The 144,179-nt window shown below is 45.3% G+C and overlaps 1 protein-coding gene across 2 annotated transcripts; it reads right to left on the minus strand.

The window, feature by feature from the left end:
• Nucleotides 1-41,541: 41,541 nt before the first annotated feature.
• On the minus strand, nt 41,542-86,821 carry PLPP2 (phospholipid phosphatase 2). 2 transcript variants are annotated; one of them, XM_069739509.1, is made up of 6 exons: nt 86,436-86,821; nt 56,584-56,735; nt 47,490-47,764; nt 47,284-47,341; nt 43,885-44,061; nt 41,542-42,733 (listed from the first exon to the last, which is right to left on the minus strand). In XM_069739509.1, exons 1-6 carry the CDS (start codon nt 86,563-86,565, stop codon nt 42,602-42,604), a joined length of 924 nt encoding a protein of 307 aa, XP_069595610.1. In that variant the 5' UTR covers nt 86,566-86,821; the 3' UTR covers nt 41,542-42,601. The 2 variants fall into 2 exon arrangements, with proteins under 2 accessions (XP_069595610.1, XP_069595619.1); XM_069739518.1 differs by lacking the exon at nt 43,885-44,061 and having other exon boundaries at nt 86,436-86,588.
• Nucleotides 86,822-144,179: the final 57,358 nt, after the last annotated feature.

Consider the following 144,179-nt stretch of genomic DNA (forward strand, 5'->3'; position numbering starts at 1 on the left):
GTCCTTCCGATAGAATAAATCCATCCCCTTCCACACAGAATAAATGCACCCTGCCCCACACATGCTAAATAAATTCCAGCCCCCCCACGTACACACTGAATAAATCCCCCCCACACACTGAATAAATCCCCCCACACACTGAATAAATCCCCCCCACACACACTGAATAAATCCCCCCCACACACTGAATAAATCCCCCCCACACACTGAATAAATCCCCCCACACACTTAATAAATCCCCCCACATACTCCCCATAAACCCACCCCACGCTGAATCTTCGGTGTCTTCAGCTCCACAGCACAGGAGCACTTACCACCAAGTCTCTTCTTTCTACTGCGCGCCGGATAGTGACGTCAGCAGCGTGATCACATGACTTGATCACGCTGCTGGCGTCGCTCTGACCCAGCGGTCAGAGCCTCAATTGTACTCGCAGCTGGTAGATGTCTGCGAGTACAATTGATCTCCGGGAGCCGGCGCGCTGCAGCTTCTCTGTGCCGGCTGTCAGCTTGACAGTCGGCACAGAGAACAGCTGACTCCCGTTCCCCGCGGCACACCCGACCATGTGTCGCGGCACACTGGTTTAAAAACACTGTCCTATTGGACCCTTCTCCTCTCTTTGCTTGTTTCTATGTCTCCTCCGCATCTTTTGATGTTTTGCATGGTTTATATTTAAGTACCCTATGCATTTTGCATGTTAGAAAATCTCAATAAATTTGGGCTTTTATATTCTTGCTTGGTAGTTTATGGCTTACTCCATTTCTCTTGGTGTCTCAATGCTTATGGGTGTACGCCACAACTCCAACTTTCCCTTTCTATATATGGATAGAACACTATATTAGCATTTTTGGACATGTTCTGGTGACAAAATTTGTGCTATGTGAATATTGTTTTAATCTACAGATTTGTGGTTAGTTCTCTAAGATATTTGGACCAACCTTCCTGCCAAGTTCTTTTAGAAGACCAAAGGGTTATCACATCAAATATTGATTGGATTTCTCTTTGGTTCATTCACTTTGCATTTTATTAACTGATAGAAATAAATTATTAATACTATGATTGAAAGTATGCTTTGTAGCACATTTTCCACACCTGTGCAAACCATTTACATAATACTGTACATGATAAATTATGCTGAATGCTTCCATATCCATTACATTAAAGATTTATTGTAATATTACAGGTTAAAGCGTTTGTCGTCTCGTCAAAGACATTTATGGCATATGCATTGGGGAAGCCCATACTTGTTCGAAAGGTGCAGTCCCCAGAACAGGGGTCCAGATACTCTTTGGCTGTATTCAGAACACCTATAGCAATAAATGGATAAAGTTTCCACTCGCTGCTGGTCAGACACTGGCTGTAACTGGGGATTGATGTGCAGGTCCCAGATGAAAGACTTGCTTCTAATAGACTTTTCTTGAGACAACCCCTTTTAAGACGTCTCCATAGACTACATTTACAAAAAAATAAAAATGTTGATAAAAATTTAAGTTACTTACCAGTAATAGGATTTTTCAGAGCCCGTGACAGCACCACCTGAGAGAGGATCCACACATCCAGGACATGAAACCCATTGAAACAAAAGGGCAGCACCTCTCCTCTGCAAGTTAGTTTACAGAGCATGGGAGGACCTCCAAACAATCAAATTATCACCACATTTTAAAAGGTAATCACTCCATCTGAAAAAGTGTACCCACATCCAGTGATATGGGGGGGGGGGGGAAGATAATATAAGGGTGCTATCATGGGCTGTAGATAATTCCATTACCGGTATGCGACTTAGATTTTTTTTCCCTATCACCCATGACAGCACCACCTAAGAGATTTATATTAGAATAAAAATCCACCCGAGGGAGGGGCCACCACTAATAGGACCCTTGTATCAAAAGTTAGATCAGTTGCGGAGTACAAGTCCAGCTTGTAGGGTCTATAGAAGATTAAAGGAGAGGACCAAATTGCTGCCTTACAGAACTGGTCAATGGGTACCCCCGACTTCTCTGCCCAAGAAGTCACAATCACTAGGGTGGAATGAGCTTTAATGCCTTCTGGTGTTGACACACTACTGGCCGAATATGCTATATGGATGGCCTCCCTAATCCAATTTGCCAAGCTGCTCTTTAAGACTAAAGGTACCTTCACACATAACGATATCGTTAACGATATCGTTGCTTTTTGTGACGTAGCAACGATATCGTTAAGGAAATCGTTCTGTGTGACAGCGACCAACGATCAGGCCCCTGCTGGGAGATCGTTGGTCGCTGAACAAAGTCCAGAACTTTATATCGTCGCTGGATCTCCCGTGGACATCGCTGGATCGGCGTGTGACACAGATCCAGCGATGTCTTCACTGGTAACCAGGGTAAACATCGGGTAACTAAGCGCAGGGCCGCGCTTAGTAACCCGATGTTTACCCTGGTTACCAGCGTAAAAGTAAAAAAAAACAAACAGTACATACTTACCTACCGCTGTCTGTCCCCGGCGCTGTGCTCTGCACTCCTCCTGTACTGGCTGTGAGCGTCGGTCAGCCGGAAAGCAGAGCGGTGATGTCACCGCTCTGCTTTCCGGCCGCTGTGCTCACAGCCAGTACAGGAGGAGTGCAGAGAAGCAGAGCGCCGGGGACAGACAGCGGTAGGTAAGTATGTACTGTTTGTTTTTTTTTACTTTTACGCTGGTAACCAGGGTAAACATCGGGTTACTAAGCGCGGCCCTGCGCTTAGTTACCCGATGTTTACCCTGGTTACCGGGGACCTCGGGATCGTTGGTCGCTGGACAGCTGTCTGTGTGACAGCTCTCCAGCGACCAAACAGCGACGCTGCAGCGATCCGGATCGGTGTCGGTATCGCTGCAGCGTCGCTTAATGTGAAGGGGCCTTAAGCACCCTTCTAGCCCCCTGAAAGGACACGAACAATGATTGGGTTTTTAGCCACCCTTTGTTTCTATATATTTAATTGGGGTTCTTCTAACATATAGTGTATGGAAATTTTCTTTGGGATTTTTTTGTGTAGTATAAACAGATGGATGAACAATCTCCAGCGACCTTTGGAATCTTTTAGCCACCTTTGGTAGATAAGTCCGGTCAGGTCTCAAGACCACTCTATCTTCCAGCATCTGAGTGTATGGGGGATTTACAGACAAGGCCTGAATATCACTGACCTTATGAGCTGATGTCAATTCTACCAGTATTACGACCTTAACCCCTTAGTGACAGAGCCAATTTGGTACTTAATGACCGAGCCAATTTTTACAATTCTGACCACTGTCACGTTATGAGGTTATAACCCGAATGCTTTAACGGATCCCGCTGATTCTGAGATTGTTTTTCTGTGACATATTGTACTGCATGTTAGTGGTAACATTTCTTCGATATTACTTGCGATTATTTATGAAAAAAACTGAAATATGGCGAACATTTTTAAAATTTTGCAATTTTCAAACTTTGTATTTTTATGTCCTTAAATCAGAGAGATATGTCACGAAAAATAGTTAATAAATAACATTTCCCACATGTCTACTTTACATCAGCACAATTTTGGAAACAACATTTTTTTTGTTAGGGAGTTAAGGGTTAAAAGTTGACCAGCAATTTCTCATTTTTACAACACCATTTTTTTTTTAGGGACCACATCACATTTGAAGTCATTTTGAGGGGTCTATATGATAGAAAATAACCAAGTGTGACACCATTCTAAAAACTGCACCCCTCAAGGTTCTCAAAACCACAGTCAAGAAGTTTATTAACCCTTTACGTGCTTCACAGGAACTGAAACAATGTGGAAGGAAAAAATGAACATTTAACTTTTTTTTGCAAACATTTTAATTCAGAACAATTTTTTTTTTATTTTCACATGTGTAAAAACAGAAATTTAACCATAAATTTTGTTATGCAATTTCTCCTGAACACGCCAATACCCCATATGTGGGGGTAAACCACTTTTTGGGTGCACCGCAGAGCTTGGAAGTGAAGGAGCGCCGTTTGACTTTTTCAATGCAGAATTGGCTGGAATTGAGATCGGACACGATGTTGCGTTTGGAGAGCCCCTGATGTGCCTAAACAGTGGAAACTCCCCACAATTGACACCATTTTGGAAACTAGACCCCTTAAGGAACTTATCTAGATGTGTGGTGAGCACTTTGAACCCCCAAGTGCTTCACAGAAGTTTATAATGTAGAGCCGTGAAAATAAAAAAATCACATTTTTTCTACAAAAATGATCTTTTTGCCCCCAAATTTTTATTTTCACAAGGGTAACAGGAGAAATTAGACCACAAAAGTTGTTGTGCAATTTCTCCTGAGTACGTCGATACCCCATATGTGGGGGTAAACCACTGTTTGGGCGCACCGCAGAGCTTGGAAGAGAAGGAGTGCCGTTTTACTTTTTCAATGTAGAATTGGCTGGAATTGAGATCGGACGCCATGTCGCGTTTGGAGAGCCCCTGATGTGCCTAAATAGTGGAAACCCCCCACAAGTGACCCCATTTTGTAAACTAGACCCCTTAAGGAACTTATTTAGATATGTGGTGAGAACTTTGAATGCCCAAGTGCTTCACAGAAGTCGTGCAGAGTCGTGAAAATAATTTTTTTTTTCCACAAAAAAGATATTGTAGCCCCCAAGTTTTTATTTTCACAAGGGTAAACAGGAGAAATTTGACCACTAAAGTTGTTGTCCAATTTATCCCGAGTACGCTGATGCCCCATATGTGGGGGTAAACCACTGTTTGGGCGCACGGCAGAGCTCAGAAGGGAGGGAGCACCATTTGACTTTTTGAGTGCAAAATTGGCTGTCCTGTTTGGAGACCCCCTGATGTACCTAAACAGTGGAAATCCCCCAATTCTAACTCTAACCCCAACCCCAACACACCCCTAACCCTAATCCCAACCCGATCCATAATCCTTATCACAACCCTAATGATAATCACAACCCTTACCCCAAAAACGTAATGTCAACCCTAACCATAACCCTACTCAAAACCCTAAATCCAACACACCCCTAATCCTAATCTCAACCCTAACCTCAAACCTAACCCTAATCCCAATACACCCCTAATCACAACCCTAACCTTAACCCTAATCCCAAACCTAACCCTAATCCCAAGCGTAACCCTAATGCCAACCCTAATCCAAACCCTAACCCTAATCCCAACTCTAACCCTAACTTTAGCCCCAACCCTAGCCCTAACTTTATCCCCAACCCTAAGGCTACTTTCACACTTACGTCGTTTGGCATCCGTCGCAATCCGTCGTTTTGGACAAAAAACGGATCCTGCAAATGTGCCCGCAGGATGCGTTTTTTGCCCATAGACTTGTATTGCCGACAGATCGCGATGTGCACTGGATCAGTTGTGTTTTGGCGGACCGTCGGCACAAAAAATCGTCCAATGTAACGTTTTTTGTACGTCGCGTATGCCATTTCCGACCGCGCATGCGTGGCCATAACTCCGCCCCTTCCTCCCCAGGACATAGATTGGGCAGCGGATGCGTTGAAAAACTGCATTTAACTAAATTTAGCCCTAACCTAGCCCTAATTTTAGCCCCAACTGCTTTCTCCTGCCGGCCGGCAGATGGCGACAGATGGCGGGCGCACTGCGCCCACCATTTTGTTTCCCAAAGAAGACACCGGCGGGCAGGAGAGGACCCAGGAGGACCCAGGGACACCGGTAAGTATAATAGGGTCCCCGAATCCCCCTATTTCTCTGTCCTCTGATGTGCGATCACATCAGAGGACAGAGAATTACACACCACTTTTTTTTTTTTGCGATCGCCGGTAAACAGTTAATTACCGGCGATCATAAAACAGGGGTCGGTATAACCGACCCCGATCATGTTCTTTGGGGTCTCGGCTACCCCCCGCAGCCGAGACCCCAAAGATCCTCCCGGTGCCGGCCGGCGGGCGCACTGCGCATGCCGGAAAAAGATGGCGGCGCCCATCGGGAGCCACGAGGAGCACCGGGGGAGACAGGTGAGTATTGGGGAGCTATCTGGGACCCCATTTCTCTGTCCTCTTATGTGCGATCACATCGGAGGACAGAGAAATTAAAAGGGAAATCGCGGTTTTTTTTTTGCGATCGCCGGTAAACGGTTAATTACCGCCGATTGCAAAAGCGGGGTCAGTAAAAAAAAAACCCGAATCATGTACTCTGGGGTCTCGGCTACCCCCGGCAGCCAAGACCCCGGAGAAAATCGGACTTAGGGGGGCGCTATTAACTTTTAATTAACGGCGCTGTGGTTTAAGTACACTTAACTGCCACCGTTAAAAGGCGTATCGGCGGTCGTTAAGGGGTTAAGAGTGAAATGCTTGATGGAAGCTTCCTGTAAGGGTTCAAAATAAGCTTTTAGTCAGAGTTTCTAGAACTATATTCAAATCTCAAAGAGGAATCTTTGGACTAGAGATTGGTCTAGATCGATGACAAGATTTAATAAAATCGCACAATCCAACTATTGGCTGTCAGATTCCAATTGTACATTGACCCCAATGCCAAAACCTGAACCTTAAGAGTGCTGCTGGACAACTCCAGCTATAACCCTTTCTGGAGAAATTCTAGTGTAGGTTTTATTGGGGCTTCACCTAGTTTATCTCCTGAACTGGATAGAAACTTCTTCCATGTTCTACCATATGTATCTTAGTGGTTACAGGCTTTCTGCTTTTCAAAAGGATAGACACCAAGCCCTGTGAAAGCACCTGTCCTGTCTATTTTTTTCAAAATCTAGGCCCTTAAATGGAGAAAGGAAACCAGAGGGTGATAAACTGGGCCCTGAGAGAGCAGTTCAGGAACCAAGGATCTCAAACTGACATGCGCCTCATGCAATAAAACCATGGCCTCTTACGCTAGAAAGAAGCTATTAATATTATCTTTGCACCATCTTCTCTGATTTTCCTCAGGACTGATGGTATCATCACTATGGGAGTTGAGGCACAGACTAGGCCAGGACCCCAGGGCATTTGGAAAGTGTGCAGAGCATAAGGCTCCTCTCTTGGGTCTAGAAAACAAAACATCCACTTTCCTGTTCCCCCATTTACGGAACAGGTCTATTTCTGGGACCCCCCAAACAGCTCTACAATCTGAACTGCAGGGTTCAGGGACCATTCCCCCTGCCTTATCTTGTTTCAACTCCGGAAATCTGCCTTGTTGTTTTCCTTGCCCTTATGTAAAGTGCCATCAGGGAAGATCGGTGTTATTCCATTATACAGAAAATGTCCACTGTTGTCTTCATTAAGGAGCTAGATTTCGTTAACCGTGATTGTTTACATATGCCAGTGTCACTCAGTTGTCTGACAATACCCTAACAGGACGGCCCTGAAGAATAGGGAGAAACGTGCTTGCATCTGTTATAACATCGCTTATTGGAGTTACCCAGGGAACAACGGTTGACAGATTGTCCACCTCTAACCACCACAGCAGGGAATCTGTTGTTGCTGAGGAAAGATTTATTCTTCCTTGAAAAATGACCTACTAATTGCTCTCGCCCTCAACACTTCCCACTGTAGTCCCTGGGAAAGGAGTTGGGCTCACAATACTGCGTGGATGCATGTGGTCAGGAATCCCACTAAAGACATAACCCCTCCTGAGAGACACCATTGGCCTGTTCACTTCCGAGTAAAGGCCCCGTCACACATAGCGACGCTTAAGCGATCCCGACAACGATATGACGCGTTGCTGCGTCGCTATGTGGTCGCTGGTGAGATGTCAAACAGTGAGATCTCCCCAACGACGCAGCAGCGATGCGGCGACCTGTAGCGACCTGTACAACGATGCTATTTCATGACGATTCAATGGGATGTCCTGTCAACGAGGTCGTTGGTAAGGTGTCAAACACAGCGATGTGTGCTACCCAGCGGGACCTCAATGATCAAAAAACGGTCCAGGCCATTCCGACACGACCAGCGATCTCACAGCAGGGGCCTGGTCGCTGCTACGTGTCACACATAGCAAGATCGCTACTGAGGTCGCTGTTGCGTCACAAAACTTGTGACTCAGCAGCGATCTCGCTGTGTGTGACGGGGGCTTTAGCCAAAGACATTATCTTGTGTTTTCTTGTCTTCTGGAAGAAAACACATCTGGGTTGTCGAATCCAGTATGAGACCTAGAAAGGTATGTACTTTTAACGGTTCAAACCTCGATTTCTCCAGATTTAACAACCATCCCAACTCCGCTAAGATACTCCTAACTCTTAGAAGCTGGGTGTTGCAGTGCTCTACTGACATCTCTATAATCAAAAAAGCATCCAGATACGGAATGATGTTCCCAAATATGAGCCATTATCTCCACCACATTTTTCGTAAACACCCCTCGGTGCCTTCCAGAGGCCAAAGTGTAGGGCTCTGAATTGAAAATGTCTCATGCCCCCTCCCACGGGTAGAGTCACTATTAGACATGTCTGATGGACTACGTGAATTGGAACATGGTAGTATATATCCTTCAGATCCAATACCACCATGTAGCAATCTAGGAATGGGAGTTTTGTGGCATTACTTTGGGGGATCTCTACAAGGACTTCCTTCTGGACTAGACAAAATTTCCTTTTCCAATGAAAGGTCCTTTGCGAGAACTCCTGAGAGATGTTATTAGGGAACCCCTGAGGGGTCGAGTGAAATTCCAGTTTCAAGCAGTCTTATTACATTTAATATTCTGCTGCTGAATGAACTACTTTTCCAGGCTGGAAGAAAGGAGAGCCTTTTTTCCATCACGATGATGGCATCATTGGGAGGTCTTTTTTCCCTCTGTGGGACCCCCAAACATGAATCCAGGATTCCTGCTCTAACTTTTCCCTATTGTCCTGACTTTTGAGAGGCTTTCTTTTGATGTATTTTTTTCCTCCAAAAAGACCTACTCCTGAAAGTGGTCACCGGCAGACTGCGTAACACTTTCTTTTTGTCCCAGCGCCTTCTCTAGGATGTTACCAAATATTTGTCCAAAAAGGAATTCTCCTTCGCAGGGAATGGAGCATAGACTGGATTTTGACTGCACATCGCCTGGCCAGCATTTTAACCATAATGGCCTTGTAGTTAGAGAGCAGCGGAACCTGCCACCAACCTCATTGAATCAGCCAAGGGGTCTGCTAGAAAGGCTGCTGCCCCCTGTACCAAGTAGATTAGACAGGCACTTTCCCTAGGGACATTGTCTAAGTTGCTCCTCCCATCTGCGGCAACCAGATCATAGATCTTGCAGCACAAGTCCCTGCTATGGTGGGTCTCAGAGTGTTTGCTGATGTCTCATAGGTAGCCATCTGCCTTACTATCTAACTGATCCCTAAGAATACCCCGATCTTCGAAGGAGCAGAGTAGATTTTTTTTTCAAATATTTAGCTACAAGAATTTCAAGCTATTATCCCAGATTGAGAAAGCCTCCTCAAATGGATATTTTCTCTTCAGAAATGAGGTCAATGAACACTTCCTGTGAGGTCTCTTCCACTGTTCCCTAATAAGTTCTTTTAATGATGTCCTTATTGCTTTAAAGTGAATCTGTCACCCCAAAATTCGCCTATAAGCTAAGGCCACCGGCATCAGGGGCTTATCTACAGCATTCTGTAATGCTGTAGATAAGCCCCCGATGTAACCTGAAAAAGAAAAACAAGTTAGATTATACTCATCCAGGGGAGGTACCAGTGCGGTCCGGTCCGATGGGCATCGCGGTCCGGCGCCTCCCATCTTCATATGATGACGTCCTCTTCTTTGCTTCCTGACGCTGCTCCTGCGCAGGCATACTTTATCTGCCCTGTTGAGGGCAGAGCAAAGTACTGCAGTGCACAGGGCCTCTCTGACCTTTCCCGGTGCCTGTGCACTGCAGTACTTTGCCCTCAACAGGGCAAGTACGCCTGCGCAGGAGCCGTGGCAGGAAGCAAAGAAGAGGGCGACTCAATTATTAGGGGAACAGATAGGGCAATCTGTCACAAAGACAGGGATCGTCGAACGGTGTGCTGCCTACCTGGCGCTCGAGTCCGACACATCGCTGATCGGGTGGACAGATTATTGGGAGGGGCTGGTGAGGACCCAGCGGTCATGGTGCACATTGGCACTAATGACAAAGTTAGAGGTAGGTGGAAGGTCCTTAAAGATGATTTCAGGGAATTAGGCTGCAAGCTGAAAGCAAGGACCTCCAACGTGGTATTTTCCGAAATACTGCCGGTACCACGTGCCACGCCAGAGAGGCAACGGGAGATTAGGGAGGTTAATAAGTGGTAATAAATTCAGCCGTGGTATAGTCCTCCCAAAAAAATGTCAACTCCTATAGGACTAAAACATAACTTTTACTAAACCGATTAAAATAGGTACAAAAAGTGCAAGGTGCAGACTAACAGACAAACAAACACATGTACGCTGCGCTACAGATATAACTCATGGAGTCTCAATACAACATCAAACGCAGCATACCCCAATATCCTCTACCATACTCCAGAAAGCCCTCAGGCACGGGTTAGAGGACACAATAGGTATAGAACACGGGTATATGACACCCCTCACTACGTCCGCACTTTATAGGGTGAAAAGAACCGGATACACTGATAACCCATATACAGAGTGCTATGGACGGAGGTTGCGAACAGTAAACACTCTATAACACAACTTACTTGGCATTTAAGCCCACCACTAGCGTGTTACCCTAATTAGAGTGCCTGTCCAATGATAGTAAGACTGGTAATAGAAAATACAGAACGGTCTCACCCGCCCGGAACCGTATATTAACTCCTTGTTCGGTACTTTATCTGGCGGTGGACACTATCCCCTCCTCTCCCGACGCGTTTCGGTAAATCCTCATCAGGGGGTGATTACAGGGTTCCTTGCATGTACATTATCCAGCCGACGCCAACATCCGTGTGCGTGCTTTAGACTTGCGCGTCAGTCTTTTAAATAAGCGCGCCTTGCTAGTCAACATCCGGTACACTCGACACGTCTTGCCGCTCACGTGACCGGAAGTGACAACATAAAGAGTATTCGCTGTCCGGGGATACGGATCGCCGAAGACCGTGCCCACTCCAGAGCGCAGAATGTACACTGCGCCTGCGCTTCATGGTAGGCACCATTCACCGCTTAATATGGCCTCATTCAGGCTCATACTGAGGTTCGGTGCGCTTCGTTTTGTATACATCATCAGGGGGCGTGTATCATACTTACTCACATCCGTGAATGATCAATTACACCCAATCCTGGCAGTACCACTATTGTAATGTGCAGGTTTACACTGATTTCGGTAAGACACTCATATATACTTGGCTGATATAAGACAACCAATGACAGAAGATACGTTGAGTACAGATACTATTTGTTAAAATGAAACAAATGAAAAAATGAAAAAAGGGGGGAGAGCACAGTGGGGCAAATAATTATAAAGGCCCATAAAAATATGACCTAATAAATTGATTATATTAATTGTGAATGACGACATAAACTCAGGAGAAAGGAAGGTTTCTGAAAATACAGGTAAAGACGGAAAATAGAGGCCCCAGATAGAAACAGCCTGCCATCGCCCTAGGGTACCCTGTTCTCACTCTTTCCTACCTACCGCGGAGGTTGGCACCCTAGGTCCTGCGCAGTGGCGCCCCCACTCGTCGGCGGCTGTCCCTACCTATATTCCCTAATAAACCCTATATCATAAGAAGGAAGTAAAGGAGAGCTGTTCATTCAACCCGTGGGGGTGAACTGTATGCAGCCAGAAAATCCATTTACATTCTCTCTGAAGTATGAGCTGGTCCCAGTTACCTCCTCTGCTTGGGGGTTTGATCCTATCTATACCTATAAATTTAATTTTACTAATATTTCCTTGATGATGTGTGTTCATATGATTGGCTATAGAAGTGTCTTTCTTGTTTTTAATGTCGCGTATGTGTTCACACACTCTCCTACAGAGTTTTCTCCTCGTCTTTCCTACATATTCAAGCCCACACTCGCAAGTGGCCTTATACACCACTCCCTCAGATTGGCAATTGATGAATTGTCTAATCTCGTATATTCTGCCTGTATTGTTACTCACAAATGTGCTGTTAGTTTGTATGGAGGTACAGGCCTTGCATCTGCCGCACCTATAACACCCTGCTGGTTGCGTTCCCAGCCATGTGTTATTTTTGTTTGTAGGACCTTGGTAGTGACTATGGACGAGCCTGTCTTTTATCGATCTCCCTCTTCGAAATGTAAGTTGGGGGGCAATGTGAATGGACTCCTTGATGTCCGGGTCCATGCACAGAATCTGCCAGTGCTTCTGTAGGATTTTTCGGATCGCCTCAGCTCCGTTTGAGAACCGTGTTATGAAACGTGTGGTCCCTTCCTCTGATTTAAGGGTTTTTTGGACCAGAAGGTCTCTACGTTCTTTTGTCAGTGATGATTTATACGCTTCATTTAGTACATGGTCAGGATAACCTCTTTCGAGGAAACGTCTTCTAAGATCGTCCGCTTGCTCCTTAAAGTTACTTATGTCGGAGCAATTTCGACGGAGTCTAAGATACTGTCCTTTCGGAATACCCCGTTTAAGGGGTCTAGGGTGATTACTCTCCCATCTTAGAAGCGCATTTGTCGCTGTGGGTTTTCGATAATTCTCTGTCCCAACAGTACCATCATCACTCTTTTGGACCAGGACATCAAGGTCTGGAGGGGAGATGAAGTTGGATTCCATAAATTTGTGGAGGGTTTAAATGTGAATGACCTGGGTCTGCACTTTACATGTGAGACAAATACGAGTAAATTGGCTTTCCTTGATGTCCTGGTCCAAAAGAGTGATGATGGTACTGTTGGGACAGAGAATTATCGAAAACCCACAGCGACAAATGCGCTTCTAAGATGGGAGAGTAATCACCCTAGACCCCTTAAACGGGGTATTCCGAAAGGACAGTATCTTAGACTCCGTCGAAATTGCTCCGACATAAGTAACTTTAAGGAGCAAGCGGACGATCTTAGAAGACGTTTCCTCGAAAGAGGTTATCCTGACCATGTACTAAATGAAGCGTATAAATCATCACTGACAAAAGAACGTAGAGACCTTCTGGTCCAAAAAACCCTTAAATCAGAGGAAGGGACCACACGTTTCATAACACGGTTCTCAAACGGAGCTGAGGCGATCCGAAAAATCCTACAGAAGCACTGGCAGATTCTGTGCATGGACCCGGACATCAAGGAGTCCATTCACATTGCCCCCCAACTTACATTTCGAAGAGGGAGATCGATAAAAGACAGGCTCGTCCATAGTCACTACCAAGGTCCTACAAACAAAAATAACACATGGCTGGGAACGCAACCAGCAGGGTGTTATAGGTGCGGCAGATGCAAGGCCTGTACCTCCATACAAACTAACAGCACATTTGTGAGTAACAATACAGGCAGAATATACGAGATTAGACAATTCATCAATTGCCAATCTGAGGGAGTGGTGTATAAGGCCACTTGCGAGTGTGGGCTTGAATATGTAGGAAAGACGAGGAGAAAACTCTGTAGGAGAGTGTGTGAACACATACGCGACATTAAAAACAAGAAAGACACTTCTATAGCCAATCATATGAACACACATCATCAAGGAAATATTAGTAAAATTAAATTTATAGGTATAGATAGGATCAAACCCCCAAGCAGAGGAGGTAACTGGGACCAGCTCATACTTCAGAGAGAATGTAAATGGATTTTCTGGCTGCATACAGTTCACCCCCACGGGTTGAATGAACAGCTCTCCTTTACTTCCTTCTTATGATATAGGGTTTATTAGGGAATATAGGTAGGGACAGCCGCCGACGAGTGGGGGCGCCACTGCGCAGGACCTAGGGTGCCAACCTCCGCGGTAGGTAGGAAAGAGTGAGAACAGGGTACCCTAGGGCGATGGCAGGCTGTTTCTATCTGGGGCCTCTATTTTCCGTCTTTACCTGTATTTTCAGAAACCTTCCTTTCTCCTGAGTTTATGTCGTCATTCACAATTAATATAATCAATTTATTAGGTCATATTTTTATGGGCCTTTATAATTATTTGCCCCACTGTGCTCTCCCCCCTTTTTTCATTTTTTCATTTGTTTCATTTTAACAAATAGTATCTGTACTCAACGTATCTTCTGTCATTGGTTGTCTTATATCAGCCAAGTATATATGAGTGTCTTACCGAAATCAGTGTAAACCTGCACATTACAATAGTGGTACTGCCAGGATTGGGTGTAATTGATCATTCACGGATGTGAGTAAGTATGATACACGCCCCCTGATGATGTATACAAAACGAAGCGCACCGAACCTCAGTATGAGCCTGAATGAGGCCATATTAAGCGGTGAATGGTGCCTACCATGAAGCGCAGGCGCAGTGTACATTCTGCGCTCTGGAGTGGGCACGGTCTTCGGCGATCCGTATCCCCGGACAGCGAATACTCTTTATGTTGTCACTTCCGGTCACGTGAGCGGCAAGACGTGTCGAGTGTACCGGATGTTGACTAGCAAGGCGCGCTTATTTAAAAGACTGACGCGCAAGTCTAAAGCACGCACACGGATGTTGGCGTCGGCTGGATAATGTACATGCAAGGAACCCCGTAATCACCCCCTGATGAGGATTTACCGAAACGCGTCGGGAGAGGAGGGGATAGTGTCCACCGCCAGATAAAGTACCGAACAAGGAGTTAATATACGGTTCCGGGCGGGTGAGACCGTTCTGTATTTTCTATTACCAGTCTTACTATCATTGGACAGGCACTCTAATTAGGGTAACACGCTAGTGGTGGGCTTAAATGCCAAGTAAGTTGTGTTATAGAGTGTTTACTGTTCGCAACCTCCGTCCATAGCACTCTGTATATGGGTTATCAGTGTATCCGGTTCTTTTCACCCTATAAAGTGCGGACGTAGTGAGGGGTGTCATATACCCGTGTTCTATACCTATTGTGTCCTCTAACCCGTGCCTGAGGGCTTTCTGGAGTATGGTAGAGGATATTGGGGTATGCTGCGTTTGATGTTGTATTGAGACTCCATGAGTTATATCTGTAGCGCAGCGTACATGTGTTTGTTTGTCTGTTAGTCTGCACCTTGCACTTTTTGTACCTATTTTAATCGGTTTAGTAAAAGTTATGTTTTAGTCCTATAGGAGTTGAGGTTAATAAGTGGCTCAAGAATTGGTGTAGGAAAGAGGGGTTTGGGTTCCTGCAGAACTGGGCCGACTTCTCAGTTGGCTACAGGCTCTACGCTAGGGACGGGCTGCACCTCAATGGGGAGGGTGCAGCTGTGCTGGGGGAGAGAATGGCTAGAAGGTTGGAGGAGTGTTTAAACTAGGAATTGGGGGGGAGGGTATTCATTTTATAGGAGGGGAAGATAGTGCAGACAGAGTCCTGGGCACAAATAAGGAAGTTGGGGGTGGCGGTGGCATGGGGGGTGGGGTCAGAACAGTTAATAATTTAAGAAATAGAAGTACAGAGAGGAACATAAAGTGCATGTATACTAATGCCAGAAGCCTCGCCAACAAAATGGACGAATTAGAACTAATGTTGTTGGAGCATAATTATGACATGGTGGGGATATCTGAAACGTGGCTGGATGAGAGCCATGACTGGGCTGTTAACTTGCAGGGCTATAGCCTGTTCAGAAATGACCGTACAGATAAGCGAGGGGGAGGGGTGTGTCTATATGTAAAATCATCCTTAAAACCCATCCTGCGCGATAATATAGGTGAATTTAATGAAAATGTAGAATCCCTGTGGGTGGAGATAAGGGGAGGGGGAAAAAATAATAAATTACTGATAGGGGTTTGTTATAAATCTCCAAAAATAATGGAAGCAATGGAGAATATCCTAGTAAAGCAAATAGATGAAGCTGCGACTCAAGGAGAAGTCATTATTATGGGGGACTTCAACTACCCTGAAATAGATTGGGGAACAGAAACCTGCAGTTCCAGCAAAGGTAATCGGTTTTTGACAATTATGAGAGACAATTACCTTTCACAACTGGTTCAGGACCCAACAAGAAGGGGGGCACTGCTAGACCTAATATTAACCAACAGGCCAGACCGCATATCAAATATAAGGGTTGGGGGTTACTTGGGAAATAGCGATCACAAAATAATAAGTTTTCATGTATCCTTTAAAAAGATGTGTAGTAGAGGGGTTACAAGGACACTAAACTTCAGGAGGGCAAATTTCAAACGGATGAGAGAGGATCTTGGTGCAATTAACTGGGACGATATCCTGAGACACAAAAATACACAGAGAAAATGGGAGACGTTTATTAGCATCCTGGATAGGACCTGTGCACAGTATATACCGTATGGGAATAAACATATTAGAAATAGGAGGAAACCAATATGGCTAAATAGAGCTGTAAGGGGCGCAATAAGGGACAAAAAGAAAGCATTTAGAGAATTAAAGGAAGTAGGTAGCGAGGAGGCATTAAATAAATACAGAAAATTAAATAAATTCTGTAAAAAGCAAATCAAGGCAGCAAAGATTGAGACAGAGAGACTCATTGCCAGAGAGAGTAAAAATAATCCTAAAATATTCTTTAACTACATAAATAGTAAGAAACTAAAAAATGATAGTGTTGGCCCCCTTAAAAATAGTCTGGGTGAGATGGTGGATGAGGATGAGGAAAAAGCCAATATGCTAAATGACTTTTTTTCATCAGTATTTACACAAGAAAATCCCATGGCAGACAAAATGTCTAGTGATAAAAATTCCCAATTAAATGTCACCTGCTTAACCCAGCAGGAAGTGCGGCGGCGTCTAAAAATCACTAAAATTGACAAATCTCCGGGCCCGGATGGGATACACCCTCGAGTACTGCAGGAATTAAGTACAGTCATTGATAGACCATTATTTTTAATCTTTAAAGACTCCATAATAACAGGGTTTGTGCCACAGGACTGGCGTATAGCAAATGTGGTGCCAATATTCAAAAAGGGAACAAAAACTGAACTCGGAAACTATAGGCCAGTAAGCTTAACCTCTACTGTGGGTAAAATCCTGGAGGGCATTCTAAGGGACGCTATACTGGAGTATCTGAAGAGGAATAACCTCATGACCCAGTATCAGCACGGGTTTACTAGGGACCGTTCATGTCAGACTAATTTGATCAGTTTCTATGAAGAGGTAAGTTCCGGATTGGACCAAGGGAACCCAGTGGATGTAGTGTATATGGACTTTTCAAAAGCTTTTGATACGGTGCCACACAAAAGGTTGATACATAAAATGAGAATAATGGGGATAGGGGAAAATATGTGCAAGTGGGTTGAGAGCTGGCTCAGGGATAGGAAACAAAGGGTGGTTATTAATGGAGCACACTCGGACTGGGTAGCGGTTAGCAGTGGGGTACCACAGGGGTCAGTATTGGGCCCTCTTCTTTTTAACATATTTATTAATGACCTTGTAGGGGGCATTCAGAGTAGAATTTCAATATTTGCAGATGACACTAAACTCTGCAGGGTAATCAATACAGAGGAGGACAATTTTATACTACAGGATGATTTATGTAAACTAGAAGCTTGGGCTGATAAATGGCAAATGAGCTTTAATGGGGATAAATGTAAGGTCATGCACTTGGGTAGAAGTAATAAGATGTATAATTATGTGCTTAATTCTAAAACTCTGGGCAAAACCGTCAATGAAAAAGACCTGGGTGTATGGGTGGATGACAAACTTAAATTCAGTGGCCAGTGTCAGGCAGCTGCTACAAAGGCAAATAAAATAATGGGATGCATTAAAAGAGGCATAGATGCTCATGAGGAGAATATAATTTTACCTCTATACAAGTCACTAGTTCGACCACACTTAGAATACTGTGCACAGTTCTGGTCTCCGGTGTATAAGAAAGACATAGCTGAACTGGAGCGGGTGCAGAGAAGAGCGACCAAGGTTATTAGAGGACTGGGGGGTCTGCAATACCAAGATAGGTTATTACACTTGGGGCTATTTAGTTTGGAAAAACGAAGACTAAGGGGTGATCTCATTTTAATGTATAAATATATGAGGGGACAGTACAAAGACCTTTCTGATGATCTTTTTAATCATAGACCTGAAACAGGGACAAGGGGGCATCCTCTGCGGTTGGAGGAAAAAAGGTTTAAGCATAATAACAGACATGGATTCTTTACTGTAAGAGCAGTGAGACTATGGAACTCTCTGCCATGTGATGTTGTAATGAGTGATTCGTTACTTAAATTTAAGAGGGGACTGGATACCTTTCTGGAAAAGTATAATGTTACAGGGTATATACACTAGATTCCTTGATAGGGCGTTGATCCAGGGAACTAGTCTGATTGCCGTATGTGGAGTCGGGAAGGAATTTTTTTCCCCAATGTGGAGCTTACTCTTTGCACATGGGGTTTTTTTGCCTTCCTCTGGATCAACATGTTAGGGCATGTTAGGTTAGGCTATGGGTTGAACTAGATGGACATATAGTCTTCCTTCAACCTTAATAACTATGTAACTATATGTAACTATGTATGAAAATGTAAATTGCATACTAAGGTGAGTGATGGGAAGTAAATTGTAGGAAGAAAAAAAAAAATAATATCCAGGGTTGTAAACAAGATTAATGTGAGGAAAACTTTGTCTTTACTTCTTCAATTAAAGGGAATCTGTCACCCCATTTTAGGCCTATAAGCTGTGGCCACCGCCAATGTAACCTGAAAGATAAGAAAAACAAGTTAGATTATACTCACTCAGGGGCGGTCCGGGTCCGGCGCCTCCCATCTTCAAATGTTGTCGTCCTCCTCTTTGCTTCCTGTAGCGGCTCGGCAACAGCGCACTGCAGTACTTTACGCTGCCCACAACAGCGCAGAAGCCGCGTCAGAAAGCAAAGACATCATCATATGAAGATGGGAGGCGCTGGACCCGGACCGCGATGCCCATCGGACCGGACAACACCGGGACTGCCCCTGGGTGAGAATCTAACTTGTTTTTCTTCTCTTTCAGATTACATCGGGGGCTTATCAGAATGCTGTAGATAAGCACCCGATGACTGTGGCCTTAGCTTATAGGCAAATTTTGGGGTGACAGATTCCCTTTAATCTGTTTGTGTCTCCCACAGGAAAGCACTGTCTACCACAGACACCATCCTCAGATGAAGAGACCGAAGGTGGAGGATCTTGAATCGGAATCATACACTACTCTGAAGGATTAATCTGAATCCAACGATAATTGTCTAGGTCTTTTTCTCTTTCTTTGCACCTGCATGCATCAGCATTTTGAGGAAATCTTTAACCTCTGCTTTAATGATTGATTTTAGATTTCATGCAAAATCAGGGATGTCCTGACAGATTGTCTTCTGAATGCAAGATGTACACATACCATCCGATTGGCAGAAAATTCCACTTTGAAACTACTTTCCTAGGCCTCTCCTATTTGGAACAATAAACAAGGGGGCCCCCCATTAGCAAAGTGAACTTTCTCAAAGGTCACTCAAGGATACTGGATATGGATGCTAGATTAGTTCACAGGGTTGCCATTCCTGGAGTCTTTGGACCTCTGGCTGGTCTTACTGCCGCTCTTAAGGTACTGTCACACTAGACGATATCGCTAGCGATCCGTGACGTTGCAGCGTCCTCGCTAGAGATATCGTCCAGTGTGACAGGCAGCAGCGATCAGGCCCCTGCTGTGCTGTCGCTGGTCGGGGAAGAAAGTCCAGAACTTTATTTCGTCGCTGGACTCCCCGTAGACATCGCTGAATCGGCGTGTGTGACACCGATTCAGCGATGTCTTCGCTGGTAACCAGGGTAAACATCGGGTAACTAAGCGCAGGGCCGCGCTTAGTAACCCGATGTTTACCCTGGTTACCATCCTAAAAGTAAAAAAACAAACACTACATACTTACCTACAGCCGTCTGTCCTCCAGCGTTGTGCTCTGCTCTCCTCCTGCTCTGGCTGTGAGCGTCGGTCAGCCGGAAAGCAGAGCGGTGACGTCACCGCTCTGCTTTCTGGCTGCCCGGCGCTCACAGCCAGACCAGAGAAGCAGAGCGCCGAGGACAGACGGCTGTAGGTAAGTATGTAGCGTTTGTTTATTTACTTTTTAGGATGGTAACCAGGGTAAACATCGGGTTACTAAGCGCGGCCCTGCGCTTAGTTACCCGATGTTTACCCTGGTTACCGGGGACCTCGGGATCGTTGGTCGCTGGAGAGCTGTCTGTGTGACAGCTCTCCAGCGACCAAACAGCGACGCTGCAGCGATCCGGATCGTTGTCGGTATCGCTGCAGCGTCGCTATGTGTGACGGTACCTTTACTCATGCGACTGCCACCACTGCTGCATCTGCTGCTGTGGGTTCTGCTTGCTGTTCCTCAATCATAGAGAACAGAGCATCACAACCTCCACCTCGGCTCGCAACTCTTTTAAACCTGGTGCCTACAGCATATTCCTGCCTCCGGAAGTGAAATCACTTCCTTATGGCATCAAATGAGTCAGGCCTGTAACTTGCCCGACGTGCTGGTCGACAGGGCGTGCCATTTCTTTGTGGGCTGTGTGCATACGCCAGGCAGTTAGCAGGTTATTCGCCACCATTGTCATGAGGGCGTGTGCAGGCACCAGCTTCTTGCTTTCACCCAGAACGCAGCATGACAGGCCATACCATCTCATGGACAGTTGTGCATGCGCACAGACCCAAGCAGCATGCTAGCAGCAGATCATGCTAGCAGCAGATCATGCCAGATTCCTTGCTGCCCACGCTCACCTACTGCACCGATTATTTAGGGCCCTGGGGTGGCTCTTCCAGACCGGACAATGGTGCCACAGCCAAGTAAGATGCTTTTCCAGCTACCACCTTTTTGAGGTCTCCCATCAAGGACAGGAAACCGAACTGATGTGTAGGAGAGGTGTCACCCTTTTATTTCAGTGGGTTTCCTGTCCTGGATGAGCAATTTTTCTAGAACCCATGACAGCACACCTGAGAGAGGGATCCACCCAGCCAGGACAGGAAACTTACTTAAATAAAAGGGCGGTACCTGTTCCGCACTTCAGTTTTGATTGTGTCCCTGCTTATTCGGCAAGCTGTAGTGCTTACTGAATAAGCTGCAGAGGGAACTCGGATAGCGCGCCAGCTGATCAGCTGTTGGGCCTGTGTGCGGGGCTCTCCATGCATGTGTTGTGACTGACACAGCCATGACACATGCAGCTGCAGAGCTGAATAACTTATCAGCCGGCGCACAGTAACCTTGTTTTTTCCATTCACCCAATGACAGCACACCTGAGAGACTTCTGGAGAATTGAAACACCTTAGGGAGGGACTTCCATAGAAGTAATCTCCCAACTTCTATGGAATTTAAGAGCTACTTTGGGAAGATAGGATTGTACTAAGGACTGACCCGGCTTATCCTCATACACCTGTGTATAGGGGGGACATATGTACAGGGCCTAAATATTGCCAACCCTGCGGGCCAGAGCCACTAGTAAAACAGTCTTAAGTGTGAGGAATTTGTCAGATAAATTCTATAAGGGCTCGAACAGGTCATTAGTTAGTGCCTCAAACGAGGTTCAGATCTCATGGTGGAATTTTTGGGACTATAACCGGTCTGGAAAAACCACAGGATTTGATAAACCAAGACACCCATCTATTAGCCACAAGGCTACAATTATATAAGGCACCCAAGGCAGAGATATGTACGTTGAGGGAGTTAGCTGCTAGTTTCAACCCTGCTAGCAGAAACTCTAGAATGGACCCCACTGGGGCCTCATCAACAAGGGGCTGCCCTGAAAATTCCCCAAATTTCTTCAATGTCCTGCCACAGATCCTAGATGTAATCAGTTTCATACTCTAACATGGTGGAGACTAACCTTGGTGAGAAACCCCGCCGACTCAGTAATGCCCTCTCAAATTTCATGCTGCCAGATGGAAGCCCTTCACTTGAGTGGCATACTGGCCCCTGGGAGAGAAGGTCTGGGATCTCCAGCAGGATTCATGGATCGGACACAGACATCAACCTTAGAAGGTAAATCCATGGTCTTTTCAGCCAGAATGGAGATTAGAATCACCCTTGCCTTATCCTACCTGATTTTCCTCTCAACTGTTGGGATCATCGCTATTGGAGGGAATTCCTGTATCTCCAGGGAATCTGAAGAGCATCCACTGCAAATGGTTTCTCCCTTGGGTTTAATTAGCATAATTTTTTCCTTTTTCTGTTGTTTAAGCAGTAGTGATGAGAGAGTGTACTCGTTGCTCGGGTTTTCCTGAGCACAATCCGAGTATTTGTTATTGCTCGGAGATATAGTTTTCATCCTCTCAGTTGCATGATTTACGGCTTCCAGGTACGCTGAATACATGTGGGAATTCCCTATCAAACAGGCATTTCTCACATCTATTCAGCATATCTGGAAGCCATAAATCATGCAACTGAGGTGATGAAAACTATATCTCCGAGTAATAAATACTTGGAGGTCATCCGAGCGTGCTCAGGAAAATCCGAGCAACGAGTACACTCGCTCATCACTAGTAAGCAGGCAAACAGATCTATCTCTGGCAATCCCCATGCCCGCACTATCTGATGTAATATCTGGCAATTTAAAGACCATTATCCCTGTCTCAAATTCTTGCGACTTAGGAAGTCTACCTTTATATTGTCTATTCCCCTTAGGTGAAGTGCCATAAGGGATAGTAGGTGTTGCTCTATTAGCTGTAGTAGAATGTCTGCTGCCATCATTAGGGTATGGGACCATGTCCCCCTTGGTGGTTGATATAAGCCACGGTTGCTCCACTGTCCAACATGACTTGGACATGGCGACCCAAGAGGAAGGGGATAAAGTGTCTCAGGGCCCATTCCACAGCTCTTTCAACTTCAATCCCTGGTCCCTCTCTAGAGGAGACAAGATCCCCTGATCTGAGTGAGACCTTTAGGGTGCCCTCCATCCGGTATTGCTTGCATCTGTCGTGATAACATCCTCTACTGGTTTTATCCACTAGACACCTGACAAGTTTGCCCCGACCGTCCACCAAGACAGTGAATCCCTTATTGCGGACGAAAAATGTATCTTTCCTTCCAAATAGCCTTTTAACGACCTCGGCGAAGACAGGACTTCCCACTGTAGCTGCCTTAGGTGAAACTGGGCCCATCTTACTGCTGGAATACAAGTGTAGAAATCCTAGCAAGGACAATGCCTTCCTTAGGGTCATGCTTGGCTGATCTATCGCTGACATAGCCAGGGCCATTATTTTGGCTATTTTGTCCTCTGGTAGAAAACAGATTTGGTGCTCGGAGTCGAAAAGGAGGCCCAGGGAGGACTGTATCCTTTCTGGTTTTAATCTCCATTTGAGGGTATTTATCATCCAGCTCAGGTCTTCTAGGACCACCGCTACCTCCCTTAACTGCTCTGCACAGTGATCTTCCGACTATAAGAAAGTCGTCCAGGTAAGGGAAAATAACAGTGTTTTGAGAGCGAAGGTAGGCCATCACCTCAGTGAATACTCTTGGAGCTATTGACATTCCGAACTGAAGCTTGTATATTGGCAATGACTGACCTGTCCCTGGACATGCAGAGCCACCCTCAGGAACTTTTGGTGGTACCGATGGATTGGAATGTGATAATATGCATACTTCAAATCGATGACCGACATGAAACAATTTTGAGAATAACAGCTTTATGACTGTATACACTGATTCCATCTTGAAGAAACAATTCACAATCCACCGGTTGAGCTTCCACAGATTGATAATAGTTCTTAAGTAACCATCCGGATTTTTTTTATCAAAAAGAGGGGGGAATAATATCCCCTTCCTATCTCTTCCTCCGGGACTTTGCACAGAACACACTTTTGTAAGAGTCCCATGATCTCTGCTTCCAGGGCCAGATGTTCTGGTGATTTCCTGAGGGGTGTTATAACGAAGGTCTGGCAAGAAGAATGGATAAACTCTAGCTTCATACTTAACTTGATAATATTTAAGACCCAGCGACTGGGACTGGCGAAGATGTTCACCCAGGGAGGGAGAAAGAAAAGTCTTCCCCCTTTCGCTGACCTGACGTCATTGGGAGGGGTTTTCGAAAGATGTGAAGGGCCCGTCGAACATAGACCCAGACTCCTTTCTATCCTTATACTTCCACCTCTTCCTTTCTCCCTGAGGACGTCCCGTATTGAACTTCCTCCTCTGAAAGGAAGGCTTCCTAGCTTCAGCAGAGAACCTATGAGAACCAAGATAAAAGAGCAGCCCAAGATTAATGTTATATTTAATTGCCGAAAGGCGCACTAGAAAGATACAGGTGATACAGGTATATATAAACAAGAACAATATACAGTTAAGTCCATATGTATTTGGACAGAGACAACATTTTTCTAATTTTGGTTATAGATATTACCACAATGAAGCTGAAACTCCTAAACCTTTCATCCAATTTTAATGTGGATACCCTCAAATGAAAGCTGAAAGTCTGAACTTCAACTGCATCTGAATTGTTTTGTTTAAAATTCATTGTGGTAATGTCTATAACCAAAATTAGAAAAATGTTGTCTGTCCAAATATATATATGGACTTAACTGTACAAGTATACAGTCAGGAGTGAAGTACAAGGGTAGGATACAGATAGATTACAATTACCGTGTTATGTAGCATGTGACCACAGGGAGGCGCTGATGGATCACAGGTCCAAATCTTTGTTACGTGATTCTCTGGCCACGTCGGGCCAAAATGAGGAGCTGCCTATTATCACCTACCTGCTCCCTCCCACACGCTGCGCCAGCCCCTTGGCTATGCAGCCTCTCCTCCTATATCTGAGAGCATGGTTTTCCGGCCAGAACGGTGCATGCCCATAACTTTCTGCCCGAAGCTCTAAACGGGACGGCGGCGGCACCACTGGGTTCTGCTGGATTTTATCTGTGCAGGGAGACGAAATATGGCTACCGTATTTAATTCCCGGTAGCTATGCTTTATAACACAATAACGCAGCGTTCTAGAGTTGTGGGGAAAGGAATGCATATTCCGATTATGTGCTCAGCTAGGTTCAGAGATATTGCATTCTTTTATTATAAGTAATTTTCTAGATTCAACATCTCAGAGCTTTGTACTGGCATCTGCAGTGCCAATATGTCTGCGTGTCAGCATCAGTCCAACAAAGGAAGACAGCTGTCAGGTAATTGCACAAGAGTCCACACCCCTGTGGTAATTGCTGGACTTGGTGCTGGAGGGTACAGGGTCTATGCCTTTTGCCTCTCCCCCCAAGAGAAAGTTTCAAAGGCCTATTTGCTTGAGCAAATAAAAAAAAAAAGCCATTGGTTTGCCCTGTCCAAGGAAGTGCCTTCGCTGGATAAAGAGGTCCCCTTATTTGAGGTGCATTTGACTTCACTTTTGGCCTGGGGGAAAGCCAAAGATAGGGGCTGACTTTGCAGCAAGTATTTTTGGGCCAATCTGTATCTGATAGGGAACTCCATCAGATATCAAAATGATATCAATTAGATATCATTTTCCCATATCTCACAGGTGCAATTCCTTCTTTCTTCCAAGCCCCCAAACACCTCCCCTAACAATTTAGGTGCTTTCTCCTCCTTTAGGCCCACTGCTGACTTGAAAGTCCTGACCAACCTATCCATATCCTCAGCAGGAAAGCAAGGTCGACCACTTATATCACTGTCCGAGGAAGAGGAGGATGGGGTTTCACTATAGTCTTCTCCGAGAGACCGTGGAGAGGCGCCTGTTTCTGTAACTACCTCCTGAGCTTTTTTTTATTCCTCTTTAACAGGGTCTTTGGGGAACCTTCCACCTCAGCCCTGATCACCGACCTAATGCTTGAGGCTAAGCAGGGGTTTCATCCAGTATAGTCTTTTGGGTACAGTCCAAGCAGAGATTCTTCTGCCAATGGACTGCCAGCGGGGTCCTACAGTGGGGCAAAAAAGTATTTAGTCAGTCAGCAATAGTGCAAGTTCCACCACTTAAAAAGATGAGAGGCGCCTGTAATTTACATCATAGGTAGACCTCAACTATGGGAGACAAACTGAGAAAAAAAAATCCAGAAAATCACATTGTCTGTTTTTTTTAACATTTTATTTGCATATTATGGTGGAAAATAAGTATTTGGTCATAAACAAACTATCAAGATTTCTGGCTCTCACAGACCTGTAACTTCTTCTTTAAGAGTCTCCTCTTTCCTCCACTCATTACCTGTAGTAATGGCACCTGTTTAAACTTGTTATCAGTATAAAAAGACACCTGTGCACACCCTCAAACAGTCTGACTCCAAACTCCACTATGGTGAAGACCAAAGAGCTGTCAAAGGACACCAGAAACAAAATTGTAGCCCTGCACCAGGCTGGGAAGACTGAATCTGCAAAGCACACCGCCAGGGCAACGAAGGAGTGGCTTCGTAAGAAGCATTTCAAGGTCCTGGAGTGGCCTAGCCAGTCTCCAGATCTCAACCCTATAGAAAACCTTTGGAGGGAGTTGAAAGTCCGTGTTGCCAAGCGAAAAGCCAAAAACATCACTGCTCTAGAGGAGATCTGCATGGAGGAATGGGCCAACATACCAACAACAGTGTGTGGCAACCTTGTGAAGACTTACAGAAAACGTTTGACCTCTGTCATTGCCAACAAAGGATATATTACAAAGTATTGAGATGAAATTTTGTTTCTGACCAAATACTTATTTTCCACCATAATATGCAAATAAAATGTTAAAAAAACAGACAATGTGATTTTCTGGATTTTTTTTTCTCAGTTTGTCTCCCATAGTTGAGGTCTACCTATGATGAAAATTACAGACGCCTCTCATCTTTTTAAGTGGTGGAACTTGCACTATTGCTGACTGACTAAATACTTTTTTGCCCCACTGTACATAGGGCACATTCTCTATTTTCTTCTTGGTGCTAGCCATCCTAGGTCCCTAGTGATTTAAAGAAAATGGCCCTTATTAACAAAATGTGACATTCATGTACATCACTCATCAGCCGCTGTCATATCAAGGCTACCGGATTCGGAGGCTGATCCAGGGTACATACAACATCCCTTCTGAATATCGAGGAGTCCTGAGACCTTCCACTCCTTAGATCGAGACAGCTGCCATTCCTGCCACTTGAGCAGCTGCTCCCTTTAGTGCGCCTGTGTTGGCGACTGGTAGTGATGGATGTTGCAATGACTGCTGCAGCTGCAGTCCTCTTAGGTCCTCCATGATGAAGAGAGCTTTTGGACATAAGCACCTCTGGTCATCCCTTCATTTTTTATGGGATCCACAGCACTTCTCGGTTCTGCCTCCTCCAGTCCCGAAAATGCCCCTCCCCCTCCACAGCCCCCATCAGGACACGCTGAATTCCCATGAGTCTCGGCCGGCATTCTTGCCGAGGGCGCCGCCATCTTGCTCCCAGCGCACTCCCTCAGACGTCACTTGGGCACACCCATTTCCAACGTGCCTTGCCCATGACGTCAGCGGAGCGCGCCCCCCGAAGCCTGACACCATGGAGACTGAGGCCAGAAGATGGAGGAGGAAGGCCCTCTGGACGGCACTTCCAACACCTGAAGGCCGACATACAGGCATTCGCCTGCTCTTCCAGTACCTTGACAGAAGTGGGAATAAAAAAATATTCAACCCGCCCAGGTCTTAGCACAAGGGTTCCCGTCAGGACAGGAAACCCAACTGAAGCGGGGGAGAGGTACCGCCCTTTCATTTCAGTAGGTTTCCTGTCCAAGCTGGGTGGATCCCTCTTTCAGGTGTGTTGTCATGGGTGAAGGGAAAACCGGTTTTTACTTACCGGTAATAGGATTTTACAGTCGATGACAGCACCCACTACGAGAGAGGGGATCCGCCCACCATCTGGACAGGAACCTACAGGTTAAAAAGGGGCGGTCCCCCTTCGCTTCTCCAGTTTGTGTTCCAGAGTACAAGGGATACCGCCAATGAATCAGTACATGATAATATCTTAAACAATACTAAATACCATCACCTCTATACAGTGATTCCAAAGCACACCTTCCAGTAGAGTGCAAGAATTAGTGATTAGATACGGGGGGGGGGGGGGGGATTGGGGGAATGTACGGGTGCTGTCGTGGACTCTGTAAAATCCTATTACCGGTAAGTAAAAACCGGTTTTCCTATCGCCACAACAGCACCCACTACGAGAGACTTTCAAAAAATATTATTTGGGAGGGACCACAGAACTAAGTATTGTACACCCAAAGTGTAGGCTGGAATTGGCAGATAGATCAAGGCGATAGTGCCTGGAAGGTGATGACCACGTTGCCGCCTTACATATATCAATGGGAACATACGCCTTCTCCGTCCAGGATGATGCTATAGCCCGAGTGGAGTGTGCTCTGATGCCCTCTGGTGGTGTCCCTCCTTTGGCAGAATAGGCAAGACATATCACATCCCTGATCCATTTAGCGATAGAACTTCTTGTGACACTCGAACCTTTTTTCCGATTCTGGAAAGAAACAAACAAAGCCCTACTCTGCTTCCAGCTTTGTGTTCTATCCAAATACTCTAACACCGTTCTTTTAACATCTAGAGTATGCCATCTTTTATTCTCCTCTGAAACTGGATTATCATAAAAGGTCGACAAAAATATCTCCTGACTCCTATGAAACCTAGATGCTACCTTTGGTAAGTATGCAGTATCTGGTTCCAAGACAATTTTGTCCTGAAGGATCATTAGATAGGGAGGATCAACTGATAACGCTTGGATATCGCTAACCCTCCTAGCAGACGTTCATGCTAACAGTAGAGCTGTCTTTAGGGTTAGAATTTTAATTGAAGTAGATTCTAATGGCTGGAAAGGGGTTGTGTTAGCGCATCAAGCACTAAATTTAGGTCCCAAGGTGGCAATCTAGCAATATGAATTGGGTTACTACGCTCAATTGCTTTAATAAACCTAGAAATGAATCTATTCCCTGCCACATTACTATTATACAGGGCTCCTAAAGCTGACACTTGGACCCCAAGAGTATTAACTGCCAAACCCAACTCCCGGCCTTTCTGCAGGAATTCCAGAATGGCCGGAATTGGAACATGGTCCGTGAGAGGTTGCTGATGAAATGTAAGAAATTTGTTCCAGACCATGGAATAAATTCTTGTAGTGACCTCTTTCCTGCTTTTTAGCAAAGTAGATATTAAAGCTTCTGAAAACCCCCTTTACCCTAATAACTCCCTCTCAAGTTCCACGCCGTCAAATGAAGACTCTCCGTATTGGGATGATGAAATGGACCTTGAGAAAGGAGCCCCGGAACCACTGGTAATACCCAAGGATCGGTCACTGACATCGCTCTGAACAGAGAAAACCAGGGCCTCTTGGGCCAGAAGGGGGCAATTAGAATTACTCTCGCCCCCTCTTCCCTGATATTCCTGAGAACTAGAGGAATTAAGCACATCGGGGGAAACGCATAAGCTAGAGGGAAGCTCCAATAGACTTGTAGGGAATCTACTATGCATGGTCGGTCTATTGCCCGGAGTGATGCAAACTCCCTGACCTGCCTGTTTTCCCTCATAGCAAACAGATCTATAACTGGTAACCCCCAGAGCCTGACTATCTGTTTGAATATCTGTCGGTCCAGAGACCATTCCCCCTGTCGAAGGGAATGCCGACTGAGAGTCTACATTATGCTCTCCCTTTATGTGAACCTGAGAGGGAAAGGAAGTGAGCCTCGACTAAAGTGAGTATCTGAGCCGCGGTGAACATTAGAGATTGCAACCTTGTCCCCCCTTGATGGTTGAGGTAGGCCACCACTGTCATTGTTGGTCTGCACCCATACATGTGAACCCTTCAGGGATGGTAGGAAGTGAAGGAGAGCATATCTGACCACCGAGAGTTCTTTTAAATTTGAACAGTTTTGGGAATCTAGACCTGACCATTGCCCCTGGGCCGGAATCTCCCCCATGTGAGCCCCCCAACCAAATGGGCTGGCATTTGTCGTGACCACTCTGTCTGGTTTGATACTCCATTGAACCCCTTTTGACAGATGGAGCATGTCCAGCCACCATCTTAGATCGTAAAGAGTGGCTGGTGATAGCCTGAGTCTCCCATCTAGATAACCTTGAAGCTTTCCTTCTGCTTCTAGGATCTCGGACTGTAGTACTCGGGTATGAGCTTGGGCCCATTGTACAGCCGGTATACATTATGTCAATGACCCTAGCATGGACACTGCATCTCTTAAAGTAAAGGCCCCGTCACACATAGCGACGCTGCAGCGATACCGACAACGATCCGGATCGCTGCAGCGTCGCTGTTTGGTCGCTGGAGAGCTGTCACACAGACCGCTCTCCAGCGACCAACGATCCCGAGGTCCCCGGTAACCAGGGTAAACATCGGGTTACTAAGCGAAGGGCCGCGCTTAGTAACCTGATGTTTACCCTGGTTACCATCCTAAAAGTAAAAAAACAAACACTACATACTTACCTACCGCTGTCTGTCCTCGGCGCTCTGCTTCTCTGCTCTGGCTGTGAGCACAGCGGCCGGAAAGCAGAGCGGTGACGTCACCGCTGTGCTCTGCTTTCCGGCTGCCCGGTGCTCACAGCCAGAGCAGAGAAGCCCAGCGCCGGGGACAGACAGCAGTAGGTAAGTATGTAGCGTTTGTTTTTTTTTACTTTAACGATGGTAACCAGGGTAAACATCGGGTTACTAAGCGCGGCCCTGCACTTAGTAACCCGATGTTTACCCTGGTTACCAGCGAAGACATCGCTGAATCGGCGTCACACATGCCGATTCAGCGATGTCAGCGGGACCTCAACGATCAAAAATGGCCCAGGCCATTCCGACACGACCAGCGATCTCACAGCAGGGGCCTGATCGCTGGTACGTGTCACACATAGCGAGATCGCTACTGAGATCGCTGTTGCGTCACAAAACTTGTGACTCAGCAGCGATCTCGCTATGTGTGACGGGGCCTTTAGATCCGGATTCTTCCTCACTGCTCTGACTTTGTGCATCATCCTTTCCTTCATGTCTTCTGGTAGAAAACAGGACTGTTTATCTGAGTCTAGAAGAATACCCAGGAAAACTTGACGCATAGAAGGCTCTAGTTTTGACTTTTTTATGTTGGTTATCCAACAGAGTTCCTGCAGAGACGATATTATAGCATTTACACGGGCCTTACATTGGCAGATTGAATTCCCAATTATTAAGAAATCATCTAAGTAGGGTACCACAAGGGTATCTTTCTCTCTGACATGGGCCATTACCTCCACAATAATCTTAGTAAATATTCTTGGAGCCATGGACAGGCCAAAAGGCATTTCCACAAACTGAAAATGCCTAACCTGATCTTCTAACCGCACAGCCATCCTGAGGAACTGCTGGTGATCTCTAAACTGGTAGATGGTAGTACGCATCTTTTAGATCCAGTACCGACATGTAACACCTGGGAAACAAAAGTTTAGTTGTCGACTTAATGGACTCCATTTTAAAAGCGTGATATTGGAGAAATTTATTCAACTTCCGTAAATTAATGATAGTCCTAAAGGACCCATCAGGCTTAGTAATCAAAAATAGGGGAGAATAAAACCCCTTCTTCTCCTGATCCCTTGGAACTTCTACAATAACTCGCTTTTTAATTAATTGCTGAATCTCTTTTTCTAAGGCCTGTTGCTGAATCGGAGAATCAAGAGTAGTCAAAATAAACTAATTTGGAGGTATCTTCTGGAGTTCCAACCCTGATGCAACTACCCCTAATATCCAGCTGCTAGATGTTATCTTAGTCCATTGGTTAAGGAAGTATCTTAATCTACCCCCTACTGGGAGACCAGTGCTATCTATAGTTGCATCTACGTCTTGATGAAGAAGAGCTTCCGAAGTAAGCACCTTTTTTCTTCTGCTCCGCTGGTTCCCAATCTCGGCTATATCCCGGGTGGTCAGATTGAAATCTTTGGAAGGGCATTCGTCTTCTGAAGGCGTTTCCAAAAGTAGGATTAAAAACCTTAGGAATTCCTTTCTTCCTATCCTCTGCCTTCGCAAGGATATCATCCAGCACGGGGCCAAAAAGGTACTCACCCCTGCATGGAATCGTACACAACTTGGCTTTAGCCTGAGCATCCCCTTTCCAGGTTTTAAGCCAAAGTGCACGACGAGCAGCATTCGAAAGACCAGCCGATCTTGCTGCTAACGTCAAGGAGTCCACCGTCGCATCCGCTAGGTAGGCTACTCCCTCACGGAAATGAGATAGGGAGTCTAACAGCTTATCTCTCTGGGAACTTTTGTTTTAAGCTGGTCCTCCAGCTGACTTACCTAGACCATAATAGATCTGGCTGTATAGGTACTGGCAATCGCAGGCTTAAAGGCTCCTCAAGATGACTCCCATACTTTCTTTAGGAACATGTCTGCCTTCCTGTCAGATGGGTCTTTAAGAAGGCCCACATCTTCCAGAGGTAGAGAAGCGGATTTAGAGGTAGAAGCCACCGCTGCATCTACTTTAGGGACTTTTACCCACTGGGCCAAAAGTTCATCATCAAAGGGGTATCTTCTTTTTGCAGATGATGGTAAAACCCCCTTATCCTGCTTATCCTATTCCCTCCTAACTAGACCCTTAACTGAATCAACTACTGGGAAGGCTCTGCGACTTTTCTGACATAGTCCAGCAAACAATCTCCTGGTTGGATCTAGGTTCTCTATTGCCTGTGACACCCATGGTTGACCGAACTGCTTTAACTAACGCCTCCATATTATCCATAGCAAAGCACGGTCTCCCTTCCTCATCCGATGAGGATGGCGATGAAGCATCAGAACATTCACCCTCCTGCAGAGAGGGGCTAGAATCAGACAATATATCCATACTGGTTTTTTCATGCCGTTTAGTTTTAAGGGAACATCCCTAATAACCTCCCTTAGATTTGATGCACGGAGGGGAGATTCCTCTTCTAACGTACGGCAAATACAAGCCTGACAACTTTTTACCATAGCTGTCTGGCAATGGTTCTGTCCATAATGCACACTGCTTGTGTTTTGTTTTTGAGGTTTTCTTAACCTATAACAAAGCATAGGAAACGGAATTGTTAGCTACTACGTGTGGATTCATACACTCACCCACAGCTTGATGAAAGAGTACCGGTTCCGGAGGAGGTGAAGTGCCCTGCGATGCTGGGGTGCTCGAAGTCTGCTTCCTACGAACCACCTCACTGCTGCGTGAACAGCTGTCACCACTCTTCCTTCGCTGATCAGGCACCTTCAAGTGCTCGGCGTCCCCTACAGAGAACATCTCGGCGCACACTTCCCCCTGCTGCGGCCATCTTTTATATAAATGTCGCGCTTCTCCTCCCGGCCTCCCCCGGAAGTAGTAAAACTACTTCCGGGTCACAAGCATTCCCGGATGTGCGCAGAAGCGCCACGCTTATGCAACCCAGGGCGGCACTTCCACGATACCTGGGATTGCATCCACGTTCCGATCAGATGAGGGGGGCTCTGCGCGCAGTACACCCCCGACGCTGCTTCCAGAGTCCCCGATTCTGCTGTCCTCACGGGAGCCGCACAGAGGTCTGGTGGACCTGGGTAAAAAGTATTCCTGCAGGCTCCCGCCGTCCGGACAGGAACCCAAACTGGAGAAGCGAGGGGGACCGCCCATTTTTAACCTGTAGGTTCCTGTCCAGATGGTGGGCGGATCCCCTCTCTCGTAGTGGGTGCTGTCGTGGCGATAGGAAAAAGCCGGATTACGTACCGGTAATGCTCTTTTAATGAGTCCACGACAGCACCCCACATGAGAGAGAGGGATCCGCCCATAGGAACAGGAAATCTACAGAATAAAAGGAGGTGGTCCCCTCTCCTCCTCAGTTTAGTTTACAGAGTATAAAAAGGGAACCGCAAAAGTGTTAGTATTCATTCTTATTCAGTAACATAAAATTCTTAACTCTATACAACCATTACTTTTGAACTTAAAGGAAAGAACTATGCAGACTTTAGGGAGGGTAATACATGGGTGCTGTCGTGGACTCATTAAAAGAGCATTACCGGTACGTAATCCGGCTTTTTACCCTTCGCCACGACAGCACCCCACATGAGAGATTTTCAGAGAGTCATTATTTGGGTGGGATTACTGTACTAAGGACAGCTCTACCAAAAGTCAGATCAGAGGAAGCAGAAAGGTCAAGTCTGTAATGGTTGTAGAAGGTGTGGACCAGGTTGCGGCCTTACATATTAGGTGGATCGGTACATCCGCTTGCTCTGCCCAAGAGGAAGCCATGGCTCGCGTGGAATGCGCCTTTATCCCCACTGGCGGGATTTCGATGTGTAGGCCAGACAGATAGCTTCTTTGATCCATCGAGAAATGGTAGCTTTTGTGACCCCATGTCCTTTCTTGCGGCCCTGAAAGGAGACAAGCAGAGCCCTACTCTGCCTCCATGTCTGAGACCTCTCTATATACGTCAGGATGGCTCTTCTGACATCTAAGGTGTGCAACTTATGTTGTTCTGGGGTTACAGGTGTATCAAAAAAGGAAGGCAGAAATATCTCCTGAGATCTGTGATAGATGGATGCTACCTTAGGGAGGTATGAGGGGTCAGGTTTTAAGACAATTCTATCCTGAAATACCATTAAGAAAGGCGGGTCTACTGATAGGGCCTGGATGTCACTAACCCTTTTAGCTGAGGTTAGGGCTACCAATAGGGCGACTTTGTATGTTAGGATCTTTAGAGGTATGGCATCTAGTGGCTCAAATGGGGAGCCAGTTAAGGCTTCTAAGACTAAATTCAAATCCCACGGAGGTAGACGGGGAATATGGACCGGATTACAACGTTCACAAGATTTAATAAATCTGGAGACCCACTTGTTAGCTGCTATGTTGTCTCCATACAAGGCTCCTAAAGCTGAGATTTGAACCTTTAGGGTGTTTACCGATAGACCCAATTCTCTACCCTTTTGTAGGAACTCTAGAATCGGAACTATCGTGATTTATTTAGTGAATGGTCTTGTATGAAAATTTAAGAAATTTTTCCATACCCTACTGTATAATAGGGTGGTAGATCTTTTCCTACTTAACAACAGGGTGTTAACTAGTTGTTCTGAGAACCCCCTTGACTTTAATAACTGCCTCTCAAATTCCACGCCGTCAAGTGAAGTCCTTTCACTTGCGGGTGGAAAAATGGGCCCTGAGACAGCAGTTCCTTGTGTAAAGGAAGGATCCATGGATCGCATAGAGACATGCTCTGGAGACACGAGAACCATGGTCTTTTTGGCCAGAAGGGCGCAATCAGGATTACTCTGGCTTGATCCCTCCTCATCTTCCTGATCACTAGAGGTATCAGAGACATCGGAGGAAAGGCGTACGCTAGTTTGAAGCTCCAAGGATGGTGAAGAGAGTCCAACATGTCTGGGTGATCCATGAGGTTCAGGGAAGCAAACCTTTTTACCGGTTGCCTCTTGTGGCGAACAGATCTATTTGGGGTACGCCCCATGCTTTTGTTATCATCCTGAATATGTCCCTGTTTAAGGTCCATTCTCCTTGGCGTAGCCTGTTTTGACTGAGGTAGTCTGCCTTGGTGTTTTCTGCCCCCTTGATGTGCAGGGCTGTTAAGGATGGAAGATGAAACTCTGCCAACTGGAGGATGTTTGCTGCTACGTTCATCAGGGTTCCTGATCGCGTACCTCCCTGACGGTTTATGTACGCCACTGTGGTGGAATTGTCCGACAGAACTCTCACATGCATTCCCTGAACCTGTGGAAGAAAATGACTTAGGGCATATTCTCCCGCTTTTAATTCTTTCCAATTTGAAGAACACATTAGCTCTGCCTGATTCCAGGTGTTTTGGACCAGACTATCCTCCATATGTGCACCCCAACCCACAGGGCTGGCGTCAGTGATAATTGTTTTAGAGGGATTAATCATCCATGGTACACCCCTTGAAAGGTGATCCATGTCTAACCACCAGCTTAGGGATTCAATCACGTCTCTGGAAAGCATTAAGCTACTTACTGGTAGCGGCATTTCTCGGAGGCCCATGACAGCACGACGAGAGAGGGGATCCGCCCATTAGGAACAGGAAACCTACAGATACAAAAGGGCGGTACCTCTCCCTTGCCTCAGTTGTATTTCAGAGTCTTGAGAGGACTACCGCGGTTAGTGGTACACAAAAATATACACTATATACAGATTATATACAAAATATCAGACATCTATTGGGACTGGTATCGTATTGTGAAATATATACATTTATAGGAAGTGCAACCCCCAGTGAATAGGGAGGGAACTAAGGGTGCTGTCATGGGCCTCCGAGAAATGCCGCTACCAGTAAGTAGCTTAATGCTTTACTCGGACTCCCATGACAGCACGACGAGAGAATTACAGAGATGTAAGCTTCCTTAGGGAGGGACTATGGCCTGTAGCACCCTTAACCCGAATGGGAGATCAGAGGAAGCCCCCAAATCCAACCTATAGTGCTTAAAGAAGGTGGACGGGGATGACCATGTGGCCGCCTTACATATCTGGTCGATTGATACTCCAGACTTTTCCGCCCAGGATGTAGCCATGGCCCTGGTGGAATGCGCCCCCTCAGATTCTGCGGAGCCGGACCTCCACCTGCAGTGTAAGCCAAAGAGATAGCCTCCCTAATCCACTTTGCTAGAGTGTATTTTGATACCCTAAAGGCCCCTTCACATTTAGCGACGCTGCAGCGATACCGACAACGATCCGAATCGCTGCAGCGTCGCTGTTTGGTCGCTGGAGAGCTGTCACACAGACCGCTCTCCAGCGACCAACGATGCCGGTAACCAGGGTAAACATCGGGTAACTAAGCGCAGGGCTGCGCTTAGTAACCCGATGTTTACCCTGGTTACCATGCTAAAAGTAAAAAAAAACAAACACTACATACTTACCTACAGCCGTCTGTCCTCCAGCGCTGCGCTCTGCTTCTCTGCTCTCCTCCTGTACTGTCTGGGAGCCGGAAAGCAGAGCGGTGACGTCACCGCTCTGCTTTCCGGCTCACAGACAGTACAGGAGGAGAGCAGAGCGCAGCGCTGGAGGACAGACAGCGGTAGGTAAGTATGTAGTGTTTGTTTTTTTTTACTTTTAGCATGGTAACCAGGGTAAACATCGGGTTACTAAGCGCGGCCCTGCGCTTAGTTACCCGATGTTTACCCTGGTTACCAGTGAAGACATCGCTGGATCGGTGTCACACACGCCGATCCAGCGATGTCTCCAGGGAGTCCAGCGACGAAATAAAGTTCTGGACTTTCTTCAGCGACCAACGATCTCCCAGCAGGGGCCTGATCGTTGGTCGCTGTCACACATAACGATTTCATTAACGATATCGTTGCTACGTCACAAATAGCAACGATATCGTTAACAATATCGTTATGTGTGAAGGTACCTTTAGTCCCTTTCTAGGGTTTTGGAAGGATAGAAACAACGCATTATCCTTCTTCCATGTGTCAGTAATAGAGATGTATTCTAGCAGGCATCTCCTAACGTCTAATGTATGAAGAAGTTCTTTAGGGTTGGAAGGATTGGGAAGGAAGGATGGTAAAACTATCTCTTGTGTCCTGTGGAACTGTGATGGTTTCTGATCAGTTGGGATTTTCGACTGGCATATGCATTTCCTCCACTGGGCCTGATCCCCTTAGTAGTCAGGAAGATAAGGGAAGATCGAGCCAGAGTTATATTGATTGCCCCATTTTGGCCCAGAAGGGTCTGGTTCACTTGGCTCAGGACCATGTCTGTGGAGGACCCCTGGGTACTTCCGGACATTCCAGATCTGCTCTACCAGGGGCCGATCAGCCATCCTCAAGTAAAGAGTCTCCATTTAACGGCATGGATTTTGAAAGGGCGTTACTAAAAAGCAAAGGGTTCTCCTCGAGTCTAATTGAGACCCTTATGAAAAGTAGAAAACAGATAACTACAACAATCTACGCTAGGACCTGGCGGAAATTTCTGGCCTCTTCTGATTTTAATTTAGAAGAGGGAATACCTATAAAACAAATCTTAGAGTTTCTGCAGAAGGGCCTAGAATTAAATCTATCCACTAGTACCCTAAGAGTACAGGTCTCGGCCCTAGGGGCTCTATTTTCATGTAACATCGCCAATAATTATTGGATCTCACGGTTCATTAAAGCTTCTATTAGAGCTAGACCCATACATAAGGATAGATCTATGCCTTGGGATCTCAACCTAGTCCTGTCAGCGTTGACTAGAGAGCCATTTGAACCATTACAAACAGCTTCAATTAAGGCCCTATCTCTTAAAACAGCCTTTCTGGTGGCAATTACATCTGCTCGCAGAGTTGGAGACATACAAGCGCTCTCCAGGGTAGCCCCTTATACGGAGTTTCTACCAGACAGAGTAATCCTCAGACCGGACCCAGAAAAGCATCTACCGACAGAGGATTTTCTCTGGGATTTAGGGAACAAAATTTTGTTGTCTTCCGGTTGTCCCTGGTAGCAAATAAGTCTACTTCTGGATGACCCCATTTGTGGACGATCTGATCGAACACGCCATTGTTTAGGGACCACTCCCCTTGTCTCAGGGTGTTGCGGCTTAGAAAGTCCGCTTTAATGTTTTCTTTTCCTCTTATGTGCAAAGCAGTTAGAGATAAGAAGTAACTTTCTGCTGTCTGGAACAGACGATCCGCCACTTTCATCAGTGACTCGGAATGAGTTCCACCCTGATGATTTATGTATGCGACCGCCACCTGGTTGTCCGATAGGATCTTGACATGATGACCCTGCAGATATGAGAGGAATTTTTTCACTGATAGCTCTACTGCCATTAACTCTTTCTGGTCCATGACGAAATGCGACCAAAAGCAGGGATTGTCATCTCCACCTGCATAAGTACCCCTTGGATCCGGTCAGCAGATGGGTCAGCGCTGTCCCTATTGGTCAAGGATACAGCAGAGGGCAGGAGGACTTGCGGCAGAAGACCGGCATACAGACGTGATGGGCGCCGCCATTTTGGAACGACTGCGCATGCGCAGACGTCCGGCGACCCGGAAGCGGCCGCTAACCCCGCCCCCCCCACGTCACTGCACCGGAAATGCTCCAGCACACGCTGAGAGCTGTGCAGGACGCCGGGGATGGAGTGCGGCGCTCCGGGAGCTCACCCACACGTCTGAACCCGGCATCTGCAGCACCACCATACCGCTGCACCACCAATGGGAATACTTACCTGCGCTGACATGATGGAGGCAGGAAATCCTCCGGACTCCTCTCCCTGCTGTGAACGCCACTGCCGTGAAGTCCAGCAAGGACCACCGTGGCGTCTCCAGGGATCTCCGCACCGGCCGAGGTAGGAGACCCCCCCGCTACCGTAATCGGCCGGCCGGCCTGGGCCTTCTGTCTGTAGGCACCCGTCCCCTCAGGAACAGGAAACCAACTGAGGCAAGGGAGAGGTACCGCCCTTTTGTATCTGTAGGTTTCCTGTTCCTAATGGGCGGATCCCCTCTCTCGTCGTGCTGTCATGGGAGTCCGAGTAAAGAGTAATTTTACTCTCTAAATGTCGTACTTTCTCTTGGATAGACAATATTTCATACTGCAATTGACGGGTATGATATTGAGCCCACGGCACAGCTGGTATACATGAGGACAATGATCCTAGCAAGGACATGGCCTTCCTCAGGGTCATGCAGGGCTTTGACATTGCCTCTGACACCTTTGATTGTATAATTATTCTCTTTGACTGCGGAAGAAAACTTTTCTGAATCTAGTTCAATTCCCAGAAATATCTGGATGGTGTCTGGATTCAACCTGGATTTTTCGTAATTCACGATCCAACCTAGATCCTGCAGGGATGAGATCGCATTAGATAACCGCATTTCACATTGGGTTATGGAATTTCCTATAACAAGAAAATCATCCAGGTAGGGTATTATGAGAGTGTTCTGCTGGCGTAAGTGAGCCATCACTTCTAGGATCACCTTTGTAAAGATGCGGGGGCCATAGAAAGCCCAAAGGGCATTGCTACATACTGAAAGTGACGAACCTGTCCTGCCAGGATGACCGCTACCCTTAGGTACTGCTGGTGTTCGGCATGTATGGGAAGATAATAGGCATCTTTTAGGTCTATTCCGGCCATGACACACCTAGGGAACAAAAGCTTGATGGCAGAGCTAATGGATTCCATTTTAAAAGTATGATTACGCAAAAAGGAATTTAATATTTTGAGATTTATGATGGTTCTGAATGAACCATCTAGTTTTTTGATCAAAAACAAAGGGGAGTAGAATCCCCTTCCTTTTTGATCTTGGGGAACCTCCACCAACACTTTTTTAGATAGAAGAGATAGGATCTCAGACTCTAGAGCCTCTTGTTGTTCTTGTCCCCTTGTTGATGTTATTAAAAAAGAATCCCAAGGGATTCTAGTAACATAGTAACATAGTAACATAGTAACATAGTTAGTAAGGCCGAAAAAAGACATTTGTCCATCCAGTTCAGCCTATATTCCATCATAATAAATCCCCAGATCTACGTCCTTCTACAGAACCTAATAATTGTATGATACAATATTGTTCTGCTCCAGGAAGACATCCAGGCCTCTCTTGAACCCCTCGACTGAGTTCGCCATCACCACCTCCTCAGGCAAGCAATTCCAGATTCTCACTGCCCTAACAGTAAAGAATCCTCTTCTATGTTGGTGGAAAAACCTTATGCATCCCCTCTGACTCTGGACTTTCTGGAGATGGGGACTTGCTAGGTTGGCGGGAACTGGTGCTACTAGCCTGCGCCAACCCCTGCATCTCTTCCTGAATCATGGCTCTGACGTCAGATGGTGTCATTATGTTTTCCTGATGTAAGGTTAGCAAGATGCAATCAGAGCATAACCTCTTCACATAAGAATCCGGTAGGGGCTGTATACACAAAGCACACTCTTTGTGCTTGGATTTGTGTGCCTTTTTCCTGGACTAAAGGAAGGGGACATAGGAGGAACATATATCAGCATATAGGTAGAGGATTCTTTAAACTCACCCAGAGAAGCTGACAGGTACCGGATCTGGAGGCGGATTCTTTGAGGGATCTTTTTGTTTGGTGGAAGATCGCTTTTGTTGACCACCATCTTTAGTGCTGCTTCTGGCGCTTTTCTCCTTACTAGGAGAGCGCTCTGTCACAGCAAGGTGCGTCTCGTCGGCCGGTGAAGCCATACTCACATCCACACACCGGCCGACACTAGCGCTGCAGTTTTTGAATCTGGCGCCGAATCTCCTGCCTCCCCGGCCCGAACCCGGAAGTGCTCCAGCGACTTCCGGGTTAGACGCGCCGCTCCTCTCTCCATGCGGCGGCTGTCTTCATTTAGCCGGCCGCTTGAGCGCGCGCGCCCTCATGGAGCCGGCGGACCAGCAGTGACCGGACCCGGACCATGGCGACTGACCAGACGAGGGGGGAGGCTGAACACAGTGGCTCCCCCGCCGCTGCTTCTGGACCGCAGCCCCTGCCGTTCCCAGAGACTGACGCAGGCGGGTGCATGGCCCAGGGATCCTTCATCTGTAGGGTAAGCTGGGATTCCTGTAGGAACAGGAAACCTAAACGGAGGAGGAGAGGGGACCGCCTCCTTTTATTCTGTAGATTTCCTGTTCCTATGGGCGGATCCCTCTCTCTCATGTGGGGAGCTGTCGTGGCGAAGGGTAAAATCTGCCTTTTCACATCACCGCTTAATACTCATCAGAAGACAAGAAAGAAAAAGCTATGGGAAGAAAGGCACTTGGGGAGCAGAATGTATGAAAGATGCATGAATATAGTACCAAAGCTGATAAATGGGTGGGGAGGGGGGAAGCAACATGCAAATATGCAGAAATCTTTAACCCATACACAGGAAAATAAGGAGTGATTGCTTTATTTACAGCCCACAGACTCAGGTTAGGTTACATACACAGCAAATACCAATATAGTAATTTCTTATATACAAGAGTGTTAAAGGGACTGTCAGCATGTTTTTGCCATGTAATCTGAGAGCAGAATAACATAGGGCAAGAGAGCCTGATTTCAATGATGTATCACTTACTGGACTGCTTGGTGTAGTTTTGATAGAATTGCTGCTTTATCTGTTGTAAATGTAGCAGTGGTCATAAAACTAAGCTGTGTATAACCCATCCACATCCCTAATTTACAGCTTCCTGGGTAACACAGATTAGCCAGACTGACCTGCACTTGAAACCTAGTCCTGCAGTGAATCTCATGCTGATAAAACACTAAAATCAGGCACTTTTGGCCCATATTACACTGTCAGATTAAAAAGCAAAAATCTGCTGACACATTTCCTTTAAAGCAGTTCTTAGCTTTCCCATTGAGGTGTAAAGCAGTGGTTTAAAAAAAGAAATCACAGGCAGACAACACTAATGCAAAGACCACAGTCCTGTATCATTCTCTCCATACTTCATCCTAGGGCAGTCAGCTTACTCTGCTGAAGTAGTGATTAGAAGGCGGAACTGGCCCTCTCAACCCCTCAAGGGTCCCCAGCCAATGCCAACCACAGGCTAGCAAAAAGCTGCAACATGAAAAAAAACAAACAAACAAAAAAGACTTGCACGTACAATTAAAAAATCCCAAACAGTCAAACAGTCCTAATACACGATCTCCCAACATCTTTATACAAAAAGTCACAAGACAACGCACAGCCTGTCACACATCTCATATACAGACATATCTATTTTCAAAGATATCTCCCTAAAGTTATATTTATATAAAAAGTTATTTGGCTTTTGTGCTTTAAAACAGGATCACAATTTTTTTTAGAAGTCCAAGCGTTTCAAACTGCGGAAACTCGCATGATCAGTCCACAAGCACCCCAGAGGAGTGGTCAGCTCACATGGGTAAAGGTCTCCAGCTGTAGAGACCTTAACAACATGGTTGGTAGAGCAGAGTGAGGCACACAGGATTATCATGATCCGGCCAGGTATCCAAAGTGATTTTGATCAGACTCGCAGAGCTGGAGACTAGGCTTGCTCTCTAGAGGGTCTTTACTACATGGCTGAAGGGGTCGGATTTTGAAGAAATCTGAGACATAGCGAACCTGAAATTTAAAAAATAAATGAATAAAAAAAAAAAAAAACTTATGAAAGAAAGGAATGCAAAAATAAATTCCAATGTAAGAGGGATCATCATTGTCTAAGGGATAACAGATTTTGAAATATTTACTGTATATACTCGAGTATAAGCCGAGATTTTTCAGCCCAAAATTTTGGGCTGAAAGTGCCCCTCTTGGTTTATACTCGAGTCACGGTCGGCGGGTGAGGGGGAGAGGGCGCTGAGGCATACTCACCTAGTCCCGGCGGTCCTGACGCTCCCTCTGCCCGTCACACGGTCTTCGGTGCTGCAGCTCTTCCCCTGTTCAGCGGTCACGTGGGACCGCTGATTAGAGAAATGAATATGCGGCTCCACCTCCCATAGGGGTGGAGCCGCATATTCATTTCTCTAATCAGCGGTGCCGGTGACCGCTGATAGAGTAAGAGGTTCCACACGCTGGGCGCCGCTCTGTCTTCGCGTCCTCTTGCTCTGATTGTTCAGGTCAGAGGGCGCGATGACGCATATAGTGTGCGCGGCGCCCTCTGCCTGATCAGTCAGTGCGGAGAGACGCCGGGACGAGACGCTGGGAGCTGCAAGCAGCGAGGTGAGTATGGCATTTTTTTTTTATTGCAGCAGCAATGGCACAGCTTTGTATGGCACAGCTATGGGGCAATAATGAATGGTGCAGAGCACTATATGGCAGCTATGGGGCAATAATGAACGGCGCAGAGTACTATATGGCAGCTATGGGGCAAAAATGAACGGCGCAGAGCACTATATGGCAGCTATGGGGCAATAATGAACGGTGCAGAGCACTATATGGCACAGCTATGGGGCAATAATGAACGGCGCAGAGCACTATATGGCACAGGTATGGGGAAATAATGAATGGTGCAGAGCACTATATGGCACAGCTATGGGGCAACAATGAACGGTGCAGAGCACTATATGGCACAGCTATGGGGCAATAATGAACAGCGCAGAGTACTATATGGCACAGCTATGGGGCAATAATGAACGGCGCAGAGCACTATATGGCAGCTATGGGGCAATAATGAACAGTGCAGAGCACTATATGGCACAGCTATGGGGCAATAATGAACGGTGCAGAGCGTTTATACGGTAATTTTAAAAAAAAAAAAACATATCTGAACTCACATTGAGCGCAGCCACAATTGCACCTTGCAGAAATCCGACGAGAACATCACTCCAGTGGTGTTTGTAGTCCGAAACGCGTGTATATCCGACATATAGGGCAAATGACAACAGGAAGAATTGAATTGTAGGACGAAGCAGGCGAGCCCATTTACCACACAACCGTGCCTGGATATATAACTGAAAAGAAGGGGAGACAAATTGGCACAAGATATGACAATCCAATTCTAAGCTCCAGGAAAAAGTAAAGCATTAGTGAAAAATAAAAATAAAAATGTAGTAAGAAAAAAGAAAAAAGTAATTGAGCAGTATAAGGTTCTGATGCACATGCTGGCCAAGAGGAACAGAAACTGAACAGGCCCTAATTCTGTAATTGGAGGGCTTCCCTTAAATAATAAATTTTAAGGTGGTTCTGGGACTTCATGAATCGTTTATTTTAGAAATACTATAGGTTTCCTTTTTACCTTTAGTGCAGTTATTAAGATAACTCCATACCAAGTTGAGTCACTTGAAATTATTCCGAGTCTAAAAACTGCTATGCGATTTTGAGAATGTGGCAGTAGATACCAGACGCGGTATTAAATAAATCACCAGGATTCATTTACCGTATATACTCGAGTATAAGCCGACCCGAGTATAAGCCGACCCCCCTAATTTTGCCACAAAAAACTGGGAAAACTTATTGACTCGAGTATAAGCCTAGGGTGGAAATGCAGCATTTACCGGTGAATTTCAAAAATAAAAATAGATCATTATTTCCCCATAGCTGTGCCATATAGTGCTCTGCACCGTTCATATTTCCCCATAGCTGTGCCATATACGGTGCTCTGCACCGTTCACTGTGCCCCATAGATGTGCCATATACGGTGCTCTGCACCGTTCACTGTGCCCCATAGATGTGCCATATACGGTGCTCTGCACCGTTCACTGTGCCCCATAGATGTGCCATATACGGTGCTCTGCACCGTTCACTGTGCCCCATAGATGTGCCATATACGGTGCCCTGCACCGTTCACTGTGCCCCATAGATGTGCCATATACGGTGCCCTGCACCGTTCACTGTGCCCCATAGATGTGCCATATACGGTGCTCTGCACCGTTCACTGTGCCCCATAGATGTGCCATATACGGTGCTCTGCACCGTTCACTGTGCCCCATAGATGTGCCATATACGGTGCCCTGCACCGTTCACTGTGCCCCATAGATGTGCCATATACGGTGCTCTGCACCGTTCACTGTGCCCCATAGATGTGCCATATACGGTGCTCTGCACCGTTCACTGTGCCCCATAGATGTGCCATATACGGTGCTCTGCACCGTTCACTGTGCCCCATAGATGTGCCATATACGGTGCCCTGCACCGTTCACTGTGCCCCATAGATGTGCCATATACGGTGCTCTGCACCGTTCACTGTGCCCCATAGATGTGCCATATACGGTGCTCTGCACCGTTCACTGTGCCCCATAGATGTGCCATATACGGTGCTCTGCACCGTTCACTGTGCCCCATAGATGTGCCATATACGGTGCTCTGCACCGTTCACTGTGCCCCATAGATGTGCCATATACGGTGCTCTGCACCGTTCACTGTGCCCCATAGATGTGCCATATACGGTGCCCTGCACCGTTCACTGTGCCCCATAGATGTGCCATATACGGTGCCCTGCACCGTTCACTGTGCCCCATAGATGTGCCATATACGGTGCTCTGCACCGTTCACTGTGCCCCATAGATGTGCCATATACGGTGCTCTGCACCGTTCACTGTGCCCCATAGATGTGCCATATACGGTGCCCTGCACCGTTCACTGTGCCCCATAGATGTGCCATATACGGTGCTCTGCACCGTTCACTGTGCCCCATAGATGTGCCATATACGGTGCTCTGCACCGTTCACTGTGCCCCATAGATGTGCCATATACGGTGCTCTGCACCGTTCACTGTGCCCCATAGATGTGCCATATACGGTGCCCTGCACCGTTCACTGTGCCCCATAGATGTGCCATATACGGTGCTCTGCACCGTTCACTGTGCCCCATAGATGTGCCATATACGGTGCTCTGCACCGTTCACTGTGCCCCATAGATGTGCCATATACGGTGCTCTGCACCGTTCACTGTGCCCCATAGATGTGCCATATACGGTGCTCTGCACCGTTCACTGTGCCCCATAGATGTGCCATATACGGTGCTCTGCACCGTTCACTGTGCCCCATAGATGCTCCACATAAATCTCTCCCGCCGCCGCTGCTGCAATAAAAAAAAAAAACACATACTCACCTCCCTTGATTGCAGCTCCCGGCGTCTCGTTCCGGCGCCTCCATCTTCCCGGCGTCTCTGCTCTGACTGATCAGGCACACTATATGCGTCATCGCGCCCTCTGCCTGAACAGTCAGAGCGCAGACGCCGGGAAGATGGAGGCGCCAGCCGGGAAGATGGAGCGACGCTCGGCGGCTGGAACGAGGACAGGTGAATATGCTATACTTACCTAGTCCTGGCGATCCTCGAGCTGTCCCTCTGCCTGGTCTTCGGTGCCGCAGCTTCTTTCTCTATCAGCGGTCACCGGCACCGCTGATTAGAGGAATGAATAGGCGGCTCCACCCCTATGGGAGGTGGAGCCGCTTATTCATTTCTGTAATGAGCGGTCCCACGTGACCGCTGAAGAGGGGAAGAAGCTGCAGCACAGAAGACCGTGGGACGGCAGGGACAGCGCCAGGATCGCTGGGACTAGGTAAGTATGCCTCAGCGCCCTCTCCCCCTCACCCGCCGACCCTGCCACCCACCTTGACTCGAGTATAAGCCGAGAGGGGCACTTTCAGCCCAAAATTTTGGGCTGAAAATCTCGGCTTATACTCGAGTATATACGGTAACTCCCTAGTTTATTTCTATATTTTGCTTTGTTTATATAGCACCATCATATTCCACAGCACTCTACAGACATCACTGTCACCATAGGACATTTAGATTATGAGAATCAGTATGTTTTGGGAGTGTGGGAGAAAGCCAATGCAAACACGGGGAGACCATACAAACTCCTTGCACATGTTATCCTTGGTGGCATTTGAACCCAGGACCCCAGCGCTGCAAAGCAACAGTGGTAGCCACTGAGCCATCGTGCTGCCCTATTTACGAGTATTTACTTCCACCGGAATGTTCAATAGTGGTCACCATAATCTGTGAGGTATGAGAGTTGGCTTGAATCTTCACTATCACCACTCCCAAGACAATTAGAAAGCTAAAATATTGGTAGGCCAGTTTCCACAGAACACTGCAGGAAGAGAGACTAATGCTATATACGGTAAGTCAAAAGATAGTTTCCAAAGATCAAATTGGCCCAGTACACAAAATGTTCAACACTGCACCAAAAAGAAGTAAAAGGGACCATAAATTAAAATGATACTTACTGAGAGGAAGAGCATGCAATACATTCCAAATGATGAGTGCCCGGAGTAGAAGGAAAGCCTGAAAAATAATAGTTACAATGGATTAAGCACAATATATGACAGAAAAAAACACATGCAATACGGAGACAATAAAATGGCACAATACAAAAAAGGTCAAAAGATTATAAACTAGCCACATTGGAATTCAAAATGTATTGTGATCTTACCTGGACTCTGTTACATTTGCATTACTTCCACGGCATTCAAATTCCGTCACGTAACCTGAGCAGTTCACAATCCTCCAGTCAGGGTTACAAACGGCCAAAAAGTTGGGGCGTGGACGCCCTACCATGTACTTTGCAAGATCAGTGAGGGACTGGCTGACTGAGGCTCCAAACAAAAAGGTTCCAATCACCTTGTACAGTGCGGCCACATAGTTGTTACACTCTGAGCGGGAGTACAGTCGTTTAGAGAAGACCATGTACATCTCTCCTGATGTAATCTGGGGACACAAAACACATCAGCATATTAGAAAATAGTCTTCACTAGAAGCGCTTACCTATTAGAAAAGAATATTCAGTGACTGGCTACTAAAGTGCTCAGTGACAACTTTTACATAAAGTTCATGATAAGAAATTAGGAGGGACGAGAAGTATGAACGTGAAACCTATATAAAAATTACAGTAATATGTACAACAAAATTAAAGGGAATCTGTCACCACTTTTTTGGGCTACTAGGTAAACATACCATTCAATTCAGTGCCCCCTATGCATTACACACGTACTTCTGTTACCCCCTGACTCCCCACGTATGATCCATAAATACCTTTTTTATTCTTCTAGCGCTGTATGTTAATATGGTAGGTCCGGTCCGATGGGCGGGGCTTAGTGTCCGTCTCTCCCCCCACCTTGCTTGCTTCTATGCATCCCTTGCGGTCATTTTCGCGATTGCATAGTTTTCGCGTGTGCGCATTCCAAAGGCATCTCGCGCGCGCGTAGTATGTTTTACCCAACAGTGGGCAAAGCAGAAAAGCTGTATTGCACATGCGCCGGCATAGGCTTTCTATGTACTAGAAGTATTTCAATGCCGTTTCTGTGTTCTGGTACACAGAAAGCAATTGCATATGCCGGTGCATGCACAATCGCAATACAGCTTTTCTGTTGGGCAAAGCATACTATGCACGCGCGAGATGCCTTTGGAATGCGCAAGCGAGAAAACTACGCAATAGCCGAAATTCACGGAAAGAAATGCATCATGTGCACAAAAATTGCGGAATGCATTCTAAATGATAGGATGCATATGTATGCGTTTTATCGCGAAAAAAAATGCGAAAATTCCTGGATGTGTGCCCACACCCTAACGACCAAGTCAAATTTTACAACTCTGACCAGTATCACTTTATGCGCTAATAACTCTGGAACGCTTCACTGGATCCCACTGATACGGAGACTGTTTATTTGTGACATATTGTACTTCATGACAGTGAAAACATTTCTTTGATATAACTTTTTTTTTTCATAAACGCAAAATTAGCAAATTTTTTTAATTTTAATTTTTACAATTTTCAAACTTAATTTTCATGCCCTTAAATCAGAGATATGTCACACGAAATCGCTAATAAGTAACATTTCCCACATGTCCACTTTACATCAGCACAGTTTTTTAATCTATTTTTTTTGTTAGGAAGTTAGAAGGGTTAAAAGTTGATCGGCAATTTCTAATTTTTTCAACAAAATAAAAAAAAAATGGTTTTGTTAATTTTTTTAGGAACCACATCACATTTGAAGGGACTGAGGGGTCTATATGACAGAAAATACCCCAAAGTGACACCATTCTAAAACCTGCACCCCTCAAAGTACGCAAAACATTCAAGAAGTTTATTAACCCTTCAGGTGACTCCCAGGAGTTAATGGACTGGGGAAGGAAAAAATGAACATTTGACTTTTTTCACAAAACTTTACTTCAGAGTCCAGTGTTTCCCAAACTCCAGACCTCACGGACCCCAACAGGTCATGTTTGCAGGATTTCCTTAGTATTGCACAGGTGATGGAAGTATCAGGAGTTCTCTCACTTGTGCAGCACTATGGAAATCCTGAAAACATGACCTGTTGGGATCTGTGAGGACTGGAGTTTGGGAAATACTGATCTAGTCCCAAACTTTTTTTTCTCTCACAAGGATAAAAAGAGAAAATGGAGGACAATTTGTTGGGTAATTTCGCCTGACAACACAGATACACCATTTGTTGGGGAAATCTGTTTGGGTGCATGGCAGAGCTGGAATGGAAGGAATACAGTTTTACTTTTTGAACGCAAAATTGGCTGTAATAAAGAGCAGACACCATGTCGTGTTTGGAGACCCCTGATGTGCCTAAACAGTGGAAATCACCCACAATTGACACCATTTTGGAAACTAGACCCCCCAAGGATTTTATCCAGGGGTATAGTGAGGATTTTGAAGTCACAGGTACGACACAATTTGATAACATTAGGTCGTTATATTGAATATGTCGTCATTAGTGTTGAGAGCAAGTGCTCAATACTCTAGTTTGCATTGGTTGCTTGGGTATACACTAAATACCCACTTTTTTCCCAGGAAGATGATGCAGAGGGTCAGGAAAATGAGCAGGAGGGACCAGGGAGAGCCTTAGGCTATGTGCACACGATGTGGATGTGCTGCGGATCTGCAGCGGATTTTTCCGCGCAGAAACGCTGCAGATCCGCACTGTAATGTACAGTACAATGTAAATCAATGGGTAAAAAAAAAGCTGCGCAGATTGTGTGGAAAAATCAGTGCGGAATTGCTGCGGATTTAAAAGAAGTGCATGTCAGTTCTTTTGTGCGGATCTGCAGCGTTTCTGCACCCCTCCATGATAGAAATCCGCAGTGGCAAAAACTGCAGAAAATCCACACAAAATCCACATAAAAACAGCTGCGGATTCTGCCAGGAGATGCGGATTTTGTGAAGAAAATTCTGCACCACATTTCCGATGTGTGCACACAGCCTTATATCTTTCTCCTCTGACACGTTTATCATGTCAAGAGAAATTATTTTAACCCCTTAACGACCGCCGATACGCCTTTTAAAGGGAACCTGTCATCACCAAAATCGAGGGTGAGCCAAGCCCCTCCAGCATCAGGGGCTTATCTATAGCATTCCGGAATGCTGTAGATAAGCCCCCGATGTATCCTAAAAGATGAAAAAAGAACTTATATTATACACACCCGGTCCGGTCCGAAGGGTGTCACGCTCCGGTCCGGGGCCTCCTATCTTCATCAGATGACATCCTCTTATTTTCACGCTGCGGCTTCGGCGCAGGCGTACTTTGTCTGCCCTGTTGAGGGCAGAGCAAAGTACTGCAGTGCGCAGGCGCTGGGCCTCTCTGACCTTTCCCGACGCCTGCGCACTGCAGCACTTTGTTCTGCCCTCAACAGGGCAGACAAAGTATGCCGGAGCCGCGGCGTGAAGACCAGAAGAGGACGTAATCGTAAGAAGTTCGGAGGCCCCGTACCGCGACGCCCATCGGATCGGACCGCCCGCCTGAGTATAGTCTAACCTCTTTTTTATCTATCAGGTTACATCAGGGGCTTATCTACACGGTGTTCCAAATTATTATGCAAATTATATTTTTCTTGGATTTTCCTAAATGGTCAGTGCAAATGACAGTCAGTCTAATAAAAGTCATCACCAGTTAGATTATACATCGAATTTTATTGAAGAAACTTCCCAATGATAACAGTATAATCTCCAAAATAAATAAAAAATCAAAATGCATTGTTCCAAATTATTAGGCACAGTAGAATTTCTAAACATTTGATATGTTTTAAAGAACTGAAAATGCTCATTTGTGGAATTTGCAGCATTAGGAGGTCACATACACTGAACAAAAAGCTATTTAACTCCAAAACCTCCTAACAGGCCAAGTTACATGGTAACATAGGAACCCTTCTTTGATATCACCTTCACAATTCTTGCATCCATTGAAGTTGTGAGTTTTTGAAGAGGTTCTGCTTATATTTCTTTGCATGAAGTCAGAATCGCCTCCCAGAGCTGCTGTTTTGATGTGAACTGCCTCCCACCCACATAGATATTTTGCTGGATGATACTCCAAAGGTTCTCTATAGGGTTGAGGTCAGGAGAAGATGGTGGCCACACCATGAGTTTATCTCCTTTTATGCCCATAGCAGCCAATGACTCAGAGGTATTCTTTGCAGCATGAGATGGTGCATTGTCATGCCTGAAGATGATTTTGCTCCTGAAGGCACGTTTCTTCTTTTTAGACCATGGAAGAAAGTTGTCAGTCAGAAACTCTACATACTTTGCAGAGGTTATTTTCACACCTTCAGGAACCTTAAAGGGCCCTACCAGCTGTTTCCCCATGATTCCGGCCCAAAATCATGACTCCTCCATCTCCTTGCTGACGTCGGAGCCTTGTTGGGACATTGTGGCCTCCACCAATTATCCACTACTCCATCCATCTGAACCATCCAGGGTTGCTCGACACTCATCAGTAAACAAGACTGTTTGAAAATTAGTTGTCATGTATGTCTGGGCCCACTGCAACCATTGCGGCTTGTGAACACTGTTCAGGGGTGGCCGAATAGTAGGTTTATGAACCAAAGCAAGCCTTTGAAGGATCCTACACCTGGAGATTCGAGGGACTTCAGAGGCACCAGCAGCTTCAAATATCTGTTTGCTAGTTTGTAATGGCTTTTTAGCAACTGCTCTCTTAATCCGATGAACTTGCCTGGCAGAAGCCATATGTGCTCAGATTCAGCCACAAATCTTTTAACAGTACGAGGATCACGCTTAAGTATTCGGGAAATATCTTATGTTTTCATCCCTTGACCAAGACATTGCACTAGTTGATGCTTTTCAGCAGCAGAGAGATCCTTTTTCTTTCCCATGTTACTTGAAAACTGTGGCTTGCTTAAAGTTGATCATTTTTAACCCCTTAATCTCATACGACGTACTATCCCGTCAAGGTGCCCTGGGACTTAATTCCCAGTGACGGGATAGTACGTCATATGCGATCGGCCGCGCTCACGGGGGGAGCGCGGCCGAGTGTCAGCTGCCTATCGCAGCTGACATCTGGCACTATGTGCCAGGAGCGGTCACGGACCGCTCCCGGCACATTAACCCCCGGCACACCGCGATCAAACATGATTGCGGTGTGCCGGCGGTACAGGGAAGCATCGCGCAGGGAGGGGGCTCCCTGCGGGCTTCCCTGAGACCCCCGTAGCAACGCCATGTGACCGCGTTGCTGCAAGGGTCTCCTACCTTCCTCCCTGCAGCAAGGCCCGAATCCAAAACGGCCGCGGCATCCGGGTCAGAGCAGGCGCTTGGTAAGCCTGCAGCCCTGTAAGTCAGATCGCTGATCTGACAGAGTGCTGTGCAAACTGTCAGATCAGCGATCTGTGATGTCTATTTCTATTTTCCCGTTAGGGCTAGGGTTGGGGCTAAAGTTAGGGTTAGGGTTGGGGCTAAAGTTAGGGTTTGGATTACATTTACGGTTGGGACTAGGGTTTGGATTAGAGTTAGGGGTGTGTCAGGGTTACTGTTGGGATTAGGGTTAGGGGTGGGTTTGGATTAGGGTTTCAGTTAGAATTCGGGGTTTCCATTGTTTAGGCACATCAGGGGCTCTCCAAACGCGACATGGTGTCCGATCTCAATTCCAGCCAATTTTGCATTGAAAAAGTAAAACCGTGCTACTTCCCTTCCGAGCTCTCCTGTGCGCCCAAAGAGGGGTTTACCCCTACATATGGGGTATCAACGTACTCGGGACAAATTGGACAACAACTTTTGGGGTCCAAGTTCTCTTGTTACCCTTGGGAAAATAAAAATTTGGGGGGCTAAAAATCATTTTTGTGGGAAAAAAATTATTTTTTATTTTCACGGCTCTGTGTTGTAAACTGTAGTGAAACACTTGGGGGTTCAAAGTTCTCACCACACATCTAGATAAGTTCCTTGGGAGGGCTAGTTTCCAATATGGGGTCACTTGTGGGGGGTTTCTGTTTGGGTACATCAGGGGCACTGCAAATGCAATGTGACGCCTGCAGACCAATCCATCTAAGTCTGCATTCCAAATGGCGCTCCTTCCCTTCCGATCTCTGCCACGCGCCCAAACAGTGGTTCCTCCCCCCCCCCCCCCCCCCCCCACATATGGGGTATCAGCGTACTCAGGACAAATTGGACTACAACTTTTGGAGTCCAATTTCTTCTTACCCTTGGGAAAATAAAAAATTGGGGCCGAAAAGATCATTTTTGTGAAAAAATATGATTTTTTATTTTTACGGCTCTGCATTATAAACTTCTGTGAAGCACTTGGTGGGTCAAAGTGCTCACCACACATCTAGATAAGTTCCTTAGGGGGTCTACTTTCCAAAATGGTGTCACTTGTGAGGGGTTTCAATGTTTAGGCACATCAGGGGCTCTCCAAACGCGACATGGCATCCCATCTCAATTCCAGTCAATTTTGCATTGAAAAGTCAAATGGCGCTCCTTCCCTTCCGAGCTCTGCCATGCGCCCAAACAGTGGTTTACCCCCACATATGGGATATCAACGTACTCAGGACAAATTGTACAACAACTTTTAGGGTCCTGATACCCTTGGTAAAATAAAACAAATTGGAGCTAAAGACAAATTTTTGTGAAAAAAAGTTAAAATGTTCATTTTTATTTAAACATTCCAAAAATTCCTATAAAACACCTGAAGGGTTAATAAACTTCTTGAATGTGGTTTTGAGCACCTTGAGGGGTGCAGTTTTTAGAATGGTGTCACACCATTATTTTCTATCATATAGACCCCTCAAAATGACTTCAAATGTGATGTGGTCCCTAAAAAATATTGGTGTTGTAAAAATGAGAAATTGCTGGTCAAGTTTTAACCCTTATAACTCCCTAACAAAAAAAACTTTTGGTTCCAAAATTGTGCTGATGTAAAGTAGACATGTAGGAAATGTTACTTATTAATTATTTTGTGTGACATATCTCTGATTTAAGGGCATAAAAATTCAAAGTTGGAAAATTGCAAAATTTTCAAAATTTTCACCAAATTTCTGTTTTTTTCATAAATAAACGCACGTTATATCGAATAAATTTTACCACTATCATGAAGTAGAATATGTCACGAGAAAACAATGTCAGAATCACCAAGATCCGTTGAAGCGTTCCAGAGTTATAACCTCATAAAGGGACAGTGGTCAGAATTGTAAAAATTGGCCCGGTCATTAACGTGCAAACCACCCTCGGGGCTTAAGGGGTTAAGTAGTTTTCCTTTAATTAGAATCACCTGGAAAACTAATAAACACATGTGATAAAGATTGATTTCAGTGATCCATTGAGCCCTGACACACAATAACATCCACAAGTTTTTTTGAAAAACAAAAAAAATGCAATCTTTATGAAACTTAAGGCCATGTTCACGCAATCCTTTTTTTAATGCGGAACTGCCGCGATTTTGCCGCTGCTGGTCCGCAGCTGTTTTCCATGCAGGGTACATTACAATGTACCCTATGGAAAACAGGAACTGCTGTGCCCACATTGCAGAAAATCGCGAAAAAAGCCGCGCTGAATAGCTGCGGTAAAAAAGAAGTACCATGTCCCCCCCCCCCCCCCCCCCCGTGCCCTAATCTCCCCCCCTTATACTTACCGGGCCTCCCGGTGTCCGTCCGGCCGTCTTCTCCCTGGACGCCGCCATCTTCCAAAATGCGGGCGCATGCGCAGTGCGCCCGCCGAATCTGCCGGCCGGCAGATTCGTTCCAGGCACATTTTGATCACTGTGATAACCTCACAGTGATCAAAATAAAAAAAAAGGTAAATGCCCCCCCCCCCTTTAACACCCCCATAGGTAGTAACAATAATAAAATAAAGAATTTTTTTTTTTCCCCACTACAGTTAGAACTAGGGTTAAGGTTAGGGGTAGGGTATTTTCAGCCATTTTAACCCTAAAAAAACTTCCTAGAAAACACACAGACTCTGCAGAGAAAACTGCATAGAAAACTGCACTAAAAACCGCATCAAAAACCGCACCTGCGTTTTCTGACAAGAGCTGCGGTTTTTAGTGCAGAAAAAACAGCAGGGAAATCAGGAACGTGTGAACATGGCCTAAATCCAATTTGCATAATAATTTGGAACACAATGTACAGCATTACAGAATGCTGTAGATAAGCCCTTGATGCCGGTGGGCTTAGCTCACTGTCGATTTTGGGGGTGACCGGTTCCCTTTAACAGTTAAGGGTACCTATTCCTCAGTGCCGCTTTTAATCATTTTAATGTGCATTGACGGCCATTATAGGGGTTAAAATATTACCAAAATCATAATGTGGTCTGTTTTCTTTTACAGAATTAATCATGAGCGCCAATACAACCCATTTTTAAATCTGACAGGATTTTCGGCTTTCACCCCCAATGATGACCCTCCCTGAGCCTTCTTTAACCTACTGTTGAAAACAGATCACTCTTCCAATAGTGTTAGTTCTGTCAGGTGAGCATGCTCACATACACCTAATGGCACTGTGTAATAAAACATTCTACATCTGGGCCGAGGCACATTTGAGTTACACTATGCTGAAGATCCCATTGATATAAGGTGCATTTGCACCGAAGGACCCTAATAAAACATCCCCAAGGCCACTCACATGATTCCTCATTGCCCTGACTCATGTTGTAGCACAGCACCTCTATGCGTGTAGGAAAAGCATGACCATGCTCTGACAATCCCATCGAACAATGGAGATTGTAAATACGGTAATAATGTATATTGGTCAAATAGCTGGTCATGGATACACCATTCAATACCATCAATGATTAGCTCATCCATGTCCATTTTGAAATCTATCTAGATCTATCAGAAAGCACACTGGAGAGTAGAGTGAGGTGCCTGCAGTACTGAGAAGAAGCAGTGTGCTCCTGGAAAATGTAGTTTTAGCAGATAAGAAAAGGACCACCTATTCTGCTTTTTGAAGCTAGATGCAACTTTATATTAGTCTTGCATAGTATATTAACTGTGCTTTGCAAAAACATGGTCATAGTGGCAATAACCCTTTAAGGATTTAACATTGCTCTAATACACTGGTCTCCAAGTGGTCCCTAAAGCTGTTAGGAAACACCGGCCTGGCAGGCTTCTGCTGAAAGTTGTAGTACCAGCAGAACCTAGAGACCTCTGCCATAATAAAATCTTCAGAGTGGATTATAAGCATGCAGAAACAGCAAGCATGCAGAAACAGTTCTTAATAGCGCCCTCCAGCACAATCCTTCAAATGATAAATAAGACACAGTGAAGGAAGTAAAAGCTTTAATAGAAGACAACGATAATACTTACAATGATAACTGTGCAGGAAATTGTGACTCCAGCCATCAGGCCATGAGTAATAGTGTCATCTCGGTAAGGATATTTAATAGTTTCATCATTACAATAAAATCCACGCTTGTATGGACTGTTCACCAGTGTCATAATAATAAATGGCATGGACGCTGAGGAAAAAAAAAAAAATAGTATGTAAGTGATAATGTGCAAAAAAGAAATGAGACATACCTGTAAGTACACAGGGTGTGGGTGATTTGACTCAGTTTACTGACAGACCCTCAGCGCACTCCCAGAGTCTATACATTGATTCCACTACTTGCATATGTAAAAAGTGCTAACAAGTTCCCTTTAATTTCATATGGAGATATTTTGCGATGGGATGCCGTACAAATTGGTGAGAAAAAATTACTGCATGTTCTATTTATTATTATTATTTGTATAGCACCATTGATTCCATGGTGCTGTACATGAGAAGGGGTTACATACAAAGTACGGATATCACTTACAGTAAGCAAACTAACAATGACAGACTGATACAGAGGGGAGAGGACCCTGCCCTTGTTGGCTTACATTCTATAGGATGGTGGGGAAGGAGACAATAGGTTGAGGGTTGCAGGAGCTCCGGTGTTGGTGAGGAGGAAGCTTTGGTAGTGATGAAGAGGCAGCGGGCTCAGTGCAGGCTGTAGGCTTTACTGAAGAGGTGGGGTTTCAGGTTCCGTCTAAAGGATCCGAATACGGTTGACAGTCGGACATGTTGAGGCAAAGAATTCCAGAGGATGGGGGATATTCGGGAGAAGTCTTGGAGGCGATTGGATGAGGAGCGAATAAGTGTGGAGGAGAGAAGGAAGTCTTGGGAGGACCGGAGATTGCGTGAGGGAAGATATCAGGAGATTAGTTCAGAGATATATGGAGGAGACAGGCTATGGATGGCTTTGTAGGTCAGTATTAGTAATTTGAACTGGATACGCTGAGGGAATGAGGCAGTGAAGAGATTTGCAGAGGGGGGAAGCGGAGGAGTAGCATGGAGAGAGATGAATTAGTCGGACAGCAGAGTTAAGGATGGACTGGAGAGGTGCAAGGGTGTTAGCAGGGAGGCCGCAGAAAAGGATGTTGCAGTAGTCAAGGAGGGAGATGATGAGGGCATGAACAAGCATTTTAGCAGATTGACGGTTGAGAAAAGGACGGATTCTGGAGATATTTTTGAGCTGGTGGTGACATGAGGTGGAAAGAGCTTGAATGTGCAGTTTGAAGGACAGGGCAGAGTCAAGGGTTACTACGAGGCAGTGGACTTCCGGTAAGGGGGAGAGTGTGATGTTGTTAATTGAGATAGATAGGTCAGGTAAGGAAGATCTATGAGATGGAGGAAAGATGATGAGTTCAGATTTGTCCACACAGTTTGAGGAAGCGAGAGGAGGAGAATATGGCTGATACACTCTGGGATTCTGGACAGCAGAGAGGTGACATTTGGGCCAGAGAGGTAGATCTGAGTGTTACTGGAATCCATGGGACTTTATGAGTTGTCCCAGGCCAAGTGTATAGATTGAGAAGTGTAAGGGTCCTAGAACAGAGCCTTGGGGGACTCCAACAGAGAGAGGGTGGGATGAGGAGGTAGTGTGGGAGTGGGAGACAATGAATGTGCTGTTGGAAAGGTATGAGTAGATCCAGGATAGGGCAAGGTCTTTGATACCAAAGGAGGAGAGGATCTGTAGTAGGAGGCAGTGGTCAACTGTGTCGAAAGCAGAGGACAGGTCTAGAAGGAGGAGTATAGAGTATTGTCCGTTACCTTTGGCTGTAAGTAGCTTGTTAGTAATTTTGGTCAGAGGTGTCTCAGTTGAGTGATGGGGTGGAAACCAGATTGTAGATTCTCAAGGAGAAAGTTAGATGAGAGGTGGGAGGAAAGTTCAGCGTGCTCCAGGAGCTTGGAAGTGATATTGGGCGATAGCTGGACATAGCAGTTGGATCGAGGGTTGGCTTTTTAAGGATAGGCGTGATTGTGGCATGTTTGAAAGCAGAAGTGAAGGTGCAATAAGTTAGCGATAGGTTGAAGAGGTGGGGAGGAGGTGGTATGGGATGGGGTCGAGCGCACAGGTGGTGAGGTGCGATTTGGAGGGGAGACAATTAAGCTCCCCTTCAGTGATGTTGGATAGGGAGGTTATAGGGTTGGGGCATTGGTCTGGTATGCAAAAGGTTGAACAATGAAGACTTGCCTTGTTTGATCTTATTTTTAAAGTGTGTGGCAAAGTCCTCGGCAGAGATGAAGGAGGTTGGAGGGGCGGAGGAGGGAGTTAAAGGTTTTGAATAACTGTTTGGGGTCGTAGGATAAGGAAAATACGAGGGTTGTGAAGTAGGCCTGTTTAGCAGAGGTGAGGGCAGATTTCAAAGTGAGTGTTGCCTGTCTGAATGCAGTGAAGTCGTCTTGCAAATGTGTTTTCTTCCAACGCCGCTCTGCAACCCTGGACACTTGCCGGAGCTTTTAAGTGTTGTTATTGTGCCAGGGTTGTCTATTGATACATCGCACTCTGTCATGAACGAGAGGGGCAACCGTGTCAATAGCTGATGCGAGAGTGGCATTGTAGAAAGCAGTGGCACAGTGTCGTGGAATGAGGATATGGATGCCAGTGGTAGGATAGAGTCTGAGTGTGTGGGTGTCTAGGTGTGCGAGGTTTCTGCGGGGGGTGCGCATGTTACTGGACATGGGTGACCGGTGAGGAGGACATGGATTAGAAAGTGAGCAGATGGTGGTCAGATAGAGGTGAGGTGAAGTTAGATAGGGAGCAGAGACGGGTGAAGACAGGTCTAATGTATGTCCGTCTTTGTGGGTGGATGCAGGGGACCACTGAGTAAGTCCAAAAGATGAAATAAGGGATAGAAGTTCTCTCTGCTGTATTAAGGTGCCAGAAGAATATCACAGTATCACCATGTATATTACCATGGAATTAATGGTGCTATATAAATAAATAATAATAATGTATATACTATTGCACACGGCTTCATCACGTGCAGTGGGCCATAGAGTGCACACCACACAATTAGTTTACACGGTGAATGACATAAAAATGTATATCGAGTGGCTCAGTGGTTAGCACTGTAGCTTCCCAGCACGGGGTCCTGAGTTCAAATCCCAGGACAACATCTGCAAGGAGTTTGTATGTTCTCCCCGTGTTTGCGTGGATTTCCTCCGGATTCCCCAGTTTCCTCCCACATTCCAAAGACAAACTGATAGCGAATTTAGATTGTGAGACCCATCGGGGACAGTGATGATCATGTCTGTAAAGCGCTGCGGAATATGATGGGGCTATATAAGCAAAGCATATTAAACAATGCATGGCACTTGCCCAATATCCCATAGACAACAAGATTACTGATGAAGCCAGTTGCATATTTCAATGTCTTTTTAACAGGGGTAATGTGTGGACAATCTTTAAAGATTCAAGATGCTACGCTGCCACACAAACATCCTGGTATTGGAGGTGTTAAGTCCAGGAACAGGGTGCAGCACATGGATTACCTGGGCAGGTCTGAGCTCTCCTTAGCTGGTTTAGCTGGTTTTGGCACAGGGAAACAAAAAGCCACATGTTTACTTGTATGCGGAGGCTCCTGGCAGTCACCCGACACTGGGTCATCTATTGTCTACTGTGTCAGGTCACTTTTATAGCAGCATTATGTATTCGAATACTACAGCATGGAAGCAGTTGTAACACCATCGTATGGAAAACATAAGAAGCGGGTGGCATACGAAATACTTGGCCACTTGTTTACATATGGTCACTGTAGCAAAATCTTCATCCTTCTAAGAAATTCATAAACGGATAAAAAGGGGTGTGAGTGGCGATAGGACATTGTACGTCATTTTGAAATTTTGGTTGACATCCAAACACCCATATTTCTCCACCACCCCACATTCTGCCCAGTGCTCCAGATTCTCCAGGAATATTATGCTGTGCAAATGAAAATTTGCACCGAATAAATAATCGCCAATGGTTGCGAGAGCAAAAAACAAATCAAATGTGGAAAGGCCCATGTGGGGCATGTGAATGGCCACTATGGACAAATGTTTCCTAGTGGGACATCTTTAGTTAATTAACCCTGGTTAATAGGGTATAGGGCAGAGCTACTAGATGTAGTAATCCATTAAATGCCTTCAAAGTAGATAAAGGGGCTGTTGAGAACAACTCTGCTGGAGAAGAGGTGAAAGAGCAGAGACCTCCCAGTAGTAATCTCCATATGTATGCTTAGGTATTGGTCCAGCACAAAAAGGTTACACAAAGCATACAGATACACAACAATTTAGTCACTGAAATTTACCGCTGATATATTAATATCTAGGTTAAAAAAAAAGTACATAAAAGAATAAAAAAAATATATATTTTATTATTTCCAATATTAAAATTTCACTTACAACTTGGGGCAGAGGGACGCCATTGTATCCGCCGGGATTGTGCATTCATAATATCATTGATGCATTCATACTTCTAGCTTTAGTTTTACATGTTTGCACCACAGCACTATTAGACGGACCGACACGTCACCAGACTGCATTTCTACTGTGGTTATCTGGATATGCTTATATAGCAGCCTTTATAAGGCCATGTGCACACGTTCAGTATTTTTCGCGTTTTTTTTGCGAAAAAAACGCAAAAAAAAACGCTTACATATGCCTCCTATTATTTAAAGTGTGTTCCGCATTTCTAGTGCAAATGTTGCATTTTTTTCCGCGAAAAAAAATGCAACATTTTCATTAAATTTGCGGAATTGCGGGGATTCCGCACACCTAGGAATGCATTGATCTGCTTACTTTCCGCATGGGGCTGTGCACACCATGCAGGAAGTAAGCAGATTATGTGCGGTTGGTACCCAGGGTGGAGGAGAGGAGACTCTCTTCCACGGACTGGGCACCATATAATTGGTAAAAAAAAAAAAAAAAAATTAAAATAAAAAAATAGTCATATACTCACCCTCTAATGGCCCCGGAGTCTTCCCGCCTCTCATCGGTGCACGCTGTCGCTTCCGTTCCTGTAGATGCTCTGTGTGAAGGACCTGCGATGACGTCGCCGTCTTGTAATTGGTCGCGTCATCGAAGGTCCTGCACACACATACCATCTATAGGAACGGACGCCGCTGAGGAGATCAGCTGTTTCCAGGTAAGTATAACCATTTTTTTAATTTTTTTTATTATTTTTAAACATTCTATCTTTTACTATAGATGCTGCTTAGGCAGCATCTATAGTAAAAAGTTGGTCACACTTGTCAAACACTATGTTTGACAAGTGTGACCAACCTGTCAGTCAGTTTTTCAAGCGATGCTACAGATCGCTTGGAAAACTTTAGCATTCTGCAAGCTAATTTCGCTTGCAAAATGCTAAAAAAATAAAAAAAACGCAAAAAAAAAAAAATGCGGATTTCTTGCAGAAAATTTCCGGTTTTCTTCAGGAAATTTCTGCAAGAAATCCTGGCATGTGCACATACCCTAAGACCTTGTATATTTGTTTTATACGTTTCCAATCCGCTACTTGGGTACCATTTATGCCCCATTGCACAACAATACTTACCTTTATTATATACTAGATGGTGGCCCGATTCTAACGCATCGGGTATTCTAGAATATGCATGCCCACATAGTATATTGCACAGCCACGTAGTACACAGCACAGCCACGTAGTACACAGCACAGCCACGTAGTATACAGCACAGAGCCATGTAGTATACAGCAGACACGTAGTATACTGCCCAGTCACGTAGTATATTGCCCAGCCACGTAGTATATTGCCCAGCCACGTAGTATGCAGCACAGAGCCACGTAGTATACTGCAAAGTCACGTAGTATATTGCCCAGTCACGTAGTATATTGCCCAGCCACGTAGTATATTGCCCAGCCACGTAGTATATTGCCCAGCCACGTAGTATATTGCCCAGCCACGTAGTATATTGCCCAGCCACGTAGTATATTGCCCAGCCACGTAGTATATTGCCCAGCCACGTAGTATATTGCCCAGCCACGTAGTATATTGCCCAGCCACGTAGTATATTGCCCAGCCACGTAGTATATTGCCCAGCCACGTAGTATATTGCCCAGCCTCGTAGTATATTGCCCAGCCACGTAGTATATTGCCCAGCCACGTAGTATATTGCCCAGCCACGTAGTATATTGCCCAGCCACGTAGTATATTGCCCAGCCACGTAGTATATTGCCCAGCCACGTAGTATACAGCACAGAGCCACGTAGTATACAGCAGACACGTAGTATACTGCCCAGTCACGTAGTATTTTGCCCAGCCACGTAGTATATTGCACAGCTACGTATGTAACAGCTTAAAAAAGACTTAAAATAAAAAATAAACATACTCACCTTCTGAAGGGCTCTTGTAGTCCTGGCGCCTGTGTGCGGCGCACGCGGCAGCTTCCGGTCCCAGGGTTGGTATGAGCGCAGGACCTGTGATGACGTCGCAGTCACATGACTGTGACGTCATGGCAGGTCCTTCTCGCATAGCATCCTTAGCACCAGAAGCTGCCGCTTGCACTGCCGAGGACAGCGCCACGTCAGAGGGTGAGAATAACGTTTTTTTTATTATTATTTGTAACATTAGATCTTTTTACTATTGATTCTGCATACGCAGCATCAATAATAAAAAGTTGGTCACACAGGGTTAATAGCTGCGTAAATGGAGTGCATTACACCGCGGTCCATTAACGCTGGCATTAATCCTGTGTGAGCACTGACTGGAGGGGAGTATGGAGCAGGCACTGACTGCGGGGAGGAAGGAGCGGCCATTTTGCTGGTGGACTGTGCCTGTTGCTGATTGGTCGTGGCAATGGTCGTGGGCATTTTGCCACGACCAATCAGCGACTTGGATTTCCATGACAGAGGCCGCGACCAATGAATATCCGCGACAGAAAGGACAGACGGAAGTGACCCTTAGACAATTATATAGTAGACTAGATGGTGGCCAGATTCTAACGCATCGGGTATTCTAGAATATGTATGTATATAGCAGCCACATAGTATATAGCACAGGCCACGACATATTCTTGAATACTCGATGCGTTAATACAGGCCACGCAGTATATAACATAGCCCAAACAATATATAACACTGGCCACGTAGTATATAGCAGCCATGCAGTATATAACGCAGCCCACACAGTATATAACACTGCCCACATAGTGTATTGCAGCCATGTAGTATATAACGCAGCCCACGCAGTATATAACACTGCCCACGTAGTACATAGCAGCCATGTAGTATATAACGCAGCCCACAGTGTTTAGACAATTATATATTAGATTGTTTATCAATCCTGTGCTGTATACCATATAATCACCTCCCTCTTTTATATTCATATCCAGAACTTTTCTAATATTGGAAATAAAATAATCTTTTATTCTCGTCTTTATGTACCGTACTTTTTTTTTTTACCTAGATATTAATATATCAGGAGTACAATTCAGTGACTAATGTGTAAACCTTGAAGTACTATACCCAGACTATATGAGTTAACTAAGACTAGGACAAAAAAGTGAGATAGATACAACAATGTCTACAACAGTATAACGTGGCCACCAGAACAAGAAGAACAGGCAATCATCAATTAAATATACCGTAACTACGGTAAAGATTTTTAAATATTACCCATGTTGGATAACATCAGCTTGTGAAAATATCCTAGTGTAGACAGACATCCTAGTAATCCTCTGGGACAGCGTTCATCAAATGGGTTGCCCAGACAGAAGATATCGCTAGCATATTCTAGGATAGGTATGGGATACCAGACTATGAGGGTCTGAGACCCATATAGTCACTCATTTTTTTTCCAGCTTTTTCAGTTCTGGTTGGATATAAACTACAAACAGACCTGGACCATGTTGCAACGGCCAATACACAATGAACAGAGCAGTACTATTCCGGCTCCATTCACCGTTTTCATCCGGTGACGATGAAGCTAAAGGCAGCCAATTGGTATAAAGGTCTGTGCCACAGACACGAGAGCGGAAGATCATGGTCCAAAGGTCTGGAGAGTATGATGCAAGGGGTCAAGTTCCAGTGACTACAGACTGGGGGAATTGGCGATTCCTGATCATGGGCCTGTATAAACACGCTATTGATTAGCAAACGAAGAAGTAAAAGGATTATCAGCTGAGCTGATCATTTGCTTGGGCATTATCACTGCTGTGGCAGCACACCTTCCTTTGTGCTAGAAACAATACGCAACCTACATGGATTCCGCACTGTTAGGGTATGTGCACACGTTCAGCTTTTTTCACGTTTTTTTCATGGTTTTTCGCGATAAAAACGCATTAGAAACTGCAGACATATGCATCCTATCATTTAGAATGCATTCTGCAATTTTTGTGCACATGATGCGTTTTTTTTCCGCAAAAAAATAAAACTCATTGCGGTAAAAAAAAAAAGCAGCATGTTCATTAATTTTGCATTTTTTTCGCGGTTTTCCCGCTATTCTATGCATTTGGCAAAAACGCATCAAAAACGCGCAAAAAAAAAACGCGATTAAACGCATGCGGATTTCTGGCAGAAAAGTCAGGTTTTTGTCAGGAAAATTTCTGCCAGAAATCCTGACGTGTGCACATACCCTTACACTATCGCTGAAAGACTTGTTATTTCTATTAGCAGTGATCGATACAACTAGAAACCTGCCCGTAAACCCCACCATCGTGTCACTCTCCCCACTGAACAGTGTTCACATGTTAGGAGTGTCGGGAAGGGGGGGTTAGCTGGCCAAATTAGTGTATAGCCACCTTAACTCATTTTATGAAGGCTCAATTCTGCCTTTGTTATTAATAAACAGCAAGGCTGTGTGCATACGTTCAGGATTATTTGCGTTTTTTTCATGGTTTTTTTCGCGATTTTTGTGCACATGATGCATTTTTTTCCGGTAAAAAACGCAGCATGTTCATTAATTTTGCGGATTTTTTTTGCGTTTTCCCCACTATTTAATGCATTGGGAAGCTCCGGAAAAAAAAAAACACAAAAAAAAAAAAAAAAAAAACGCATGCGGATTTCCTGCAGAAAAAGTCCGGTTTTGTTCAGGAAAATTCTGCAGAAAATCCTGAACGTGTGCACATAGCCTTAAAGGGTATGTGCGACACCAGGAACTAATTAGGGGGCAACAATACTGGAGGCAGGCGCCTGGATCTGTTATCAATTAGAAGAATGCATTCAGTCAAACCTCACAAGCTGCATAAAGCCAATACAGCGATCAGATGTCAGAAAAGAATAGCACTGACAAATCCGTGGCTCGGCCAAGAGATCACAGGGCACACAATGCAGCTAAAATCGGACTATTTGCAGAACAACAAAGAATAGACAATGAAGAGCAATCTGCATTGTGAGCTCTGGAATGCCTTGTAATGTTTACAAGCCTAGAGGAATCTGCCTGTGAAGGATATTGCAGACAACCCTTTGCTGTGTGTGTACACGTGCCAAATGTGCGGGAGCGCAAGCATGATGGTCGCCGGCAAGTTACTTAAAGCAGGGGTCCCCAACTCCAGTCCTCAAGGCCCACCAACATTTCATGTTTTCAGGATTTCCTTAGTCTTGCCCAGGTAATAATTGCATCACCTGTGCAATGCAAAGGAAATCCTGAAAACATGACCTGTTGGTGGGCCTTGAGGACTGGAGTTGGGGGACCTCTGACTTAAAGGGTAGCTCTACTTTCAAATAACTCTAGAATAAACTGTCCTGTGGAGGTACGCGATATCAGTCTTGCTCTCTGCAGGCTCGATCTTAATTTTCCCTTGACCCTCAGCTAGTAGCAGGTAGACTAGCCGTTATGTCTCCCATAGAGACAGAACAAACATGGAGGACAACATATTGAGTCCAACGACCGCCACCTCTCCATAGGCCTCACTGTGCTGGAAATCTGTCCTGCAAAATTGGTGGGGATTTTAGAATGCAGGAGAGGGGAAGAGCAATACCTTGTCAGAATATAAACTCTGCTTCCACGACAGTTTTTACATTCACGTGTCCTACAAAGTTTGTTGAAAGTCGTTTCTTTGAAGCATATGTGAAATTCAGCACTGGTTCGCTAGTCCCTGCTGGAACTTTGCAATGATATCAGAAGGCTCTCCATGCTAGCATCATGGCTTCCATTTATCATGCTAGATTTGTGTGCGCAGATAGCAGCAAATTTCATTGGACCCGTTGACCTTTAGCATTGTAGTATTTTTCATGGGCAAGGATGTCAGTGGAAGAGCGGGTGTGGGGGAAGCAATATCTCCCAAGTTTGTGCAGAGCTTTGTAACTGTGCTCCCTCATCTTTCAGCAACGTTCCATTTCTTTTAGAAAAGCAATGGAATTCTGCCACAAAGGTCATCCATTAATAACCATGTTTCTATGGAACAATTAAAAATCAATGCCCCAGACTAAGCCATCCAGCATGCACAGGATCTATAGAGGTCTCCGGCTTTAAAGGGATTGTGCAGTTTAGAACGCCCATTTTCATATACACCATTTTAACTTCAGTTAAGAAGAAAATGATTGTTACAACTACCCTTCTCTTATTAGGATACTAGTCACACTCTTCAACTGCACTAAAATCAGATTTATTTATTTTTTACAAAAATTAGTGGTGCACAGCAATATTAGCTTATCAGAAGATTACCCCCAAAACTCAACATTTATCAGTTTTATCGAAAAATTAGAGTTAGAATGTACAGCAAAAAAAAAAATAAAAAATAGAAATAACAAAAAACTCAATTTAACCAGTAAGCAAGGGAGTAGATAAATTGACCACAATTGGTCCAGATACCCCAAAAAGAACTATAAATTTGATAAAAATCTAATTCACTAGACTACACCAATGCCAGCTATAAAATATCAAGTGTATAGTCCAAAAGAAACACTTTAACAAGGCCTTAGATATTCAATTGTCCCAGTCAAGTAGATGTCAACTTGTCGTAAACACCACAACAATTTAATAGACAATGGGTTGCTCAAATGATAATGCAGTACCTGATTTTTCCTCAAAATGTCCCGAAATAGCACCATGACTTGATGGGGAGGTTGGCATCACTGCTCTCCGATGCCTGACCCCAATTGATCCAAGTAAGTTACTATACTAGGATTGTTGACAGTGGAACAGTTATATCAATGTTAGATTTAGTACACGGCAGAAATACAGGTGCTTCTCACAAAATTAGAAGATCAAAAAGGTAATTTTAGTTCTTCAATACAAAAAAGTGAAACTCATTATATAGAGTCATTACAAACAGAGTGATCTATTTCAAGTGTTCATTTCTGTTAATACTGATGATTATGGCTTACAGCCAATGAAAACCCAAAAGTCATTATCTCATTAAATTAGAATATTTAACACTAGCTTGAAAAAATTATTTTAACATCCGAAATGTTGGCCTACTGAAATGTATGTTCAGTAAATGCACTCAATACTTGGTCGGGGCTACTTTTGAATCAATTACTGCATCAATGCGGACTGACATGGAGTCCATCAGCCTGTAGCACTGCTGAGGGGTTATGGAAGCCCAGGTTGCTTTGATAGCAGCCTTCAGCTCATCTGCATTGTTGGGTCAGGTGTCTCATCTTCCTCTTGAGAATACCTCATAGATTCTCTATGGGGTTAAGGTCAGGCGAGTTTGCTGGCCAATCAAGCACAGTGTTACTGTTGTTTTTAAACGAGGTATTGGTACTCTTGGCAGTGTGGACAGGAGCCAAGTCCTGCTGGAGAATGGAGAATTTCCATCTTCAAAAAGCTTTTCAGCAGAGGGAATCATGAAGCGCTCTAAAATTTCCTGGTAGATGGCTGCGCTGACTTTGATCTTGATAAAACACAGTGGACCTACACCAGCAGATGACATGGCTCCCCAAACCATCTCTGATTGTGGATACTTCACACTAGATAGACCATGTCCAGACCCTTATAAAAGGCAAATATCTAAGTTGTCACATATCTCACGTGTCAATGAAGATCATAAACCAATGAGAAAACAGGGATGAACCATACACACGAAATTTACAGGTTTTTTAAAGGGAATCTGTCACCTAATTTTGGCTCTATAAACTGCGGCCACCTCAATCAGGGGCAGGGGCTTATCTACAGCATTCCTGAAAGATAAGAAAAACAAGTTAGATTATACACACCCAGGGGCGGTCCGGTCCAATGTGTGTCGCAGGACCGGGGCCTCCCATCTTCATACGATGTCGTCCTCTTTGCTTCCTGTCGCAGCTCCAGTGCAGGCGTAATTTGTCTGTCCTGTTGAGGGCAGAGCAAAGTACTGCAGTGCGCAGGCTCCAGGCCTCTCTGACCTTTCCCGGCACCTGCACACTGCATTACCGCGACACCCATCGGATCGGACCGGACCGCCCCTGGGTGAGTATAATCTAACTTGTTTTTCTCATCTTTCAGGATACATCGGGGGCTTATCTACAGCATTACAGAATGCTCTAGATAAGCCCCTGATGGCGGTGGCCGCAGTTTATAGGGCCAAAATAAGGTGACAGATTCCCTGTAAGTATCTGTTGGTAATTCATTCAAGGGTCACTGCATAATTGCATGAGAAACTATATATGCAGTTTATTATTGTCTCATGATTAATGAGCCCAAAACAATCTGAGGGAAATTGTTGGTGCTGAGCAATATAATGAATCGATTTCAAATATACACTTGCCAGTCGATTACATGATCCAGGCTGTGGATACTACTATTGTGGCACGTAGCGCATCTTCACTCTGGAGGACCTGTCCTACATTGTATTACACAGAGACCTCAGGGAGGTTTTTGTGTATTGTGCCTATTTTGTTTGTTTTCTATTTTTAAAAACAAAACACTTCCCAGTTTTCTGGTAGGATCAGGTTCCGGTATTGGTTTATTCTACAGGTTACACAATTAGAGGTAATATGGTTGTATGAATATGCATACAACTGTCAGTATAATACCTAGTCTCATTTTTCCTGGGCTCCGAGTCAATAATGTACAATAATGCCAAGTATCGTTCAAGAGTAATAAAACAGACTTTTTCTCCTTATATTTTGCAGACATGTTTCGTGCTTGCAGTTTGCTGGGCCTCATAGTGAGAAGCCCACTGATTGCTGAAAAGATGGCAGAGATGTGAGCAGCCAGGGAGGCAGAAGTGCACAATTCCTGCATGCGTGCACGCGCGCAGAGAACTGATACAACAGAAAGCCCATCTACTGTATCCGTATTCCGATCTGGGTATGTGCTCAGGCAGGAATTGTGCATCTGGAGGGCAGGAGAGCACATCTTCTGGAGTTATTTGTTCAGTCGGTGGGGTCTAAGGACCCGTGACTATTGTATCTGTATTCCAATCTGGATACCTGCTCAGGCAGGAATTGTGTACTCCTGCCTCCCTAGATGTATATCATATGCTGTTATTTGGGCAATTGGTGTGGGTCTAAGGACCTAAACCGCCACCCACCAGCAGGCATGTTAGGTCCCTGCAAAATATAAATAGAAAAGCTTAAAACATACTCTTTAACCTTTGGGTTCTGGATTCAATGACATGTACCCACAATATGATTTGTGAAAAATCTTTACAAATTAGGTTTTTCTTCACTCAGATAAATTTTGTGTATCATCCATAGCAGCAAAGCTATCCTGGCTAGTGTATGCTTAAAATATGATGTGTCCTTTGCCATGGAGGTGATATACTCTATTACAAATATATGCAGTATGATGTTGTTATTAAACATTTGTAAGTTGTTTTCACTGTCATTTTCTGGGTCACACCACACAGACATCTTACTAAATAAGCACTTAATTGTCTATTTATACTTGGGCGTATGATGATCGGCCATACTAAGACACCACCTCTGCCACTTATTTTTAACATTTACATTAGGAGTGTCTCAGATGTAAAAAAAATTTATTATATACAACACAAAGTGTGCGTGTCTATATAATACATATATATTACAAATTAGTATGCAATGCCAATGGGGTTTTACAAATTCTGTGCACATGCAACAAGTCCAAATCTGAATCCACATAGTTGACAAACTAGGAAAGACAAAAGCCAAAACAAGTGAAAACATTTACAAATGTGCACACTGTGCCAGAAGCCATTTTAGGCAAACATCTTGCACTGGGATATAACCCATATCACAGACACTGAACCAATAAAAAACATCTAGATAGAATGAATATCTGGATGTCAAATGGTGATCAATAACGAAAAGGAGGAACATATGGTTACATAGTGATCAATAATGAAAAGGTGGAACATATGGTTACATAGTGACCAATAATAGAAAGTTGCAACATATGGTTACAGATGGAAAATAAATAATGCAGTATAAAAAGAATATAAAAGATGCAAGTGCCAAGCGCCTAGTTATCTGTGTGACCTGGCTCCTACAGAAAGCCTGTGAGAATCAGAATCCAACACGTATCGTCACAAAAGGAAGCCATCTCACAACAGTCTCTGCAGGAGCCAATTCACCCGGGTAACTACACACATGGCACTTTATTGCCCAGTGTTACTGCTCACATCTTTTAGATGCTTTTGGATAGCCCAGTGACAGATTTTGGCATAGGAAACAAGTTCGGGTGGAAGTCTAGCATTTTTATAGGTTTTTATTTGTGTGGTATAAGCTTTTGAGTTTGCTTTACAATAAACATTCAGATTCTTAAAATGTTGAAAGTGCAACTTGAATTTTTGTATGCGTCTTGCCTTTTTGGGTTACGGTATATATTATGGTTAGCACACCATCAATATTAATGTAGGTTTTGGTAAAGATGTATAAAGCTTTTCGTTAAGGATTTTTTCCACTGTGCATGATCTTAATTATACCCAACACAGCCGCGATTCTCCCGACCAGAGAATGACAGCTGCATAAAAATATATGAAGCGGTCATGCTTGGTGTCGGGAGAACCACCGGCTAGTCCATGCAGCCCAGTCCTAATTATACAGTCATCTGACTATGCTTACATTCATAAGGGGATGCTTTCACCTCCCTGCGGATGTTTGCTAAATTTTGGTGAGAGAAAATGAATTGTCAGCAAGTAACTGATTGGTAATTAGTGGTAAATTAAAACATTCCTTACTGAAGTTACCAACACCCCATGCAACCCTAGTCTTGCACACCAGATGGTATTACCTATAGAAAAAGGCTGTGGCGTCGGAGCCCATTTTAGTGGAGTCGAAGTCATGGAAATTGAGTCGGAGTTGGAGGTTTGGCTTACAGACTCCACAGCCCTGCTATAGAATACTAGAGAAAAAAAACCCTCCCAAAAAGGGTCTCCCAATTTGGCCTAACCCTGGACCAAGGGTCCCAACCTGTAGCTCGGAAGCCACATGTGGCTCGCGTTCCCATGAATTTTGGCTCATGGCTGTTTGCTAGCTTGGTGCATTATCTCCAGGTTTAGCAAACAGGTATAAAGAGCATATCTGAAAATGTTGAATTTTGTCAGCAGCCCTGTACAAAAGAGAAGATCTGTATGCATATATCCTGGTCTTAGGGGGTTTTGAGATATTTTAAGTATGGTGCGCTGGAGACAAGATGATACCACCTGTCAGAGGAGATGCTTGAAGCTGGATGTGACAGTGTCTTGGGAGTGCTTTATAGGAGAATACTGAATGGGGGGTATTGGGGGAAACCCTGGATCATAGCATACTGCTTTGGGGTGATTTTTGTGGAAAAGCTTTGGTTACCATTATGTCTGTAATGAGGGCTTTGGTTGCCACTATTATGAGAGAGCGGGAACTGAATGTGGCTCGCGACCCTCTCTCAAGGCTGGATGTGGCTCGCGACCCTCTCTCAAGGCTGGATGTGGCTCGCGACCCTCTCGCAAGGCTGGATGTGGCTTGCGACCCTCTCTCAAGGCTGGATGTAGCTTGCGACCCTCTCTCAAGGCTGAATGTGGCTTGCGACTCTCTCTCAGAGCTGAATGTGGCTCTCAAGGTCAGAACGTTGGGGACCTCTACCCTAGACCAACAGGTCAGGTCTAGTCTATATTGTTCCAGACACTTCACTTAGGCTAGGTTCAGAGTGCGTTAGTGCAATCCGTTTAGCGCCTAGCGCTAGCGGATTGCGCTAATTACGCAATGTGATATAAAGGGGTCGCGTTAAACGTCCCCGCTCTTGCAGATCTCCGATCTGCGAGAGCGGGGAACGGACCGCAGGCGCGCCTCAGACGCTGCAAGCAGCGTCCGCGGCGCGCCACAGAACACCGGCACATCGCTAGCGCGTGCCGAAAATGGCACGCGCTAGTGATGCGCGTCCCCATTGCTGTTAATGAGCGCGCTAACGGACGCATTACACGGCGTTAATTTCGCCGTGCAACGCTGTCCGTTAGCGCGGTCCCATTAACGCAATGGGAACCTAGCCTTAAGTCAAAGTTCTTGCCGCCAATGAGAATGGTACCTGCATGATTCTTGGTGTCGAAGTTTTTGTGCTTTAATTTTTCACTAAGTTTTACGATTCTTCTAGATGGGAACATTCCCATGACGACTATGTATTGGATACATTTATTAGACTGTTTTGAAAACCATCTAGTCAAGGGTGCTTTTCCAAGCGGATTCATAAATTAAGCCAGATTAACGGCGTGCACCCTAATATTGGTTGCAAAATACTATTGTAAAAGACTTTCTTCCTTAAGTCACTTCTTGTCTAAGGGTACCATCACATTATACCATTTCGATCGCTACGACGGTACGATTCGTGACTTTCCAGCGATATCGTTACGATATCGCTGTGTCTGACACGCAGCAGCGATCAGGGATCCTGCTGAGAATCGTACGTCGTAGCAGATCGTATGGAACTTTCTTTCATCGCTGGATCTCCCGCTGTCATCGCTAGATCGGTGTGTGTGACACCGATCTAGCGATCTAGCGATGCGATCCAGCGATGCGTTCGCTTGTAACCAGGGTAAACATCGGGTAACTAAGCGCAGGAATATTTTATGACCGGGATAAGTGAATCCATACATTAGAGAAAACTAACAACAAACCCTAAACACTGACCTTTGCCGAAAATTTCTAGATGCATTGGCTACATGGCTCCTGATATTGGCTTAGGCCTCACACCACACAGCTGAAACTGGATGTGAATTTGAGGCTACCTTCCATGTAAAATGGAAAGTTACAATGGTAATGATACAAATCTCAGCGATACAAATCCACAGATGCAATGGGTTAGGGTAAGGGTACCGTCACACTATACGATTTACCTACGATCACGACCAGCGATATGACCTGGCCGTGATCGTAAGTAAATCGTAGTGTGGTCGCTGGGGAGCGGTCACACAGACAGCTCTCCAGCGACCAACGATGCTGAGGTCCCCGGGTAACCAGGGTAAACATCGGGTTACTAAGCGCAGGACCGCGCTTAGTAACCCGATGTTTACCCTGGTTACCAGCGTAAAAAAAACCAAACAGCACATACTTACATTCTGGTGTCCGTCAGGTCCCTTGCCGTCTGCTTCCCGCACTCACTGACTGCCGGCCGTAAAGTGAAAGTGAAAGCACAGCACACGCTGTGCTCTGCTTTCACTTTACGGCCGGCAGTCACTGAGTGCGGGAAGCAGACGGCAAGGGACCTGACGGACACCAGAATGTAAGTATGTGCTGTTTGTTTTTTTTTAGTTTTACGCTTGTAACCAGGGTAAACATCGGGTTACTAAGCCCTGCGCTTAGTAACCCGATGTTTACCCTGGTTACAAGCGAACGCATCGCTAGATCGGTGTCACACACACCGATCTAGCGATGCCAGCGGGAGATCCAGCGACGAAAGAAAGTTCTAAACGATCTGCTACGACGTACGATTCTCAGCAGGATCCCTGATCGCTGCTGCGTGTCAGACACAGCGATATCGTAACGATATCGCTGGAACGTCACGAATCGTACCGTCGTAGCGATCGAAATGGCAGTGTGTGACGGTACCCTTAGTGATGTTTGATTAAGGCCGCATTCACACACCAGCCTTGAGTGCCCCTAACCAAACTCAATTGCCACACGGGCATGTCAAGTTGGGGGTCAGGAGACCCATGGCCAGTCCACAGATTGTGGTTCATGCTTGAACCACAGCACAAAGATATGTGAATCTGGCCTACAGGACAGCATTATAAAATGAGGGCGATTTTTGGGCCAAAATCCATTATACTGACGGTAGTGAATATTGTAGCCTGTTACATGTGGTTTGCAATCCTACAACTACAGGACAAACATGCTTTGACAACATGGTCACGTTTTCAATGATCTTGTTGCACTGGCATTCATGTAGGAGGATAAGTATTCAAGTCAATTACAAGAGCAGTTTAAAGCCTGGCATTAACCGGAGAGTTGAGGGCTTTATTTAGCGTTGATAGGAGTAGATCCATGATGAGGAGAGTTGATCCACTTCTAGACACCCCTTTCATAAGAGATAAGCAGCTTATCACAGCATAAAAACGAAAACATACTTATCTGCCTGACCAGCACCATTCCTCTGATGTCAGCGCCACATCTTCCGGCAGTCACGTAACCACAGCAGCCTTTATGCTGGAAGAAGTGGGTGTCTATTAATGATCCGTTGCCTTGTTTTTCAGGCCACAAACTACAGCACTGGGTCACTGACTCAATCCTGGTTTCATTCAGAGGTCTGTGGTTTTCTCATAGATAAAAACTTGGACTGTTGTTCTTCAGTGCTTTGGATCAGGGGGTCAGTGTTTTGTCCGTGTGTCCGTTTTCACCATAGGCGATTTTTACATAAGAGAATATATTGCCAACGTTCTATCCATTACAATGTTAATGACAGACATCACATGGATGGGACACTGAGGACATCCGTGTGATGACAGCCATTCTCATGTTTCCATAGACATGAATGGGTAATTTATATCCGTGGCAAGGTCTGCAAAAACATTCATGCGAAAAGCACTATAGATTATAATGTGTACATACTCTAGCCCAGAAAACACAGATAGAATATGCATGTGAAAAAGGCATCTGAATAAGTCCTTCTTGTGATCATATAATGCTTCCTTCACACTGTCAGATGCTCCACTTGGCAGACTCCATCAGTTGGCTTGGAGAGAACTGTGCCTTTCTTTCCCCTACAATGATGAAACCATGAAGGCAGAGCACATACATTACAAGTCAATGAGGTCTTCTGGGCACCGGTTGTATGCATGCATTCTACCACAGGTCCGACAAGAGCATTGTGGCTTCCAATACAAGCGGAAGCAAACAGGCAGACAAAGGGAGCACCGTGGGAAACAATACAGGAAACAAAATCATCTAGCAATAATCTAAATGTATAACAATAAACCAATACCTATGCACCCGAGAGAACAAAAGCCTAGTCACTGCCATGTTGAGCACACTGTCTCCAACATGGACAGAGGAACAAGGTTGGGATTGACAGTTCTGTTTCATCGGCTCAAAGTAGAGTGGGCAGTACTGCAAAACATCTTTGGCTATGTTAGCAGCTTTATGACAGGTATACCAGGACATAGGGGGAAAAAGGACACTTTAGGTGATAAGGTAACTGTGAATATGGTTGATTTGCAAGCCTGGAATATTCCTGGTGCACAAGTGTAATCTGCCAAGTGTGAATGCACTGTTAGCAGCACGAGATGCACACTGCAACAGCACGGAATAATAATAAGTCTACAACGTGTCCCCATCACCCATGATCAAACAGGGCATTTCTCTTGGATACAGACAACAGCCTTGTTTATATGGCCTGATGCAGCTAAAGAATAGAGAGGTGCAGATCAGGAGCACAATGCAGGTCTGGTACCAAAAAAAACAAGCAAATTACAGTTCTCATTTCAGAGACATTTGGAAAATACAACCAGTAACATGGCTAATGGATAGGTGCTTTCCCTGTACTACATGAAATGATAAATGTAAAATGAATCACATTCCTTAGCACAGCTAACCTTTAGTCATGTATTTACTACCTTCTGCCTGTAGAGGGCGGGTTTTGCAGCCATGCACTCAAATCTAATACCTTGTAATCATAAATGCTGCACCTGCTCGAAGGTCAACCCAGAAGACGATAGGAAAAGCAGTACAACCTGGTAAACAGGAGCATATTAAACTGGTTTGACCCAAAGAACTTGTGCACACTCTGCAGATTTAGTGCGTTTTTCACATGCAGATCCTCCATTTGGGAAACAGAAGTCAGAGAAGAGTCACTCACTCAGCACCCCCTCTGAAGCATGGTACCTTTCAATGACATACAGGCAAAAAGCCCATTAGGCCAGGGTCCCACGGCGATACTACTTCTGGTAATACTGGTATAGTGATTTTGGTGCCAACAATGTCTGAACAGTTTTATATTTAGTTTAGGGAGCTAATTAAGAATTTGACTTTGGCTTTGCCAGATTGGCTTTAGTTTCCGATATCTACTATATACAGGTCCTTCTCAAAAAATTAGCATATAGTGTTAAATTTCATTATTTACCATAATGTAATGATTACAATTAAACTTTCATATTATAGATTCATTATCCACCAACTGAAATTTGTCAGGTCTTTTATTGTTTTAATACTGATGATTTTGGCATACAACTCCTGATAACCCAAAAAACCTGTCTCAATAAATTAGCATATCAAGAAAAGGTTCTCTAAACGACCTATTACCCTAATCTTCTGAATCAACTAATTAACTCTAAACACATGCAAAAGATACCTGAGGCTTTTATAAACTCCCTGCCTGGTTCATTACTCAAAACCCCCATCATGGGTAAGACTAGCGACCTGACAGATGTCAAGAAGGCCATCATTGACACCCTCAAGCAAGAGGGTAAGACCCAGAAAGAAATTTCTCAACAAATAGGCTGTTCCCAGAGTGCTGTATCAAGGCACCTCAATGGCAAGTCTGTTGGAAGGAAACAATGTGGCAGAAAACGCTGTACAACGAGAAGAGGAGACCGGACCCTGAGGAAGATTGTGGAGAAGGACCGATTCCAGACCTTGGGGAACCTGAGGAAGCAGTGGACTGAGTCTGGTGTGGAAACATCCAGAGCCACCGTGCACAGGCGTGTGCAGGAAATGGGCTACAGGTGCCGCATTCCCCAGGTAAAGCCACTTTTGAACCATAAACAGCGGCAGAGGCGCCTGACCTGGGCTACAGAGAAGCAGCACTGGACTGTTGCTAAGTGGTCCCAAGTACTTTTTTCTGATGAAAGCAAATTTTGCATGTCATTCGGAAATCAAGGTGCCAGAGTCTGGAGGAAGACTGGGGAGAAGAAAATGCCAAAATGCCTGAAGTCCAGTGTCAAGTACCCACAGTCAGTGATGGTGTGGGGTGCCATGTCAGCTGCTGGTGTTGGTCCACTGTGTTTCATCAAGGGCAGGGTCAATGCAGCTAGCTATCAGGAGATTTTAGAGCACTTCATGCTTCCATCGGCTGAAATGCTTTATGGAGATGAAGATTTCATTTTTCAGCACGACCTGGCACCTGCTCACAGTGCCAAAACCACTGGTAAATGGTTTACTGACCATGGTATTACTGTGCTCAATTGGCCTGCCAACTCTCCTGACCTGAACCCCACAGAGAATCTGTGGGATATTGTGAAGAGAAAGTTGAGAGACGTAAGACCCAACACTCTGGATGAGCTTAAGGCCGCTATTGAAGCATCCTGGGCCTCCATAACATCTCAGCAGTGTCACAGGCTGATTGCCTCCATGCCACGCCGCATTGAAGCAGTCATTTCTGCCAAAGGATTCCCGACCAAGTATTGAGTGCATAACTGAACATTATTATTTGTTGGTTTTTTTGTTTGTTATTAAAAAACACTTTTATTTGATTGGATGGGTGAAATATGCTAATTTATTGAGACAGGTTTTTTGGGTTATCAGGAGTTGTATGCCAAAATCATCAGTATTAAAACAATAAAAGACCTGACAAATTTCAGTTGGTGGATAATGAATCTATAATATATGAAAGTTTAATTGTAATCATTACATCATGGTAAATAATGAAATTTAACACTATATGCTAATTTTTTGAGAAGGACCTGTAATTGTCTATGGGTCACTTCCGTCTTTCTGTCCTTCAGTCTTTCTGTCTGTCACGGATATTCATTGGTCGCAGACTCTGTCTGTCATGGAATCCAAGTCGCTGATTGTTGTGGCAAAACGCCCACGACCATTGCCACGACCAATCAGCGACGGGCGCAGTCCGGCGGCAACATGGCCGCACCTTCCTCCCCGCAATCAGTGCCCGCTCCGTACTCCCCTCTAGTCAGCGCTCACACAGGGTTAATGGCAGCGCTAATGGACCGCGTTATGCAGCGGTGTAACGCACTCCATTAACGCTGCTATTAACCCTGTGTGACCAACTTTTTTACTATTGAGGCTGCCTATGCAGCCTCAATAGTAAAAAGATCTAATGTTAAAAATAATTAAAAAAAATTAAAAAAATCATCATATACTCACATTCCGGCGCCTTTCCTGCTCCTCTCGACGCTCCGGTAACCGCTCCATGCAAGCGGCAGGTTCCGGTGGCAAGGATGGTATGCGACAAGGACCTGCCATGATGTCATGGTCATGTGACCGCGACGTCATCACAGGTCCTGCGCCCATACCAACCCTGGGACCGGAAGCTGTCGCGTGCACCGCACACAGGGCCAGGACTTCAACGGAGGGTGAGTATATGTTTATTTTTCATTTTAAGTCTGTATACTACATGGCTCTGTGCTGTATACTCCGTCGCTGTGCAATATACTACGTGGCTGGGCAATATACTACGTGGACATGCATATTCTAGAATACCCGGTGCGTTAGAATCGGGCCACCATCTAGTATTTAATAATTGCAGTAGAATTCTGGCCTCAAAAAGAGGCTTTCATAGCATTGTAAGACTACAAATTGGTTGAATACTAAATAATCATATGGGATATTTCATTACCTAAGACACCATTAACCATTAGCCAATTTGGTACTTAATGACAGCGCCAATTTTTACAATTCTGACCACTGTCACATTATGAAATTATAACTCTGGAACACTTCACGTATCCCACTGATTCTGAAAATGTTTTCTCGTTACATATTGTACTTCATGATAATGGTAACATTTCTTCGATACGACTTGCGTTTATCAATAAAAAAAAAAAATTCGGAAACTTGGCAACCATTTTGAAAATTTTGCAATTTTCAAACTTTTAATTTTTGTGCACTTATATCAGAGTGTCATATCACACAAAACAGTTAATAAATAACATTTCCCACATGTCTACTTTATATCGGCACAATTTTGGAAACAATTTTTTGTTAGGAAGTTATAAGAGTTACAAGTTGACCAGCGATTTCTCATTTTTCCAACAAAATTTAAAAAAAAACATTTATTTTTTTTAGGTACCACCTCACATTTTAAATCACATTAAGGGGTATACATGACATAAAATACCCAAAAGTGACCCCATTCTAAAAACTGCACCCCTCAACGTGTGCAAAACCACATTCAAGAAGTTTATTAAACCTTCAGGTGCTTCACGAGAACTAAAGTAATGTGGAAGGAAAAAATGAACATTTTACTTTTTTCTCCGAAAATTTACATTGGAACCAAATTTTTTTTTTATTTTCACAAGGGTATCAGGAGAAAATAGTCTGCAAAATTTGTTGTGTAATTTCTCCTGAGTACGCCGATACCCCGTATTTGGGGAAAGCCATTGTTTGGGTGCATGGCAGGGCTCAGAAGGGAGGGAGAACCGTTTGACTTTTTGAACGCAAAATTGATTGGAATGAATGTTGGGTGCCATGTCGAGTTTGGAGATCTCCTGATGTACCTTAAGGCTATGTGCACACGTTCGGAATTGCCATGGAAATTTCTGCGGCAATTATGCATCTCCCTGCCACGGGAAATACGCATGCGGAATTGGCATGCGTATTCCCACTAAACACAAGCGTTTTGCAAGCGTTTTCAGCTTGCCGATTGCTAGTGTTTTCCAAGCAATCTGTAGCATCACTTGGAAAACTGATGGACAGATTGACAAGTGTGACCAACTTTTTACTATTGATGCTGCTTATGCATAGCCCCATGTGGAAAGTAAGAGGATCAATGAATTCCTATGTGTGCGGAATCGCCGCTATTCCGCACAAAGAATGAGCATGCTGCGTATTTTTCCGCGATGCGATTCTGCCATGGAAAAATACGCAGCATTAGCACAGCATTGCGGAGTCCCAGTGAATTCAGTGGGTTGTGTTGTGTATGTGTTTTCGCAGCGGAAAAACGCAGCAAAAACGCATACAATCCGCAATGTGTGCACATATCATAACAGTGGAACCCCCCAATTATAACTCCAACACACCCCTAACCACAACCCTAATCCTAACCCTAGCTCCAACTCTAACCATAATCTTAACCCTAGCCCCAACCCGAACAGAAAAATGGAAATACATTTTTTTTTTTTACCTACAGTTGTGCTCAAAAGTTTACATACCCCTGCAGAATTTTGGCCTTTTTACAGAGAATATGAATGATAACACCAAAACTTTTTCTCCACTCATGGTTAATGTTAGGGTGAAGCCATTTATGATCAAACTACTGTTTTCTCTTTTTAAATCATAATGACAACCCAAAACATCCAAATGACCCTGATCAAAAGTTCACATACCCTGGTGATTTTGGCCTGATAACATGCGCAGAAGTTGACACAAATGAGTTTGAATAGCTACTAACAGTGATGAGCGAGTGTACTCGTTGCTTTTTTTTCCCGAGCACGCTCGGATGGTCTCCGAGTATTTGTTAGTGTTCGGAGATTTAGTTTTCCTTGCCACAACTGAATGATTTACAGCTACTAGCCAGACTAAGTACATGTGGGGGTTGCCTTGTTGCGAAGAAATCCCCACATGTAATCAAGCAGGCTATTAGTTGTAAATCATTCAGCTGCAGCAATGAAAACTAAATCTCCGAGCAGTCAAATACTCGGAGACCACCTGAACAACGAGTATATTCGCTCAGCACTAGCTACAAAAGGTAACATCCCTACTTGTGACCTCTTTGCTTGTAATCAATCAGTGTGTGTGCTTAAAAGCAGAGAGCGTTTCTGGGATCCAGACAGACTCTTGCATCTTTCATCCAGCCACTGACGTTTCTGGACTGTGAGTCATGGGGAAAGCAAAAGAATTGTCAACGGATCTACGGGAATAGGTAGTTCAACTGTATAAAACAGGAAAGGGATGCAAAAAGATATCCAAGGAATTGATAATGCCAGTCAGCAGGGTTCAAACTGATTAACAAATGGAAAATCAGGGGCTCTGTAAAAACAAAACCATGGTGGAGGTAGACCAACAAAAAATGTCATCCACAACTGCCAGGAAAGTTGTTCGAAATGCAAAGAAAAACTCACAAATAACATCATCTGAAATACAGGACTCTCTGAAAACTACCGATGTGGCTGTTTCAAAATGCACAATAAGAAGGCACTTGAAGAAAAATGGGCTACATGGACGAGTCGCTGGAAGAAAGCCATTACTGCGCAAACGCCACAAACTATCTCGCCTACAATACGCAAAACAGCACAGAGACAAGCCTCAACTTCTGGAACAAGGTAAGTTGGAGTGATGAGACTAAAATTTGACTTTTTGGCCACAACCATAAACGTTACATTTGGAGAGCGGTCAACAAGGCCTATGACGAAAGGAACACCATTCCTATTGTAAAGCACGGAGGTGGATCGCTGATGTTTTGGGGATGTGCGAGCTACAAAGGCACAGGAAACTTGGTCAAAGTAGAAGGAAAGATGAAAGCAGCACGTTATCAGCAAATACTGGAGGCAAAATTGAACTCATCAGCCCGGAAGCTGCGCATGGGACGTACTAGGACATTCCAACATGACAATGATCCAAAACATAAGGCCAAGTCGACCTGTCATTGGCTACAGCAGAACTAAGTGAAGGTTCTAGAGTGGCCATCTCATTCTCCTGATCTCAATATCATTGAGCCAATCTGGAGAGATCTCAAGCACGCAGTTCATACTAGACAGCTCAGAAATTTACAGTAACTGGAGGCTTTTTGGCAAGAAGAGTGGGCAGCTTTACCATCTGAAAAAATAAAGAACCTCATCCACAACTACCACAAAAGACTTCAAGCTTTCATTGATGTTAGAGGTGGCAAATTAAGAAATGGGGTATGTGAACTTTTGATCAGGGTCATTTGGATGTTTTGGGTTGTCAATAGGATTTAAATAAAGACACAATAGTTTGACAATAAATGGTTTCACCCAACCACTAACCATGAGTGGAGAAAACATTCTGGTGTTATTCATATTCTCTGGAAAAAAAAGCCAAGAAAGCAAAAATTGTTGCCGGGTGCCGGCCAGCAGATCTCAGCGGGTGCACTGCATATGTACTCACAATTGTCTTTCCGGAAGAAGACGCCGACGGCCGGGGGACAGGACGAGGGGATGCAGGAGGGTCCAGGGACACCAAGGTACAGGGGGGCTCGGGGAACCCCATTTCTCTCTCCCTCTGATGTGCTAGATCATACCAGAGGAAACAGAAATTAAATGGGAAATCTGACTTTTTGCGGTCGCCATTATTCCAAGAATAACGATGATCGCAACACTGGTGATGATAAAAAACGACCCGAATCATGATCTCTGGGGTCTCGGCTACCCCCGGTATATATATATTATAAATTGTATATTAGTGTATTTAAATGATGTTTTTTATTATATGGGCTGCTATTAGATGGTGATTGGTGGATGTGAATCCACTTCCTATATAAGTCTGCCATTACCATTGTATTGTATGCTTGAAAAAGACCTTACATGGTTGAAACGTCGCATCTGGCAAAATAAAGAATCTTTGGCATTTCACCCGGATTGGATGCTGTCCTTCATTGTTTGTTTTTTTGGTATGTACAGAAGCCATCATCCACTACATACACGCAGATGTATGGGCACACCTGTGGGAGCACAGTGCGGACCCTGTACACAGCGGCTGACTGACATCCTGAAGAGTGTGTGACTGGGCAGAAGCCCTCATCCATTACGTACATGCAGACGTATGGGCACACCTGTGGGAGCACAGTGCGGACCCTGTACACAGCGGCTGACTGACATCCTGAAGAGTGTGTGACTAGACAGAAGCCCTCATCCATTACGTACATGCAGACGTATGGGCACACCTGTGGGAGCACAGTGCGGACCCTGTACACAGCGGCTGACTGACATCCTGAAGAGTGTGTGACTGGGCAGAAGTCCTCGTCCATTACATACATGCAGACGTATGGGCACACCTGTGGAAGCACAGTGCGGACCCTGTACACAGCGGCTGACTGACATCCTGAAGAGTGTGCGACTGTACAGGAGCCCACGTCCATTACATACATGCAGACGTATGGGCACACCTGTGGGAGCACAGTGCGGACCCTGTACACAGCGGCTGACTGACATCCTGAAGAGTGTGCGACTGTACAGAAGCCCTCGTCCATTACATACATGCAGACGTATGGGCACACCTGTGGGAGCACAGTGCGGACCCTGTACACAGCGGCTGACTGACATCCTGAAGAGTGTACGACTGTACAGAAGCCCTCGTCCATTACATACATGCCGATGTATGGGCACACCTGTGGGAGCACAGTGCGGACCCTGTACACAGCGGCTGACTGACATCCTGAAGAGTGTACGACTGTACAGGAGCCCTCGTCCATTACATACATGCCGATGTATGGGCACACCTGTGGAAGCACAGTGCGGACTCTGTACACAGCGGCTGACTGACATCCTGAAGAGTGTGTGACTGTATAGGAGCCCTCATCCATTACATACATGCCGATGTATGGGCACACCTGTGGGAGCACAGTGCGGACCCTGTACACAGCGGCTGACTGACATCCTGAAGAGTGTGCGACTGTACAGAAGCCCTCGTCCATTACATACATGCAGACGTATGGGCACACCTGTGGGAGCACAGTGCGGACCCTGTACACAGCGGCTGACTGACATCCTGAAGAGTGTACGACTGTACAGGAGCCCTCGTCCATTACATACATGCCGATGTATGGGCACACCTGTGGGAGCACAGTGCGGACCCTGTACACAGCGGCTGACTGACATCCCGAAGAGTGTGCGACTGTACAGAAGCCCTTGTCCATTACATACATGCAGACGTATGGGCACACCTGTGGGAGCACAGTGCGGACCCTGTACACAGCGGCTGACTGACATCCTGAAGAGTGTGCGACTGTACAGAAGCCCTCGTCCATTACATACATGCAGACGTATGGGCACACCTGTGGGAGCACAGTGCGGACCCTGTACACAGCGGCTGACTGACATCCTGAAGAGTGTGCGACTGTACGACTGTACAGAAGCCCTCGTCCATTACATACATGCAGACATATGGGCACACCTATGGGAGCACAGTGCGGACTCTGTACACAGCGGCTGACTGACATCCTTTAGAGCAGTGGTCCCCAACTCCAAGGGCCGCCAACAGTGCAGGTTTTCAGGATTTCCTTAGTATTGCACAGGGGTTGGAATCATCACCTGTGCAGATGATCACATTACCACCGATGCAATACTAAAGAAATCCTGAAAACCTGCACTGTTGGCGGCCCTCGAGGCCTGGAGTTGGGGACCCCTGCTTTAGAGTGTGTGACTGTACAGGAGCCCTCGTCCATTACATACATGCAGACATATGGGCACACCTGTGGGCGCACAGTGCGGACTCTGTACACAGCGGCTGACTGACACACCTGGGTGAGCTCTCCACAATCTTGCGGATCAGGTTTCTCAACTTGACTCTTGGCACTTTTGCTTCAAGCATCTCTTCAGCATTCTCAGAAAGATTAAAAAAAAAAAACGAAAAACAAAAAAAAACAAAAACATGCAGCATGTTCTAAAATCTGGTCTACCTTTAAAACCTGTTACCTGTACACCCAGGTCATACCCTCGGGTGGTGGTACACAAAGTGCCTGTGTGATGTGGAAAACATTTGACAACAAAAATTTGTATTCTTCTACAATCAAAAAGTGGGTCAGCGTGTGAGGACCCCATCTCTAGTGTCCAATCCTTGCACCCAAAACATTGACACATGAGAGGAAAAGGAGGGTCCTATTCTACTGAACAGGGTAGGTACAATATTCCTGTTGGTTGAGAATGTGTTTTGGCAGGGGTGCGCCGGTCACCGGCAGGGGTGCGCCGGTCATCGGCAGGGGTGCGCCGGTCACCGGCAGGGGTCACGTCTGACACAACTATGGCAACCTGGCTCTGAGGTGCCACACACGTCTTGGGCAGAACACATTGGGGTGACGTACCCATAGAATTACCACGTGGATGTGGAATACGCTGTATATCCATATCATCTTCAGAGAACAGCCCAACACAGGCAAATGCAGGTGATTAATGCTCGGGGCCAGGAAACTAGGGATTTGTCACACAGTAATACCCTGTAACCACAGTGTACCCCACTCCCCTCCCCCACATGACATGGCTCCACACAATACAGGAAATCATGGCTGTGACCAGGTGGTTGTCAGAGGAACCAACCCACCCACTTGTTACCTGAACCTACAGAACAGGAATTCTCCCCACAAGGCTTCTTCTGGAGCAGATACATCTGAAGGCAGAGCTGTTGTCTGCTGCTACCCCAGTGTTCCAGGGTGGGCTAATGGCAGCGGACACAGCTCACTCGGCTCCGGCAGTGAGAAGGTTAAGCACACAGCTAGGCTCAGGCACAGTAATGAGGTTTGCACCTTGCTGATAGCCCCATCCTCCACTGTAATCAGAGGCTGGACGGCAAATATCACAGCTGTGATGCCTCCCTATACCGTGGCGCAGGCACAGGAGAGGAGGAGCACAGCCCGCACACAGCCCGCACACAGCCCGCACACAGCAGGCAGCGCTGCCCGGGCGGCTGTGGAGGTAACCAGGTGAGACGTGGAAGAAGGAAAAGTTCCGAAACTCTGTGCCACGGACCCCACGCTACTTACCCACGCACACGCAGAGCACATCCAGCAGCACATACACGTTTCTCCGGCCAGGCAGCATCCTCCCGTGGCCGCTCCGGTCGGAGCTCCGGGACCAGACTGACTGAGAGCACCACGCCCACCGTGACTCCATGACACGCCTACTGCGTGATGCGCTTACGGACACGCCCGCTCAGTTAACCCTGACGGTCCCGAGCGCCTTGTGTTGTGCTGCGCCCACTCGCAGGAGGCGCTTTACCGGCGACGAGTGCCGTGCGGGGAGTCCGGTGTGATGAAGGCTGCGGGCATAGCGCTGACAGCACAGCTGGGGTGTACACACGGGGTCTGCCAGCAACGTATGGCGAGGAGTGCTAGAAAGTGCTACAGGACACTATACGTAGAAAAACGTCACACGTCTCCGAGGCTTTAAAAAACCGCAAGGATTTTCAGGCAAAAACCTTTGGGGTATGTGCACATGTTGCATATTTTCAGTGGATTTTACTGCACTAAGGCTATGTGGACACGTTCAGGTTTTTTCACGCTAAAAACGCTATAAAAACTCATTAAAAATGCATACATTATGCATTCTATCATTTAGAATGCATTCTGCATGTTTTGTGCACACGGATGCGGTTTTTTCAGCAAAAAAAAACGCATCGCGGTAAAAAAAAAAAGAGCATGTTCATTATTTTTTAGCATTTTCTGCGTTTTTCCTGCAATTCTATGCATTTGGGGAAAAAACGCACAAAAAACGTGGTAAAATCGCATGCGGATTTCTGGCAGAAATGTCGCATGCGTGTTTTTTTCCCGCATTTTTGATGCGTTTTTTAAACATGTGGCCACCGGGTGGCGCATCACCAGCACACGTACCGGCACCTGAGAATCAGCACTACAGTTAGCACTGTTCCCTGATGCCGGGTGCTGAAGTCTGCTCTCACCATTCTCCTTTGCTCTGCGATGAGGGGAGAATGGTGAGAGTTATGTTCGAGTGATTACAATAAGAGCAGGTGACAGGTGATGGCAGCATTCATCACCCGCCGCCTGAGCTATAAATAAAAAATCTGGCATGGATTCCCCTGTATTTTTGATATCCAGCCAGGCAAAACTGACAGCTGTCGGCATTAGAAAGGATGGTTATCAAGAATAGAGGGATCGCCATGCTGTTTTTTTTTTGTGTTTTTTTTGTAATCTAAATAATTAAAAAAACAGAGTGGTGTCCCCCCCATTTTTGACAACCAGCCTTGTTAAAGCAGACAGCTGGGGGCTGGTATCCTCAGGCTGGCAAGGGGCCATGCACATTGCCCCCCCCCCCAGCCTAAAAATAGCAGCCCGCAACCCCAATTCTGGCCCTTTGCCCGAATCTTCCACTTGCCCTGTAGCGGTGGCAAGTGGGGTAATAGTTTGGGGGGGTTGATGTCACCTTTGCATTGTCAGGTGACATCAAGCCCATGCCTTAGTAATGGAGAGGCGTCTATAAGACACCCATTCATTACTGATCCTATAGTTATATGGTAAATACAGACACTGCCAGAATAAAGTCTTTTATTTGAAATAAAATAAAACCGTTTTCCATTTTTATTTAACAATAACAAACACAGTTAGGCCATGTTCACACAGTGCGTTTTTTACCGCGGAACCGCGGCGGTTTTGCCGCTGCGGTTCCGCAGCTGTTTTCCATGCAGGGTACAGTACACTGTACCCTATGGAAAACAGGACACACTGTGCACATGGTCCGGAAATTGTAAAAAAAAAGCCGCGCTGAATAGCTCCCGGAAAAAAGAAGGAGCATGTCAATTCTTCTTCCTGAACCGCAGCGGTTCTGCACCCATAGACCTCCATTGTGAGGTCAAAATCGCAGTAAAACCCGCAGATCAAAAATATATCTGCGGGTTTTACTGCGATTTGATGTGCAGAACCGCTGCAGCAGGAAGTGCGGGGGAGCGGGCGGAAGTGCGTGGGCGGAGTGTGGCTGCCCCCCCGTGCTCCGATCCCGCCCCCCGTGCTCCGATGCCCCCCCCCGTGCTCCGATGCCCCCCCCCAGTGCTCCGATGCCCCCCCCGTGCCCTAATCTCCCCCCATTATACTTACCCAGCGTCCCGGTGTCCGTCCGGCCGTCTTCTCCCTGGGCGCCGCCATCTTGCAAAATGGCGGGCGCATGCGCAGTGCGCCCGCCGAATCTGCCGGCCGGCAGATTCGCTCCAAAGTGCATTTTGATCACTGAGATATAACCTATCTCAGTGATCAAAATAAAAAAATAGTAAATGACACCCCCCCCCACTTTGTCACCCCCATTGGTAGGGACAATAAAAAAATTAAGAATTTTTTTTTTTTTTTCACTAAGGTTAGAATAGGGTTAGGGGTAGGGTTAGGGGTAGGGTTAGGGGTAGGGTTAGGGTTAGGGGTAGGGTTAGGGGTAGGGTTAGGGTTAGGGGTAGGGTTAGGGGTAGGGTTAGGGTTAGGGTTAGGGGTAGGGTTAGGGGTAGGGGTAGGGTTAGGGGTAGGGTTAGGGTTAGGGTTAGGGGTAGGGGTAGGGGTAGGGTTAGGGGTAGGGTTAGGGTATTTTCAGCCATTTTAGCCCTAAAAAGCTTCCTAGGAAACACACAGTAAAAAAAGGATAAAAAAACGCATCAAAAACGCATCAAAAAAGGACAAAAAAAGGACCTGCGTTTTCTGCCAAGAGCTGCAGTTTTTTAAAAAAACTGTCCTGAAAAAAAAAGGATGGAAATCCTGAACGTGTGAACATACCCTTATACTCACCTAGTGCCTAATGCCACTGAATCCCTCGTCTTCTGTAATAAAACAACAATAAAAAACAACAATATCCCTCACCTATCCATCATTCTGTCCCACGCTGTAATCCATGTCTGGGGTATAAATAGTTTTCAACCTGGATGGTGCCAAGATGCGAGCGTCCAGGCTGAGAACCACTGATGAACGAGCTGCTGTGAGCGCAGCGTCAGTGACCAGCGGCGACATCATTGTTCTGTCTCCACATAAGGTGAATGAAGGTATAGCTAACTGATAATGGGCTGTGAGAATTCCTACCTCTATAGTTCAAGATGGGGGCAGACAGGACCATTTGCATGCTCAGCGTCCATAGACTTGAATGGAGAACCACAGCGTTGGTGCAATTCAAATCAGGGTTTATTAGAACCCGGATACAGCACAACAGTTGTGGGTACAATGCAGTAACTTTGAAGTCGCTAACAGGTTGCAGAGGTGTGATGGTGGTCAGAAATTGTTACGTTCACAAGCAAATACAATACATGTGTGTATTGTCTCAGAGAATGTAGAAAAGAACATGGCTACTGAGAGGAAGTGACACCTGAACTGCAGCGAAGACACACCCATATGAATACTAAATTAGGGTATGTGCACACGATGCGGAAAACGCTGCGGATCCCCAGCAGTTTCCCATGAGTTTACATTACAATGTAAACCTATGGGAAACAAAAAACGCTGTGCCCATGCACAAAAAACGAGCGGAAAAGCAGCAGTTTACATTCCGCAGCATGTCAATTCTTTCTGCGGATTCTGCATTCTCTATTCTTGATAACCAGCCTTGAGAGTTGCAGTCCCCAGCTGTCAGTTTTGCCTGGCTGGTTATAACAAATACAGGGGAACTCATGACAAATTATTTATTTATTTATAGTGCAGGCCTCGGGTGATGAATACTCCCATCAGCCACTCCTGCTCTCACTGTTATTAGCGGGACCAGGTGTAGGCTGATGGGACTAATAGTCCTATCAGCCGCCACCTGCTCTCATTGTTATCAGTTGAATATAACTCATCATTCTCCCCAGCAGTGTCGGACTGGAGTGACAAGGGCCCACCAGTAAGGCTAGGGTCACATTGCGTTATGTGACCCCGTTTAACGGACTACGTTACACCGGTGTAACGTAGTCCGTTAGAGCCGCCATTACTGTCTTTGGCGAACGCATCGCTAGTGCACGCCCACATTGGGCGTGCACTAGCGATGTGCCGTCATTTGAGTAACGGACCGCGAACGCTGCTTGCAGTGTTCGCGGTCCGTCCCTCACTAGCACAGATCGGCTAACGCGATCCCTTTTGGGACATTGCGTTAGCACAGTCCGCAGCGTTATGCGCTAAACGGACTACCCTAACGCAATGTGACCTTAGCCTAAAATTGACTTTAAGGGGGGCCCACTTTTCACCTGCATACCAATATTATACTACCTTCGTTCACAAATTTACCTATATCTCTATGTAATAATAAACTGGGTAGTTTGGTTAATGAATGATGATAGGCTGCTTTTTTTCTGTACAGAGTGAACCAAGTGAATTATGCTAAACACTGCCCATACAGAGGGATTGGGGGCTCAGATCTGCATAGGGGGCCCACCGGGGGATTGCCCTGTTACCCTGTGGGCCAGTCCGAGCCTGCACCCCAGCTCCCACTGATCGCCGGCAGAACAGGGGAGAATGATGAGAGCAGTCTTCAGGACCGGGCGCCGGGGAACAGCGCTTACTGTACCACTGCTTCTTGGGCGCCGCTATGTGTCACACTGATTACACCCCAGTATGTCATCCCTGTGCACGTTTGCGGGACGTTTTGCCACCTATGCTGCAGGTAAAAAACGGACATGTCAGCGTATTTTGTCCACAGACACATGCAGCGTCGGACTGGAGCACCTTGGGCCCACCAAAGAAAATCATTCTTGGGGCCCACTATGTAGCTACGTAGAAATAGATACAAGACCACCAATTGTGCGGTAAAAAGCGCTAATATCAGGGTATAATATAAGGTAGTTCACGTCTTAATAATGTAGCAAGGGTTGGGGTAGCCCCCTCACAGAATATAATGTAGCCCCCTCATAAAATATAATGTAGTCCCCTCTCATAGAATATAATGCAACACCCCACAAAATATAATGCAACCCTCAGGTATGACGCAGTCCCCACCATAGAATATAATGTAGCACCCCATAGGGTATAATGCAGCCCCACCTCATATAGAATTATGCCACCCACCACAGAATATAATGTAGTCCCCTGAGAGAATGCAGTTCCACCACAGAATATAATGCAGCCCCGCCATAGAGTATACTGTAGCCCCCTCATATAGTATGATGTAGCCCCCATAATATTATGTAGTCCCCTGAGAGAATAATGCAGCCCCACCACAGAATATAATGCAGCCCCCCACAGAGTATACTATAACCCCTTATATAGTATGATGTAGCCCCCCATAATATAATGTAGTACCCTGAGTATAATGCAGTCCCCCCACAGAATATAATGTAGCCCCCCAGGGCCGTATTTAGAGTTTCTGCTGCCCTTTGGTGAGTGACACTATCGGCAGTGACTTTGGCAAGAATCGCTGATGTGAAAGTCGCCTTTTGCAGCAGATCCGGCAGTTTTTCTGCATCTGCCGCGTAACGGATCACTTATGGCAATACTGCGTTCGGCCTCATTCATTCCCTATGGGATTTGCGGCACTTGCCGTGATCTGGCAGATGCGGTACCATACCTCCCAACTTTTGAAGAAGAGAAGGAGGTATAAAGTTTGCAGCGCGCGTAGTGCGCCGCGGCAAATTTTAGGCCACGCCTCTGACCACACCCATTTCACAACTAGTCACACCCATATCCACGTCCCAACCACAGCCATTTAGCACTGCTGATCACACTGTTTTATATACAATAATTATAAGCAAACAAAAATATGGCCACACAGTGCTCCATACTATATAATGGCCAAACATGATGCTCCATACTGTATAATGGCCACACATGATGCTCCATACTGTATAATGGCCACACATGATGCTCAATACTGTATAATGGCCACACATGATGCTCAATACTGTATAATGGCCACACATGATGCTCAATACTGTATAATGGCCACACATTGCTCCATACTGTATAATGGCCACACATGATGCTCCATACTGTATAATGGCCACACATGATGCTCCATAGTGTATAATGGCCACACATGATGCTCCATACTGTATAATGACCCCACATGATGCTCCATAGTGTATAATGGCCACACATGATGCTCCATAGTGTATAATGGCCACACATGATGCTCCATACTGTATAATGGCCACACATGATGCTCCATAGTGTATAATGGCCACACATGATGCTCCATACTGTATAATGGCCAGACAGTGCTCCATACTGTATAATGGCCACACATGATGCTCCATAGTGTATAATGACCGCACATGATGCTCCATACTGCAGGCGCGGGCTGGGCCGGGTGGAAAAGGGGCATGTGCCCCCCGGGCCGGTTACCAAGCAGCTGATTCGGGCTGCTGGGCGCTGTGTTCTCTATGTCCTGGCAGCTGCCTCACAGTGGAGCTGCAGACACGCCCCTTGCCCCCTGTGTGCGGCCGGCTCCAGAGGTAGAGAGGGAACACTGCTGCATGTAACTGCTGGAGATCTGCATGTGGATGGCCCAGACATCAGTGAGTACCTTCAGCTCTGTGCGGTGAGGAGGTGAACGCTGCTGCTCACCTCCCGATAAGTCCAGGGCCGGTCTCTATAGTATCAGTGGCCGCTCTGCTGATGCTCACAGATTTATTGCAGGGGTCTGAACTTTCACCCTGTCAGTGCCAGGTCATCGGCTCCAGGGTCACCAGACTGCAGGAAAGTTCAGTCTCCTGCAATAAATCTCCCTATACAGAGAGTGAGCACAGACTGTCTACAGAATCCAGCACTGGAGTGATCAAGCCTGAACCTGGTGACCAGACATCACATGCTATATACATGGCCCTGTATATATACAGTGCATGTATGTCCTGGGCCAGGTGCAGGATTGATCCATCCAGTGTATATAACATTGTATATCTGTGCCTATAGTATACCACTATCAGGGACGTAACTACAGAGGTTGCAGCAGGGCCCGGAGTGTTAAGGGACCCCTAAGCACGCAGAGCTACAAAATGGGCCACCGGCCCTCTAAGGCTATGTGCACACATTGCAGATTTTCCAGCTTTTTTTTCTGCACTAAAATCTGCAGCTCATGGCAGAAAACGCAGGTGCGTTTTTGGTGCGTTTTTGGTGCGTTTTTCAGTGAGTTTTTTAGTGCGTTTTTTAGTGCAGATTGTCTGCGTTTTTTACCTAAATAAAGCTCTGGAAACTTGACAAACTTCAGTTACAAAAAAAAAAAAATAATGATGTCATTTCCTTGTCCATCCCCTTCTTCTTTCATCCTCCATTTTGTGCAAACATGAGTGGAAGTTACCAAAATATGCCGCAGGTACACGTCCGCAGGCCGCACCGGATACTTATGCTGGGGTTGCTGCTGCAAATCTTGAATATGCATAGACAGCAGGTAAGCTGAAGTGCATTTTTTTTTTTTTTTACGCTAAACATATTCTACAGCGCTTTACCGACATCTTGATTTTTCTTAATTTTCACAGTGTTGTGTTGTAAAAAAAATGTATTTTTTTTTATTTTAGAGGCAGCAGCAGGAGAGAAGACGGAAAAGACTGTGGGTGCACCCGCTTGTTGCAGAACGTACACAAAAAGGCCACTTTTATGTGCTTTATAATGATTTGCGGAAGTAAGTAGAAATTCATGAAAATACAAAGTAATGTTTTTCCACAAATGTTATGATATGTTATGTAACAATTTTTTTTTTTTTTTTTACATTTTCAGATACCCGGAAAAGTTCGTTTCATTTTGCCGTCTGCCAATCCTGGCGTTCGACCGACTTCTGGCAATAGTTTCCCCCCATCTCACACTGCAAGACACTTTTATGAGGAAGGCCATCTCTGCTGAGGAAAGGCTGCTCATCACCTTGCGGTAAGTAAATAATTTTTGGGTTGAATGTTATTAGGGCTCTTTCACATGTCCGTGTGTCCGGTATGTGTGATGAAAGTTTTCACATGTCTCGGAGACACTGACAAACTAATAAAGGTACCGTCACATTTAGCGACGCTGCAGCGATCTAGACAACGATGTCCATCGCTGCAGCGTCGCTGTGTGGTCGTTGGAGAGCTGTCACACAGACAGCTCTCCAGTGACCAATGATGCCGAAGTCCCCGAGTAACCAGGGTAAACATCGGGTTACTAAGCGCAGGGCCATGCTTAGTAACCCGATGTTTACCCTAGTTACCATTGTAGAATTGTAAAAAAAAAAAAAAAAAAATCCATTCCTGTCGCGTCCCGCAGCGTCAGCTTCCCTGCAGTAAGTGCGCTGGACGGAAAGCAGAGCGGTGACATCACCACTGTGCTCTGCTTTACGGGCAAATACTTTGCGGGCAAATGCTTTACCGGAAATATCATGTTTATAACACGCCAGGAAAATGTAAACATTTTTGTGTGCTACCAGATGTGCCCACTGTATTTTATGCCTTATCTACAGAATTCTATAATTTGGGCCCTGGGTCAGTGGAGATACATCATACCCGTGTGTGTGTTTTGTAATGTTATCCCATCTTGCTGTGTCCAGTTTGTGCGCCTCCCTTCTTGCGATACCTCTCTTCTGCGCAGATGTACTTTCTGGTCCTGATGAGGATAGAGCAAAGTGCGCAGATGTGCATGCGCTGGGCCTGTCTCCTTTTCTTGCCTTCGCTCACTGCAGGACTTACTTCTGCCCTCAACAGGCCGGAAGTGCGTTGAAGGAAGTAGGAGGGTGGTGTCGTTGGCTAAACATTGGAGTGGCTGGACACGGACCTGCAAGTCCCTTCTGATGTGACTGGTGGTTTATTTATTGATACCCTTGTGTTGTGCCGTGTTACTAAGGGCAGCATTATAGAATACTTTAGATAAAACATGAAAGGGGCTGAACACATATTATAGCGCCCATAACTGCTGACATGTTTTATTGTATTTTTGTGTGACATTTCTAATATTCATTTTTGTTTCTTTGCAGATTTTTGACCACAGGAGAGAGCTATACATCCCTGCACCTCCAATTTAGGGTTGGTAAATCCACCATCTCTAACATTGTGAGGTGCACATGTACCGTCATCTGGCAGAAGTTGCAGCCTATAGTGATGCCTTCCCCAACCGAGGAGACTTGGCTGCAGGTTGCAGCAGGCTTTCAGTCTGTGGCCAATTTCCCAAACTGCATAGGTGCAGTCGATGGTAAACATGTAAGGGTTCAGCAGCCACCACGATCAGGATCACGCTTCTTTAATTATAAGAAGTATTTTTCAGTGGTCCTGATGGCGGTGGCTGATGCACATTACAAATTTGTTGCCATTGACGTTGGTGCCTATGGTAGTACTGGGGATTCTCGGGTGTTGCGAACGTCACAGATTGGGATGCAAATTCTTCAAGATGGCGGAACGCTCCCAGCCCCAAGACCTTTGCCGGGTTCCACACATCCAGTACCCTTTGTGATGGTATCGGATGAGGCGTTTCCCTTAACGACCACCCTGCTGCGCCCATACCCACGAAGGGGACAGAATGCCCGGCAAAGGATTTTTAATTATCGGCTGAGTCGTGCACGCAGATATGTGGAATGCACCTTTGGGATCATGACTAGTCAGTGGAGGATCTTTCACACACCCATCCAGTTGGACACAGACACCGTTGATGCTGTGATTAAGGCTTGCTGTGTACTCCACAACTATGCTCGTGAGTACAACACTGACGTAGATGTGGAGTACCAGCAGCCAATATTTAATCCAGTGGTCAACGTGGGTCTGGGAAGGCCGTCCAACTCGGGTGTGCGTGTGAGAGAATCCTTCACTGACTACTTCATGAGTCCAGAAGGTGCCGTGCACTGGCAATACTCCTGTGCTGGTGTTGGGCAGCCTGAGCAGCAGAGAAGGATGGAAGAACATTGACTGACCAAGATGGGAAGATCTATACCAAAAGATAGAAGATGTCAAGATCCCTATTAATCAAAATCAACATCAATATTCAATTTTGTTTGTTGTATTTTTTTGTGGAACAAAATAATTTGTAATTTTTATTTATGGTTAATAAAAAAATTCTTATTTTAATTTGGTTGTTTTTGGATTGAATAAGTATTGTATATATAAAATTCTTAACTAAGAATTATTCTCCATGGGGGGGCGTGGCTATGTAGCCGAAGAAGACGGAAGCATCTTAGGAGAGCTCCGTACATCCTGAGGCATATCTGCCATAAATACTGAGTGGGACCTAGCGGTACCAACCCAAACCTGAGCCCTACATACCAGAGAGTCCCCTGGATCTTCTGGGAGACCGCTGCAGAGCTCCGTGGAGTCGGGAGCCGCGGGAACCGGAGCGGGCAGGAGATCCCCGCAGGTGACGGCGGCCATTTTCTGAGCACGCGCCAGGGAGCACAGGACGCGGTGCTGCCAACTACTGGAGCTGAACCCCCCTGTTATCCCGGAGGCGGCGGCGGCTGACCGCGCTGGTGAGAGCGGCGGGACACCTGCATGTGTGAGCAGGGAGAGCGCATGAATCACAGCGCTGCTCTCTGTTGGGTTCCTCTCACCTCAGAAGTAACGGCGGTGGATGGTGCTGGAGAGAGAGGCGGGAAGCTTGCAGGCAGAAGCGGTGAGGACTGATAGGTGCTGGAAAGTGCCTGGGGCAGCGGCCATTAATATAGCGCACACCCTGGCAGATAGGGAGTTGCGCTTTTAACCACATCAGCGGCGCTGGGCGGTGAATGGGCGCCTGATGAAGTAGGGGTGGTACAGTGTGTGCCCTGAAAAAGCGGGACCTGTGCCCCCCTGTCGGGTGGACATTTTCCCTACCAGTGACATAATACTACAGGGATTAACCCCTTTTTAGCTGCTTCCCCGGGGGTAACTGTGAAATTACACGGCCTGCGTGCTACAAGTGACTTTGAGCTTCCCCATAATTGCACCTGAGGTCGCTTTGCATAATCTTCTTGTAAACACTCACCATGCAGCACCCTAGAGGAGCTGCAGCTGCTGAAAAATTAAAAAAATATGCCAAGGATGATCCCCCTGATAATGTGCGCAGTCTTAGAAATAACCCCGCACCATCTCAGCGTAAAGGTCGCCCCTCTGATGGTAATGAGGAGAGAGGAGAGGATGAACTGACTCTTAAACAGGCATCAGAGCAGTTGATGCAAGCTATATCTCTCACTAGATCATCTCTCACGGAGAAAATAGAGGATGTACATACCGAGGTGGGGCGCCTGAGACATGACATGCAAGCTATGAGAGGGCGCATCTCAGAGGTTGAAACGAGGGTGTCTCATATAGAGGACACTATCACCCCTATGGAAGCTAAACTGAATAAAGCTGCTGGATCCGTGAATGCCTGGAAGCAAAAGGCAGACGACTTAGAAAATAGACTGCGCCGCAATAATATCCGTATCATAGGTCTCCCGGAGCGGTCAGAGGGCCAGCAGCCTGAGCAATTTCTGGAGGAATGGCTTAAGTCTACATTGGGAGATGGATTCTCCTCGACATTTTCGGTGGAGAGGGCCCATAGGGTCCCGACGAGACCTCTCCCTCCTGGAGCCCCTCCGCGACCCTTTCTGGCGCGTCTCCTTAATTGTAGAGACAGAGACGCCATCCTCCGCTTGGCGCGACAGAGGGGCCTCATTAAATTCGATAATGCTACCATTTCGATCTTTCCAGATTTTTCCATGGAGCTTCAAAAGCAGCGGGCACGATTTATGGATGTCAAGAAGCAACTTAGAGAGAGGAACATCGTCTACTCTATGCTTTATCCGGCCCGGCTCCGTATTGTTTATAAGGGCTCCTCCTTATTTTTCACAGACCCAGCGGAGGCGATCGAGTGGCTGCGGTCCCGTGTGGGGTCGAATGCGGAGAACTCCTAACCTGGACTCCCTGACTAATGGCAGTATAGATAGAGCTCTCTGTTTGGGTGCAGGGAATGTCAACAATACCGGACACTGAATCCAGTGAGGGTATCCCTTTTTCAATTTGACTGTGGGAGTATGGAAATATACTCCCCTATTGTTCAAGTTTTGTTCAGTTTGGTTTTATGTATTAGATTTGATTGTTTACTAGGTATGGTTGCCGCTAATGCTGACTCTTTGCTCTGTGCGATGCCGCTGAACTACACCCGAATAGTAATGATATGCATTCACTTTCCCTTTAAGAGTGAACATGGGGGCTGAAATTATATGTATGACCTGGAACATACGAGGTATAAAGACCCCACGAAAGAAAATTAAGGTATTCTCGCAGATAAAAAAATATCACCCTCATGTTGTGGCACTAATAGAAACACATTTAACAAGGGACACAGTTCGATGTATGCAGAAACCGTGGGTACAATGGTCCTTGCACACATTCCACACTAGCTACTCTAGAGGGGTTTCTCTACTGATACACAAGGAGGTCAGGTGGGAGGCCAGGGAGGCGAGACGTGATCCAGAGGGCCGCTTCGTTTTTGTGCATGCATTTATTAATTCACGAGAGTATGTGTTATTGTGCATCTATAATCCTCCTCCTGCCAATGTGTCAATCCTCCGTATGGCTCTAGGCTTTTCCTTAAAATATCCGGAAGCCAAAGTTATTTGTATGGGGGACTTTAACTTAGTTATGAATCAATCCATGGATAGATTGAGACTGGATGACGTAACATCAGGGGACGCTTTACCTCAACAACCCTCTCAATTAGCATTGTTTATGAACGGGAGCGGGTGGTTAGATTTATGGAGAATAAATCATCCGGAAGTTAGAGGGTACACCTGCCACTCGTCAACTAGACAATCTCTATCTAGAATAGACTATATATTTGGGTCGGGTGAGTTGGCATTACGGGTGGATAGCATTGAACATGGTAATCGGGGGATCTCAGACCATAGTCCAATTATTCTTAAACTTAAATATGAGAAATCCGATAATAGTAGTGGGTTCTGGAAACTGAATCCCTTCTGGTTGAAATTGATAGACTCTAGTGATAGGACGGTTGATCAGTTGAATGATTTTACTCTAACACATTCGGAACTCCAAAACTCTGGTCTATTTTGGGATACCCTGAAGGCATACCTGAGAGGATGCTTGTCCTCAACTATTTCCTACATCAAGAGGGTAACGGCGAGGGAGGATGAGGAGATAGAGCGAAGATTAAAAGACTCAGAGGCCACTTATATAGCTAATCAGTCCAGCAGCAATAGAATTGAATGGCTTACTTCCCAGAGACTATATACCCAACATGCAGACGCTAAGTCAAAACGCAAACTATTTTTCACTCGGCAGTCCTATTTTGAGCTAGGCAATCAAGCCAGTACACTCCTGGCCTTTTTGGTGCGCCAACATAACACCTCCAACACAATATTGCAGATCCGAGCGTCTGATGGCTCGTTGGTATCCTCTACTGATAAAATACTTCAGAGCTTTTACGATTACTACATTTCATTATACAAATCTAAAAGTGGTTTTGATATTGATGAATGTTTGGATTATCTATCAGATATAACATTCCCCTTACTAAGCCCATCTCAACGAGCCCTTATGGAGGCTGAATTCACCCTGGAAGAGGTAGAACATGCAATAGCGGATATGGCTACTGGGAAGGCCCCGGGACCTGATGGGTTCCCCATTGAATTTTACAGGAAATACCGTGATAAATTAGCACCTATATTGCTGAAGGTACTTAGGGGAATATGGGAGGGTGAATCTGTACCTGAAACATTTTATGATGCTAATATTGTCGTGCTCAGGAAAGAAGGGAAGGATCCTCTAGATTGTGGATCATATAGACCAATTTCTTTGGTGAATGTTGACTATAAGATTTTTACGAAAATTCTAGCTACCAGACTGAATACGATCATATTGGATCTCATACACCCAGATCAAACTGGTTTTATGCCCGGGAAAAACACCTCTATTAATATCAGACGGGTGCAATCGGTTATTCAATATAGTACACTAGAACCAGACAATAAGTGGGCATTGGCTTCGCTGGACGCAGCCAAGGCTTTTGATTCCCTTGAGTGGTCTTTTTTAATTGCATGTCTACGGAAATATGGGTTTGGGAATAAATTTCTGAGAGGGATAGGTACACTATATGCGAAACCGGGGGCGCGAATGGTGGTAAACGGCTCTGTGTCTGCGCCATTTTCTTTGCATAGGGGAACTCGCCAGGGATGCCCTCTCTCCCCAGCCTTATTTGCCTTGGCAATAGAAGCCTTGGCAATACGGATGAGGTCTTCTGTAGATATTAAAGGGATACATATTGCTGATCGGGTGGACACTATAGGTCTATATGCTGATGATATGGTGGTGTTTATGGACCAGACGGAGGATGCATTACCAAAAGTAATAACGATGATTGATAAATTTAGCAAGTTTTCTGGCCTATATATAAACTGGGATAAGTCTGCTTTGATGCCTCTCTCCCATACCCCAATGCCAAGCCTTGAAACCCTCTCGCTATTGCCCATTGTCTCCAATTTTAAGTATCTCGGGATGCATATGACTCAGCGCAGTCACCTTGATCTACATCTCAATATATATCCACTAATTGACGTGGTTAAATTTAAATATGCTACCTGGGATAAGCTCCCGCTATCGGTGGCTGGTCGTATTAATCTGATCAAAATGATTTTACTCCCAAAATTGAGCTATTGTTTTCAACATAGTGCCGTTTCAATACCTAAATCTTTCTTTGCAACCCTAAACTCCCTTACTACATCCTTCATATGGGGGAAGGCTAGGCCTAAACTTAAATTATCCACCCTGCAGAGACCTAAGCGGGGGGGGCGGGGCGGCTTTGCCGGACTTCTATCTGTATTACCTTGCTGGACAGGCCAAAATGATAAGTGAGTGGATGCCCGGGGGGTCTCTCCCCAACTCTGAAAGTCATATATTACATTCAGCTAAAGTTGATTGCCCGCTGGGTTTTCTAGAGATGGAGAAAATTGCTGTCCCTCGTTTGCTTCCTTTGCTTCGCCTGGCACGATCAGTATGGAGACAAATTAAAAAAGTGACACAATATGTAGATATAGCAGCCGAAATGCCGTTATGGAATAATGGTTACTTTCCGGGATTATTGGGCCACCCATCTACTGAATTTTGGATATCGTGTGGTGTCCTTACGGTGAGCAATATACATAGCCAGGGGTTTTTTGTTTCTTTTGAACAATTACAAAATACTCATAATATACCGAAGTCTCAATTTTTCCGCTACCTGCAACTAAGATCTGCCTTCCAATCACATGTACGAAATACGGGTGCGGGTCGAGCTATTTCAACTCTGCCGTTAATAGGAATTCTTAATTCACAGGGCCCTCAGGGACTCATTTCCTCTTTATACACCTACCTAATATCCATAGGCGAAGTATCTGTTATAGATTCAATTAAGGGAAAGTGGGGGAGACTTCTTCCGGATACACTAGGAGAAGAATGGGATGAAATCTTGGAATCTCCAACTAAGGTCTCCCCGTCAATCAATAATAAGATGATCCAATTATATATAATCTATCAATCTTATTTGACCCCGACTCGTCTTTTTAAAATGGGCCGTCTTCATTCATCAGACTGCTTGAGATGTCACTCTAGTGACGCAGATTTTATCCATATGATATGGAAGTGTCCTGTTATTTTTCAATATTGGAGAGAAGTGACGGCACTATTGACATCTTTGGTGTCGATCCCTGTTCCACTTGAGCCACTGATATGTTTGTTTGGAGTATGGGAGGCGGAGGCTTGGGATCACCACACAGGAATATTCCTGAGGGAGTCACTGTTCATGGCACGAAAGGTGTTGGCGCTGCGTTGGATGGGAGGCTCTGGTCCATCTCTTAGAGCATGGGTTGACTTAATAAACTCAATTATTCCGTATGAGCGGACGCTTTATCAGAATAGGGGTTGTCCAACTAAATTTGAGAAGATATGGGGAAGATGGAATTCATCCTATCACACTGTATAAGTTAAAAGGACTCAGTATACGCATAAGAAAAGGGTGTATGACTCTCTAGACATTATTTACCAACAGAGCGGGATGTATTTAGAAATATTCTTTGTAAGCGGCACTACGTTTGTATTAAAGACTTTATTAGAAGTTAATGTAGTTACAGTTAAAGTTTAAAATAAGGCATTAATGATCAACATGCACAATTTATTATCTTTATAATATCTTATACATGGCTATGTATGGTAATTTCCTGTAATTAATGGAAAATGATGAATACGAGCAAAATGTGTATGATCTTTCCTGAAATCAATAAACGAATTTAAAAAAGAATTATTCTCCATCCCATTGTCCAGTGCGCATACAGCCATCACACTATGTCCATCCCATAGTCCAGCCCCCATATAGCCATGACACCGTACACCTGTCAGCTAAGTATGTAAAGTATCTAAAAATCAGAGATGACATTTGATCAACATTAATTTATTTAACAAGCAACTAAATTTTTCCAAACACTTGAGAAAAATTTTTTCAATATGAAAAACTGAACTAACTTTTTCAAAAACAATTGCATCTTAATGCAAGTAGGTGTATTCCTGGGAACACCCATATGAGCTACTTGTGTCAGTCATGAAAGATTGACTTGCTGATGGTCCCAGGCTTGTGTTTCCTCCTCCAGAAAAATTCTGCGCCGGTTGGGTGTAGGAAGACACTCTATAGTGCGGTTCACTGGGTTTCGGCCGTGGGCGAAAGAGTCCGAAAACCCCCGTCAAAACATTCTCGTATGACTCAATTGGAGCAGGGTCCTCCAGAGCGGTGAGGGATGTTTGGCACAGAGACATGAAGAGAGACTGCCTATCCGGTGGCAGTGAGCATGCCTTTCGGGCAATGGTCAATGCAAAAAAGTCACACTGGTCCTCACTTGAGGATTGTTTCAGTAAATCAAGTGTGTCACTGGCCATCTTCTCAGTTTTATCCTCATTTTTTTTTTTTTTTAATGGACTCTCCTGCCACCGGATAGGGAGCTCTCTTCTCTGTTACCACAGCTTCTGACGAACCAGATGATCCAACAGCTGCTGCAGTTGATGTGCCTGCAGCAGCTGCTGGACATGCGGCTTCAGCAGAAGCTGTGGTAAGAGATGGAAAAATTGTCCCTCCCGCTCCCGAGGAAGTGCCTGCTCCATCAGTGCCTGCTCCATCTTCGGAGTGGTCATCCACAGGAGGCGGGTTGGAAAGGTTTCCCTCAGTCCTGTGTGAGAAAAGGAAAAAAGTTATTAATCATGACCGCTGCGGAGGAGCAACATTTTAGGAACAGCATAAAGGCCGCTTACTCCAAAACGCTGTTCATTTTTTGGCATGTGTGCTGATAATGCATGTTTTGATTTAACACATGCGTTATCACCACATGCCATCCAAACAATGTGCTAGTTATCTTGCGCAGTCAAAGTGCCAACACAAGATAAATAGACATGGTGTGGTGCCATAGCTATCACAACTCCATCTTTGGAATCATAGCGCAGACAGGATTTTGGAAAATGCTCTCTTCACTATGGTATAACATCTGGATGCTGTGTATTGAACGCTGCGGCAGGACACAGCATTCAATACGCAGTCAACTGTGCTACACCACATGGCAACATTGATGAGGCTACATATATATTAGTGGTTTATAACCTACCTCCGCAAAGTCCGGCTTGTGAGCAGGAACTGCAGCTCATCGTAAAAGGGAAAGGTTATTCGACTTGGTGAAGATCCACTCCGGTCACATGTACTTATGAATTTGTTGAACCGGTCCCGAACTGACCTCCATCTCTGCTTGACATTTTTTTCTAAGAAAAAAAAAATATATATACAGTGGGGCAAAAAAGTATTTAGTCAGTCAGCAATAGTGCAAGTTCCACCACTTAAAAAGATGAGAGGCGTCTGTAATTTACATCATAGGTAGACCTCAACTATGGGAGACAAACTGAGAAAAAAAAATCCAGAAAATCACATTGTCTGTTTTTTTAACATTTTATTTGCATATTATGGTGGAAAATAAGTATTTGGTCAGAAACAAAATCTCATCTCAATACTTTGTAATATATCCTTTGTTGGCAAAGACAGAGGTCAAACGTTTTCTGTAAGTCTTCACAAGGTTGCCACACACTGTTGTTGGTATGTTGGCCCATTCCTCCATGCAGATCTCCTCTAGAGCAGTGATGTTTTTGGCTTTTCGCTTGGCAACACGGACTTTCAACTCCCTCCAAAGGTTTTCTATAGGGTTGAGATCTGGAGACTGGCTAGGCCACTCCAGGACCTTGAAATGCTTCTTACGAAGCCACTCCTTCGTTGCCCTGGCGGTGTGCTTTGGATCATTGTCATGTTGAAAGACCCAGCCACGTTTCATCTTCAATGCCCTTGCTGATGGAAGGAGGTTTGCACTCAAAATCTCACGATACATGGCCCCATTCATTCTTTCATGTACCCGGATCAGTCGTCCTGGCCCCTTTGCAGAGAAACAGCCCCAAAGCATGATGTTTCCACCACCATGCTTTACAGTAGGTATGGTGTTTGATGGATGCAACTCAGTATTCTTTTTCCTCCAAACACGACAAGTTGTGTTTCTACCGAACAGTTCCAGTTTGGTTTCATCAGACCATAGGACATTCTCCCAAAACTCCTCTGGATCATCCAAATGCTCTCTAGCAAACTTCAGACGGGCCCGGACATGTACTGGCTTAAGCAGTGGGACACGTCTGGCACTGCAGGATCTGAGTCCATGGTGGCGTAGTGTGTTACTTATGGTAGGCCTTGTTACATTGGTCCCAGCTCTCTGCAGTTCATTCACTAGCTCCCCCCGCGTGGTTCTGGGATTTTTGCTCACCGTTCTTGTGATCATTCTGACCCCACGGGGTGGGATTTTGTGTGGAGCCCCAGATCGAGGGAGATTATCAGTGGTCTTGTATGTCTTCCATTTTCTAATTATTGCTCCCACTGTTGATTTCTTCACTCCAAGCTGGTTGGCTATTGCAGATTCAGTCTTCCCAGCCTGGTGCAGGGCTACAATTTTGTTTCTGGTGTCCTTTGACAGCTCTTTGGTCTTCACCATAGTGGAGGTTGGAGTCAGACTGTTTGAGGGTGTGCACAGGTGTCTTTTTATACTGATAACAAGTTTAAACAGGTGCCATTACTACAGGTAATGAGTGGAGGAAAGAGGAGACTCTTAAAGAAGAAGTTACAGGTCTGTGAGAGCCAGAAATCTTGATTGTTTGTTTCTGACCAAATACTTATTTTCCACCATAATATGCAAATAAAATGTTAAAAAAACAGACAATGTGATTTTCTGGATTTTTTTTTCTCAGTTTGTCTCCCATAGTTGAGGTCTACCTATGATGTAAATTACAGACGCCTCTCATCTTTTTAAGTGGTGGAACTTGCACTATTGCTGACTGACTAAATACTTTTTTGCCCCACTGTATATCGCGAACCTACAATGAATAGAATAGTGTCATTACATACTATATCCAAATGATAATTAATCTAAAAGGGAACCTGTCACCCCCAAAATGGGAACTGTAGATAAGCCCTCGATGTTTCCTCAAAGATGATCAAAACAGGTTAGATTATACTGACACAGGGGCGGTAACGGACCGATGGGCGTTGCGGTCCGGTCCAGCGTCTCCCATCTTGTGATGACGTCCTCTTGTATTCACACTGCGGCTCCAGCGCAGGCGTACTTTGTCTGCCCTGTTGAGGGCAGTACGTTGCATTACTGCAGTACGTTGCTGTGCCCTCACCAGGGAGATAAGCCGCAGCGTGAATACAAGAGGACGTCATCATAACAAGATGGGAGGGGCTGTACCAGACCGCCACGCTCATTGGACCGGTACCGACCCGGGGTGAGTATAATCTAACCTCTTTTAATCATCTTTGAGGATACATCGGGGGCTTATCTACAGTATACCAGAATGGGTAGATAAGCCCCTGATGCCGGTGGGCTTAGCTCTACTTCCATGTTGGAGTTAAGAGGTTTCCTTAAAGCACAAATGTGTAAAAATTTTGATATATATTAACATCACCCCTACCCTAACCCAAAGTCAAACAAACAAGGCAAACACCAAATTCTGTCAGTTTCACACGTCAGTGGCTCCGGTATGTGAGGTGACAGTTTCCTCACGTACCTGAGACACTGACTCACGTAGACACATTAAAATCAATGTGTCTCTGCACATGTCAGCGTGTTTTCAAGGACCGTGTGTCCATTTTCAAAACACGGAGACATGTCAGTGTTTGTGGGAGCGCACGGATTACATGGACCCATTAAAGTCAATGGGTCCATGTAAACACGGACCGCACACGGATGTTGTCTGTGTGCCATCCGTGTGCATTTTTTCTGTCATAGTGTTAACATTGAAAAAATTGTTGCAATGCAAGGACACAGACACAAAAGCAGACACACGGACATCACACGGATCCCTCCAAAATAAAAATACGTAGGGTCCCCCTATATTTTTAGGCCTGAAAGGCTAGGCAGACAGCCGTGGGCACCCTAACCCTACAGGGATCCTACCCCTAAAGGGATCCTAACCCTACCCCTAACCCTAAAGGGATCCTAACCCTAACCCTAAAGGGATCCTACCCCTAAAGGGATCCTAACCCTACCCCTAAAGGGATCCTAACCCTAAAGGGATCCTAACCCTAACCCTAAAGGGATCCTACCCCTAACCCTACCCCTAAAGGGATCCTAACCCTACCCCTAACCCTAAAGGGACCCTAACCCTACCCCTAACCCTAAAGGGATCCTAACCCTAACCCTAAAGGGATCCTACCCCTAACCCTACCCCTAAAGGGATCCTAACCCTACCCCTAACCCTAAAGGGACCCTAACCCTACCCCTAACCCTAAAGGGATCCTAACCCTAACCCTAAAGGGATCCTACCCCTAACCCTACCCCTAAAGGGATCCTAACCCTAACCCTAAAGGGATCCTACCCCTAACCCTACCCCTAAAGGGATCCTAACCCTACCCCTAACCCTAAAGGGACCCTAACCCTACCCCTAACCCTAAAGGGATCCTAACCCTAACCCTAAAGGGATCCTACCCCTAACCCTACCCCTAAAGGGATCCTAACCCTACCCCTAACCCTAAAGGGACCCTACCCCTAACCCTAAAGGGATCCTAACCCTAACCCTAAAGGGATCCTTCCCCTAACCCTACCCCTAAAGGGATCCTAACCCTACCCCTACCCCTAAAGGGATCCTAACCCTACCCCTAACCCTAAAGGGATCCTAACCCTACCCCTAACCCTAAAGGGATCCTAACCCTAACCCTAAAGGGATCCTACCCCTAACCCTACCCCTAACCCTAAAGGGACCCTAACCCTACCCCTAACCCTAAAGGGATCCTAACCCTAACCCTAAAGGGATCCCAGGGTTAATGATAGGGTTGCTATTGTAAGGTGGCATTAAGCACAGTTAATAATGGAGAGGCGTCAATAAGACGCCTATCCATTATTAATCCTATTAAAGGGTTACTATAATATATGTGGACCCCCTAAAAAAAATACATAGGGTCCCCCTATATTTTTAGGCCAGAAAGGCTAGGCAGACAGCCGTGGGCCAATATTTGAGGCCCGGGAAGGGGTTAAAATACCCATGGCTGTTCTCAGGCTATGAATATTAACCCACAGCTGTCTGCGTAGCCTTTCTGGCACTAAAATATAGGGGGCCCCGAAAAAAAAAGTGTTGGGGTCCCCCTATATTTTTAGGCCAGAAAGGCTAGGCAGACAGCCGTGGGCCAATATTTGAGGCCCGGGAAGGGGTTAAAATACCCATGGCTGTTCTCAGGCTATGAATATTAACCCACAGCTGTCTGCGTAGCCTTTCTGGCACTAAAATATAGGGGGCCCCGAAAAAAAAAAGTGTTGGGGTCCCCCTATATTTTTAGGCCAGAAAGGCTAGGCAGACAGCCGTGGGCCAATATTTGAGGCCCGGGAAGGGGTTAAAATACCCATGGCTGTTCTCAGGCTATGAATATTAACCCACAGCTGTCTGCGTAGCCTTTCTGGCACTAAAATATAGGGGGCCCCGAAAAAAAAAAGTGTTGGGGTCCCCCTATATTTTTAGGCCAGAAAGGCTAGGCAGACAGCCGTGGGCCAATATTTGAGGCCCGGGAAGGGGTTAAAATACCCATGGCTGTTCTCAGGCTATGAAAATTAACCCACAGCTGTCTGTGTAGCCTTTCTGGCACTAAAATATAGGGGGCCCCGAAAAAAAAAAGTGTTGGGGTCCCCCTATATTTTTAGGCCAGAAAGGCTACGCAGACAGCTGTGGGCTTATATTCATAGTCTAGGAAAGGGGCCATGGATATTTGCCCCCCCCTGGCTACAAATATAAGCCCGCAGCCGCCCCGGAAAAGGCGCATCAAAAAGATGCGCCAATTCCGGCACTTAGCCCCTCTCTTCCCACTCCCGTGTAGCGGTGGGATATGGGGTAATGAGGGGTTAATGCCACCTTGCTATTGTAAGGTGGCATTAAGCCCGGTTAATAATGGAGAGGCGTCAATGAGACGCCTATCCATTATTAAGCCAATGAAAGGGTTAAAAAAAACCCACAAAGACTAGAAAAAAATATTTTAATGAAATAAAGACACCCACTTTTTGACCATTTTTTATTGTACGCTTAATCCATCCTGAAGACCCTCGACCTGAAAAAAAGGCAAAATAAAAAAACAAATTCATACTCCCTGGCCCTGTCCGCAGAAATCCATCGAGGGTCCCACGAAGATCTTCCATGGAGAACAGACACATCCAGAGATGTGTCTGCTCTCCATGGCTGCAGCAACACACTGACAGGAGCCATAGTTCCTGTCGGTGTGTCACTGCGCATGCGCGAGTGAGTTTACCGGCGGTCATTGACCCCGGCACTCTCGCTTAACGGCAGTGCTGCGTGGGAAAGTTCAACGCAGCTGTACTGCCGTTAACCGAGAAGCCAGCGCCATTGAGCTCCGGGACAGTACGCGATACACTGCTAGGAGCTTCGCTCCTGGCAGTGTATCGCCGGAGAGCAGGAGATCGTCGTGGGACACTCGGTTTTGGATTCTGCGGACAGGGAGTATGAATTTGGTTTATTTTTTGGGATTTTTTTCTATGGACGAGGGCTTCGCCTACAAGTGTGGTGTTGGTGAGTATATACTCTATGTTTTATGTACTGTGTGTCATGTATGTCACGTTTATTGTGTGTGTATTGTGTGTGATGTGTGATGTGTTTTGTTTTACCGTACAATTGTGCTAAAGTCGCCGGACACAGGGACAACTCTCCCATCCTAATATCGGATGGGAGTAGTAGTCCCATACGGTGATTTAACACAATTGGGTGGCACTATCGTCGCATGGGGACACACATATACACATCCATACCAAATCGATCAAGCGACCGACATCGATCCCCATACGACGATATGCCTCCATCATGACAGCCACACTCCGCCCACGCACTTCCGCCCACGCACTTCCTCCTGCTTCCCCGCACTTCCGGCTGTAGCGGTTTCTGCACCACAAAACCGCAGAAAACCCGCAGATATTTTTTCATCTGCGGGTTTTTCTGCGGGTTTGACCCTCACAATGGAGGTCTATGGGTGCAGAACCGCTGCAGTTCCGCAAAAAGAAGTGACATGCTGCGGAATGAAAACCGCTGCGTTTCTGCGCGGTTTTTCCCGCAGCATGTGCACAGCGGTTTGCGGTTTCCATAGGTTTACATGTAAATGTAAACGCTGTGGAAACTGCAGCGGACCCGCAGCGGCAAAATCGCTGCGGTTCCGCGGAAAAAACCGCAACGTGTGAATATAGCCTAAATCCTCTGCACAGGCCCTGGTGCGTGCTCTTTTGCTGAACGCGCTGACCAAGGCCGTGGCGGCCCACATGAGCACGGCCCTCATTCGTGCTTGCGTACACGGCTGCAGCTTTTGTCAGTGAAGGCAAACAGGAGAGCGCACGCACCAGGGCCTGTGCAAAGGTTTGAAAAGGCCACCACCGCACGCAGAGACACCTGAGCCTCACCGTGTCTGACCCTGGCCAGAACCAGCATCAGAGAACAGTGCTCTCCTCACCAATCCCCGGCCGGCATCTGCCCCACGCCCTTAGCACCTCCAATGCCGGCTGGACAGTGGACCCTCCTCATCCTCCACTATCTCAGGTGAGAACCAAGATGAAACCTTTTGTAAGTATATGCAGCATTTGCAGTTTGACCTGTCTAATGTATATTGTATACTGTTGTATATACATTATATAGGTGAAACTGCGGTACGTACATTATATAGGTGATACCACTGTGTGTAATATACTGCGACCGCTGTGTAATGGCCATATAGGTCAGCCGCAGTGTTTATGTGCGTGTGTGTGTGTATATATATATATATATATATATATATATATATATACATTCACAGACACACACACACACATTTGTACACACACAGCGTCTGGCCTTTATGGGCTATACATAGCGGTCGCAGTATATTACACAGTGGTATCAGCTATATAATGTACATACCGCAGTCGCGGTTTCACCTATATAATGTATGTGTGAGTGAGTGTGTGTCTGTGTGTGTGTGCGCGCGTGCATGTATGTATGGGTATGTATGTATATATATACCGTATGTGTGTGTGTGTGTCTATGTGTGTGTGTGTGCGTGCATGTATGTATGTGTGTCTATGTATGTGTATATGTGTGTTTCTGTGTGTGTGCATGCATGTATGTATGTGTGTCTATGTATGTGTATATATAGATATGTGTGTGAGTGTCTGTATGTGTGTGTGTGTGTCTACGTGTGTGCGTGCATGTATGTGTGTGTATGTATATATATATATATATATATATATATATATATATCTCTATCTATCTATCGAGTAGAAAAAGGGAACAGCACAGAAATACTTATCTTCAGGTGCAGGGCCCCAAGACAATCAGTCCAGCGATCATCCACAATTGCAAGTATCCAAAAACGAGGCAGCACTCCATAGTTCAATATAAAAACGTGCAGGGTTTAATTTACCCACATATTCTGGCAACGTTTCAGCTCACAATGAGCTTTTCTCGAGGCTTGAGAAAAGCTCATTGTGAGCTGAAACGTTGCCAGAATATGTGGGTAAATTAAACCCTGCACGTTTTTATATTGAACTATGGAGTGCTGCCTCGTTTTTGGATACATATATATATATATATACAGTGGGGCAAAAAAGTATTTAGTTAGTCAGCAATAGTGCAAGTTCCACCACTTAAAAAGATGAGAGGTGTCTGTAATTTACATCATAGGTAGACCTCAACTATGGGAGACAAACTGAGAAAAAAAATCCTGAAAATCACATTGTCTGTTTTTTTAATATTTTATTTGCATATTATGGTGGAAAATAAGTATTTGGTCAGAAACAAAATTTCATCTCAATACTTTGTAATATATCCTTTGTTGGCAATGACAGAGGTCAAACGTTTTCTGTAAGTCTTCACAAGGTTACCACACACTGTTGTTGGTATGTTGGCCCATTCCTCCATGCAGATCTCCTCTACAGCAGTGATGTTTTTGGCTTTTCACTTGGCAACACGGACTTTCAACTCCCTCCAAAGGTTTTCTATAGGGTTGAGATCTGGAGACTGGCTAGGCCACTCCAGGACCTTGAAATGCTTCTTACGAAGCCACTCCTTCGTTGCCCTGGCGGTGTGCTTTGGATCATTGTCATGTTGAAAGACCCAGCCACGTTTCATCTTCAATGCCCTTGCTGATGGAAGGAGGTTTGCACTCAAAATCTCACGATACATGGCCCCATTCATTCTTTCATGTACCCGGATCAGTCGTCCTGGCCCCTTTGCAGAGAAACAGCCCGAAAGCATGATGTTTCCACCACCATGCTTTACAGTAGGTATGGTGTTTGATGGATGCAACTCAGTATTCTTTTTCCTCCAAACACGACAAGTTGTGTTTCTACCAAACAGTTCCAGTTTGGTTTCATCAGACCATAGGACATTCTCCCAAAACTCCTCTGGATCATCCAAATGCTCTCTAGCAAACTTCAGACGGGCCCGGACATGTACTGGCTTAAGCAGTGGGACACGTCTGGCACTGCAGGATCTGAGTTCATGGTGGCGTAGTGTGTTACTTATGGTAGGCCTTGTTACATTGGTCCCAGCTCTCTGCAGTTCATTCACTAGGTCCCCCCGCGTGGTTCTGGGATTTTTGCTCACCGTTCTTGTGATCATTCTGACCCCACGGGGTGGGATTTTGCATGGAGCCCCAGATCGAGGGAGATTATCAGTGGTCTTGTATGTCTTCCATTTTCTAATTATTGCTCCCACTGTTGATTTCTTCACTCCAAGCTGGTTGGCTATTGCAGATTCAGTCTTCCCAGCCTGGTGCAGGGCTACAATTTTGTTTCTGGTGTCCTTTGACAGCTCTTTGGTCTTCACCATAGTGGAGTTTGGAGTCAGACTGTTTGAGGGTGTGCACAGGTGTCTTTTTATACTGATAACAAGTTTAAACAGGTACCATTACTACAGGTACTGAGTGGAGGAAAGAGGAGACTCTTAAAGAAGAAGTTACAGGTCTGTGAGAGCCAGAAATCTTGATTGTTTGTTTCTGACCAAATACTTATTTTCCACCATAATATGCAAATAAAATGTTAAAAAACCAGACAATGTGATTTTCTGGATTTTTTTTTCTCAGTTTGTCTCCCATAGTTGAGGTCTACCTATGATGTAAGTTACAGACGCCTCTCATCTTTTTAAGTGGTGGAACTTGCACTATTGCTGACTGACTAAATACTTTTTTGCCCCACTGTATACACGTAATTGTTGGATTATAAGACGCTCCGGATTATAAGACGCACCCCAAATTTTGAGGAGAAAAATAAGAAAAAAATATTTTTTAATAAAATGGTGGTGCTTCTTATAATCCATGCGTCTTATTGCTTACTGGGTGCAGTGAAGGGGGGTCTCAGGGTCGTTGCTGGAGGAGGCAGGAGTGGGGTGATGCTGCAGGCCAGGATGAGGGGGGCACTGATGTGCGGCGTGATGGTGTGGGGGGTCTTGTGCTGGTGCATGTCTGGTGCTGCTGCTGGGTGTCTCTGGATGCCTGGCGGTTGCTGGCCGGTGCTGCGTGTGTCTCCGGTGCCCAGCAGTGCTGCGTGGGTGTCCGGCGCTGCCATTTTGCGACAGGCCAGAGCCCCAGTAATTCCACGGTTCCCTGTGTGTGTGCGGTGGACTCCGAGAATATGGCCGAGAATATGGGCTAATAAAGAGTCCACTGCTTAAAGGGATTGTCTCCCACTAGGACAACCTCGTCTTAAAGTAAATGTTCGGCCGCGATAAATTAATAAAACCTATACTCACCTGCCGTGCCAGCGCCGTTCCCACAGAGGCTGTGATGTGGTGTTGTGACACGTGATGCCCGGAACCAATCAGTGCTGGTGTCACTGTCTTCGCCTTCAGACAAACTGAACATGAAGAGGACGTGCAGGGTGAGCTGCTTGATCCCGGACGTCCTCTTCATGTTCAGATTGTGCGAAGATTGAGACAGTGACACCAGCACTGATTGGTGCCGGGCATCACGTGTCACAACACCACATAACAGCCTCTGTGGGAACGGCGCTGGCACAGGAGGTGAGTATAGGCTTTATTAATTTATCGGGGCCGAACATTTAGGGGTTGTCCTAGTAGTGGACAAGCCCTTAAATATTTGGTGCTGCTCAGTTTTATATACTGTATATAGCCTGCGTGGTGTAAATCTAAGTATCTGTGTATGTACACCGCACAGTGCCACTCCTCCTGTCCTGTATATATACACTGCACAGTGCCGCTCCTCCTGTCCTGTATATATACACTGCACAGTACCACTCCTGCTGTATATATACACTGCACAGTACCACTTCTGTATATATGCACTGCACTGTACCGCTCCTCCTGTCCTGTATATATACACTGCACAGTACCACTCCTCCTGTCCTGTATATATACACTGCACAGTACCACTCCTGCTGTATATATACACTGCACAGTACCACTTCTGTATATATGCACTGCACAGTACCACTTCTGTATATATACACTGCACAGTACCACTTCTGTATATATACACTGCACAGTACCACTCCTCCTGTCCTGTATATATACACTGCACAGTACCGCTCCTCCTGTCCTGTATATATACACTGCACAGTACCACTCCTGCTGTATATATACACTGCACAGTACCACTTCTGTATATATACACTGCACAGTACCACTTCTGTATATATACACTGCACAGTACCACTTCTGTATATATACACTGCACAGTACCACTCCTCCTGTCCTGTATATATACACTGCACAGTACCGCTCCTCCTGTCCTGTATATATACACTGCACAGTACCACTCCTCCTGTCCTGTATATATACACTGCACAGTACCACTCCTCCTGTATATATACACTGCACAGTACCACTTCTCCTGTCCTGTATATATACAATGCACAGTACCACTCCTCCTGTCCTGTATATATACACCGCACAGTGCCACTCCTCCTGTCCTGTATATATACACTGCACAGTACCACTCCTGCTGTATATATACACTGCACAGTACCACTTCTGTATATATGCACTGCACAGTACCGCTCCTCCTGTCCTGTATATATACACTGCACAGTACCGCTCCTCCTGTCCTGTATATATACACTGCACAGTACCACTCCTCCTGTCCTGTATATATACACTGCACAGTACCACTCCTCCTGTATATATATACACCGCACAGTACCACTTCTCCTGTCCTGTATATATACAATGCACAGTACCACTTCTCCTGTCCTGTTCTCGGATAGGCGACATTGGTCTTTGGGAGGGTTAATATTGGTTTATTATTTTCAGGAATACTATGGGAAAATAAAAAATATATATATATTGGAAAACACATTTAAATGGATTATACCAAGTAATTCCCTTTCCCGAGAAGTTTGTAGTTGCTGGGGTCCGAACGCTGGGACCCCCATGATCTCGAGAACCGGCGCTCTAAAGAAGCGATCAATCGTGCGCACTGCGACGGCATTCAAACATAGCTCTTCCAATAACGCCTTTAAGAGGAGCGTTGAAGAACACAACACAGTATAGGAAAATCCACTGATCGGGTGTCGGGGGAGTGTTATAGTCTGTGGGCTGGTGGGGTTTGTGTGGCATTGCTCCTTTTTTGTTCCAGTACGGCCCTGGACAGCTCTGCAGGGAGGCTGCCTTACTTTGTACTGGTTTTATTCCCTGCACATAGTAGGGCAGCTGAAGGGTTCAGGTAGCAGTGTCATCGCCCTGTGTTGTTCTGTAGCCCACATTCCCACCCTGACTATATACAGTGGCAACTAAGGGGTAGACAGCAGTTCCTTATGAATAGTAGGGTCAGTGGGTAAATGTGTCTACCTGTTTTACAATGGTATGGCCCAAATGTGAGCTGAGGTAAAACATTGCCAGAAGCTAAGAGGCACTAACATGTCCATACACAGGCACTAATGCCCTCACACTTCTGCCAGTATGTACTGCTGTGTGTGTGGCAGTAGTTTTTCTAATAGTCTTATCACACCTGTCTACCATACTTCCTTGAGGCGGGATGGGAACTAAAGTTGACGTGTTCTAATATTGAGCTCCCATTTCCCAGCTCTGGAAATTCACCACTTACGGTTGGAGGATTGGCAGTGATTAAATGGTTTAGAGGAGCACACTTCCATTTATAAGGGGTTGACCCCGTCAGGCTGGGTTTACAGGAGGGATACCCTCCGCGAGGCTGGAGGTTGTGGTGTGTATACAGAATGTAAACTTCACTCTTGTGAACCCAGCCTACATCTAATTATGTAATGGTGCATGTATTACTAATGCAGATGACGTTTGCGTGTGTCGCCATTTCTAATTCATCTATATATTTTGGCATGGGGGGACCCCATTTGACAGTTCGCAGCGGGGCCCATAACTTTTGTAGTTACGCCACTGCTCTGTAGTAAGCTCCGTTCTGTTCCCATATGTCTGTAGTAAGCTCTGTTCTGCTCCCATATCTCTGGAGTAAGATCAGTTCTGCTCCCATATCTCTGTAGTAAGCTCTGTTCTGCTCCCATATCTCTGGAGTAAGCTCTGTTCTGCTCCCATATCTCTGTAGTAACCTCTGTTCTGCTCCCATATCTCTGTAGTAAGCTCCATTCTGCTCCCATATCTCTGTAGTAAGCTCTGTTCTGCTCACTTATCTCTGGAGTAAGATCAGTTCTGCTCCCATATCTCATAGTAAGCTCCGTTCTGCTCCCATATCTCTGTAGTAAGCTCCGTTCTGCTCCCATATCTCTGTAGTAAGCTCTATTCTGCTCCCATATGTCTGTAGTAAGCTCTGTTCTGCTCCCATATCTCTGTAGTAAGCTCTGTTCTGCTCCCATATGTCTGTAGTAAGCTCTGTTCTGCTCCCATATGTCTAGTAAGCTCTGTTCTGCTCCCATATGTCTGTAGTAAGCTCCGTTCTGCTCCCATATCTCTGTAGTAAGCTCTGTTCTGCTCCCATATGTCTGTAGTAAGCTCTGTTCTGCTCCCATATGTCTAGTAATCTCCGTTCTGCTCCCATATCTCATAGTAAGCTCTGTTCTGCTCCCATATCTCTGTAGTAAGCTCTGTTCTGCTCCCATATCTCTGTAGTAACCTCTGTTCTGCTCCCATATCTCTGTAGTAAGCTCCATTCTGCTCCCATATCTCTGTAGTAAGCTCTGTTCTGCTCACTTATCTCTGGAGTAAGATCAGTTCTGCTCCCATATCTCATAGTAAGCTCCGTTCTGCTCCCATATCTCTGTAGTAAGCTCTGTTCTGCTCCCATATCTCTGTAGTAAGCTCTGTTCTGCTCCCATATGTCTGTAGTAAGCTCGGTTCTGCTCCCATATCTCTGTAGTAAGCTCGGTTCTGCTCCCATATCTCTGTAGTAAGCTCTGTTCTGCTCCCATATGTCTGTAGTAAGCTCGGTTCTGCTCCCATATCTCTGTAGTAAGCTCTGTTCTGCTCCCATATCTCATAGTAAGCTCTGTTCTGCTCCCATATCTCATAGTAAGCTCTGTTCTGCTCCCATATCTCTGTAGTAAGCTCCGTTCTGCTCCCATATCTCTGTAGTAAGCTCTGTTCTGCTCCCTTATCTCTGGAGTAAGATCAGTTCTGCTCCCATATCTCATAGTAAGCTCCGTTCTGCTCCCATATCTCTGTAGTAAGCTCCGTTCTGCTCCCATATCTCTGTAGTAAGCTCTGTTCTGCTCCCATATCTCTGTAGTAACCTCTGTTCTGCTCCCATATCTCTGTAGTAAGCTCCATTCTGCTCCCATATCTCTGTAGTAAGCTCTGTTCTGCTCACTTATCTCTGGAGTAAGATCAGTTCTGCTCCCATATCTCATAGTAAGCTCCGTTCTGCTCCCATATCTCTGTAGTAAGCTCTGTTCTGCTCCCATATCTCTGTAGTAAGCTCTGTTCTGCTCCCATATGTCTGTAGTAAGCTCGGTTCTGCTCCCATATCTCTGTAGTAAGCTCTGTTCTGCTCCCATATCTCTGTAGTAAGCTCTGTTCTGCTCCCATATGTCTGTAGTAAGCTCGGTTCTGCTCCCATATCTCTGTAGTAAGCTCTGTTCTGCTCCCATATCTCATAGTAAGCTCTGTTCTGCTCCCATATCTCATAGTAAGCTCTGTTCTGCTCCCATATCTCTGTAGTAAGCTCCGTTCTGCTCCCATATCTCTGTAGTAAGCTCTGTTCTGCTCCCTTATCTCTGGAGTAAGATCAGTTCTGCTCCCATATCTCATAGTAAGCTCCGTTCTGCTCCCATATCTCTGTAGTAAGCTCCGTTCTGCTCCCATATCTCTGTAGTAAGCTCTGTTCTGCTCCCATATGTCTGTAGTAAGCTCGGTTCTGCTCCCATATCTCTGTAGTAAGCTCTGTTCTGCTCCCATATCTCATAGTAAGCTCTGTTCTGCTCCCATATCTCATAGTAAGCTCTGTTCTGCTCCCATATCTCTGTAGTAAGCTCCGTTCTGCTCCCATATCTCTGTAGTAAGCTCTGTTCTGCTCCCTTATCTCTGGAGTAAGATCAGTTCTGCTCCCATATCTCATAGTAAGCTCCGTTCTGCTCCCATATCTCTGTAGTAAGCTCCGTTCTGCTCCCATATCTCTGTTGTAAGCTCTGTTCTGCTCCCATATGTCTGTAGTAAGCTCTGTTGTGCTCCCATATGTCTGTAGTAAGCTCCGTTCTGCTCCCATATCTCTGTAGTAAGCTCCGTTCTGCTCCCATATCTCTGTAGTAAGCTCTGTTCTGCTCCCTTATCTCTGGAGAAAGCTCAGTTCTGCTCCCATATCTATGCAGCAAGCTCAGTTCTGTTTCCATATCTCTGTACCAGCATGTTTTTAAAGCCTGTTATGTCTGCTGCTTTAATGCAATGGCCAGAGGTAAGCAGGAAAAAGGAGGGCCACCGCAACTGAAGGGCCACTGTCTTGTGATTGCCCCCCAGGCTGAAAAGTGCCAGCCAGCCCCTGCCATACTGTATAATGGCCACACATTGCTCCATACTGTATAATGGCCACACATGATGCTCCATACTGTATAATGACCCCCCTCCTGTATGCATGGCTCATCTCCCTCCCATCCCATATACATAGCTCATATTACCCCTCCTGTATGCATGACTCATATTCCCCCTCCCGTATGTATGGCTCATATTCCCCCTCCTGTATGTATGGCTCATATTCCCCCCCCCCCACCACCCTATGCATGGCTCATATCCTTTCCCCCCCCCCCGTATGCATGGCTCACATCCCCCCGTGTGCATGGCTCATATTCCGCCCCTGTATACATGGCTTATATTCCCCCCTGTATGCATGGCTTATATTCCCCCCCTGTATGCATGGCTCATAGTCTGCCCCTGTATGCATGGCTTATCTCTCCGCACCCGCTCCTGCTCAGCGCGCCGGCTTATGTCCTCCTTCATCCCCTCCGTCCCTCATACTCACCTGTCCCACTGCACGGCCCTGCCGACATCCCTCGCGCTCTGTCCCGACTCCAGGCGCCGGCGCAGCACCTTCTTCCTGCTTGAGCGGTCATGTGACACCGCTCATTTAAGGTCATGAATATGCGCATATTCATGACCTTAACCCCTTCATGACCCAGCCTATTTTGACCTTAATGACCTGGCCGTTTTTTGCAATTCTGACCAGTGTCCCTTTATGAGGTAATAACTCAGGAACGCTTCAACGGATCCTAGCGGTTCTGAGATTGTTTTTTCGTGACATATTGGGCTTCATGTTAGTGGTAAGTTTAGGTCAATAAATTGTGCGTTTATTTGTGATAAAAACGGAAATTTGGCGAAAAATTTTGAAAATTTCGCAATTTTCACATTTTGAATTTTTATTATGTTAAACCAGAGAGTTATGTGACACAAAATAGTTAATAAATAACATTTCCCACGTGTATACTTTACATCAGCACAATTTTGGAAACAACATTTTTTTTTGCTAGGAAGTTATAAGGGTTAAAATTTGACCAGTGATTTCTCATTTTTACAACGAAATTTACAAAACCATTTTTTTTAGGGACCACCTCACATTTGAAGTCAGTTTGAGGGGTCTATATGGCTGAAAATACCCAAAAGTGACACCATTCTAAAAACTGCACCCCTCAAGGTGCAAAAAACCACATTCCAGAAGTGTAACCCTTCAGGTGCTTCACAGCAGCAGAAGCAACATGGAAGGAAAAAATGAACATTTAACTTTTTAGTCACAAAAATGATATTTTAGCTACAATTTGTTTTATTTTTCCCAAGGGTAAAAAGAGAAACTGGACCCCAAAAGTTATTGTATTGTCCTGAGTACACCTCTACCCCATATGTGTTTGGGGGGGGAACCACTGTCCGGGCGTCCGACAGGGCTTGGAAGGGAAGGAGCGCCATTTTACTTTTTCAATGAAAAATTTGCTCCAATCGTTAGCGGACACCATGTCGCGTTTGGAGAGCCCCTGTGTCCCTAAACATTGGAGCTCCCCCACAACTGACCCCATTTTGGAAACTAGACCCCCCCCAAGGAACTTATCTAGATGCCTAGTGAGCACTTTAAACCCTCAGGTGCTTCACAAATTGATCTGTAAAAATGAAAAAGTACTTTTTTTTTCACAAAAAATTTCTTTTCGCCTCAATTTTTTAATTTTCACATGGGCAATAGGATATAATGGATCCTAAAATTTGTTGGGCAATTTCTCCCGAGTACGCCGATACCTCATATGTGGGGATAAACCATTGTTTGAGCACACAGCAGGGCTCGGAAGGGAAGGCGCACCATTTGACTTTTTGAATGGAAAATTAGCTCCAATTGTTAGCGGACACCATGTTGCGTTTGGAGAGCCCCTGTGTGCCTAAACATTGGAGCTCTCCGACAAGTGACCCCATTTTGGAAACTAGACCCCCCAAGGAACTTATCTAGATGCATATTGAGCACTTTAAACCCCTAGGTGCTTCACAGAAGTTTATAACGCAGAGCCATGAAAATAAAAAATAATTTTCCTTTCCTCAAAAATGATTTTTTTAGCCTGGAATTTCCTATTTTGCCAAGGGTAATAGGAGAAATTAGACCACAAATGTTGTTGTCCAGTTTGTCCTGAGTACGCTGATACCCCATATGTGGGGGTAAACCACTGTTTGAGCGCACGGCAGGGCTCGGAAGGGAAGGCACGCCATTTGGCTTTTTAAATGGAAAATTAGCTCCAATCATTAGCGGACAACATGTCACGTTTGGAGAGCCCCTGTGTGCCTAAACATTGGAGATCCCCCACAAATGACCCCATTTTGGAAACTAGACCCCCAAAGGAACTAATCTAGATGTGTGGTGAGGACTTTGAACCCCCAAGTGCTTCACAGAAGGTTATAACGCAGAGCCATGAAAAAAAAAAAAAAATATTTTCTCAAAAATGATCTTTTAGCCTGCAATTTTTTATTTTCCCAAGGGTTACAGGAGAAATTGGACCCCAAAAGTTGTTGTCCAGTTTCTCCTAAGTACGCTGATACCCCATGTGTGGGGGTAAACCACTGTTTGGGCACACGTCGGGGCTCAGAAGGGAAGTAGTGACTTTTGAAATGCAGACTTTGATGGAATGGTCTGTGGGCGTCACGTTGCGTTTGCAGAGCCCCTGGTGTGCCTAAACAGTAGAAACCCCCACAAGTGACTCCATTTTAGAAACTAGATCCCCCAAGGAACTTATCTAGATATGTGGTGAGCACTTTGAACCCCCAAGTGCTTCACAGACGTTTACAACGCAGAGCCGTGAAAATAAAAAATCATTTTTCTTTCCTCAAAAATGATGTTTTAGCAAGCATTTTTTTATTTTCACAAGCGTAACAGGAGAAATTGGACCCCAGTAATTGTTGTGCAGTTTGTCCTGAGTATGCTGATACCCCATATGTGGGGGTAAACCACTGTTTGGGCACAAGTCGGGGCTCGGAAGTGAGGGAGCACCATTTGACTTTTTGAATACAAGATTGGCTGGAATCAATGGTGGCGCCATGTTGCGTTTGGAGACCCCTGATGTGCCTAAACAGTGGAAACCCCTCAATTCTACCTCCAACACTAACCCCCCCCACACCCCTAACCCTAATCCCATCTGTAGCCATAACCCTAATCACAACCCTAACCCCAACACACCCCTAACCACAACCCTAACCACAACCCTAATTCCAACCCTAACCCTAAGGCTATGTGCCCACGTTGCGGATTCGTGTGAGATTTTTCAGCATCATTTTTGAAAAATCCGCGGGTAAAAGGCGCTGCGTTTTACCTGCGGATTTACCGCGCATTTTCAGTGTTTTTTGTGCGGATTTCACCTGTGGATTCCTATTGAGGAACAGGTGTAAAACGCTGTGGAATCCGCACAAAGAATTGACATGCTGCGGAAAATACAACGCAGCGTTTCCATGCGGTATTTTACGCACCATGGGCACAGCGGATTTGGTTTTCCATAGGTTTACATAGTACTGTAAACCTGATGGAACACTGCAGCGAATCCGCACCGTGTGCACATAGCCTAATTCTAAAGGTATGTGCACACACTGCGGAAAACACTGTGGATCCGCAGCCGTTTCCCATGAGTTTACAGTTCAATGTAAACCTATGGGAAACAAAAATCGCTGTACACATGCTGCAGAAAAACTGCACGGAAACGCAGAGGTTTACATTCCGCAGCATGTCACTTCTTTCTGCGGATTCCGCAGCGGTTTACAACTGCTCCAATAGAAAATCGCAGTTGTAAAACTGCAGTGAAATGCGCAGAAAAACCGTGGTAAATCCGCCATAAATCCGCAGCGGTTTAGCACTTCGGATTTATCAAATCCGCTGCGGAAAAATCTGCAGAGGACCAGAATACGTGTGCACATAGCCTTAACCCTAACCCTAACCCTATTCTAACCTTAGTGGAAAGAAAAAAAAAATTCTTTATTTTATTATTGTCCCTACCTATGGGGGTGACAAAGGGTGGGGGGGTCATTTACTTTTTTTTTTATTTTGACCAATGTGATAGGTTATATCACAGTGATCAAAATGCACTTTGGAACGAATCTGCTGGCCGGCCATTTTGGAAGATGGCGGCGCCCATGGAGAAGACGGACGGACCCCAGGAGGCTCTGTAACAATGATGGGGGGGGATCGGAGCATGGGGGGGGGATCGGAACATGGGGGGTGGATCGGAGCGCGGGGGGTGAATCGGAGCACGGGGGGTGGATCGGAGCACGAGGGGGGATCGGAGCACGGGGGGGTGGATCCTAGCACGGGGGGGGTGGATCGGAGTGCAGGGGTGTGTGATTGGAGCACGGGGGGTGATTGGAGCACGGGGGAGCGGACAAGAGCACAGGGGGAGCGGTGCATAGGACTGATCGGAGGAATGGGGGGGCGATCGGTGGGGTGGGTGGGGGCACATCAGTGTTTCCAGCCATGGCCGATGATATTGCAGCATCGGCCATGGCTGGATTGTAATATTTCACCAGTTTTAATAGGTGAAATATTACAAATCGCTCTGATTGGCAGTTTCACTTTCAACAGCCAATCAGAGCGATCGTAGCCCCCTGGGCTGTACTACCACTCCCCCTGTCCCTGCAGATCGGGTGAAATTGGAGTTAACCCTTTCACCCGATCTGCAGGGACGCGATCTTTCCATGACGCCACATAGTCGTCATGGGTCGGATTGGCACCGACTTTCATGACACCTATGTGGCGTCAAAGGTCGGGAAGGGGTTAATGAGCGGTGTCACGTGACCACTTGTTCAGGACGAGCTGCAGTGCAGACGCCGAGACCATCGCTGGAGCAGGGTGAGTATCGTGGCGGGCGGCGGGGGGGGGCCCTGCCAGCAGGTGTCAGTGCCAGGGCCCACAGGAGGATCCTCCGGTTCTCTGGTGGGCCAGTCCGAGCCTGGACACATGGTCAGTGGAAACACACTGCCATGTGCACAGACCCATTCACTTCATGTGTAAGGCCCCTTTCACACATCAGTTTTCTGCTATTAGTCGCAATCCTTCGAATTTTGAAAAAAACGAATCCGGCGACTGATGCCGCCGTATCTGTCCATATTTCTCTTAGACTTGTATTAGCGAAGGTTGACCTCACGTTTCATTCGTTGTTCGCTGGATCAGTCGAAAATTGTTTGTCTGGCGGCCGGAGACGAAGGACAAAGTAACATTTTTTGTGTACGTCGAAAAATCGGACAGTGATGAATCCGTCACTGTCCGTCGTTTGCTCGAATGGAAGCCTATGGGCTCCGGATCCATCAAATGATCGAATCCGGCGACAGATTCCGTTTTTTTTTTTAACTGCGCATGCTCTGATTTATTTAGGATCCAATTAGCAGGATCCGCTAGTCGGATCCGTCGAAAAAAAAGAATCCGTTGCATCAGTTTTTCACAATCTGCGACAGATCCGTCGAGCCAACGGATTGTGACTGACAGCAAAAAATTGATGTGTGAAAAGGGCCTAAGTGTCTCCAGTACATGTGGAAACTGTCACCACACGTGCTGGATGTTGCAGAGTGCGTCTTCTTGCAGTCACCGCTGTACTTAGGAAAGCTTCAATCAGCAAGATATCTTGAGTAAACAGTATTTACTTCATACTGGATAAACATGAGATACAATTCAGTGTCACACAGTCCGTGCACTGAACACAACACATTCATGAAGAAAAGCAAAACAGAAAGTAAGAAAACAACAACTGAGAGCTTCCCTCCCCACATTACAGCAAGTATATAACTTTACACACTATCGCCATCTGCTGTCTGGTTAGTATAAAGTCCTCCTTTCACTTATAATAAGTTCTAATCTGTTGCATATGCCAACACCCTTTCTCAACAGTAAGGACTTATTCAATCAAACCCAACTTTTTTATTAGTCTCTGATGTTTATCAGCATTCAACGCCTTCGTGAAAATGTCTGCTGTCATTTCTTCAGTAGGACAGTACTCTAACTTCAAGACTCCTTGTTCCTGATGATCTCTCAAGAAATGATATTTCACATCAATATGTTTGGTTCTTGGATTGACTCTTTCCATCTGAGCAAGAACAAGACATCCTTGATTGTCCTCTTTCAGTTTTGTTGGTGCCAACTGTGGTTGTCCTAATTCTGTCAACAATTGTCTTAACCACAGTACTTCTTGACTCGCATGTGCTGCTGCAACATATTCTGCTTCTGTTGAAGATAGTGTCACAATTGACTGTTTCTTACTTGTCCAACTTATTGGTCCACCTGAGAGGAAAAAAATATGTCCACTGGTAGATCTTCTGTCAGTTGGATCTCCAGCCCAATCTGCATCAACATATCCTGTTAAAATGCAATCATCGCTTGTGGGTAATTTCAGCTTAACATTGCTAGTTCCTTTCAAATAACGTATTACTCTCTTCACGGCATTCCAATCAGCTTTATTTGGTTTTGATACCTTTCTACTCAGGATTCCTACTGCTGCTGCGATGTCTGGTCTTGTAACGGTCGCTAGATACAGTAGTTTTCCTATTGCTGTTCTGTATTCTTCATTATTTGGTAGCATATTTTGTTCACTGTTCATCTCTTTGAGATAATTAGTTTCCATTGGAGACTTTACTGTTTTTGCATCCTTTAATCCAAATTTTTCTGTTATGTCTTGAATCATGTGATTTTGATTCAGTAGGAAACTTCCATCTTCTTCTCTTTCTACTTGTATTCCTAGATATTGTTTTACATTTCCCAAGTCTTTGATTTCGAAATGTTGCTTCAGGATTTTTAGAATATTTTCGTTATCCCTTTCTTGTTCAAAACAAATCAAAATGTCGTCTACATATATGAGTATGTAAATCCATCTATTAATCAGCCTTTTTGTGTATAAGCATGGATCAGCTTTGCTTCTTTGAAATTTTTCATTTGTAAGTACTTCCGTGATTTTGTCATTCCACGCTTTAGCTGCTTGCTTTAAACCATATATGCTTTTCTGTAGTTTACAAACTTTGTTTGGATTTCTTTCATCTTTGAATCCTGGAGGTTGTTCCATATAAATGTCTTCTGTTAAATCTCCATTCAGAAAAGCTGTCTTTACATCCAGATGTCTCAGTTGCATCTGTTTCATTGCTGCAACTGTAAGTAAAGTTCTTATTGTAGTGTGTTTGACAACTGGAGCAAATGTCTCATCATAGTCATCTCCTACAGGCAGTTTAGATATTTCTTCCCAAGAAGTAGGCTCATAGATTTTTCTTGTGCTTGTCTTGTATGAGAGACGTTTTGGTGGTTTTCCTTTGTTCTCTCTCATTGAACGTCTTGGTTCTGTGTCTGTTTGTAGTTGTGATTCTTCACTTTCAGTATTTTGTTCTTCATTAATTTCTACTTCTTTCTCATCAGATATTTCTTAAGTTGTGTCATTATTGGTTTTCTCATTTTTTGTTTCAACTGAAATCATAATGTCTTCATTTAAATCTTCAATGAATGTCACTGTTACTCACCGTAACTCTGTCTGTTTTGGGATCTAGGATTCTGTATCCTTTGCAATTTTCACTATATCCAACAAATATTCCTTCCATGGATCTGTTTTGAAGTTTGGAACGTTTTTCTGTTGGAATGAATATGAAAACTTTAAATCCAAAAACTTTTAAATGATTGACACTTGGTTTCATTCCTTGCCACAGTTCATATGGAGTTTTCATCAGTTTTCTGGAAAAAAGTCAGTTCTGTAGATAAGTAGCTGTCATTGCTGCCTCACCCCAATATTTCTCTGGTAGTTTGGAATCCGTCAGCATACATCTTATCATCTCTGTTAGAGTTCTGTTTTTTCTTTCTGCTACTCCATTTTGTTCAGGTGTGTATGGAACCGTTTTCTGGTGTTCTATTCCATTTTGTTTTAAGTAGTCTTCTATTCTGTGACCTGTAAATTCACCTCCATTATCACTTCTGATGACAATTGGCTTCCTTTGAAATTTGTTACTTGATCTTGTTACATAGTCTACAAGTTTATCAAAAACTTCACTTTTGTTTTTAATTAAGTATGTGACTGTGTATTTTGAGTAATCGTCTATAAAAGTCAACATGTATCTATTGGCTCCTGATGTAGTCACTTTCATGGGTCCACATACGTCAGTATGCACCAAATCAAGTGGTCTTTCGCTTTTCATCTCCCTTTCTTTTGGAATAGATATCCTTGTGGCTTTGGATTTTATACAACAATCACATCTTATGGTAATTGAGCAATCTGATATCTTTAAATCTTTTGTCAATTCTTTTCTCTGTAGTTCCCTTATACTGTCAGGGTGTCTATGTCCTAGACGTCTATGCCACATGTGAATACAGTTTTTGTGATCATGTGTACATACCTTCATCTGTTCCTTTGGTGTGTCAAAATGATATAATTGTTCATCTGCCTTGACTTTGGTTATCATCTTGTTTCCTGCAATAATTGCACACTCATTGTCTTTGAATTTCACTGTAAAGGTACCGTCACACTAAGCGACGCTGCAGCGATTCCGACAACAATCCGGATCGCTGCAGCGTCGCTGTTTGGTCGCTGCAGAGCTGTCACACAGACAGCTCTCCAGCGACCAACGATGCCGGTAACCAGGGTAAACATCGAGTTACTAAGCGCAGGGCCGCGCTTAGTAACCCGATGTTTACCCTGGTTACCATCGTTAAAGTAAAAAAAACAACCACTACATACTTACCTTCCGCTGTCTGTCCTCGGCGCTGTGCTTCTCTGCCCTGTGTAAGCACAGCGGCCGGAAAGCAGATCGGTGACGTCACCGCTGTGCTTTCCGGCTGCCCGGCGCTCACAGCCAGAGCAGAGAAGCAGAGCGCCGAGGACAGACAGCGGAAGGTAAGTATGTAGTGTTTGTTTTTTTTACTTTAACGATGGTAACCCCTGCGCTTAGTAACCCGATGTTTACCCTGGTTACCAGCGAAGACATCGCTGAATCGGCGTCACACACACCGATTCAGCGATGTCAGCGGGACGTCCAGCGACGAAACAAAGTGCTGGACTTTCTGCCCCGACCAGCGATATCACAGCAGGATCCTGATCGCTGCTGCCTGTCACACTGGACGATATCGCCAGCCAGGACGCTGCAACGTCACGGATCGCTAGCGATATCGTCCAGTGTGACGGTACCTTAAGTCCTTTTGCTGTTTCACAGATAATAATCCGCCTTCCAATTTTGGAACATACAACACATCTTGTACAAGTATCTTTGAATCTTGCCCGAACTTGTTTGAACAATTTAGCATACCTTGTCCGATACCTTCTGCGGTTATTTTGCTTCCATCTGCGAGATAAATGGCTTCTTTCTTATCTAAATCAAGATCAGTAAAGAAATTCTTGTCACTTGTCATATGACTCGTTGCTCCTGAATCAATAAACCAACCAAGTGATGATTTCTTGTCTGTTACTTTAAATGTGCCATTCCAATTATTCTCACATGAATCGGAAATTGTGTTTTTTACTTTCTCTGTATGCTTTTTATGTTGTAATTTTTGTTGTTCTGCTTTCCATATGGTACAGTCTTTCTTTAAATGACCTTTTTTCTTACATCTGAAGCATTCTCTTGTCTCTTTATTATAGGGTTTTTTGAATTCTGTAGCTTTAAGAGCGTTTTCACTGTCCTTTTCAGTAGAAGAATCATTTCTTTGTTCTTTTCTTCTCTGATATTCATCTATTAGTCTTGTTTTCACAAAATCTAATGTAATGTCAGTTTCTGGTCTCGTCTCAAGGGCATTTATCAAGGCTGTATACGAATCTGGTAAACTGCACAACAATATAGCTGCTACATGACTTTCTTTAATATCTTCACCAATAGATCTTAGCTGTGATATCACTTCCATCATTGAGAATATGTGCTTCTGCATATCGTCATTTGCACTCAATCTCATACTGTACAGCTTTCTTAATAAAAATAACTTGTGATTCAAGCTAGGTCTTTCGTACAGTTTTCTTAATGCTTCCCACATTCCCTTAGCTGTTTCTTCATTTCTTATATGTATTAATTGAGCATCATCCACTAATAAGCTAATGGTGGCTCTCGCTTGTATATTCTTCTTATCCCATGTCTGATTATCTTGATCTGGTCTTGATGTAACAATTACTTCCCATAGATCATCCTTAGATAACAACATCTCTACTTTAAATTTCCATAACTGATCATTTTCACTATTCAGTTTCGCTACTGTAAATTTCAGTTCTGTGTTACTCATCATCTTTATATAGTCTTACTTGTTTAGAGAGTTGTACTGAAGATATTCTCCTGTATGTCCTGTGAATTCTCTGCAATTATATCCAGCTCCTGGGATGGTGAATTCCTCTGTCACTCTGTATCTGGATTTAGTTCCTTCTGTTTACAGAGCTTATCTGTGTGCTCCATTATCTGGGCTATAAACCAGGATCCTTCTGCCTGAGCTTGTAGTGCAGACCTGTAGTGTCTGGGGTGCCTGGGCCCATAACCTGTTGCAGAGTGCGTCTTCTTGCAGTCACCGCTGTACTTAGGGTACCGTTACACTATACGATTTACCAACAATCACGACCAGCGATACGACCTGGCCGTGATCGTTGGTAAGTCGTTGTGTGGTCGCTGGAGAGCTGTCACACAGACAGCTCTCCAGCGACCAACGATGCCGAGGTCCCCGGGTAACCAGGGTAAACATCGGGTTACTAAGCGCAGGGCCGCGCTTAGTAACCCAATGTTTACCCTGGTTACCAGCGTAAAAAAAAACAAACACTACATACTTACATTCCGGTGTCTGTCCCTTGCCGTCTGCTTCCCGCACTGACTGACTGCCAGCCGTAAAGTGAAAGCACAGCACAGCGGTGACGTCACCGCTGTGCCGCTGTGCTCTGCTTTCACTTTACGGCCGGCAGTCAGTCAGTGCGGGAAGCAGACGGCAAGGGACCTGACGGACACCGGAATGTAAGTATGTACTGTTTTTTTTTTTTACATTTACGATGGTAACCAGGATAAATATTGGGTTACTAAGCGCGGCCCTGCGCTTAGTAACCCGATGTTTACCCTGGTTACAAGCGAACGCATCGCTGGATCGGTGTCACACACACCGATCCAGCGATGACAGCGGGAGATCCAGCGACGAAAGAAAGTTCCAAACGATCTGCTACAACGTACGATTCTCAGCAGGGTCCCTGATCGCTGCTGCGTGTCAGACACAGCGATATCGTATGGATATCGCTGGAACGTCACGAATCGTACCGTCGTAGCGATCAAAATGGCACTGTGTGACGGTACCCTTAGGAAAGCTTCAATCAGCAAGATATCTTGAGTAAACAGTATTTACTTCATACTGGATAAACATGAGATACAATTCAGTGTCACACGGTCCGTGCACTGAACACAACACATTCATGAAGAAAAGCAAAACAGAAAGTAAGAAAACAACCAACAACTGAGAGCTTCCCTCCCCACATTACAGCAAGTATATAACTTTACACACTATCGCCATCTGCTGTCTGGTTAGTATAAAGTCCTCCTTTCACTTATAATAAGTTCTAATCTGTTGCATATGCCAACACTGGAGACACGGACGTGTGAAAGAACCCTTAGGCAGTAAACTCCAATCCATGGGGTTATGTCTTAGCACCCATTTGATATTCTTACTGTAGTGTGGCTAATGGTCACGTAGTCGAGGGGAGGTATGTGTCGCAGAGATGGCTTGCCTCTGTGATGTAACCCGGTGTATTTTCTCTAGTGCACGTAAGCACTAAGGGTATGTTTCCACGTTCAGGAAACGCTGCGTTTTTGACACTGCATTGAGCCGCAGCGTCAAAAACGCAGCGTCCAGATGTTACAGCATAGTGGAGGGGATTTCATGAAATCCCGTCTCCACTATGCATTAAAAGACGCATGCAGCATACCCGCGAAAACGCACATGCGGCGCGTCTTTTAAGAACGCAGTATGTCCTTACATTGCAGAAAAAAACGCAAGGACAGCGCAGGTGACCTGCCAGTGACCTCAGGTGCAGATTTGGTCAGGATTTTACCTCCATAAAATCCTGACCAAATCCTGATGCAATCCTGAATGTGGACACATACCCTAAGAGGTTCGTTTGGTGTACCTGGGACCGGGTTACGGGTAGCTGTGAGAGATGGGCGGGTCTTGCTACCCACATACCTCACCTCTGGGTGCTGTTAACAGCCTATATAATGGAGGCTGTTTGGCACATGGTCTGTATATTGGAAGGGAGAAGGCCTCCTGTGTGGTTTTGGCTCCAGACCGAGCCTGAATACTTGACGCTACCCAGCCTGTGTGCCCACAGGCCTGGTGGAGCAGAGTCCTGCTACGGACATTTGTATTCTGTTTGCCTGATCTAAAGGCTGTTTGTTTTCTGTTTGGTTTCTGGGTTTATGAAGCAATAAACCCTCATGAACTTTTAATGGAACAAGCCTCTTGTCTTCCTCCTATCGCACCCAATTGAGTAAAACCCCTACAATTGGTTAGGTTAGGTTCACATTAGCTTTTCTGTGCGCAGTGTATCATCTGCATGAGCAAACGCATGCCAAAGCTATGCCTCCGCATCATCTTACGCATGCCGCAAAAAAAAAAAACTCCGCTGCATGTGCTTGTGTTTAAATGTGTTTTGGCATGCGTTTGCGTTGTTTATGGTGGAGGTGGTGGCATCATTTCCTGGACATGCGCAGACTAAAGTACGCATGCGTATCAAACGCATGCGTACGCATGTATTTGCATAACAGTGCGTTCCCATAGACAGTAATGCATTTTTTACGCACTCATCCGCAATCATCTGCATGCGCATGATTGCACAATATCTGACACCTCAAAAATGCAACATGTTGCGTTCAACGGTCACGCTGAACACCGCAGAATGACGCATGCGTACGCATCCGCATGCGAACACATGCAAACGCATGTCCCTGTGTACACCATATTAAAGATATGTACGCATGACGCATGCGGATCTATGTGGATCATACGCTGCGCACATAAATGCTAATGTGAACTCAGCCTTAGACGTGCGTGCAGCGTTCCCAGCAGAGACGTGCGACTGCTACAGGAAGGATGGCATGTCCTGGGTTAAGTCTGTCGTAAGCCAGCAAACATCGCCAGAGAGAAAGGAGGACCTGATGAAACACCTGGTCCAGTTGCGGCAGCAACATCAAGAGACCAACAGGCTGTTGTTACAGCAGAGCTAGCAGGAACAATGGCAGCAGATGCAGCTTCTGGCAACCACCATCCAGAGCATGACAAGCACCTCAACCCCAAGTCCGGCTGATGACGCTCATGTCCGGAAGGCGGTAAGATGGGCTTTACAGAAAATGACCCCCGAGGATGACGTTGAGGCCTTCTTGACGATGTTTGAAAAGGTCGCTGAGAGGGAGAAACTCCCGCCAGAGCAGAGGGCAGAGGTACTGGCACCATACTTGACTGGAGAACCCCAGAAGGCATACTATGATTTAGCTTTGCAGGATGCCAAAGAGTATGACAAGCTAAAAACTTAGATTCTTATGCGCTTGGGGGTGACAATGACTATCAAGGCACAGCGGGTTCTGAGTTCGCTGGCGTGAATAGGGAATCAGTGAACCCTAATAAGATATTACCACACTCCGAGGCAGACAGATTTCCCTTTTGTGTCCTTGTTATGGATGAGGATGAGGAAGGAGTGTCTCCTGAGTCTGACATTCCGGAGTTAGGGGTGACCAGTGAGAATTTTAAGTCTGTCCAACAAAGTGAACTAACTCTGAAGGAAGCCTTTTACAATGTCACCGTCATAAATGGGGTTGCACATGAGCCAGGGGCTGACACAAGGTTTCCCTATTTTATGATGAGAGGGGAGTTGTTGCATTGGATCACGAAAATGAGTGAGGAGCTGGTGGAACAGTTAATAGTGCCGGGGCCCCTATAGACGGAAGGTGTTGGACATAGCACATTCACACACATTTTGGGGGACATTTGGGAGAGGAAAAAACGCAGAGGTTATATTGGCCGCGTGTCACCGGGAAATATTAAACTATTACAGGTCCTGCCCTACGTGTCAGTTAATCGCCCCCCACCTCTCACTTTCAAAGTCCCCTTGTGCCATTACCCATTACTGCAGTGTTATTCGAGAGAATTGCTATGGACTTGGTCGGTCTCCTGGTGAAATCTGCTCATGGTGATCAATACATATTGGTCATCCTGGTCTATGCCACACGCTATCCTGAAGCAATTCCTCTGAGAAAATCCTACGCAAAGAGTATAGCCTGCAAATTAGTCAATGTTTTTTCCTGGACAGGTTTACCAAAGGAAATCCTGACCGACCAGGGAATAACTTTTATGAGTAAGGTGATGAGGGAGTTATGCAAGGTCCAACAAATCTCCCAGCTGAAGACATCAGTGTACCATCCTCAGACAGATGGCCGCGTCGAAAGGTTTAATAAAACGCTGAAGAGCGTGCTGAAGAAAGCCATAGCAAAGGACAGTAGAGACTGGGACTGTCTTTTACCGTATCTGTTGTTTTCCATCTGTAAGGTTCCACAGGTTTCTACAGGGTTCTCGTCATTCGAACTTCTGTATGGCTGACATCTGTGAGGTCTCCTGGATACAGCCAAGGAAACCTGGGAAGCCGTACTCAAGCCCCACAGAAGCGTCATTGAGCATGTGGCACTGATGCAGTAGAGGATTGCGATGGTGATGTCCATCGTAAAAGGACATCTCCTCCAGGCAGAAAAAGCTCAAGCAAGGGTCTATAACCGGTCAGCCAGAGAGAGGCAGTTCAGACTGAGTCCTTCTGCTAATACATACTGTAGAGAGCAAGTTCTTGGCCAAATTGCAAAGGCCATATGTGATGGTGGAGAAGCTTGGTGACGTAAAGTATAAGATTCATCAACCAGGAAGACCGAAACCATAACAGGCCTACCAATGTCAACCTCATCAAGCCATGGCAAGACAGAGAGCCGGTTGAAACTCCGTGCTTGCTGGGCCTGCCAGAAGGCAAAGTTGGAGGTGTCTCCATAGCAGAGACGCTGTCCAAGGCCCAAAAACAGCAGTGCCAGAAATTGCTCCAGAAGAACAGGGACCTGTTCTCGGAACTGCCGTGGTGCATAAGGGTATGTGCACACGTCAGGATTTTCTAGCCGAAATTTCCTGACAAAATCCGGACATTTCTGCCAGAAATCCACATGCGTATTTTTTGCGTTTTTGACGCGTTTTTTTCTCACGTTTTTTCCCAATGCATAGAATAGCGGGAAAAACGTGAAAAAAATGCAAAATTAATGAACATGCTGCTTTTTTTACCGCAATGCGTTTTTTGCGGAAAAAATCGCATCGTGCACACAAATTGCAGAATGCATTCTAAATGATAGGATGCATATGTCTGCAGTTTCTAATGCGTTTTTATCGCGAAAAAACGCGGAAAAAACCTGAACGTGTGCACATACCCTGTTGTGAATTCTGTGGCTGAATTCACTCCTGTGGTCACAAGTGGTACTGCAGCTTCTGGGCTTCCTCCCTCAGGTGTTCTGGTGAGCTCGTTGGCTGCCTTGTTATTTAACTCCACCTGATTCTGTCTTCCTTGCTCCTTGTCAATGTTCCAGTGTTGGATCTGAGCTTCTGGATCTTCCCTGTGGCCTGCTGCTCTGCTTAGATAAGTGCTTCTTTGCTGTTTTTTCTGTCCAGCTTGTCTTTTCTTTTTGCTGGAAGCTCTGAGACGCAAAGGGTGTACCGCCGTGCCGTTAGTTCGGCACGGTGGGTCTTTTTGCCCCCTTTGCGTGGTTTTTTTGCTTTAGGGTTTTTTGTAGACTGCAAAGTTCTCTTTGCTATCCTCGCTCTATCTAGAATATCGGGCCTCACTTTGCTGAATCTATTTCATCCCTACGTTTTGTCTTTTCATCTTGCTAACAGTCATTATATGTGGGGGGCTGCCTTTTCCTTTGGGGTATTTCTCTGAGGCAAGTCAGGCTTGTATTTCTATCTTCAGGCTAGTCAGCTCCTCAGGCTGTGCCGAGTTGCATAGGTAGTGACAGGCGCAATCCACAGCTGCCTTTAGTTGTGTTTATGATAGGTTCAGGTATTGCGGTCTACAGAGATTCCACGTCTCAGAGCTCGTTCTATTGTTTTTGGGTTATTGTCAGATCACTGTATGTGCTCTGATTGCTGGCACACTGTGTTACTGGATTGCCTTCATAACAATACCCTAAAGGTGATAAAACCCGAAGTTCTGACAGAGCCACATGTACGCGTAAACGTGAAGCCTTATTGAATTCCGGAGGCTCCAAGGAAGTGGAGCGTATGTTGAAACTCGGGGTAATTGAGGAATCAAACAATGGTTGGTCAAGCCCGTTTGTCCTGGTCCCAAAACCCAATGGTGAATGGAGGTTCTGCAACGACTATCGGAAGTTGAGTGAGGTCTCCAAGTTCTATGCATTTCCCATGCCTCTCATCGATGAGCTGATCAAGAGACTTGAGCCCACAAAGTACATAAGCAACTTGGACATGACGAAGAGATATTGGCAGATCTCCATGGCACAGGGAGCCAAGGAGAAGACTGCGTTTTCTACGCCAGACCGATGCTTCCAGTATGTCCGGATGCCGTTTGGACTGCAGGCAACCCCAGTGACCTTCCAAAGAGCTGTGGATAGAATCCTTGCACCCCATAAGCAATACTAGAAACTTGATTCCAGCTCACCCAGTTGCTTTATGCTCATCCACCTGGGGCTCAGACACCGGCCTCGCCCTGGCCTCACATCAAGGATAATAGAAAAAATTGGAGTCTGGCTCAACAGGACTGGATTTTCCTTTTCTTTTTAGTTTTCAAAAGAAAATATAGTGCATACAAAAGAAAAGTTTACATGGTCGTCATGACCCAGTCGACGTGTTTCGACTGCACTAAGCAGTTTGGTGACATGGTGTGTATCACACTCAACATGGACCAGAGGAAGCGAAGGAAAGAGTTGAATCAGGAGATTAGAAAGAAAATTATAGACAAACATGTTAAATGTAAAAGTTATAAGACCATCTTCAAGCAGCTTGATGTTCCTGTGACTACAGTTGCATGTATTCAGAAACTTAAAGGGAACCTGTCACCCCGTTTTTTCAGTATGAGATAAAAATACCGTTAAATAGGGCCTGAGCTGTGCTTTACAATAGGGTTTTTTTTTATCCCCTGATTCCCCACCTATGCTGCCGAAATACCTTACAAAAGTCGCCGTTTTCACCTGTCAATCAGGCTGGTCTGGTCAAAAGGGCGTGGTCACAGCGCTGTTTCTCCCCCACATCTTGCTTATGTTCCCGTTGATGGCGTAGTGCTTCTCGCACGCGCAAGTGCCGAATGCACTGCGCAGCTGTAGAAAAGAGCGTGCTCTCCGCTATTCAGCGGTTTCTCGGTGGCCGCGGCCATCTTCCTGAGGCCGCGCGTGCGCAGATGGAGTGTCCTGCTTCCCAGGGCTTCAGGAAAATGGCCGCGGGATGCCGCGCGTGCGCAGATGGAGATCGCGGCGGCCATTTTCCTGAAGCCGAGATGCGAACTCGGCTTCAGGAAAATGGCTGCCGCGATCTCCATCTGCACACACGCGGCATCCCGCGGCCATTTTCCTGAAGCCCCGGGAAGCAGGACACTCCATCTGCGCACGCGCAGACTCAGGAAGATGTCCGCGGCCACCGAGAAACCGCTGAATAGCGGAGAGCGCGCTCTTTTTCTACAGCTGCGCAGTGCATTCGGCACTTGCGCATGCGAGAAGCACTACGCCACCAACGGGAACATAAGCAAGATGTGGGGGAGAAACAGCACTGTGACCACGCCCTTTTGACCAGACCAGCCTGATTGACAGGCGAAAACGGCGACTTTTCTGAGGTATTTCGGCAGCATAGGTGGGGAATCAGGGGACAAAAAAACCCCTATTGTAAAGCACACCTCAGGCCCTATTTAACGGTATTTTTATCTAATACTGAAAAAACGGGGTGACAGGTTCCCTTTAAGATCCATGGGACTATAGCCAACCTCCCTGGACGTGGCCGCAGGAGGAAAATTGATGACAAATCAAAGAGACGGATAACACGAATTGTAACAAAAGTGCCCAGAAAAACTTCTAAGCAGATTAAAGGTGAACTTCAAGCTCAAGGAACATCAGTGTCAGATCATCATTATATGAGCCAAAGTGGACTGCATGGGAGATGACCAAGGAGGACACCATTGTTGAAAAAAAATCATAAAAAAGCCTGACTTGAATTTGCCAAAATGTCCTATGGACAGAGGAGACAAAAATGGAACTTTTTGGCAAGGCACATCAGCTCTATGTTCACAGATGGAAAAATGAAGCATATCAAGAAAAGAACACTGTCACCACTCTGAAACATGGAGAAGGCTCTGATACAGTACATTCTGGGGCTGCTTTGCTGCATCTGGCACAGGGTGTCTAGAATCCGTGCAGGGTACAATGAAATCTCAAGACTATCAAGGGATTTTAGAGAGAAATGTGCTGCCCAGTGTCAGAAAGCTTGGTCTCAGTCGCAGGTCATGGGTCTTGCAACAGGATAATGACCCAAAACACACAGCTAAAAAAAATCAAGAATGGCTGCGAGGAAAACATTGGACTATTCTTAAGTGGCCTTCTAAGAGCCCTGACCTAAATCCTATTGAGCATCTTTGGAAAGAGCTGAAACATGCCATCTGGAAAGGGCAACCTTCAAACACAAAATAAGTGGAGCAGTTTGCTTTTGAGGAGTGGGCCAAAATATCTGTCGAGAGATGCAGAAGTCTCATTGACAGTTACAGGAATCGTTTGATTGCAGTGATTGCCTCAAAAGGTTGTGCAACAAAATATTATGTTAACGGTACCATCATTTCTGTCCAGGCCTATTTCATGAGTTTTATTTTTTTTTATTCTGTGGAAGCATGGTTGAAAAGCAGTGTCTGACTTTCATTTGTTAATTTTCATAGATTTTTTATCTGTTATTACTTTTGTCAGATTCAAGTTATTTCTGTGACCATTGTGTGTTTTTCTGTCATTAAACGAGGGATACCAACAATTTTGACGTGTGTATGTGTTGCAGAGATGGCTTGTCTCTGTGATGTAACCCAGAGTATTTTCTCTAGTGCATGAAAGTACTAAGGGGTTCGTTTGTTGCAACTGGGACTGGGTTACGGGTAGCTGTGAGAAATGGGCGAGTTTAGTTACCCACATACAGTGGGGGAAAAAGTATTTAGTCAGCCATCAATTGTGCAAGTTCTCCCACTTAATAAGATGATAGATGCCTGCAATTGACATCATAGGGAGACCACAACTATGAGAGTCAAAATTGAGAAAACAAATCCAGAAAATCACCTTGTCTGATTTGGCAAGATTTATTTTTCAAAATATGATGGCAAATAAGCATTTGGTCATTAACAAAAATTCATCGCAATATTTTGTTATATATCCTTTGTTGGCAATGACAGAGGTCAAATGTTTTCTGTAAGTCTTCACAAGGTTGGCACACACTGTTGGTGGTATGTTGGCCCATTCTTCCATCCAGATCTCCTCCAGAGCAGTGATGTTTTGGGCCTGTCGTTGGGCAACACGGACTTTCAACTCCCTCCAAAGCTTTTCCAAGGGGATGAGCTCTGGAGACTGGCTAAGCCACTCCAGGACCTTCATATGCTTCTTACGAAGCCACTCCCTCATTGCCCTGGTGGTGTGCCTGGGATCACTATTATGCTGAAAGGCCCATCCATGTTTCATCTTCAATGCCCTTGCTGATGGAAGGAGGTTTGCACTCAAAATCTCACGATCAATGGCCCCATTCATTCTTTCATGTACACGGATCTGTCATCCTGGTCCATTTGCAGAAACAGCCCCAAAGCATGATGTTGCCATCCCCACGCTTCACAGTAGGTATGGTGTTCTTTAGATGCAACTTAGCATTCTGTCTCCTCCAAACGCGATGAGTTTTGTTTCTACCACATGGTTCTACTTTGGTTTCATCAGACCATGTGACAGTCTCCCAATACTCTTCTGGATAATCCAAATGCTCTCTAGGAAACTTCAGATGGGCCCGGACATGTACTGGCTTAAGCATGAGGACATGTCTGGTACTGCAGGATCTGAGTCCCTGGCAGCGTAGTGTGTTACTGTAGTCCGAGCTCTATGCACGTCATTCACTAGGTCCCCCCGTGTGGTTCTGTGATTTTTGCTTACCGTTCTTTTGATCATTTTGACCCCATGGGGTGAGATCTTGTGTGGAGCCTCAGATCGAGAGAGATTATCAGTGGTATTGTATGTCTTCAATTTTCTTATTATTGCTCCCACAGTTGATTTCATCACATCAAGATGCTTGCCTATTGCAGATTCAGTGTTCCCAGCCTGCTGCAGGGCTACAATTTTGTTTCTGGTATCCTTCAACAGCTTTTAGGTCTTCACTATAGTGGAGTTTGGAGTGTGACTGTTTGAGGTTGTGGACAGTTGTCTTTTATACTGATAACAAGATCAAACAGGTGCCATTACTACAGGTAATGAGTGGAGGACAGAGGAGCCTCTTAAAGAAGTTACAGGTCTGTGAGAGCCAGAAATCTTGCATCTTTTTAAGTGACCAAATATTTATTTTCCACCATAACTTGCCAAATCAGACAAGGTGATTTTCTGGATTTGTTTTCCTAATTTTGACTCTCATAGTTGTGGTCTACCTATGATGTCAATTACAGGCTTCTCTCATCTTTTTAAGTGGGAGAACTTGCACAATTGGTGGCTGACTAAATACTTTCTTCCCCACTGTACCTCGCCTCATGTCTGGTGCTGTTAACAGCCTATATAATAGAGGCTGTTGTTTGGCACATGGTCTGTATATTGGGAGGAAGAAGGCCTCCTGTGTATTATTTTGCACCAGACCGAGCCTGAATACTGGACGCTACCCCAGCCTGTATGCCCACAGGCCTGGCGGTGCAGAGCCCTGATATGGACATTTGTATTCTGTTTGCCTGTTTGTTTTATGTTTGGCTTCTGGGTTTATGAAGCAATAAACCCACATGAACTTTTAATGGAACAAGCCTCCTGTCTCACCCAAGTGAGTAAAACCCCCTACATTACATTAACCCCTTCACAACCTTGGATATATAGGTACGTCCAAGGTCGTGTCCATGCCTTTGATGCGGGCTCCGGCATTGAGCCAGCATCTTTCCCTTTGTATGACAGCTGATCTGATCAGCTGTCATGCGCCTCTAACAGCCGCAGCACTGACAGCAACATTTAACACGCGCCATCCGGAAGCTTATGTCATCGTGGGGCACCGATGGGTTGTCATGACAGTCAGGGGTCTTGTCCTGACAGCCAAGGGTTTGCAGAAGATCCCCGTGCCTGTCATTGTGAATCTCCTATGAACACCGTTCATATAAGATCATGATTTATGTTACCGATAGCAGTGCTCACTGCTATATAGTACAGGCGATCTGGTGATTGCATCAAGTCTCCTAAGGAGACTATTGAAGTCAGTAAATAGTTAAAAAAAAAAAAAAAAAAGGTTTGAAAAGTTAAAAAAATAAAAAACCATAAAAGTTCAAATCACGCCCTTTTGCCCCATTCAAAATAAAACAATTAAAAATAAAACAAAAATACACATATTTGGTATTACTGTGTTCAGAATCGCCCGATCTATAAAAAAATTAAGTAAATTAATTTGATTCGTATAAGGTATAACAAGAACAAAAATCAAAATGTCAGAATTACGTTTTTTTGGTTGCCGCAACATTGCAATAAAATACAATAACAGGTGATAAAAACATCGTATCTACCCCAAAATTGTATCAATAAAAACGTTAGCTTAGGGTGCAAAAAATACGCCCTCGCCTTGCCCCAGATCCAGAAAAATGGAAGACACTATGGGTCTCGGAAAATGGTGGCATAAAAAATTTTTTTCTTACAAATTTCAGATTTTTATTTCAACACTTAAATAAAAAAGAACCTATACATGTTTGGTATGTCTGAACTCATAATGATCTGGGGAATCATATTACCAGGTCAAATTTAGCATTTAGTGAACACAGTAAAGAAAAAAAAAATGGAATTGAACTTTTTTTTACTATTTCACCGCACTTGGAATTTTTTTCCCGATTTTCCAGTGCGCTATATGGTAAAATTAATGGTGTCATTCAAAAGTATAACTGGTCCCACAAAAAAAAACCCTCATATGGCTATATTGATGGAAAAATAACAAAGTTAAGGGGAGCGAAAAACAAAAGTGCAAAAAAAATGTCAAGGTGGTGAAGGGTATTGCACTCGTTTAATTGTCAGTTTTATCATATTTCCATCTTACCATATTTATCCCCCTCTTTCCCATGAGTATATCCACATCCAGATCTGCTTTTCAGTAAGGAGCTACTCACAAAATTCACCATTTGAAGATCTTTCCTTCATAGCTGTTTGCTAGATCTGGTGCTAACGGATCAAATTGGCAGACCACTGCAAGCCACACAACATGGGCCCCTGGCCACAGTTTAGGGAGTCCTGTTTTAAGGCCAGTCTCACACGTCCAGATAATTCCGGTACCGGAGAAAACGGTACCGGAGTTGTCCGTGTGCTCACGTAGGCCATCCGTGTGGGATACGTGTGATGTCCGTGAGTACGTTTTCAGGGTCCGTGTGCTGTCCATTTGCGTGTGTCCGTGTCCGTGTATTGCAACAATTTTTACAATTTTAACCCTATGACAGGAAAAACGCACACGGACAGCACACGTAAAGCATCTGTGTGCGGTACGTGTTTACACGGACCCATTGACTTTAATGGGTCCGTGTGATCCGTGCGCTCCCACGAACACTGACATGTCTCCGTGTTTTGCAAATGGACACACGGTCCGTGAAAACACGCTGACATGTGCAGAGACACATTTATTTTAATGTGTCTACGTGAGTCAGTGTCTCCGGTACATGAGGAAACTGTCACCACACGTACCGGAGCCACTGACGTGTGAAACCAGCCTTAAAGTAAGGCCACCTTGCACACGTTGAGTAGTTGGTGAGTTTTTAAAATCATTATTTGTAAGCCAAAACCAGGAGTTGGTGAAATATGCAGACGTGGTGACGTGTTTCTATTATACTTTTCCTCTGATTGTTCTTGATGCTTTATTTAAAGCATGACACACCAAAAACAGACAAAAAAACACTACATCAACAACGCAATAAAAATAGTATATAAAAAAAACACACAAGTGTAACGAAAAGAAAAAATGCAAGTTAACAAGTAATTGTAATGTAAGGCTGGGTGCCCACAATGCGTTTTTGGTCTGTTTTTCTGTGAAACTGTCACGCTCAGGTAGGGAGACCTATAGCCAGTCAGTGCTTTGTGGTCGGATTGAGATCCTCGAACGTCTGCATGATCCCTAAGGCTCTTGTTGGTTGGTTATGTTTTAATTTAAGCTGCTTTGTTTGTGATACTTTTTGGTATTTGGCTTTGATAAAACTTTATTAATAAAGTCATATGTGGATTCTTTGGGGAAAATTCAAACCTAAATCTCAGCGTTTCAGCAAGAGATATTAACATGTTGTGGATTTGAAACACGCACTGTAGGTCAGTTTACACCGCAAATAAAAGACAGTGGACACAAGATTTCTATAAATCTCATCCACATTGCTGGAACTATAAAATGCTGCAGTTTTAAAAACTCACCAAAAACACATTTTGAGAACTTAACTTTATTTGCACACAATGTACACCTAAGAATACCTAAATTGTATAAACGATCTAAAAATTATCCATGTGGGGGGGAAGGATACAGATTCATGCATTGCTGTTAACAGACAAGTGGTGCAAATGCAATAAGCTGTGGCATTTTCACACAGTTGAGTGCAACAATTTTCCTTAATTGGGGAGTATAAAGAGCTTTGCACTTTGCTAAATGAAGTTGCAAAAGCTTTTTAATATGCCATCCAAAACGTATCCATTTATTAGGGATATAATGCAGATGTCTCATCTATTAAAAGAGATAGTGGACTCACAGCTATAAGTGAAAAAAAAAATTATCCCGTTTTGGGGTCCGTAACACTAAATAAATATTCAATTACTAGATGGTGGCCCGATTCTAACGCATCGGGTATTCTAGAATATGCATGTCCACGTAGTATATTGCCCAGCCACGTAGTATATTGCCCAGCCACGTAGTATATTGCCCAGTCACGTAGTATATTGCCCAGTCACGTAGTATATTGCCCAGCCACGTAGTATATTGCCCAGTCACGTAGTATATTGCCCAGTCACGTACTATATTGCCCAGCCACGTAGTATATTGCCCACCCACGTAGTATATTGCCCAGCCACGTAGTATATTGCCCAGCCACATAGTATATTGCCCAGCCACGTAGTATATTGCCCAGCCACGTAGTATATTGCCAAGCCACGTAGTATATTGCCCAGTCACGTAGTATATTGCCCAGCCACGTAGTATACAGCACAGAGCCACATAGTATATTGCCCAGTCAAGTAGTATAATGCCCAGCGACGTAGTATATTGCCCAGCCACGTAGTATATTGCCAGTATATTGCCCAGCGACGTAGTATACAGCACAGAACCACGTAGTATGCAGCACAGCCACGTAGTATACTGTCCAGTCACATAGTATATTGGCCAGTCACGTAGTATATTGCCCAGCCACGTATGTCACAGGTTAAAAAATAAAAAATAAACATATACTCACCTTCCAAGGGAGCCCTTGTAGTCATGTCGCCTGTGTGCGGTGCACTTGGCAGCTTCCGGTCCCAGGGTTGGTAGCGCAGGACCCAGGATGACGTCACAGTCACATGACCGTGACATCATGGCATGTCCTTCTCGCGCAGGACCTGTGATAAGGTCAAGGTCACATGACCGTGATGTCATGGCAGGTCCTTGTCGCATACCATCCTTGCCACTGGAACCTGCCGCTTGCATGGAGCGGTCACCGGAGCGTCGCGAGGAGCGGGAAAGGCACCGGAGGGTGAGTATATGATGATTTTTTATTTTTTTTTATTATTTTTAACATTAGATCTTTTTACTATTGAGGCTGCATAGGCAGCGTCAATAGTAAAAAAGTTGGTCACACAGGGTTAATAGCAGCGTTAATGGAGTGCGTTACACCGCGGTCCATTAGCGTTGCCATTAACCCTGTGTGAGCGCTGACTGGAGGGGAGTACGGAGCGGGCACTGACTGCGGGGAGAAAGGAGCGGCCATGTTGCCGCCGGACTGCGCCCGTCGCTGATTGGTCGTGGCAATGGTCGCGGGCGTTTTGCCACGACCAATCAGCGACTTGGATTCCCTGACAGAGGCCACGACCAATGAATATCCGTGACAGACAGAAGGACAGACAGAAAGACAGAAGTGACCCTTAGACAATTATATAGTAAAGGCTTTTTTATCAATCCATCCAAAAATTATCTCTTTTTTTTTTTCTGAAGACAAAACAGTTGCTCTGTTTTGAACGTGAAGACATTATGGATTGTTGTCACCAAACTTTAAAAAAAAAAAATAGCCCTATGTCTCGATTCTGCCACTTGCTGTGTACCAGGGACGCTGGATAGCAAGGGCGTGTCGGGCTGTCA

Source organism: Ranitomeya imitator, chromosome 1 (genome assembly GCF_032444005.1).
Source record: "Ranitomeya imitator isolate aRanImi1 chromosome 1, aRanImi1.pri, whole genome shotgun sequence".
Taxonomy (NCBI): Eukaryota; Metazoa; Chordata; class Amphibia; order Anura; family Dendrobatidae; genus Ranitomeya; species Ranitomeya imitator.

What these genes read in the sequence shown, in the direction of transcription:
- PLPP2 (XM_069739509.1), bottom strand. Translation starts at nt 86,565, where the DNA reads ATGGAGTCACGGTGGGCGTGGTGCTCTCAGTCAGTCTGGTCCCGGAGC. An exon ending in ATTGCATGCTCTTCCTCTCA is followed by an intron (nt 44,062 to 47,283) that starts GTAAGTATCATT and finishes CCTTCTTTTCAG; the next exon opens with TTATATATCCAGGCACGGTT. An exon ending in CAATTGTGGCTGCGCTCAAT is followed by an intron (nt 42,734 to 43,884) that starts GTGAGTTCAGAT and finishes TTTAAATTTCAG; the next exon opens with GTTCGCTATGTCTCAGATTT.